This window comes from Equus quagga, chromosome 12, assembly GCF_021613505.1.
Source record: "Equus quagga isolate Etosha38 chromosome 12, UCLA_HA_Equagga_1.0, whole genome shotgun sequence".
Taxonomy (NCBI): Eukaryota; Metazoa; Chordata; class Mammalia; order Perissodactyla; family Equidae; genus Equus; species Equus quagga.
This window is the reverse complement of record NC_060278.1, coordinates 16143486-16265381: the sequence shown is the minus strand read 5'-3', so window position 1 is coordinate 16265381 and position 121896 is coordinate 16143486. Positions and strand designations below refer to the sequence as shown.

General features: G+C 38.6%; 1 protein-coding gene across 1 annotated transcript; it reads left to right on the top strand.

The window, feature by feature from the left end:
- The first annotated feature begins 535 nt into the window (after positions 1 to 535).
- On the top strand, positions 536 to 78022 carry SLC39A12 (solute carrier family 39 member 12). Its single transcript, XM_046678050.1, has 12 exons — positions 536 to 796; positions 8236 to 8517; positions 13042 to 13249; positions 19080 to 19252; positions 23787 to 23958; positions 27992 to 28164; positions 31377 to 31529; positions 33567 to 33674; positions 36276 to 36342; positions 40135 to 40293; positions 42153 to 42340; positions 77894 to 78022. The coding sequence occupies exons 1-12, from the start codon at positions 536 to 538 to the stop codon at positions 78020 to 78022; spliced, it is 2073 nt and encodes a 690-aa protein (XP_046534006.1).
- The last annotated feature ends 43874 nt before the right edge of the window (positions 78023 to 121896 follow it).

Genomic DNA, 121896 nt, shown 5'->3' with positions numbered 1-121896 from the left:
CTCGTCTAAAACCTTCTAACTCCACATGATGTTGGTAATTTATTAACATTGATTTTCTCCTCACTTTTATTTACTTACTTCAGTGAGGAGGACCACAAATCACCGGGAGCTCTACTTTATGATGGGATAAAATGACGGCGTTTCCTCATGGCCTGGGTCCTATGACTTGTTCCACCTGCAGGGAAAACAGAGCAACTTGTTCTTCCTGATTTTTGACTCAGTGTTTAATTCAGAAAGAGGCAGTGTACCACACTTCTTGGCCGTTCTACACTTTGAAAGTCTGCAACCATGATAGTTTCCTGCCGTTTGGGTTATAAAAGACCTACAGACCCCATGTTGTTCAGAAACAGCTTGTCATTGTAAATCAGCTTAGCCACCCAATTAATGAATCCTTTCAAACTTGTTGCAGGCACAATAATTAAAGCCTTTATTTTTCCCCTTTACCACAGGCATTCCTCCGGTTACGAGTTTACACCGTGAACACCTGCCCACCCATCTCCGTCAAAGACAGACTCGAGGTAAAGGAGGAGTGGAAATGTGCTTCTGGACCAAGCTTTCAGGATTCTGGCTGCCATTGTTCCTTCTCCTCAGCCTTGTTCCCTCTACTGAGACAGAAAAACCCTCAGCCCAGGACAGCAGCAGCACCTGGAGTCCTGGCCGACTGACAGAAGTACTACGAGTTCCCTCTGCGGGTGACCCCCCACCCCTGAACCACTCAAGAAGCCTCATCAGAACGTTCTTGGAGAAAACTGGGTGCCCCCGGAGAACCAACGGAATGCAAGGAGATTGCAATCTGGTTAGTGCATAGAATGGGGTCGGGTACTAGGGCGCGTTGGAAAGAGAGCAATGGATTCTGTAGCCATCTGCTTCCATAAAGCGAATTCAAATGCAGATCTTCCAATAGCCAAGTGGGCAGTGCACTGTGGCGTAATAACTCCCATATTTGGGATACAAGTTATTCAGCATTTTGCATATAGATTTTAGAGACAGGGAGAATTTTTTTACTAAAATGGTAATGTTGATGGAAGCCTTTCTACAACCCTTCTGCAGGTTTAGAGGTATTTATTTATGAGTGTGAACTGTTCTCTCTTCTTTCTGATCTACTAATCCTTTCAAGGAACTTGCAGTAAACTTGCACATCATTGGTTAAATAGATGCTATTTGTTTTCTGTAGCATAATAATAGTGATCTGATATTTGTCTAATGTTGAATGTTTAAGTACTTTCTCCTGGATGTTGATTGGTGTTTTCTAATATTTTGCATGGTGGGTAGTTAACGAACAAATTGGATAATCATCTTCTTGAAAATGAGGAATCTGAGCTGGGGAAGGGAAATGCGACAGATGGAGCTACAGTGAGACCCATGGCTCCTGAGGCCCAGTTCCCAGCCTCTTGCTAGTCTTTGAAGTGACTCTCAAACTCGGGCTGCATCTCAGCATCATTTGGGTGGGTTTCACAAAATGCCCACTTTGGGGCTTCCTCCTCCAGAGACTGAAATTTAACTTGCCTGAGATGGGATTTTTAAAAATCTCTGCAGACCACTTTAGCTTAAAATTAGCGTTTAATGGAAAATCAGAAGATCTCTGTCAGAGTGAGTGGGTGATTGACAGGAGCAGCGCAAAAGGCAAGACTTAAAATGACTGCAAACAAATCCTTCGCTGTCTGTTTCCTGACCAATGCGATTTTTCAGAATGAACTCACAAATAAATAAATAAATGAAGACAGAAATAAATAAATCAGAGAAACGAAATAACTTCCCCCAAAAATAAATTTTGGCAGACCTTCTCGATCCTGCTTAGTTCTAGGGGAAACATTTCCTGGCCAAGGGTTTTGGTTTTTTTTCATGACAGAAGGGTCTTGCTAACAGAAAGGATTTTTCTCTGCTCTGTGCAAACAATAAATAATTCAATAATAGTAAAATTCCCAAGGGTTCTCGGAGAAAACATGTGTTATAATAGGCAACTCATCTGTGATGACATTAATTTATATATATAGCAACAGAAGACTTCCCACTGGAAATAACTAGGAGTCCTATCTTATTAGCGTCCTCTGAGAATTTGCTTCAGGGAAATGTTCTCCTCTAATGACATGGAGTGCCTTATTAAGGCTGGTTGAATATTAGTTTAGCTAGGGGGAATGTAAACATGAAAAACTGTTCTCTGTTTTTTTGTGGGGGAGGGCTTGTTTTGCACTTTTTGTTTTCTGTAATGTTATCAAGAGTTTGCCCAATTTAGCTTCCGTTTGAATTCGTTCCTTTCCTAGGAAGGGAAACACTGTCTTTAACAGCTTTGCTCTCCTGCTGCAGCCATTTCTCTTTCTCTGTGAAAAAGACTGAGGTAGAAAAAAGGCAAATCTCAGCTTCACCTGCTCAGAGGGTTACAATTCACCTGACTCATCCGCAAGTGAGAAGCCAATGACATCTCTTCGTGTCATTCATAAAAAGCCAGGGAGAAACAGTGCCCTATTGATTTCACAAACCACAGGGCTTCAGCTGGTTGTTGAATCTTTTTTGTCTTTTTAGGGACTTTGTCCACTGAGAGGCACAGTTCATATTTAAATTCTGTGGTAAAAAGAGGGCAAAGTGGGGAGTTCATATTCCCAAATGTCTCAAAAAAGAAGGAAGTGTGTATCCTGAATTTGTGGGGAGGACAAAGTTCCCAATTTAGGTCTAGGTAAAAACTGATTTTTTAAAAAATCAATCTGAAGTATTTGAGAGCAGTATGCATTTAAAAGTAAATCCATTCAAGCTGCAGCCTTTGAAAATGGATAGATTGACTGATCGTGGCTTTTTAATGAATTCAGTGAGAGATTAAGTAACTCTAAAAGAATAAATTCCACTTCAGTAATGGTGGAAATCACGACTCCACGTGGGTTCCAGGTGTGCTGAAGGGAAGAGAACCTAGTGTCTGGAGTTAGCCAGCAACGGGCCGGAATCCTTGTTCTGGCACCTTCTATCTGTTAGGGCGTGCTGAGCCTCAGCTTCCTCAGACATAAGATGGAGGTGATGACTTCCTCCTTAGGGAGCCATCCCTGAGGCCCCATGACCATATGTGAGTAGACCTGGGCACTCAAGCTCTCTCGGTCCCCTTACATTCTCTGTACCTCGTGGAAATGTCCAATCCTTCGTTTTCCAGGGACACTGGAGCCAGTGCTGCTGAGAAATGAGATATTCCTCCCCCTCTACCCATCCCCCAAACCCCCTCAACTGTCCCGGGGCCTTGGGGTTTTTAACCAAAGTCTCCAGGCCATTCTCAGACACATTCAAGGAAGAGAACCACTGCTTTAGTTTCCTGCATTTAATTCACCCCCCAACTCCCCACCCTTGCCATTTGTCATAACTCTCATGGGATAAAGTATGAAAAGCATCAAGCTTTATCTTAACTTGTTTAGCTGACAAGTTTATCTTAACTCTTCTTAGTTGAAACTTTTCCTTTTTGTCCATCAGAAATGCCTGTACTAAATCTAGTACAGAGCCACAAAAAACTAGTGCCTGTCATCAGCCAACATCCTTCCAGATCTTTGTTTGGGAAGAAAAGGAAGAAATACAACTTCTCTCTTGTATTTTACGATCAATTGTTAACACTCCCTCCCACCAAAAAAAAAAAAAGACCTTATAAAAATCTAAGGACTTAAAAGAGAGCAATGGGTTCACCCATAAGCCCAAATCAAATTCTGAACATCTTTTGGTCTAAAACCCCTAAAGTTTATCTTGCAGATCTGACATCTGCCTTATTGATGTAGAAGAAAGGTTTCCTATGGCTGTTTGTCGCTGAGGCTCTCAGCTCAGTGACACCTGGCATGTGCATGTGACATGGCAGCAACACATGCCATGTCACCTGGGACACATAAGCAACAAGCAAAGCTGAATTAAGCAGCTGAGGGAGGCAACCTGATTTGGCTACAGGGTGCCAGGAAAATTACCCCCAAATATCTGGGTAGTCCATTTAGCTTAGTAAGGGGGCTTCTTGCATTTTAACCAGTCTTTTCTCAAAGTTCATTTCCTTATGAAGTCTTGAAAATTAATTTCTAGAATCCCTGATTTTTTTCCCTTAAACCTTATGCCTCCACCTGACAAGATTCAAAGAGAAATCAATGGATTATTCCTGAATGAGTCCATTCTTCTCAACAAAGAGTCACTTCACGGGAATAAGAGCCTTAGAAAGATCTGAAAACCTATGAGGTGCCAGTATTTGCAGAATTGTGTTAAACATCCTTTCCCAAACACAACTGAGCCACTCCTGAAACCTTAACAACCAAAACAAATCTAGTGATGATGAACTGAAAATTCCAGCCCCCCCACCAACTCCCATAGTGCTTTTGGTCATGTCCATGCCCGGAGGAGAATTCAAATTTTCTTCTGGTAGCTCTGCTGAGGCTTCCTACAGCTTTCTTCCTCAAGCCATCACCTTTTGTATTAAAGTAACTTGTCTAAGATTCAAATATCATAAAAGAACACATAGTTTTCAGCCCATTGTCTTTTTTTTTCTGTTTTGAGGAAGATTGGCCCTGAGCTAACATCTGTGCCCATCTTCTTCTACTGTGTATGTGGGATGCCACCACAGTGTGGATTGATAAGCAGTGTGTGTCCGCACCCAGGATCTGAACTGGTGAACCTTGGGCCAAGGAAGCAGAGCATGTGAACCTAACAGCTACACCACCAGGCCGGCCCCTTAGCCCATTCTCATTTGATCCGTGGGTAAGCTTCATTTCAGCAGGCTTCAAAAAGTTAAAGCAAGGAATAGACAACATCTCTTCACTCAAGATGACCAAAATCTCTACTCAGACAAAATGAGATGCTTCCACAACTATTTAAAACTTTTCAAAGTCAGGACCAATCTGCCTTCCAAGTTGCATGCTTTTTACAAATCTATTCTGGAATGAACATCTGCGTGATGGCAGATCTTACCCTGTTCTCTGCTGCCCCGTGCCACACCACTCTTATTCCAACCCTAGAAAGAGAAGCATCAAAAGCACTGAGGAGGAACCATGAAAGGACAGGGGTCTCAGGCACCTCAGACGGGTGAAGGGTGCCACAGTCTTGGCTGTGTGCTGTCAACCAAGCCCTGGCCATAAAATTGTGGTCTGGTGACCTTATGGAGGGCCTACTCCTTGTGTTCCTGACACGCTTCTTCCTATCTACTTGGCCTCATCAAACAACCTGAATGGCACTTGAAAATCTATCAACAGAAACTCATTCAACCCTCTGGGTGTACCGTGTTCTCACTGATTGATATAAAGCCTTACTAATCCCCTTGCCTCCTTATTGGTCAAATTTCTTCCTGGCAAACAGGAGGGAGAGAAAATTACTGAATGAGAGGCTGCATATCAAGTACATAGGTGAGTCCACAGGTTATCTTCTCCATGGCACAAAACAAAAGAATAAGAATAAAGTCTACCATTGGCCAAGCAGCAATTAAGACTGGGCAACCTCTGTTAGCTGTGTGGCTTTAGGTACATTGCTCACCCTCTCTTAATCTTGGTTTTCATATATACTATGAGTATACCTTCCTCATAGAAGGAAAACATAATTCCTACATAATTCTGCACAGTATCCTTGCACACTGTGTATAAATGTATCTATTAATTCATTATGCATTAAATAATTTGGTAATTGGTATTCTAAATGCTTTATATCATGCAGAAATATTTGGTGGATTATTATATAAGCTGGGGACATTTTGTTTTTCCATTTAAAATAATGCGGTAAGGTTCCTACCATTGAAAGATTTGTTATCTGACACTTTTCCAGAACCAATGAGATTTGTGCACTGAGGAATGCCTGAACACATCAAGTGCTTAACACTGTCTTGAACATATGGCTTCCAGTACATGGTAGCTAATACTACCAAGAGTTTGGCTTCAGGAGGTTATTTAGTACAAAGAATGGCTTTATTACACTTTTGTTTCAACTGATCACCTCTTTGGGTCTTGGTGTCAGCCCTGCCAGCAGGTACCAACCCATGGACTTTTCCGATGGGCTAATTAGGGAAGAGAACCTGCGAACCTTCAGAGCATGGCTGCTTCGGCTTTGGCAGTAGAGTTTAATATCTGTATTAAGAGTTGGTCTTGGGGCCAGCACTATGGCCGAGTGGTTAAGTTCACCTGCTACGCTTCGGTGGCCTGGGGTTCACTGGTTAGGATCCTGGGTGCTGACCCACACTCTGCTCATCAAGCCATGCTGTGGTGGCATCCCACATAGAAGATCTAGAATGAACTACAACGAGGATATACAACTATGTGCTGGGGCTTTGGGGAGAAAAGGGGGAAAGAAAAAGAGTTGGGCTTGTTGGGAAGCCTGTCCCTCTGTTTGCTGAGCTCTTGTCTCCTTGTAGTTGAGTCGGATCGGGATTGGAGGCTGTGTGGCTTGTGATTAATGCTTTGCTTTACAGATGGATGACGTGTTTCTTCCTGACTCAGATGGTATACACCAGCTGTTCCCCAGAGACACACACAGCAGACATGGGATTAGAAACCCTAAAACTTCCATCTCAGAGAATAGATTAAAAGTTATTGTTGTAAATTATCCCACAGTGGGACAAATTCCTCTGGGGCTCAGGACAGGCATCCCTCGATGCCTTCACTCTGAGGCTGCTGCCGTGTAATGCGCTGCTTCTGGGACCCTAGGAGAATTCTCGGGAGCTCCCTACTGTCTCTGAAGAAAGGCAGCCCCCACCTAGCTGGGAGAACTTCCTTTCGCCAACCCCTGTATCCCTCTCTTTTTCACTGTCCCACCACATTACCCCACACACCTTCATCTGCCATGTCAGCCTCCCGGATCAGATGAGTCAGGTGTCCATCTGTGGGTTGTGTAACAAATAAAGCCCCATGGAAACATTTTTAGCAATTCTCCTAGGTACGATAAAAGAGAGACCGATGGCATTCATTCATTCAATCTTCACGCCACGTGAGTGCCAGGCATGGTGCTAGATGCTGAGGATAGAACTGTGCACAGATGAAACCCAGCCTTAACGGACTGCTTGTTCTCAAGGGGAGAAAGAGAATAAACAAGTAGACAAAGTAATTTAAGAATACTAGTGCTGGGGGCTGGACCCATGGCAGAGTGGTTAAGTTCACGTGCTCCTCTTTGGCAGCCTGGCATTTGCCAGTTTGGATCCTGGGCACAGAGCTACACACCGCTCATCAAGCCGTGCTGTGGTGGTGTCCCACATAAAAGAACTAGAAAGACTTACAACTAGGACATACAACTCTGTACTGGGGATTTGGGGAGGAAAAAAACCCAGAAAGATTGGCAATAGGTGTTAGCTCAGGGCCAATCTTCCTTACCAAAAAGCATACTTAAAAAAAAGAATACTAGTGCTATGAAGAAAATAAAAAGTGGTGTGCACTAGAGCTGGCACTAGCCACATATAGCTATTGGGCACTCGATATATGACTTTTCTGAATTGAGATATGCTGGTAAGTATAAACTACACACCAGATTTTGAAGACTTAGCACAACAAAATGTAAAATAGCTCGTTAGTAATTCTTAAAAATTATGATCACGTGTTGCAACTATTGTACCTTGCATATATAAATTTCAATAAGATTTATTATTAAAATTAATTTCATCTGTTTGTTTTAAAAATGTGGCTACTAGGAAATTTAAAATGACGTGTGTAGCTCATGTTTGTGGTTTGCGTTATATTTCTATTGAACGGTGCTCTGCTGGAGGACATGGGGCGGGGGTGAGGGCTTCCTACCTTGGACAGAGTGGTCAAGCAGGCGTCCCTGAGCAGGTGGCACTTTAAGCTGAGATCTGAGAAATGAGAGGAAGAAGAAGGCCTGAAAGATGGTGGGATAGAGCTTGGTGAAGCTGCCAGAAAACCGCAGGGGCAGAAGTTTCGGGAGAGAGGTGGAGAGAGGCGAAGATAAGGTAGAACCAGACCATGGAGAAAATTGTAGGGCGCTTGGATTCCATTCAAAACACGATGGGGCATCTCTTTAAAAGCCAAAGTGTCAGCTGATTTTACTGAAGACAGCAGATGAGTAACTAGTCACACTATAGTTAGAAATAGAGGGCCCACTCTTAGGAACAATGGCCTCCTTGGGTAGGCACCATTGTTTAAATAAAAGTGCAGCCACAACCATCTTATTTGAATTTGGCTATTGGTCTTGCCCACTCTCCCCTCCTATTCATACAATAATAAGCAGTGGGGACCCTCGTTGAGAGTATTCTAGAACTATTTGCTAAGCTTTGTTTCTGATTTTTTAATTTTTCTTTTTGTTTTTGCACAGTGCTTTGAACCAGATGCCCTTTTACTAATAGCTGGAGGAGATTTCGAAGATCAGCTCAGGGAGGACGTGGTCCAGAGAGTTTCTCTTCTTCTCCTCTACTACATTATTCATCAGGAAGAGATCTGTTCTTCAAAGCTCAACATGAGTAATAAAGAGTACACATTTTACCTGCATAGCCTGCTCAGCCTCAGGCAGGATGAAGACTCCTACTTCCTTTCACAGAACGAGACAGAGGATATCCTGGCCTTCACCAGGCAGTACTTTGACACTTCTAGAAGCAAGGTAAAAAGGACAAAATTGCTAACCGGCTCTGTTACTAAGATCCAGTCTCAGAGCCTTATTTTTTGTCACTTATTTATTCCCAAGACATTCAGGACTTCAAACAGAGGTAAATACTTGTGGTTTTTAGTTATAGGATGTTGAGTGACGTAATTTAAAATTCTGAGTCTAAAAGAGGGAATGTAATGACTCATTATTGTAAGAGGAGTTTTAGCCAGAAGTTGGGTGGGTGAATGGGCGGGCAAGCCAGGTGACAGGGCAGCTCTCTTCTCCTGAGTCCCCTCCCCCTGAGCATGAAAGGAAGTGTGACTCAAAGCTTTCCATCGGTCTCTAAGGACCGACCCCCGGTGGTGAGGGCTGTGTGCCTTGCCTCCTGGCGGGGGGGGTGGGTTTCAGGGGGGGGGGGGGGGGAGGAGAATGCAGAACCAGTTTGAGAAAGATGAATTTATCATTATTTCACTGAAGAAGAGGCTTGCAGAATGCATTATTCATGACAGTCAGCACAAGACAATCTCTCTTTTGAAGTTTTTAATTTGTGTTGCATATGTCTGGGTGTCCTTTGAAATGGTTTTCTTCTCCCACAGCTCCCACTGCTAGGAAACAGGCACCTGGTCTCCTGTCGCCTTCCTTACTCTTCCAGCAAAAGCTGGCCTTTCAATTACCTTTTTGCTTTCTGCTTTGCAGTGGGAAGTTTGAGCGGACAAACTCTGAACATAAGAAAGATTTTTAAGCGATATTTTCTTAAAGATTTCGTTGAGAAGCCCCCAGCACATTTTGAAGAGTGTAGTGAAATGTGTTTTTTTCTCTTGAATTATTCATCGACAGGCGTCTTAGTCTTACTGGGCTGGTTCAACAAAGATGCCATAACCTTGATGGCTTATAAACAACAGAAGTTTCTTTTTCACAGTTCTGGAGGCTGGGAGGCTGGCAGATTTGGTGCCTGGTGAGGGCCTGCTTCCTGGTTCATAAATGGCTGTCTTCTTGCTGTGTCCTCACATGGTGGAAGGGACAAGGGAGCTCTTTGGTGTCCCTTTTATAAAGGCACCAGTGCCATTCATGAGGCTCCACCCTCATGACCTAGTCACCTCCTGAGGGCCCACCTCCACATGCCATCACTTTAGGGATTAGGATGTCAACATAGGAATTTTGGGGCCACACAAACATTCAGTCTATAGTGACATGTATAGATGAATTTGATTCTTGGCCCCACTTCTGGCTTCTAGGAGCCCAAAGGTATCTACATAGTCATGCTGTGGCATAATGACCAGCAAACATATCCTCCAATTTGTAGTAAATGTGTTTAATTTCTTTTATTATTGGCAGAACAAATGGAAAAACTGTCTACTAAGGACTTTGCGGGCATCACTTCAGTAACTAATCTCATGAATCTCAAAATTTGGCCATATTTTTGTTTCTATCTCCAATTGAGAAAATAGGGTTCCTTTATAGAATTTTGTTTTCTGCTTAAATAAGGAAGAGTGACTACATAGAATTTCTTCAGTGCAATATCTCTATAACACAAGATTGGTTCAAATTAGTCTCTAGGATTTTAGTCATATTATCTGTTACTGCCTTTTGATGCAGACTAAATGGAAATGGAAATGGAAATCCAGCACTTAAAAGCAGATGATGTGTGTGTACATTCAATGCAGATTTCCGGTTATCCAACACAACCTGCAAATACCTGTGCTTCCAAGTGTATGTGAGATTCAACATTCCTGGAGCAGAATAAAATCATTCAATATTATGTATAGACCTGCATTATCCATCTATTCAGTCAAGAAGGATTGAGCTCCTGTTCAGTCAGAACCCTTCGCTAGGTCTTAGACCGGTTATCTCCTGGAGGATACCACTGTCTCTAGCTCCTAGGAAGAGTCTTTTGGCCCATTCACCTGGGCTAGAATTCCAACCACTGTTTCTGTTCCTGAAGTCTTTGAGATGTGGTCGAGAATGCCTGTCCTCCATTTAGGAGGCAGGGCCACTGGAGAACTATGTACAGATCCCTGTTCATTTACCATGAAAACAGCAAACAGTGGAAAGAATGGAGAGAGGTGGGAGCACTGAGAGACTGAGTCAGGAAGATAGAGTAATTTGGACAAAAGAGAATGAGGGAATTTAGGGATGTTTATATTCTGGGCTATTAGGAAGGATGGCTAGATGCTCCGTATGTCAGTAAATGGCATCATCCGCCAGTCAACTGTGCAACTAGAAATTTAGTTTTCTGAATTTCTTATCCCTTCATGTCTAATCCATCTTCAAGTCCCACTGCTGGTATCTCCTGAAGATCTCCCTAATCTGCTGACTCTTCTCCATTATCATCATCACCATCTTCTACCTGAACTACTGCAATAGACTTCTAACTGTACTACGAGAACTTGAGTCTCCTTCCAGTCCATTTGTTCTCCACCACGTAGCCAGAGTGAATTTCTCAAAATGCAAATCCAGTTGTATAACCCTCATTCCCATCCTTTGCTCAAAATTTCCTTTTGGCCTTCTGCTGATTTTAGGATAAAGAACAAACTCCATTACATGCCAACAGACCTTCAACTTTCACCATGCTCTCTCTCACTCCACCCACTCAGATGATTACCCTCCTTCCGACCCTTCATATTTGCCATCTTCCCTCCTTCCACAGAAGCTTGGCAAATGCTATTCCTTCCACCTGGAATATTTCTTCCTGCCACTCCTTCAGATCTGTGTGTGTGTCACAATCTCAGAGAAGCCTTCCTTGATCTGCCTGTCTGGGTGGAAAAGTGTCTATTTTCACCTTCAGTGGATCATGTACCTCTCCTTCAAAGCCATTGCACAGTTGTTATCTTACATTTGATTACATTAGTGTTTTATTAACAATACTAAACCTTAATCTCTGGGGTAGGGAATGCTTTTTCTTTGGGTCACCAGTGCATCCTCAGCACCTAGGAAAGTACCAGACATATATTGGCTATTTGGGAAAAATTGGGGTCATAGTAGATGACATGACCATTACACAGTTGTCAAACCCAGAAACCTGAGTTGTTTTTGACTCTCTGTACTCCTTCGTATTTCCCTCCAAGTCATTTAGTCTACCTTCTTAAAATTTCTCAGGTGCATCCACTTTTTTCCACCTCTAGTGCTACCATCTTAGGTCAAGAAATATCTTGGGTTCATCAATAACTTCTTAGCTAGACTTCCTGCCCTTAAATCTTCCCCTGTCAATCCATTCACTACTTTGCCACCAGAGTGATATTTTTCTAATATATTTATTGTATTATTCTCTTGTTTATATCATTCAGTGGCTCCTCTGGAGCCTTCAGGGGAAAAGTTTTCATAGCACTAAATATAAGGCCTTCCTTGATCTGAATCTTGTCACCTTCTCCAGCCTGTTACCTATCAGATGCACTGTTCCTGGGGACAACAATAATAGTAGCAAAGATTAGCTGACTGTGTCCTGTGTGCCACGTCTATATTAATTGTTTTACACCCATTGTCTCATCTACTCTTAGTAATCTCTCTGGTAGGCAGCACAATAGGTGTTAAAAGGTGTCCGTTTTTACAGATGATGAATATGAAGGTTGATCATTTTGCCAGAGGTTACCTGATTAGAAATAGCAGAGACAGTATTAAAACCTTAACTGTCTGTCTGTCCCAAGCACTGTGCTATGGAACTGCTTTGATGATATGAATGTCCTATCACCATCCTGTGTTTCAATTTACTTCTATATACATGAGAAAGTACTTAAGACAATAGGCTATGGAGTCATACCTGAGCGCAAATTGGGACTCTGCCCTTTATTGGCCAGGTAATCTGTGAAAATAGGATCCAGTGCTCAGAGCTTTGGGAGGATGAAAAGGGAACATATGGGTATTGGACTGAGTAGCATAGTGTCTGGCACATAGTAGGCACTCTAAATGTTTAATAAATGAATGGGAATACTAGTGGGATATAAGGCAAGAGTCTTAGCCTTTCAAATGCTCATAATTTAATCAACAAAAATTGACACATATGTCCCATGTCCTATGTCCTATGGGAGTTCAAAGAACACAGACACTATCCCAGCTCTGATTTGCAATTAACACCCATTGAGCTTGAGACCAAAGGCAGGTGTGAAAGGGGAGGTGCTCTGTGATGACACAAGGCAGCAGAGCCAGTGTGAAGTCAAGGTCAAGAATATAGATTTGAAAGTCACCAGCCTACAGGCTGTATTTAACGCTGGAGAGAAAGAGTTCACCAATTAAAAGGATGTAAGCAGTAAGAGGAAGAGATCTCCTTGGAGAAAACACATCTCCGAAGGTGTAATGAGAAAGCTTAGATAAATGAGGACCAAAGAGATGGGAGTTCGAAAATTCAGTGTCACAGCAGATAAAGAAACAAATATTTTTCAAATGGAGTTGTATCTGAGACTCGAGAATGATGGTAGCCATCTTCCTACAAACAATTCAATCCTCTTTTAGATGAAGAACTATTCTTTGTCTTCTGGGGAAATCCTAGAGATGTTTTAATCAAAATAACTACAGAAGTTAACATTTTTACTTTGTATCTGATTTCAGTGTATGGAAACCAAAATGCTGCAGAAAAAATCTGGAATACTAAACAGTCATGGTGCTGATGAAAAGACACTTCCTCAGTTGGCAGCAACAATCATTGCTTTGTCCCTCCAAGGTGTTTGTCTGGGACAAAGAAACTTGCCTTCCCCAGACTATTTCATGGAATACATTTTCAGTTCCTTGAATAGTACAAATACTCTCCACCTATCGGGTAAGGATGATTTTCGTGAATTTAACTTCCAAGTCACTCCTAACGAATACACTGTGCCAAAAAAAGGCTGAAGCTTTTTGATGACTGAATTTGTTCAGGTATGTTTTAAAGATCTTTTTATCTTAGCATGTACTAGGACAGTTCAGGTGGTCTTTTCAAGACAAGCATGCTCTGATATCTATGTGGTGATGTGGCAAAAATATGCACTCAGCCCACTTTAGCAGGGATGATGAAATTGTGGATGAAGAGCCAACGGGAAAGATTGTTATGATCCTCAACGAGTACTAACTGAACACTTTCCTATTTGGTATATGGTGCTGAGTCAGGGATGGCAAAGTATTGTGTAGAATGATGAAATAGTATTCCAAATGGTGCAAGAGGCTTGGTAGCAGTTTGCTTGTAACCATAGAAGTAAGTCATTTAATTTTAAATAAAAGTAATGTGAAATATCCATCTGGACTCCATTTGTGACTGCCAAATTTTTGGGGCTCCAAGATGAAATTAGGATGCCAGGAATGGAATCAGAATATTTGTTTTGCACATTTCTTTGTACTTGACAAGACATTAAAAGTGAAATGACCTATTTTTTTAATCTGCGTCAAAATGCCTGTTTTGCACACTAAGGAGTCCCGGTGTGTCACATAATAGCTGGTGCTGCTGCCAACACACTTCCTCTTGAGAAGTCACAGCATAAAGGGAGACATGAATTTTCCAAGGGACCGGCAAGACCCTGGTGCCCTGCATAAATCTCTCAACTCTCACAGAAGGGGTCTAGAGCTAGGAGTCATTGACTTTAGTGCTCAACTTTCTCTTGTTTGCACAAAGAATTGAAAGAGGGCGGTGTTTTTCTACAATTGATTTGTGTCTTCTGTTAAGACGAAAGTTGAAACGCAATTATTTTGTGTTACCTAGCTGTTATAACGAAAAAATAAACCAGGGAAAGGCATGTAATGCTGAGAATAATTTTGATGTGAGAAACAGGAGTTGGGAAATTGAGATTTTGAGTGATGGAGTTTTAGCAGGATGGTTTCCATTTCAACTGAAAGAGCACAGTGATTCCACTTTCCACATAATGTAAAAGTATATGCCACTTGAAGGCTCCATCACTCTAAGACACAGGAAGAGACATCAGACCGGAATACAGAAAACAGTCAGAGGCAGGCTGTGCTGTAAGATCGAGGGAAGTTGTCTAGATATTGATCATTGTGGACCATGGTTAAAACCCAAATCATTGATCGTGAGAGATGCTCAGTATCACGCATTTGAGCAAAAATCAACCACTTTTGCATTTGAGAATTCAGAATCCCATTTCAGAGTGCCATTTTATGTCAGTGCGAATGGATGCTTATTCCAGAAGCCATGAGGCATTCTCTCTAAGAGCTGCCTCTGAGCTGGAACTCTACTGCTACTTGATTGTATGTTGGAATAGGAGGAAAAAAAGTATGCTAGTTTTAAGTGTTTTTAAAAAATGTTTTTATTATAGAGATTCTCAAACATAAACAAATGTAGAAACAATAATATAATGAAGCCCCATGCATACCGTATCTAGCCTCGACAATTATCAGTAATTGGATAATCTTGTATATATATGCCCCCACCCTCTTCCATCCCTTGATTATTTTGAAAATGAAGACTTGATCTCTAAATATTTCTGTACGAATCCCTAAAAGAGAAGGATTTTTTTTAAAAATAAGGAGTTAAATTGGTTGATGTTGTTTTTTGGGGGTTTTTTGCTGGGAAAGATTTGCCCTTAACTAACATCTGTTGCCAATCTTCCTCTTTTTTCCCCCCCTCCCCAAAGCCCCAGTACATAGTTGTATGTTCTAGTTGTAAGTCCTTCTAGTTCTTCTGTGTGAGCCGCCACCACAGCATGGCTACTGACAGATGAGTGATGTGGTTCCACGCCTGGGAACCAAACCCAAGCCGCTGAAGTGGAGTGCACCAAACTTTAACCACTAGCCCATCAGGGCTGGCTCAAGAAGGATTTTTTTAAAAGCAGCTTATTTCTAATATCATAACTAAAAAAATTAATAATGATTCCTTAATATAAAAATTCCATTATTGTTTGCGTTCTCTTGATTTTTAAAAAGTATTTTTATTTTTTTATTGAATCAAAACCTAAATAAAGGTCCATAAAATGCAAATTGTTGGGATGTCCTTTCGGTTTCTTTTAAGGTGTCATGCCTTCCCCCTACTCCACCTTCTCTATTTTGTTGCAAATTTTTTGTTGGAAAAAGAATGGGGATTGTTTACCTTATCTGGATTTTGCTGACTGCGTTCCTAGTCATTTAACATGTATTTTGGTGTACTGTATTTCACGTATATTGGTTGTTATAAGTAGAGGCTTGATTAGGTTTAAGTGGTTTATTTATTTGGGGGTAATGTCTTATGGTTGGTACCTTCCCTCAGGAGGCACTTAACATCTGGATGTCTCTCTCTTTTTGAGAAGTATAAGGTATTGATGATCATTGCCTAGACTGATTAATTATTTAGAGCTTACAAAATGCTGATCTTCTAATTTTCTCATTTCTTCGTGTAATAATTCTGTAATGGAAAAGCTTCTCCTTATCATTATTTCATTTCATTGAGGTTCTTAAAGTTAGGATCTTGATTATTTAATTTAACCATTTTTCAAAATGATAACGTAGTTTCCTTCTGTCATTCAAAGGAGAATAATAAGCTTTTCTTTTTATATCTTTATGATTTCATGCCTCTCAATCCATTGTTGTTACTATCCTGATTGGTGCTCAGATTGTCCCCTCTTTGACTAGTGGAATCTTATTCATCTTAGCTCTGAAGTCTTTTTGATAAAATCCATAAAACATTTTATATCTTCCTTGCTCTCCGGTGTAAGATCTTCCAGGTTTATGTTGTACATTTTCTGCCTGTCATTTCTCCAAATATTTTATATTTATATAAAATTCATCAAACTTTCCTCTTACTGCTTTTGGATTTTGAGTTATAGTTAAGAAAGTTTCCCACATTCCCAGGTTATAGAGGAATTCAGTTATGTTTTCTTCTAGTACTTGTATATTTTTATTTCTGATCCATTTAGGATTAATTCTGATGTATTGTGAGGATTGGATCCAGTTTATTTTTTCTACATGACTATTCAGTTTTCTTTATACTCTTATTTAAAGTGCAGTGAAAATTATTTTTTCTGCTGATTTGAGATGTCACTTTTATATAATATAATGATAAATGCAATCAGGTTCATTTCTGTATTCTATTCTATTTGCCCTACTTGTCTATTCATGTGCCAGTACCATATTGTTTTATTTATAGTGGCGTTATAGTATATTTTAAAGTCTGGTGGAGGTAGCCTTCTTCATTGCTCTTCTTTTCAGGATTTTCCTGGCTTATTTCTGCTTCCTAACAAACATCATCAAACTCTCAAGCTCTGGGAAAAAGCCTTGTGATAATTTTATTGTGAATGCAAAAAGAACTATAAAATAAATTGGGGAAAATGACATTTATAATATGTTGCATCTTTATATCCAAGAACATAGCATGTATTTCCATTTGTTCATGTTTACATATATGTTTCTGTGGAGTGTTTTATTATTTTCCCCACATAGGTTTTAGGCATTTCCTGCTACATTTATACCCAAGTATTTAACTTTTTTGGGGGCTATCTTAAATGGGGTCCCCTCTTTCATTACATCTCCTAACTAGTTTTTGTTTGTGTATATAAAAGTTATTGATTTTTGTAGATCAGTTTTATAACCTGCCCCATGATTAAATCTTTTATTTAATTTTTGTGTTAATTTTTCAAGGTTTTCAGACATATAATCACATCATCTCCTATAAATAAATATATTTTTGCGTCTTACTTTCTAGTTATTGTGTCTTTATTTGCTTTCTTATCTAGTTACATGGGTTAATAATTTCAATATAATGGTAAATAGTACTGGAGATGATCTGTATCCATTCATGTTTCCGACTTTGAAAGAAATGCCTGTGGTATTTTCTCATTGAGTTTAGAGAGTAAATGAGAAAAATAAATTTAGAGTTTTTATATTAACCCACATATTTACATTTCCAGTGCTCTTCATTTCTTCCTGTGGACACAATTTACCCTTTGGGTTATTTCTTTTCAGCTAAAAGAACTTCATTTAGTGTTTCTTGTAAGGCAGGTCTATTATCAATGAATTCTCTCTTTCATGGTGTATCTGGGAACGATTTTATTTCACCTTCATTTTTGAAGTATTGTGCTGGATGCAAAATTCTCGATTGGCAGTTTTTTCTTTCAGCACTTTGAATATATTGTTCCACTGCTTTCTGGACTCTATTGTTCAGATGGAAAGTCAGCTATTAATTGTATTGATGCTCCTTTGTACATGAAGAGTCATTTTCTCATTGCTGCTTTTGAGATTGATCTTTGTCTTTAACTTTCAACAGTTTGACTATAATATGCCTAGATGTGCATCTTTTTGTATTTATCCTACTTGATGTCTGATGAGCTTTTTGAACTTGTAGATCAAAGTTTTACATCAGATTTGGAAAGTTTTTATCCATTATTTCCTCCAATATATTTTTTCTACTTCTTTCTCTTGCTCCTCCCTGTGACTGCCATTACATACATGTTGGTATACTTGCTGTTGTCCCACAGGTCTCTGAGACTTGTCCTTTTCTTAGGAAATTTTTTTTCTCTGTTCTTCAGATTGGATTATTTTTATTAATCTATCTTCATGTTCAGTGATTCTTTCTTCCACCATCTCAAATATGCTGTTGAGCTCCTCCAGTGCATTTTTCATTTCAGTTATTGCATTCTTCAACTCCAGAATTTCCATTTGGACTTTTGTATAATTTTGATCTTCTGTTGAAAATTGCTTTTTGTTGGTTTATTGTTGTCATACTTTCCTTTAGTTCTTTAAATATGATTTCCTTCAGTTCCTTGAACATACTTATAAAATAGCTGCTTTGAAGTCTTTGCTAAATCCAACATCTGGGAATACTCAGAGATATATTTATTGATTGCTTTTTTCCTTGATTCTGAGTCACATGATCCCATTTCTTTGCAAGTCTCATAATTTTTTGTTGAAAAGTGGTCATTTAAAATAAAATATTGTAACAACTCTAGTTTGTCATTTTTCCTATCACTGATGGTAACACTTATGGAAATACAAGAGATATTTTATTCATAAGTAAGAAGATGAATAAATTCAAAGAAATTCACCATTATGTTGAATTTTTCTCCGTATCAATCAGTGTTTAAAAGCCTAGAACTGTACCAAGGAAAACTAAACTGCAATCTATAAACTGACAACGATACCACAGTAACATTAGAAAGCAAGGTCTTGTTTATCTCTACAATCTTAGCTCCCTTTCATTTCCTTTCTCTTTTATGCATAAACACTTGAGGAAAATAATTTGATTGACTTAACTACATTAAAGTTATAGTTAATCTACTAAGGGTGTATAGTGCCTCAGGGAAATAAATTTCCTAGGGAATAGGTCAGTTCCATCTTTTGCTTACATGTTTCTAGGCAAGTTGTAGAAAAAGAATTAGTTGTCCCAATGACACTCCATTGGTGGAATTGACCATTTCATTATCTTTAAGGGATAAAAATGATGGGAAAATCTTTGTGAGACTGTTTCAGCCCCAAAGCTTAACCAAGATCTTGTGAGGGAATCTATCTATCTATCTGTCTGTCTATCTATGAGATATAAACATTTTTTATTGCTGTTCAGAATAAAAATTTGTCTTTTTATTAGAACAAAATTTACTTAGTAAAATATCTATACTGTGGCCATATAAAATTGTGATTATTCTAAAATTGACCTGTCTTTATTCTATGTGACACCAGATTTTGTATGAAATTTCTAGAACTAGACCAACTCCTCAACACTCTCCGGACCAAAAATACCTGTATAGGAAAAGATAAAATTCATCGACTTAAAAGGAAACAAAACAACATAACAATCCATGATTGGGGCTACCCTAATCTATCTGTATCCATGAACCAAGAGTCAGATGATGGTCCAGTTTCCTGGGATCAGGTATTGTCCTTATTCCTCTTATATCATCATTTGCTACTGTCAAAGGAAACCCAGCTGTGACATTTCTGTAAGAGCTGTAGAAAACTTAAAGGATAATGTGTATTTCCTTAAATGTGAAAACATTCTATTTCCATAGAGTAGTCATGGGTTTTTTTCTTCTACAAGTGAATCTGTGCAAATATAAACACAAGGCCAAGATATTTAGGAGAATGATATATATTAATCTCTCTTTCCTCCCTTGGGTCTATATTGAATGTATGGGCAATTAATTCAACATAGGTATATTAAGCATTTACTATGTGCCATTCACTATTGTGGGTGTTAGAGATACAGTATTAAACAAAAATAGACACAGCTATGAGGCTGGCCTGTTGGTACAGTGGTTAAGTTCACATGTTCTGCTATGGCAGCCTGGGTTCACCAGTTCGAATCCCTGGTGTGGACTTATGCACTGCTTGTCAAGCCATGCTGTGGCATACCTCCCACATATAAAGTAGAGGAAGATGGGCATGGATGTTAGCTCAGGGCCAGTCTTCCTCAGCAAAAAGAGGAGGATTGGCAGCAGATGTTAGCTCATGGCTAATCTTCCTCAAAGAAAAAAAAATAGACACAGCTTCTATGGAGCTTACAGGTTAGTGGATGGATATAGACATTACATAATACTCAAAATAATGAGTGAACACTTTAAATTTAGGTTAGATTATAAAGAGATTACTTTGGGCTGTGAGCAACAGAGAAATATTTGTATAGTAGGTAGCACTGAGACGGTTTTTGAGAAAAGATGGTATATAAGCTTGTAAACATATCCATATCCACATTTCCTAAAGTTGTGTTCCAAAGCGCATTCACTAGTCTACCTCTGTGCTTCCTGAAAAAGGGTGTTATGTCAAATCAGTTTGGGAAATACTGGAGATGCACATTGTGCAGTAGCATACTAATGTATCTGGGAGATCCTTTAGTAAATGAACTTCTTTAATCTTATTGAATCTTGCATTTCTCAAACTTTGACCATAGACTCCTTCCCTTCCCTAACCATTTAAAATCCTGAGAAATTGATATTCAGTGATACAGCTTACATTTATTGGGTACTTACCATATGTTAAACATTGTGCTATTTCACCTGCATTGTCTCATTTAATTAATACAACGATACGAGGTTAAGTCATATTTTTCCATCTTATAGATGAGGAAATTGAAGCAGGGAGCTAATAAGTAATTGCTTAAGTTTACAGAAACTCAGGATGTATACATAGGTTGTCAGAGCATATTTGGTACTCTTAACAGCTATGGTATTGTTTAGGAAATGTTGATTTAAATAAATAAAATTATTTTTGTTATTTGTGTTTTAGATAAGCAATATTCTTATTGAGCACAATCTGTATCTTAAAAAAGCAAAATTTGTCACATATTCCTAACATTACTGAATGCTGTTCCCATAAGTTATGAACACGTGATTGGACAATATCACATATTTTTGCTATTATATATCTTAAAAAGAGAATTTCCATGACTTTTTTACTTTACTTTTCTGTTACAAGGCATCTATTAGAACTGATTCTTTCAAACTCACACTTATTGTATTCAACTGAAGGTGACAAGAGCTGACACCTACATTAATCCTTGTTTGTGAAGTCTCCCTAAATGCGTCTTCAGGACTAGATCTTAGGGAGGGAACACATTTGCCTGATAGAGACCCTATTTGCATAAAGAACGAAGGCTATTTCTTAAAATTTAGGGATTACCTGCCTAAGGCATACATCTTCCAAGAACAATAATTATTTTCTGTGCTGACTATGCAAAATAAACAAAACCACCTCTTCTACAATTCTTCTCTGCCCCAATGTGTCATTTTCCTCATGACTCTTGATAGGACCCTAAAATTGGAGACTAGATCTGAGGATCCTACCTATATTATTTAGACCAGTGGTTCTCAAAGTATTGTCCCTACACCGGCAGCATCTGCATTGCCTGAGAACTTGCTGGAAATGCAGATTCTCAGGTCCCACCCCCAGAATCTGCTGAATGATAAACTCTGAGAGTGGAGCCCCCCACTCTGTCTCTTAACAGGCCCTTCAAGTGATTCTCAAAACTGAAGTTCAGGAACTAGTGCTTCAGAACATGTTTGTAAAGTTACCATAGAAGTCTGATGATATGGACACAACTATACGTATATCTTGAAGTTTTATGTAAAGGAATAAAGATACTTTAAAGGCTATTGACTGGGTGAGCTAAATTTTCATTCTATTTTCTTCTTTATTAAAAATATTATGTGTCCAAAATTTTATAGAATATAATGTATCACCTTTAAGGACATTTGTATTAGTGATTTCGGAAAAAAATTAAATAACAATGACCTAAATAGCTCAGGAACAGCAAGTAATTAATAAGGGCACAGAAGCTTACAATAGAATAACCTTACTCTATGAGAAGGTATTCTAAAACTAGAAACTATTCAACGTCTTGACAATGAACTGGGGAAAAATGCTTGGCATTCTGCTGATGTTTATGTCACTACTCTCTTACTTCTCAGCCAGGCATTTTCCAATAAGAACATTTATTAGGAAAGATTCATCATCAAAGTTTGTTGGTAGTTTCCCTTTATTGTTGCCAGTATTTTTAATGATGAAGTAATTAAATTTCATCAGTAACACATGGTGCAAAAAACAATCTTGTCTTTGACGCAAATTATGTTGATAAAGGGAGAAAAATAACAAGTTTAGCTTTCTCTTGTTGCTTTTTGTAGCAGAAACCTTTTGGAGTTCTTGCCCAATTCCTTTCTGAGAAATGCCTTCCTCACCCGCAGCGGGGAGCATGCTGTTCAAACATGAGCATGATCCCCCCTCCTATCTCAGGTGCAAAACCCGTTGAACCAGATGGATGTCTGAACCAAGAAAGCCCATCTTGACTTTGCTGAACCAAGCAAATCTGTCAGGACTTGCAGACTCAATCCAATCTTGGGTTCTTGGACTGCAAGGTCAAATTAGAGTTGGGGATCATATGGCCATATGTTTGCTAAAAGAAGGAAGGCCAGACTGTGAAAGGACATAGACATGTGCAGAGGGAAACAGAAAGGAGAAAACACTTGGCCCAAAGAGAGAGAGAGAGAAAACATGTTTTGATTTCCAGTTTCAAGTTGAGTTCCTCTTGAGGTATGGCTATCCTTTCAATCTTCAAGATCCTCTGTGCCCTTCTAATATTGTCTCCTCTTGGTTTCTACGGGTTTCAGTGGTTTCTGTTCCATGCAACCAACCATGTCCTGATCAAGATAAAACTTTTTTTTTAATCCATGGCATCATCCCAAAGGATTTTTATGTGAGAGAAAAACAGGAAATGTATCATCATTATTTTTTGAATAGCAATGTGCATCTGTTAAAAATCATTTTACAGCATGGCAACTCAGACAAGCCTATAAATCACTGATTTAATAAAAATACCTTATTGATTGCAACTGAAGATCACAAAGACATTGTGTTGGGGTCTTATTTCAATAGAAGACATCTGTTTGTGCTGGTGGAACTATATACCATTCTCATCCACATCTTAAAACTTTTAAATGTAATTTTTGATACACAAAATCAGCCCTGAATACTTCTGAGATGGACAAATGTTTTGTGGCATGTTTTAGAGATCTGTTGCATTTGTCGTTTGTTTATAAATTCCTATCTCTTACAAATATGCCTATATAATATAAAAAAATTGCAAATATTTAGGTAAAAATCAGTAGGCAATAACAATGATTTCAATTGTTTTTGTGGAGAAGGGATGACAATTGACAGAGGTAGTCATATCATTCAGTGTTTACCCACCAACAAGTTGACACAACATTCACTTTTTAAAATATTAATTTTACTTTTATTGGTTTTGAAAATACATGTTGCCTACACAGGCTTATTAAATCAGAATATCGAAAGCAATGACGTCATTACCTCAGAGCTCTTGTTTACCATATGAAGTTAGCTTTCCTGATATGAAGCCATCTCCACTGAAAAACAGCAAAACCATCAAGTCTTCCTTAGTCTCTTGGTTAGAACACCGTTCAACACATTGTAAAATACAGTGTATCTTTTCAGGAAAGCAAAAAGTACACAAAACTCATACTAAACAATGCTCAAAATAAAAGTGAGATACAGCTGACTTTGATCAGTGATTAAAAATAATCCTTGGGAGCCAGCCCTGAAGACCTAGTGGTTAAACTTTGGAGTATTCCACTTTGGCAGCCCAGGGTTCAGTTCCCGGTCATGGAACCACATCACCCAGCTGTCAGTTGCCATGCTGTGGTGGCAGCTCACATAGAAGAAATAGAGGGACTTACAACTAGGATATACAACCATTCACTGAGGCTTTGGAGAGGAAAAAACATCCTTGCAAGTTATGTATAGACAAAAGTTTGCAGGGAAATGTGTAATAACAGCTTCATGTGTCCATTTCATCGTTCCATTTGGTTTTGATCCCTCAAGGATGGCAGTTGACGGCGAATTTGTTTCAGTGCTAAGGTTAGTAACAATGTACGTTCCCCCCCCTCCCCCCCATACAGACTTGCTTCTCTGCTGGGCAGCTGGTAGAGATATTCCTACAGAACAGCCTTTCACCCATTTCTAAGGAGGACTTTAAGCAAATGAGTCCAGGAATCATCCAGCAACTACTCAGCTGCTCTTGCCAACTGCCCAAGGACCAACAAGCAAAGCTGCCACCCACCACTTTGGAGAGTAAGTTCTGGTTCTTTACTAAGAAAGCAAATGAACACAATGTATGCTATAATAACAGTGAACGCAGGATACTTACTATATACCAGGCACTGTGCTAAGCATTTTACATGTATCAACTCATTTAACACTCACCACAATGCTATGAGCTAGATACTACTATTATCCCCATTTTACAGATGAGGAAACTGAGGCACATAGAGGTTAAATGACTTGTCCAAGGCCACACAGCTGGTCGGGGATGGAGTTAGGATTCAAACCCAGGCAAGCTGGTGCCAGAGTCCTCGTCTTTAACCACTAGGCTATACTACCTTTCAGTGAGTATTTTCCATTTTGTACACATTGATTTTGTCCCCTATGTTTGACTCAATCATGGACCAACTTAAAAGTCCATAGTTGAGAACTGACATGGTATTGGAGGGAGAACATTAGTGTTGGGATCAGAAATGCAGAGTTGAGTCGTGCCTCTATCCCCAGCCAACTCTGTGATCATAAGCAATCTCTTTACCTCGCTGAGCCTGTCTCTTTTCCTGCTCAGTGAGAAAGCTGTGATATCCTGCAGGGCTTACCATCCTTTCACACATCATGGCCCATATGAAAAATGAAGGCCCATTGGAATAAACCAAAGAGGCTTCTCTGGGATGGAGGTGACTGGTCCAGGGAGGTACCAGCCTCCCAGACCTGGCTGGCAGCCCCAGGAAGTGAAGGGATCAATATTTGTGCTCACCTGTATCCCATTGACTCATTGCAGCAGGTGAGCCCTACCGTAAGACTTCACAGGGTGTCTGTGAGGTTCCAGTGGGACAGTATGCACAAAAAAGTATTCTGTTAACTTAAAGCCCTGTATATTTCAAAGACCAAAAATACGGTAGCCTAAGAACATCCATGATGGATAGAAAAAATGTGACAGCTAACACATGCAACCTTTAAAATATTCCCATTCATCTGAAGGCCTTATATACATATATGTTTTCACACCTGCTTTTCTTTCTCTTTGAGATAGTCTGCAACACTCATTGTAGCTGAATTGTTCAGCTATTCAATTCTAACCCACAGTGGTTTCTGCAGCCTCGAGTGGCTCCTTTGGAGATTTTATGTGAACCAAAACATGGCTGGCCTAATATCTAAGAATTAACATTTAATGAGAAGAAAAAAGCTTCATTAAAAGTGAGCAGCTAAATAATTCAGCACCTGGTGGTCAGTGATGGATCAAAAATGGATGAGGAGGACAGAATGGTGGCACCTGTAAGCTTCCATGAGCATGTTTATATTCTCACCACTGGGCATGGCGCCTGGGACATACAGGCTGCTCAGAAACCAGAGTTTGAACAGAAGATCCATGAAAAAAGTTTTATCCCCTTTCTTATTAACTTCTAGACCTTTCTAGGGAATAGTCTTCTGAGAACAATACAAACAAGTCATACTCACTAAAGAACCTAGAAAAACATTACTGTCCTCAATTTAAAATGTTGCATTATGTAACTAAAGGGAAAGGCTTGTATTGGGCTTTTGAAATTACAGAAATGAAAGATGTTATGTTAAAGAGAGGAGGACACGTGGAGACATTCTTAAAAACTTAGTGTTCCTATGCTGAAACCCAACCCCTGAGTTTCCAGGAAAGCGTGTTAAGGTGATGTATAAAGTAAGTTTCAGGTAGCTGTTCAGGAGTGGCTAAGAATTTAATTAGCAGGTCAAGTTCTATTGTATGATGGGAAACATTTAGATAGAACTGTCTGCAACTCATCTGACTTCAATCAAAACACCTTGACACCTATGTAAGGACCGGGGGGAAGTCAGCAGAGTCCGACGGCCACAAAAGTCAGAGAGTTTATGGTTTTCGGGCAGTCCTCGCCACATGAGAGCAGGTGAAGTCTGACTCACCAAGGATCTAAAAAGATTTATAAGCTCTAAAGTTAGGAAACATCCATTCTTCTCCAAAACCACACTGTAGCTGCCCTCTGGATGGAGAGAGGAATAGAAGAAGAATTGAAAAATTTGAAACTCTGCCTTTTGCCTAGGAAATGTCAGACCCTAAGTTGTCCTTGTGAGTTCTTGACATTTTACGATCTTTTGTAGCTACCACAAAAATGTGGCAACTCTGAACTTTATTAGACAGCCAGGTACTCATGTTAAGCCTCACATGTCTTTAATTTATGTGTTAGATGAGAAGAATGACATTCCCAAATAGAGTCCCTTGGTGGAGGAGTGGGATATGAAATGTCCTAAAATAACTCTAGGGATCTTTTTATATCATAGGTCTTTTTACTAAATTAGAGCAAAATAAAACCTCTAGGCAGGTGTGTGACCATTCCAAACCATTTTTATTATTTTTTAATTGTGGTAAAAAACCCCCATGAAATTTACTATCTTAACCATTCTTAAGTGTACATTCAGTAGTATTAAGAATTCTCACATGGTTGTGCAACAGATCTCTAGAACATTTTCATCTTGCCAAACTGAAACTCTATCCATTGAACAACAAACGTTTTATAGAGATTTCCTAGCAGCAAAGAAATAATGGCGATAGTGGGAAAATCAAAGTTTGAAAGTTTTCTGCCTCCTCTGACTACACTATAAACGGCATTTTAATATAGACTCCTGTATAATTTAGAACTTATCATTTAATAAAGGGACTCTTAAAATCACAAGCCTAGGGGCTGGCCCCATGGCCGAGTGGTTAAGTTCGCGCGCTCCGCTGCAGGCGGCCCAGTGTTTCGTTGGTTCGAATCCTGGGCGCGGACATGGCACTGCTCGTCAGACCATGCTGAGGCAGCGTCCCACATGCCACAACTAGAAGGACCTACAACGAAGAATATACAACTATGTACTGGGGGGCTTTGGGGAGAAAAAGGAAAAAAATAAAATCTTAAAAAAAAAAGTACAAATTTATATTAAAAAAAAAATCACAAGCCTAATACCATGTTACCAGCTAGTCTCATTAACATGATCTAATGTAGAGAGAGTATGTTCCAGAAAAGCACAAGAATGATGAGAATGGAACATCGTCCATTATAATAAACTTCAAGATGATTGTTTCTTAAAATCTACAAAAGGCTTTAAGTAGTATGATAAGACAATTATTTGATTTGACTTATTATATATCTGTAGTTACTAAAGGAAACGAGAGTTTAATTTTATAATTACCTTTCTTCATTGTTAACAAACCAGTTTGCTATGACTTATAAGTTCTACCTAAGTCAAAAACATGGTATTTGCTCTGAATATCTGCAACCAAAGGATAATAGTGGCATGAATAATTCTTATCCCAAATTATTTATACTTGACTCTGAAAGCCATTTTTCCTCTCTTTTCATCTTTCTCTTTTCTTTCCTCTTTTATTTCTTCTCCCCTCATAAATATTTATTTCTGTTTGAATAATGATAAAAATTACACTTTCTGAGATTTTTCAAAATCTAGAAGTTTAGAAATATAGAATGAATTTAGAAGTTACAAAAAATTATTGCAATAATCCAAAATGTAGGTTGTCCAAATTTATGTTTTCAACTGCTAGACACTCAATGATCAGTTTTTACCAACACAATCACTCCTCTGAGTCATTGAGAATAATAACTTGTAACTTTTGGCTTTACAAGTAATTCTGAGAACTTTTGGAAGAAAGTGCTTGTTTTGTACATAAACATAGACCTAAGATGGGCCCATACTGTATGGTCCCCTTCACACTGCTTCCTCGCCTTTATAAGTTGAAATGTGAGTAGATGGAAATCATTACCAGTATCTGTCGGCAGATGTAGCTTAAAGTGGGAGAAATTAATTTCTTTGGGAGCGGGAGGTAAGCTGGGTTCTTGCTCGCCACAGTGACTTTTAATAAGGCATAGACTAACTTCAAAGCAACAGGGTTATTTGGTAAAAGTCACTTCATTCTTTTTCTTAAAAATTAAAACCTTTTACCCAATATAACATTAGCTAAACAATTTCATACCCCTATACGCTATATTTTAAGATGGATCCCTCTGGCATTTTCACTAGCATGGGCACTAACAGAGGGCTCTGTTTCTGCACCCTCCTTTTGACTTAGAATATGGCTACAGCACGGTGGCTGTGACACTGCTCACACTGGGCTCCATGCTTGGGACAACACTGATCCTTTTCCACAGCTGTGAGGAGAACTACAGGCTTATTTTACAGCTGTTTGTGGGCCTGGCTGTTGGGACACTCTCTGGGGATGCTCTTCTCCACCTGATCCCTCAGGTAAGCTGCTGTTTTTTGTTTCATATGGAGTGTTTCTAATTTCCCTTTACATTTAGCCACTGAGGTGTTTATGCCAGCTTCACAGCAACTTGGGTGAGTAGATATGGTGGCCGATGTTTTCCTTGGAAGTGAATATTATTTCCCCAAAGCACTTGTAGGAGAAAAGAGATGACCAATTGTTAGCTTCACCACACGTTATTCTTGTTCTTGAAATTTGAAAGAAAAAAAGGTGATCAGATGTAGATTCCTGTTAAGAAATATCCAGGAAGCTTATAGTAATTATCTATAAATAAAAACGAATGGGCTGTAAGATGTTGTGCTGGTTTCTCTCCAGTTGCCCTCAACCCTCGTCAGATCCATTCTCTGCCCTTCTCTGCTCTCTCCTCTGCCTCAGAAGATTGCATCTGCTCAGCTCCCTTGCAGGCTGGTTTGTTGTTTGGGTTCAGCCAATGAGAGGCACAACAGAAAAGTCAGGGTAGGAGGAGAGAGAGGCAGGGGTGTTTCTTCCTCCCTCCCTCCTGGCTATGGCACATGCTCTAGAAGCTGCTGATTACCTGCCACAGCTTTCTGGGAGGCCTCCTCCCCAGCGCCACCTCCCACTGAGCTTCCATAACATTATTTCTTCCCTTTGCCCTTTCAGCCCTAAGAGTGTTAATGGTTTCCTGGGGTTCCTCATTATCCCTCTTCCTATCCTGACCCTGCCCACACCTCTGTCATAGCACCATCATTAACCTCTCTTCCTTTGAACTATCAAAATGAATTTCCCTTTCTTGCCCAACTATTAGTGTCTAGATTTCCCTTAAGAAAAATGTAAGCACCAGGAAGCTGGCTGTTTGTTGAAGCCTTCTGAGGCTCTTTATTTGTCAGAAATGAAAGGACGAGGAGGACCTGAGATGCAAGGGTTCAGGCAGAAGGATTTTCAGATGTGGTTATCTATTCCCTCTGAAATCTCATATGATGGATAATGATGACGGACAAATGATCCCCCTCTCACAAAGCCTGAGAAGTTAAAATTTTCCACAAGCCTCCGGCTATTTCCTACAGGGTCACTCTTGGTGCTTAGAGGCTCAATAATTATTATATGTTCGGAAAATCACCAAGCGAGCATTGGAGAAATGAAACAAACCAGTATTAGTTTTAATTTCCCTTGTAATCTAATTTTCTGGAGATATTTCAGGGCTTATTGGCTTGAGGCAGTGGCCGAGGCCTTTTTCTAGGTCAGCACAGCGGTTGCAGAGCTGTTCACTGTTCAGCATCCTGGCAAACAGCAAAAGGATCTTAAGGCTGCCTGGGTCTGCCCCGATGTGGGAGTGCACAGCTGGAGGCAGCAGGGGTAAACTTGGGGGTGGGTGGGGCTGTCACCTGCCTCTGCAGAGACCTGCTACAGAGGGGAACGTAAAAGATTAGCTGGGTTTCATGAAATTTAGAAGATAGTTGTTTACGTGAGCAAAGAGATGAGGACAAAAGTTATTGGGAAGAGGAAGAAAGATGCAGTACAAGTGTGGTGGAAAGTTAGAAAAATCAGTGGTTCCTGAATGTGGTCCAAGTGTTCAAAGGTCTGCACAGAAATGAGAAAAATACCACTGTCATGATTTCCTTTTTTAACTAGCTAAATTTATTCAACCTAAAGATCCACATTTTATTCTGAGATGGTGGGGTTTTCTACAGTTTTGTGATATCACAATGTTCTCCGTTCTGTGAAATAACAGTAATTACAAATATTAGTTAGGTGTCCTTTAACACCTTTACCAAAAGAAAGAGTTGACGAACGTATATTGGTTTTTAGCTGTGTCCATAAACTCAATGTTTATATGTAGATACTTACAGATACGTACAGTTGGCCCTCCATATCCATGGGTTCTGCATTCACGGATTCAACCAACCTTGGATTGAAAGTCCTATGATGGCTACATCTGTACTGAAGATGTACAGACTTTTTCTTGGCATTATTCCCTAAACAATGCAGTATAACAACTATTTGCATAGCATTTACGTTGTATTAGGTATTATAACTAATCTAGAGATAATTTAAAGTATATGGAAAGATGTGCATAGGTTGTATGCAAATACTCCCTCCATTTTCTATAAGGGACTTGAGCATCCATGATTTTGGTATCTGCAGGGGTCCTGGCACCAATCCCCTGTGGATAGTAAGGGATGACTGCACTTACTCATGTCCTTGTGTATATACATGCATATGCACATAAATATTACATATGTATATGTATGAATATAATGCATACAATATGTACACATACAATTTCTTTTTCCCTTTTTTAATTTAATGGTCAGTAACATTCTAAATGTGGAAACCACTGAGCTATTTCCCAAACTGCCTTCTCTTGGGGAGGGAATATGATACATAATGATTTACTAGCTCACAATAAATCACGAGGTCAACCAATGGAATGAGTCAACCAAGGGATGAGTCAACTAGAGGAAAATTCCTAATGCTTTTCTTATATTCTTTTGTGTCCCAGGGAGCTGACAGTATTGCTAGGCATACCGTATACACTTGATGGGAAAAGTTTTTCAGAGGATTTCTTAGTTATTCTGAAGATTTATTAAGAGGTTTTTTTAATTGCAGTGGGCATGGGGAGAATAAATCCAAGATGAGATGTGTCTTTATATTTGTTCTAGATTTAAATTCATTGATTAGTTATAAAGCATTGCTGTGCTAACAGATATGGATTGTACTCCTGAAAAAAAAATTTAAGTAAAGGACTGAGAATGTATGAAAATTTAGTCCACTTGCTGAAATAAGCTTAGGCTTCATTCTATGCATTATCAGAACCTATTCAAAGCTCCCCTTTCTTTTTTCTTGTACACCTTTTATTTGACTCTGATTAAATGATATAGTGGAAGTATTCATATATCTAAAGCAGACTGGGCTTTGAATGATTTTAGGAGTTGTCATGGGGTTCCTCAGAATGAAAGTTGAATATATTCATTACCAGACCCATAGATTAATATGTAAGTCATCAATTTTTTTTTTGCTGAGGAAGCTTGTCCCTGAGCTAACATCTCTGCCAATCTTCCCCTATATTACATGTAGGATGCCTCCACAGCATGGCTGGATGAGCCCTGTCTAGGTCTACAACCAGGATCTGAACCCACAAATCCTGGGCTACCAAAGCATAGCATGCAAACCCAACCACTCCACCACCGGGCTGGCCCCAAGAAGTTATTTCTTTATGTCTCTTTTTTTCTAGGTTCTTGGCTTACATAATCAGGAAGCTTCAGAGTTTGGACATTTCCATGAAAGCAAAGGTCATATTTGGCAACTGTTGGGATTAATTGGAGGCATCCATGGGTTTTTCTTAATAGAAAAATGTTTTATTCTTCTTGTATCGCCAGGTGCTAAGGTATATTTTAAGCTTTATTTCTTTTACTTTAGGGCTTTATAATATTCCTCTTTTATTTCAAAAGTACCTATTCAAAAGTAATTGAGATGTTCATGAAGTTGTCTATATAAAGGATGGGGCTCTGATTTCCAGAATACACAGATCATTCTGACTGCCAGCTTTCCTATAAGTATGGTTACTAATTTTTTAAACATCTGTTGCTGGCTAGTTCCTATACTTGTTACAACCCATTATTTGACCCCCATGGCTAGTTTAGAAACAGGAGACTATTTCGTGTCTAGGAATGAAGGTGTCCAAAGGCCTGGCACTGATCAGTGTTTTGATATCTTTCCTAACCAAAAACAAATAAACAAGCAAACCAAAACTTTGAAAATTCACAAAATTACCCATAATTTTCTATCTTAAGAGCATTTAAAATTATAAAAACAAGAAGCTCAGGAATGGGATTTGTGTCAGATCTTTTTCTCAGCTGGAATAATTGCTTTCATTGTGCCTATGTTTGAGTACTTTCTACATATATGATGAAATGTAAGATGCAGTGTGGGTTTTCTTTTGGATTTTTTTCTCTTACACATTACCCCATAAGAAAATAGATTAACTGTTTGGTAGGATAGTTAAAAAGGGAAATGCTTGTGAAAGACTCCAGGAGATTAAAATAAAGCAAATTTTCCTTACAAAATCCTGGGGCTCTGCAGCCTCTTTGGTTTTCTACTTAATCCCTGGCCTTCTACCTGTTCACGTAATATATAATGCCCGTGCTCAGGGCAAACTTTAGTAGTCATTTAAAATATCAGCACTTTTTGTTCATTGTCATTCCTGAATTCATTCAGAATTTTATTTTTTGCATCAAAAAATACAATGGTTTCAAAAAATACCTGGAGACAAATGAAAATGGAAACACAACATACCAGAATTTATGGGATGCAGCAAAAGTGATACCAAGAGGGAAAGTTATAGCAATACAGGCTTACCTCAAGACAAAAAAAAAGATGGTTTTATGGATGGATAGAGAGATGACAGATGGAGAGATATGTGATGAAGTACATAAAATAAAATGGTGATGGTGAAACATCTAGGGTCTGGGTATCTGATTGCTCACATTAAAATTCTTTCAACTTTTCTATATATTTGAAACTTTTCATAATAAATAGATTTTTAAACAAAACCCTGTAAAAATTTTCTTTTTTAGTGAAGCAGGGTTGTTCATTGGCCTGAGGCCCAAACTAGGATGTTATAGTAATTCAAAGATTGGGAATGCCAGCTTTAAACACAGCACCTACTCTAGAAGTTTAGGATCTTAACCTCCACCAAAGGGGTTCTAATCTCAGTAAGCACAAAAAAACCGTGATAGAGCCCCTTTATACATGATAGATTAGCATGCCTAGACTGGGAAAACTAGATTACAAAGCAAACATATCAACCTACGTGTAATAGTTAGAAATTTAACCTGGATGGAAGTGAGTGAAATAAATTCTGAACATCCAAAAATGTAGGGTTTATTCAGGTTGTCTTGGGCTTGTCGGGGAACTTAAAATGAGTTTTAAGAACATAATTTCAAGATTCATGATACTGCATAAAATAAAAGGAATGTGAATGTTTTAGAAGCTACAAATGCTTTAACTGATGAATACATTTCTGGAGATGTTAATTGAGCACTTATAGGGTGCAATAAAGTTTCAGTTATCATCCTTTTGTTAGCTCCATCAGAAAGAACTCAAAATTTAATTTTGTAGTGAATAAGAAAGACAGTATAAAAACTACCACTGTTCAAGCATTTTAAAATCATAACTAGATATTTTTGAAGTTGCGTTCTTAAAGCATTCTGAATATGCATGATGTTTCAGATCAGTCCTGTGCTTCCCCAAGGTTAGCCATGTTAGCAAGTATTTATCATGATGAGGTTCTCCTGGTACTCTTTTTGTGCCACCTACCACTTTGGCAAAGAAGCAAAATGTTAAAGAGAACCATGGAATTGACAAAGGCTGCACCCAATTCTTTTGGCTTCGGCATTAATTTTAAACCATCCTCATCCAGCAGGGCGTGTCATTGGTTAATGGGCACGTGGGACATTCCCACCATCTTGCACTCAACTCTGAATTAAGTGACCAGTCAGGCAGAGGCAAGTCTGCGTCAACTATCCCGTTGGTAGGTTCCTGATCTGAAATATTCTGCTGATTTGATTACCATCTTTCCTTTATTCCTCAATGAATAGATAAAAATCAGTAGGCTAGATATAAATATAATCCACTCCTGATTTACCTATTCTTGATCTTGATAAATAGTTTGGAAAACTTTGTTAAGCACCTGAAAGCTGTTTTAAAGGGTAAAAAGTGCTTTCCACAGATTCAAATCATTGCTATCTGCATCACTTTGAAACACATATGGAATCAGATTGACATAATATCTATCTCCTTAGTCATTTTGTTTGCAAGTTTTCATAAATCAGTTGGCCCTTAGGTTTTCTATGCTGAGTAATGCTCAGCCATGACTAAGTAGGGCCAAATTAATGTTGAGCAAGGACTTATTACATCTAGGAGTGGGGTGTTCATTTCTTAATGCAGGAGAGAACTGATTTTGCCCAATTAGATGTCCCATAGTAAGTGCCTTTTGTTACACTGAATTTTCCATGACAAAATGTTTTATGTGAATTCTCAAGGCACAACTTCCAATCAGGTTCCAAACAAGATTCCCATTGTCATTCTCAAAGTAACAAGGAAAGGGACAGGAAAAATATGCAAGTAAGATATAATAGTTAGAAAACTTGCCTCCTCTCACCATGGCCTTCGGGGAGGAATTTACAGCTCAAGAATAGATTCTTAACCGAATTGAGAAGAGTAAGCTATTCCTGAGACGTTAACACAGCAAAAGAGAAGTCTGGCAAGTAGATTGCAAATCGAGAGCTAACTCAGACATAGGAACAAAAACTTGCCTTTAGAAAAATGATTTTAAAAACCTTATTGTGTTTATTGCTTAGATACTTCACATGCAGTTTGGAAGAAGATAACTTTAGGCTGAGATTGGTTTTTAAAATCCCTTTAGTGCTGACTTTATTCCTTCTGTTTGAATGAAGGGTCCAGAACCTCAAGATGCATATAAGCAATCTCTGATGCTGACTTGATGAGTTTGGAACTATTTGAATACTCTAGCTCACTAATAATACATTCACCATTTCTTTTGTTATTTCAGCACAAGATCAATCTAAAGTGAACAGGAATAATGTGAATTTTTAGAACTGTTTGACTGGTTCAGTTTCTCGTTTTTCCAGAAGGAGGGGAACTCACAGGTCTTTCCAATCAACAAGGAGTCTTGGAAGTTTGTCTCTAAATTTTTTTTTTTTTTCTTTTTGAGGAAGATTAGCCCTGAGCTAACATCCTCGGCCAATCCTCCTCTTTTTGCTGAGGAAGACTGGCCCTGAACTAACATCTGTGCCCATCTTCTTCTACTGTATATGTTGGATGCCTGCCACAGCACGGCTTGATAAGCAGTGCATACATCCACGCTGGAGATTAGAACCGGCCACTGAAGCAGAGCACGCAAACTTAACCATTGTGCCACCAGGCTGGCCTTGTCTTTAAATTATTGTACGTAGTTTGACAATATATAACTTTTTGGAAAAAAAATCCTGGAATAAATATTTGAACTCAGTCTTTTAATGGAGCTAGAGAGCCTTCTGATTATAATCAGGATTTTGAAGTAATGTTAAAATATCACCTTTTTTTGTTTCTAGATCCACCAATTTCAGGCAAAAGTTCTGTCTACCTCCTCTAACTCTGTGTCCTTTGGGTCCTATCTTACTTCTCAGCATCCTTTCTCCAAACGTATCCTATCGCATCTTTTGAACAGCTACTGTTATTGGAACATGCGAACTTTAAATTTAATTTCTCTGTTTTACATTAAAAAAAAGATGCTTGTGTGTCATGTAAAATTTATCTCAAAGTTCCCACAACTTTGGGTGATAGAATTCTGTGAATATGCTTCTAGAGGACATGTTCAACAAGCAGATAAAAAGTATTCTTTTCACATAACCAAACAAGGATCTGAGGCATGAGGGAGAAAGTGACTTTCCTGAAATTGAACCGTGAGTCAGTCTCTCAAATAAAATCACGTAATCTTAACTCATAGAAGTCAATTTCAAAATCTCACTTCCCCGTCATATGAAAGGATGAAAACATTTCTTACATTTCTTACATTTGTCTTTTGTAAGTCTGTTGATCTACTCTCTTAATCAGCAAGATTCTTTTACTGACTTGCAAGGCCACAAAAACAGAATGTTATGCTACGAAGAATGACGTGAGGTGTCAGGCTTGTGCGAGTTTCTTCTCCATCCAGAATACACGATCGGCTTAAAGATCAGAAGATGACTCCTAATCCACAGTCCACTATAGGGGAGAGGGCCAAATTAGGTCAAGAATCAAGAATCATTTTTTCCTACAGGTTTTGAGTTTCATACAGGCTTACATAATTTAAGAGTCTGAATTACAGACTGTCTCGGTGGCTTGTAGCTCTCTGTGGAAGATTCTGAGCTACGCAAAAGTGCTATTTTCATCTAAATATAGATAGTACCAAAAGTATGCTTGCAGACCCTCAACTCTACTTTCTGTTTATCTATGAAATTTAGAAGTTCTGATGTACTCTACAGTATTAAAATGTCTTTTAAAATCAACATAACTCTTCAGATGTTTCATTATTCAACAAAATACTGACTCTTCCTTATCTTTCATCATTTATTTTTTTAATTTAAAATAGAAAGGCCCAGAAGATTCACAGGCACCTGAAATTCATATAGGCAGTATGACAGCTTCCAACAGAAAATGTGAGTACCAAATTTAAAAAGCTAAACTTTAAATGTACAAAGTGCCATAGAAAAGTTTATGTCTGCTTTAAGATAAATATGTCAAAACCATATAGATTTCATATTGAGTGTGTATTTCACTATTAAAACCTTTGCAATGAAATTTTTGTATTTATTTTTTATTTTATCTTATCTTAATTATTTTATTGAGGTCATATTGACCTATAACTGTGTAAATTTCAGGTGTACATTATTATATATCAGTTTCTGTACAGGCTGCATTATGTTCACCAAATAAAATTTTTGATAAAGACTCATTCTTATCAGTCTTTCAAACATACTACACATTAGTATCAAATTTATTCCATTCTTTAAAAATTATGTTGTCCCCAATTGTTTAAAACTGATCCTCTGAAAACTTCAGTTAGTGTAAATACATATGTGGTTATGGGGCTCCTTTAGAATCATGGTCATGCTGTGACTGAGCCTTTCGCTTCTATGTGAAGTCTGGAGACATCCTTGGTTCTTTGGTCTTCTATCAGAGTCTACTGAAATTCATCCCAAACGTCTGTCTCATTTGTGATATTGCCATTGAGCTCAAATCAGTGATCACCTCATTCTTCACATCTTATTCTAGAACTCATTTATCCATATAATTTTCAACCAACCTTTTTTTTGCCTGATTTCACCTATTTCTGAATTTAATTTACCAGTTTTGGATAGGACTTTCTTCCGTTTTGCTTATGCTTCTGAATAATTCTTCGAAGTTTGTTTATTTTGTTGGTTTATTTTGGTTTTCCTCAGTTGCTCCCGAATCTTTGCCCCATTTCTCTCACTTATGTTGCCCTTTTGCGACACAGCCCTCCCAATATTTCAGTGTGAAGCAGTCATGGTTTGTTATTCTCATTCTGCCATAAGTTAGTTACCCAATAATAAAAATAGCTACCCTTTAGTGAACACTTCTTACACGCAGACGTGATACTAAACACTTGACACGGATTATCTCATCTAATCCTTCTACAACTTAATGAAGAATAATTATTATCCAAATTATGCAAATAAAGAAACCAATTATTAGACATGATAAGTCACTACCCTGGATTACATAGCTAGTAAGCTCCAGCACTGAGGAACTAAAGAAATGCTAATGCACCAACAATTTCTTTGTGGTAATCATTCATGCACGCATCCTTGTATTTTCTCACATTCTTTCATTCATTCAAGAAATGTTCCAAGATGTGCAATGTTTCAGGCACTGTGTATTCACTGGAGAATAAAATAAAAATAGTCTGTATTTCTAGTTTGCAATATGGTTAGGGATATATATACTAAGAAGAACAAACATGGTTGTAACAATCACTATTCTAAATGTGTTAGATATATTAACTCCTGTAATTTATTTATTTGATTTAAAAAATGTAATTACATACTCTGTCCAATTCCGCTTTCAAGACATTGTTAGTAATATTTTTCCTTCTAAATCCTTACTTCCAGGAGAAATTTTAGAATGTCTGGTACCTCGTAGGTCTGCAATAGACATTTGTTTGCTTTTGTTTTCGAAAGAAAGGAAGAGGAGAGAAGGATGCGCCTAGTCAAATTAGGAGCAGGGAACAGATGCTAGATAAGGGAGTAATGAAGGTCTGATTCAAATATTTTCAGGCCTCCTATCTTTCCAATTCAGATATCAAGCTTGGCATACAGAATGAATAGTTAACAAATCCAAATTCGATTACTCAACTGCCCTTTTGCCAGGGACATATTGAATTAGCTTCAAATATTTGATTACTTGCTTCTTATTACCTCATTGGTGGAACTCAGCTTGTGTTTCAAAACACAAGATGCAAAAATCCTATCCACAGTCTGATTTAAATAAACAAAAAGCAAAATGATACAAGATCCAGCCCATGTTTCAGCATGGAAAACCTCTGATAAGTCAGACAAATGGAACTCAATATGCCTGCGAGGTACATAAGGAAAGGTAAATATTCTTGATAATTCTATAATGAGTACATTAAATTACCAGTGACGGCTTGTCTTATCTTCTGCTGACTCATGTTTAAATTATCTTAAACAATATGCACAATGTGTTCCTTGTGGCTTAGAGGCAAATACGTATATTTGCCTTGTGGCTTGTTACTTGTCCATGATCTGACATTTAGAAACCCATAATCAGAGATAATAAAATAATAGACAACAAAAATAGGCCACACTGTTTTTTAACAGAGTATAAACTGGGTAAAAATTTTCCATTTGAATATATGCTACTAATATCAAAACTACATCTAGGTGTACGGAAATCACACTTTATTTGCATGATGTGATGTTGTCAAATGTATTATTTTAGTTTATTTTATTTTCACAAAGAAGAGCTTGGTTTCTGAAAATTGGCAGGAACAGCTAAGTGACCTGGTAGCATTATCAGATTCTGAGAGCTTCTAGGCACTGCCAATAAGAACTCCTAGAATTCAATAATTTGATATTTATCCTGTGTATTTATGACTCTTACCTAAAATCTGCCTATTATTAATAAAGAATAAAGTGAATTAGTAAACCACCAGAGGATATAAGTGAGTCTCACAGCGGTAGTTGTAACTGAAGCATGCTTTTTAGAAGTCAAATGTATGGGGTGTCTTTGCAAGGTAGTCAACACAGCCCTCTCCTGGCTGATAGTCTGAGCTATATACACTGTTTACTTTACTGAAGTTGCTTATTTCGTGGTGTTGGATACGATGAGTCAAATTGTAGTCTCCAAATAAAATAACAAACCATATTATAATATGGTCCTCCCGCAGACATAGTCCACACAACAGAAACCAGGAGGTAACCTCTTCCTATTTTTACTGAGTGTACAATTATTGGAATATTATGTTCAGTTCTAACAGTAACAACGGCTAGTGCTTCCAGTTATCCCACAGCATACATCTACTAAGAAATTAATGAAGTTTTAGACTGTGACAATTGATTTTATTGTATCTTCTTATCCAATGGTATACCTAGAGAGTTTACTATCAGACTAAGTGTTGTCCCCAAAATATTTGTTTTGTATTTCTTAGTCGTTCGACTCCATAACCGGGTTATGCTAATATAGTTTTAGGTTTTTGAAAACAGAAATTCTACCCATTAACAACTTGAACCCAATTATAATCTAAATTATTTCATTAATTAAACTCATTATGATCTAAATTATTTCATTGACTCTCTACTAATCAGATAGTGTATATTATGTAATAGAATCCCAAGAAAACATCTTCTCTTTATTTTGTTCCCAAGAAAACATCTTCTCTTTATTTTGTTCAATGTGCAGCCAATCTAGAACTGAAAGTTATTTTTCAGAAAGAAAGAACATTTGGTAATTGTTTCAAACCTAACTGTGGGATCAGCAGGGTTGGTAGTGGGTCTGTCAGGGTCACAGATGGGGAGTTCCTTAGGGAGGGTATCAAATTATTTTGAAATGCTTTACAAAAGACACACATGGAGAGGTTGTCAGTGGTATTTTGGGAGGTTATAACAATATTACTTTTATTTTCTTCTTTTGGCATAGCTGGACAAGGTGATAGAATAGTGAATGCCAGGGCATAATTTATCTCATTGTTAGGCACACCTGTTAGAAAAACAGTGACCATCCATCCAAGCATGTTGGTTACCATATTTGTACCTCCAACCCTGACATTTTGAAAGCTGAAGCAAAGCGGGGTAGCTTCGATGCAATTTAAGAACATCAAGGGTGCATGGGGAAGTTGGTCATGTTTGAGGGATTCCGTGAATTACTTAGTGCTCTGTTAATGCTTCTCACACCTTTGTTTGGTTCTTTAGGCAAAACCATTAGCTTGTTAGCAGTAATGATCCTGGTTGGGGACAGCCTGCATAATTTTGCAGATGGCCTAGTAATAGGAGCAGCGTTCTCATCTTCATCCGAGTCAGGAGTGACCACAACAATTGCTATTTTGTGTCATGAAATTCCACATGAAATGGGTAAGTCTGACAGTAGAACCACTGTTTCCTGCTTGTTCAGAAAATTGTAATATATTTCTAGCTATGGTTTACTAGGCTTCTTTTTCCAACATACAATTGAAAGAGGAATACTTTCTGTTCATAATTTATTTAAACCATAAGAAGCAGAGAACTTGAAAAAAAGAATTCCTGTACCTCAGGATGAAATTCAATTAGACTCCTTTATGATATTTCCCAGGGCCAGAAGTGATTCTCCTTGGGTTCTGGAGAATTCTATATGGGAGAAAGTCATTCAGAGAAACCTTTTGAAGAACTTTGGCAAGAATTTTAAAATCTGCATATTCAGTGTGGGAAAAACATTAAGAGGGGAACTTTACCCATTGTGTCAGCAGACAGGCCAGTGAGATAACATTTAGATTAAAGCTAAGCCATGGTTTCATCAACTCGATTTACACAAAATGTCTAAAGCCAAGCAGAAAATTGAAATGACAGGCGTATGGTAGCAGATGTGTGTTAAGATTCTTTTTCTGGATAATCTTAATAGCCCTGTAATTCAAATCCTGCCTCCTGGGAACCAAGATGAGACAACATAGGCATTTATGAAACAGTTCCAGAAAGAGTAGAGGCTGGTCTCAGGAACACACATGCCCTAAAGAGAGGGCTCTTAACAGTCAATCTTTCTGTCCCTAATTTCAGGCCTACGTTGCCCCCTGGGTCCATCCCTCCCTCTGGTGTTAAGTGTCTATTGCCCAAAGTCCTGTCACTTTCTCCTCACAGGCCCATCCCTCTCAGAACAGTTTATCCAAGGTCCTTCCTGAATCCGTTTAAATGTTCCTGGTCCGGGTGCCATCTTCTGTGGTTCTGCTTTTACCTACTATAATGAAACCACAGGGGAGGGTGACAGTCTGTGGCAGGCCAGCAAAGATGTTTTAAGATGTGTTCATAAGACCAATTATGCAATGGAACTAGGAAACTGAGTCCCTAAGTGTCTCTTTACTGAATTTCAGCCTGATCCCAATCCCTAAAACTAAGAAATAGGGGCTCTCAGATTAAAAGGTCATTCTTCTAAGACAGACACTGTATGATTTCACTCATATGTAGAAGATAAACAAACACATGGACAAAGAGAACAATTTAGTGGTTACCAGGGGAAGGTGGGTGAGGGGTGGGCACAAAGGGTGAAGGGGCGCACCTATATGGTGGCTGACAAATAATAATGGAGAACTGAATTTCATAATGTTGTAAACTATCATAACCTCAATAAAAACTAAATAAATTATTTTTTTTAAAAAAGGTCATTCTTCTTTTGGAGGAAAGTTGTGGAGAGAATAATGTCATTTTTCTATAATCATCAAGGCAATAAAACATTTTCTAAAGGAAAAATTTGTTTTCCTTAACAACTTTTGCAATGATTTTAAAATTTCATATTAAGTAGTTTTCTCTTTCCCCACAGCACTTCTTGCAGAAATAAATAATAAAAGCCAATATAATGTTTACTACCTCATGATTTTGCCTGGCTAATTTCCAGGCAAAAAGATTTAGAAACCCTGCAACAGCAAGGGCTTTATTTTGCATTTATCTAAGTTGAAAATGTCACAGGACGTGAGGAACTAAAGAATATGTCACAGTTCTCTCTGTAAATGCTATCTTTAGGAGCAGTAATGGGAATAGAATTCTTGAAATGTAGCTTTCTAATAGTGTGATGAGTTGGCTATGAATCCTAGAGAAATATAGGAAAGTGTGTTATTAACTGATCATTCAACTTTACTTATAAAATTGGTCCCAGTTGCTGAAATTTGAAGCAAGCTAATAGCACATGACTCTAACAAAGGTGTCATCAGTTAAGTGATAATTATATATTTTTTTTCCTTAAATTTCAGGAGACTTTGCTGTGCTCTTAAGCTCTGGACTTCCTGTTAAGATTGCCATCCTGATGAATTTTATAAGCGCTCTAACTGCCTTCATAGGACTATACATTGGCCTCTCAGTGTCAACTGATCCATGTGTTCAAAACTGGATCTTAACAATTACTGCTGGGATGTTCTTATATTTATCCTTGGTGGAAATGGTAAGCTTTGTGGCTTTCCTATTTTGTTTTTCAAAACACTGAAAATGTCAAACAGAGAAAAAGCAATAAAATGGAGGGATAGATGGAGAGAAGAATATAGATAATATAAAAAGCTAAAGAAATATTCTATGTAATCCAAGAAAGTAAGTTGTAGGCAAAATAAATGTAATTTGAGCTACAGAAAACATTGACATTCTACTACTCAGCTGTAAAAAAAAAAAGGATAAAATCGTCCCATTCACAACAACATGGATGGACCTTGAGGGTATTATGTTAAGTGACATAAGCCAGATAGAGAAAGACAATCTCTGTATGACTCCACTCATATGTGGAAGTTAAACATGTAGACAGAGAACAGATTAGTGGCCACCAGGGGAAAGGGGGAAGGGGGGTGGGCACAAAGGTTGAAGTGGTGCAACTACAACACGACTGACAAACAATAATGTACAACTGAAATTTCACAAGGTTGTAAAGTATCATAAACCTAATAAAAAGTTAAAAAAAAATTAAAGCATAAAGACCTAAAAAAAAATTGACATTCTTTTAGTGAATTTAAGTGGAATGAATGAAACTTTTATAATTGTCAAAAAGTGATCATCACTTCATTCTGCTATGGCTCTGCATCTGTAGATGATGATTGCATTGCCAGCTGAAAAATGAGAAGTTCTGTTAAAGAGCCAGCTATTTTGTTTATGCTTGGAAAATACTTCAACTGAATTTGTCGTTAAATTAAGTAGCTGTTTGACTTAATTAACCAACCGTATTTTTAAAAATAATGATTTCATCGACTATTTCATCTATCACTTAAGTTATAATTGTCAAAAGGCTATCATGCTGGTGAAATGAGAAAGATTATTATAGTATTGGGTCTGTAAAGTTGCAACATGTATTTATTAAAGAGCTCCTTGCCGACATTAATGGTAACTTAGTCATCACTTTTCATTCTCCATAATCGTATGAAGAAATTGAACCTGGGAATATTTACATCTTTTTGCCTCTTAAATTCTGGTCTCTGCAAGGTAAACCAGTTTTTTTTTTAAGGTCATCTTCCTTTAGACTTGCTTACAACTTAAATGTCTTAAGGCGAAAGTTGTAATGATTATCCTTTCTCATGGGTAGGATAAGGCAAATAAAAATGACATACATTAACAGAAGAAATATTTAAGACTAAAAATCAATAGAAAGCCAGTCAGAACAGAAGCAGAATATGTGATTACATGTATCCTGGAGCAGAAAAGTAAAATAAACAATCTCGAGGATAATATGTGGAATAGGACCATCGGTATTGCCTAAGGATGCGACAGAATCCCGCTATTGTCCTGGAAGTAAATAAAAAGAAATGTATCACAAGGAAAAAAATCTGGAAGACAGAAACCTGTGCTGATACAACCAGAATAACAGTGATTTCTTGAAGTAGATGTCAGCAAGGGGATTGTCTAAGTGTCACCATTTTAAACCCCAGCATAAATGCTTCTGACTTTCCAGTTGTTTTTCTTAATTCTCATGAAATTGAAATAGATGAGGTGAACACCAAAATGTACTTCCATGTTTAGAAATGTTCTTACATATTATTTATGATACTCAGGAAATTTCCTAATCTTGATAGTGAAGATAGCTAAAAAGTGGGGTAAATTCTACCCCCTTTTCTAAACCCCAATCCCCAAGCCGCGCTCAATGTTACAGAATTCTGCGATTTCTAGCGTGAGAAATCTGGATTTCTAGCGTGGTGTGACTTGAAAAGTACACTGTCGCTCATCATTGGATGTTGCAAGCTACCTTTTGTTTAAAATGTCTGTATATAAGTTCTCAAACTCACTCTCGAGCCTCCTGATTTTCAGCTTTCTATTCTGATTTCTTTTCTCTTTATGAGTCAGTTGGGGGCAGTTGCTGTATTCTTTTGAAGTTTACTTTGTCTTTGAACATAATCTAGACCTCTCTTCAAGTCCAACGGATGTATATGTATGTAGTCAATCCTTTTTGGTGTTGTTAGGGAATCTGCTCTCCCGAAATTGACCTGGAAGATTATCAAGAATGATTTGTCATGTAGAACCCTAACTAAATATGTCATTGTCCCCCAGATGTTTCTCCTCTTGGTCTTGTAAGGATAAGCAATTGCGTGTAAGAAAGCAATGTGGAGAATATTCTATGAGATTCCAACAAGAATAAATCTTGACCTTATTGCAAATTACTATCAGCCAAGGAAAAAAGCAGCATTCTGGCAGAAAGACAGGAAAGAAAATACTGAGTTTCCCGGGGCTACTTCCTAAAATCCAGGTCGCCTGCTCTCACGGCCTTTTGAGTAACTTCTAAACAAACACAACGCTTTCACAGAGGAGTAAGTTTAACTGTTGCTGTATTCTGGGGCTGTGCCAAAGAAAATAGTCTTTTGTCATTTAAAGGGAAGAAAACAAGGTTTCATGACTCTGTAAAACAGCAAAGAAAATAAATGACAGCAAATAAAGGGTAAGAGAGAATACTTGCCTACACTGGTGATTTACTAAACCCTGGAAATTTACCAGGCCCCTTTTGAGCAGGGTTAATGTGAAAAGATTAGCTGGATTTTTGCTTTGCTTGTTTGTTTCAAAGAAATTGGGCATGTAATTTCAAATTCCAAAAAGGAAAAGAACTAGGGGCAAAAATGGAGCCATTAGCAATGAAGTCAAGGAAAAAGAAAGTCTTCTCTAGGGAAATCTACCAGCTTAAATGCTCCAAAGTGGTATTGCCTTATCCAAGAACACAAACTCCCAGTTGCACTGAATGGTTTCTAAAGAAAGTTAAGAATGAATGCAGCTCTGGGTGGCCTGAGGAAATTCATCCTCTGTTACAAAGATCAGTGTCCTAGCCTGGATTTCCCCCAAGTGGAGGCTAAGACAAAGGCAGTTCATCTTGGAGGTGATTCCAGGGAGCAGGAGTGAAGGGCAGATGGAGCGAAACAGAGAAGGATGAAAAATCTATAAAATGATGTGTTTTTGTTAAGTTGACCACCAGTATGGGGGATCCATCACACAGGACCTTCTGAGGTGGCTCCTGTCCCCATTGTTCAAAGCTGGCCCCAAAAGCATTATCCCCCTACACTTCCAGGTTATGCATGCTTGAGTGCCAAGGGATTTCCCATGGTGGTCCTATGACATCACACTGGAGACGCCCAGGGCAGGAGAAAGAGGCATGCAGTGTGTGGCTGAAGAAAGGCTCTGTGCAAAACCAATCAACGCCTCCTTGGAACTGATCTCTGCAGCAGTAGCTGGGGTGAGATGGGGCTGAGAGACTATAAACCAGCACAAAAGTACTGCCCATTAGCAGTTGACCCCTTCACCACTCAAATATGCGCATGCTCTCCTTTACTTTTAAGTCCTGTCTATCCCAAAGTCCCTTCATGTTGGCAGCCAGACAAAAACTCCACAAAGACTTAATACAAAATGGTTAGTGGAAGCTCCAAACTCTGCTGATCTTCAGGCAATAGCTGATATTTGTCATCTTTGTCCTCCAGCACCCAATGTTGATTCTCCTCATCTTCAGGCTGTGCTTTGGCTGAACTGGATTTCTTTTTTATTTTTTAATTTATTTTTTTATTGCAGTAACATTGGACTATAACATTATACAGTTTTCAGGTGTACATCTTAATATATTTCGAATTCTGTGTAGATTACATCATGTTCGCCACCCAAAAACTAATTATAGTCCATCAACTCATATGTGAGTCTAATCACCCCTTTTACCCTCCCCTCTCCCTCCTTCCCCTATGGTAACCACAAATCCAATCTCTGTTGCTATGTGTTTGTTTGTCATTGTTTTTATCTTCTACTTATGAGTGAGATCATAGGGTATTTGACGTTCTCCCTCTGACTTATTTCACTTAGCATAGTACCCTCAAGGTCTATCCATGTTTTCACAAATGGCAGGATATCATCATTTCTTATTGCTGAGTAGTATTCCATTGTGTATAAATACCACATCTTCTTTATCCATTCGTCCCGTGATGGGCACCTAGGTTGCTTCCAAGTCTTGGCTATTGTGAATAATGCTGCAATGAACATAGGGGTACACATATCTTTATGCATTTGTGTTTTCAAGATCTTTGAGTAAATGCACAGCAGTGGGATAGCTGGATCATATGGTAGATCTTGTTAATTTTCTGAGGATACTCCATACTGCTTTCCATAGTGGCAGAACCAGTTTGCACTCCCACCAGCAGTGTACAAGGGCTCCCTTCTCTCCACATCCTCTCCAACACTTGTTGTTTCCTGTCTTGTTAATTATAGCCATTCTGACCAGAGTGAGGTGATATCTCATTGTAGTTTTGATTTGCATTTCCCTGATAGCTAATGATGTTGAACATCTTTTCATATGCCTGTTGGCCATCTGTATATCTTCTTTGGAGAAATCTCTCTTCAGATCTTTTGCCTATCTTTTTATTGGATTGTTGGTTTTTTGGTTGTTGAGATGTATGAGCTCTTTCTGAATTTTGAATATTAACCCCTTATCTGATATATGGTTTGCAAATATCTTCTCCCAATTGTTAGGTTGTCTTTTCGTTTTGTTGATGGTTTCCTTTGCTGTGCAGAAGCTTTTTAGTTTGATGTAGTCCCATTTGTTCATTTTTTCTTTTGTTTCCCTTGCCTGGCCAGACATGGGACTTGAAAATATGCTTCTCAGACTGATGTCAAAGAGCGTACTGCCTATGTTTTCTTCTAGGAGTTTCATGGTTTTGGGCCTTACATTCAAGTCTTTAATCCATTTTGAGTTGATTTTTGTGCATGGTGTAAGGGAATGGTCTACTTTTACAATAAATAAACACCATTTATTGAGGAGACTCTCCTTTCTCCATCGTATGCTCTTGGCTCCCTTGTCAAATATTAGCTGTCCATAAATGTGTGGGTTTATTTCTGGGCTCTCGATTCTGTTCCATTGATTTGTGTGTCTGTTTTTGTGCCACTACCATGCTGTTTTGGTTACTATAGCTTTGTAGTATATTTTGAAATCAGGGAGTGTGATACCTCCAGCTTTGTTCTTTTTCTCAGGAATCCTTTGGCTATTCAGGGTCTTTTGTTGTTCCATATAAATTTTAGGATTCTTTGTTCTATTTCTGTGAAAAATGTTGTTGGAACTTTGATAGGGATTGTGTTGAATCTATAGATTGCTTTAGGAAGTACGGACATTTAACTATGTTAATTCTTCCAATCCAAGAGCACAGAATATCTTTCATTTCTTTGTGTCCTCTGCAATTTCTTTCAACAGTTTTATAGTTTTCGGTGTACAGATCTTTCACCTGTTTCATTAATTTTATTCCTAGGTATTTTATTCTTTTTGTTGCAATTGTAAATGGGATTGTATTCTTAATTTCTCTTTCTGCTACTTTGTTGTCACTGTATAGAAACGCAACTGATTTTTGTATGTTGATTTTGTATCCTGTGACTTGACTGTATTCATTTATATTTCTAAAAGTTTTTCAGTGGATTCTTTAGGGTTTTCTCTATATAAAATCATGTCATCTGCAAAGCGTGACAGTTTCACTTCTTCTTTTCCAATATGGATCTCTTTTATTTCTTTTTCTTGCCTGATTTTTCTGGCTGGGACTTCCAATACTATGCTAAATAAGAGTGGTGACAGTGGGCATCCTGATCTGGTTCCTGTTCTTAGAGGGATAGCTTTCAGTTTTTCTCCATGGAGAGTGATATTTGCTGTGGGTTTGTAATATATGGGCTTTATCATGTTGAAGTATTTTCCTTGTATACCCATTTTATTTAGAGTTTTTGTCATAAATGGATGCTGTATCTTGTCAAAAGCTTTCTCTGCATCTATTGAGGTGATCATGTGATTTTTATTCTTCATTTTGTTAATGTGGTGTATCCCATCAATCGATTTGTGGATGTTGAACCATCCCTGCATCCCTGGAATGAAACCCACTTGATCATGATGTATGATGTTTTTAATGTATTGTTGTATTCGATTTGCTAGTATTTTGTTGAGGATTTTTGCATCGATGTTCATCAGTGATATTGGCCTGTAATTTTCTTTTTTTGTGTTGTCCTTGTCTGGTTTTGGTATCAGGATAATGTTGGCTTCATAGAATGAGTTAGGAAGCCTCCACTCCTCTTCAATTTCTTGGAAGAATTTGAGGAAAGGTATTAAATCTTCCTTGAATGTTTGGTAGAATTCACCAGGGAAGCCATCTGGTCCTGGGGTTGCTCTTAAAGCAGGTACCCAGGGAATCTAGTCTTTCCTTCCCAGGCCAGATGATTGTAAATCCAGTTTGGGGAGCCTCAGCACAATTGACTACAAGGTTTAACAGCACACTCCTGTTGCAGTTTTCCTGTTAATTAGGTAGGTACCCAGTGTAGCTGGTTGCTAGGCTCAGGGGCTTACAGTTGCGATAGGCCTCAGGCCTACAAGGCTGTTGTCAGTTCTCTTAGGAGTGCAGCTGAGTGGGGCTGGCCCTAGGCACGAACACTCAATTGTTTCAGGCTTTGGCAGGTGGGGCTGATCCTTTTTATGGCTATTTGTGAAGCACAGGTCTTCTGCCATTGATAAGCCCCACCCCCCACAGGACCACACACACTGCCAACACAGTCCTGGTCCATGCAAACTTCTCAACCCCCTGGAGCATACCCCAATGCCACACTTCAGAGGCCCCCACCTCTCCACCAATGCCTGCCACAGTTCACCTGCTCCTCACACAGGCCCTGCCCCACAGAGGTGGACATACTCACCTGCTTATAGAGGATCAAGGCACCCCGTCAATGCAGGCCGACAAGTAGCCTGAGGCTTGCTGTTGGGTGGGGCCAGTCCCTAGGGCGGGCTGCCTGCCCTGGCTGACCTAGATTAAATCTGTGCTCTAATGGGTGTGGCAGACCCCTGGGCTAACAGGCCAGGGGAAGAACTTCAATGGCATCTGCCTACTTGTGTCAGCAAGCCTGGACTAGGTGACAACAATGGCCACCACCAATGTATCCATCTCCAGAGAGGTCTCTCCTCTCACTGAGATGCACCCAGAGCCTACTAGGTGAGTCTCTTTTCAGCAAATGACTGTCAGCCTTCTTTCTGGTGATTTTAGCTTGCTGAGATGGGTGAGTTTGTGCATGGGCCCTTTAAGACCCAGGTCTTTTTGCCTTCATCCAATAGCTTTTCTGTGGTTATTCCCCACTGCAGTTAATAGCCAGCAAAGCCAGAGAGTAAGGCCCTCGTCTCAGTTGTGCTCAGTCTGAAGGATGCTTATAGCAGTATTGGCCCCCACTCAGGACCTCACTCCTCCAGGGTGGGCTGCATACCTTAGAGTGGCTCCCTCCTGGCCAGCCGAGAAACTCCACTGCTCCTGAAGGTGGCTTTTTTTCTCTCCAGAAGGAATTTCTGCCTCTTCCACCTTAGTCAGGACTGTCCCTTGTTGTGGGGGTTCTTTTAATCCAGTTTTCAGTTTTTTATCCAGGGTAATTTTTCCAAAAATAGTTGTAACCTGGTTGTGTTCGTGGGAGGAGATGAGTTCAGATTCTGCCTACACTGCCATCTTGATGAGATCGCTCTATAATCCTTTTATTGCCTTGCTGAATTCAGTTTGCTAGTTTAATAATTTTTGAGGATTTTTACATCTATGTTCATCAGGGATTCTGGCCTATAATTTTATTTTCTTGTGATGTCCTTGTCTGGTTTTGGTATCAGAGTAATGCTGGCCTTGTAAAATGAGTTGGAAAGAATTCCTTCCTCTTAGATTTTTGGAAGAGTTTGAGAAGGATTGGTATTGATTTTTCTTTGAATGTTTCATAGAATTCACCAATGAATCTGTGTGGTCCTGCACTTTTGTTTGTTGGGAGGTTTTTGAAACTTCTTTCTCTATTGATTAATCCATTGACATGAAAAGCTCAAATGACCAGGTGATAGTCATAGCTTCATGTTCAGTGGAAATATTCCCTGATGTTTTCCCCTCAAGAACAGGGATCTGTGATCTGACAGTGCTAAAGTTTGTAGGAAAAGGAAGTACATAGTCCACAAGAGGAACAACTGGCAATGGTTGTTTACCATTGTTTCAGGATTTTCTCAATTGTTTCTGCTCTTATCTCTATTATTTCCCTCCTTCTACTTATGTTGCATTTAATTTTCTATTTATTTTCTTGCTTTATCGGGTGGAATGATACATCATTGATTTTGAATCTTTCTATCTTTTCTAATATAAGCATTTTAAGCAATAAATTTCCTTCTAAGCACTGCTTTAGCTGATTCCCATATATTTTAATATATTGTGTTTTCATTACCAATCATTTTGAAATGTTTTTAAATTTCTCATGTAACTTTTTTCCTATTTGATCCATGTGTTATATGGAAGTATGTTGCCTAATTTCTCGATATTTGTAACATTTTGAAATATCTTTTTGTTATTTTAATTTAATTTCTTCATAGTCAGAGAATATATTATATATTATTTAAGTACTTTGAAATGTTTTGAGACTTGTTTTATGGTCCAGCATGTGGTCTCTCCCAGTGAATGGCCGTATGTGCATTTGAAAAATACAGGATGCCAGGTTCTGTGAATGTCAATTAAGTCAGGCTGGTTGATAGTGTTGTTCATGTTTTCAAATTCCATTCTGATTTATTTCTTCACTTGTTCAGTTAATTATTGAGGCAGTGATGTTAAAATATTGGCTTATATTTGTGAGTTTGCCTATTTCTTTGTTCTATCAATTTTGCTTCATGGATTTGAATTTCTGTTATTAGATGCATGCATATTTAGGGTTGTTATGTCTTCTTGATGAATTGATATTTTTACCATGCTGAAAGGTCCCTCTTTATCTCTGGTAAAACTTCTTGTCTCGAGATCTCCTTTGTCTGATGTTAACATAGTCACATCTGTTTTTCTCCTTACTGTTTGCACAGAATATCTTTTCCATTTTTTTATCTTCCACCTATCTGTAGAAAGTAAGTGGTGGCGCCTTGATAGAGTATTTGAAGTATCACGTAACAAAAGAGGTGTCTAAGGTAGTCAGCAATCTCTGTGATTAATATGTTAGTATCTATTTGTCTTGTTTATCTCCTTTCTCTAAATCTTATTTATAACAGGATCTATTGGTTTGCTGTCTTTTTCATACTCCCATGTTTGCTACAAAGATTTAATGAGATTTGTTCTCTATAGATATAATGCTTCCCCCCACCCCGAAGATATATGTGTCTTAATCTTGTTTACCTGTGAATTATGTTATTTTACATGTCAAAGGCACTTTGCAAATGTGATTAAAGTTTAGGACCTTGAAATGGGGATATTATCCTGGACTATTTTGATGGTCCCAATCTAATCACATGAATCTTTAAGTGGAAAAACTTCTCCAGCTGTGGTAAGTGAAAGAGACGGGCAGACAGAAGGAAGATTCAGAGAGATTCCGTGTTGTTGCTGACTTTGAAGATGGAGTAAGAGGGCCAAGAGCTATGTAGGCAGCCTCTGGAGGCTGGAAAAGGCAAGGCAACAGATTGCCCCCCCCCCCCCGAGCCTCCAGAAGGGAGACTAGCCCTGCAGACACGTTAATTTTAGCCTGGTGAGACCCAGGTCAGTCTTCCGACCTACAAATTGTGTTGTTTCAGGCCACCAGGTTAGTGGTAATTTGTTAATATCAGCCATAGAAAACTAATATATCCATGTGCTACTAAACTTGGTTCAGATCTGCTTGGGAATGGAAGCAGCTACGTAGGAGCATCTCATTCTGTTTCATTTCTTAGAAGGAACCAGAAGTTCCTTCTAAGAAAATTCTCAGAACTGCAAGTCTAGAGGATTTCTCATATCCATCTTCTCTAAAGATACAAAATTTCTCAAATAGAAGGAAAAAGACAAGCCCTGGAAGTATTGTTTTTTTAGCAGTTTGGATAAGAGAGACTTTATTTTTAACAAATATTACTTATTGTTTAAATACATTAATTCATATAAAAAAACATAAATAAGTTATGCCACAGAAAGGTTTATTTGGGACCTGAGACAAGTTTCAAGGCTTTAGGCAGTTTTCTTAAGGTTTTAGATCCCTGCATACTGTTTCCATAGCAACAAGCCCATAGAAACCTCTAAGGGCCATCACTATGGATGTAACTAGAGGTGTCCCTAGAGTTGAGAGAACTGGACAACTGCCCAGAATCTAATATGTTAACAGCACCCGAGCTGGGAGTGGAAGAGCTGCAACGCAGAGAGGTAGGTAGCAGAGAAGGAAGTGCCTCACCAGTTCATGCCAAAACAAAACAAAACTCAGGCCCCCTCTGTGCGCATCAAGGTGAATCAACTCAGATTATACCTTATTTCTATGCCCCTCCCCTCCACCAATCTCCCTTATTACAGAGTTTTCCGGATCTCTTACCCCTCTCCTCTGCACTTTTTTTGGGTGCTCTTTTAAAACTTCTCTTCCTCTTCCAGACTGTTATTGGTATTCCTTCTATCTTTATTCTGCTTATGTAATAATGGGGAGTGGGGACAGCCAGATTGAAGAGGGGTCAGAGCAATTTACTTATCTGTCCTCTTCTGGGAAGTGTATCCCCAAAGTAATTGCACAGCTAGACTTTTGCCTGGAGCATTTTCCAATTTCCAGATAATTTTCCTCGTACGAAAGCCAAGGTGAAGAGTATTTGTAATTTGAATTTAGACTAGTCTGCTTTTAAACTATACTCAAACACAAGAATAATATCTGAGTAGTAAACCCAGTCAATAAATAAGATTATCAGTAGCCCAAATGAAGAGCATCCATTGGCTTCTCCACAGTAATGTTAGTTCAGTCAATGTAACAGCTTCAAGATAGTGAATTGGGTGAAAAGATTAAAAGTTGATTGACAAAACAGCTACCTTTTTAGCTAGACTTTCCCTCTTTCCTTAATCACATGACTATAAAATTAAAGTAAAATAGTATCCTACACTTTTAGAATATTAATCCTATTCCCTCCTCCCCATCATTCTTTCTTTATCTTCAGATTCATTGAGTGTGATTGAGTCTCTCTGTCTCAGAGAAATATAGATAAATCCAATGCAATTCAGCCAGTAATCTACAATCACCAAGCTGATTAAAAAACTCTCATTTTTGGTAAATGAGTTCTGTCTCCAACCAAAAAACAAGGAGGCTATCCTTTCCTTTAAATTTGGCAATACTTAGGCATAATGCCCTTTAAACAACATCCTTCCATAGAAAGGGGATATTTTGTTTGGTGAAAAAACATATAAAATAACCTTGATATACCTGTTTGCTTCCAAAAAATACTCTACTTGAAATCAATGAGTGCAATTGACATCATTTTAAATACTGTATTTCTGTGAAAAAAGTGACAACCATTTAAAAATCATTTCAGGCAGCAAAACTAATATAATTCAACATTCACAATTATGTCTTCACAAAAGCAAAAAGCATGAATCATTCTTACCAACAGTTTGGTAAGATTTCTACTCTCTTTTTATTCTCTTTCTCTAAAAATCAGTCAAGTCCTACGCTTAGATATTTTCTACTGAGAAAATGATTAATAGACACAATTTTGGTGAATGCTGAGTTACATAATTTACAAAAATTGACCACCAGAAATGTTTGTATTTTTCTGCTCTTTATGTCTCTTTTCTTCTAGCAAGTCTGTCAAACCATGCTCATGCATGCACACACACATGCGTGAATATATCTTCCAAAGCAATCCATTTCATAGGAAAATTCTAAAGCTTGCTAATGGCTCTCTTTGCTGAGCTATACAATTAAGAGTCTGTCAGGCCATCCCCGGTTGCCTAGTGGTTAAGTTTGGCACACTCGCACACTCTGTTTCAGTGGCCTGGGTTCAGTTCCCAGGCACAGACCTCCACCACTCATCTTTCAGTGGCTGTGCTGTGGTGGTGGCTCACATGCAAAAAAAAAAGAGGAAGATTGGCAGTGGATGTTAGCTCAGGGCAAATCTTCCTCAGCAAAAAAAATAAAAATTAAAAATTGGGAATTTGTCTAACTGAATTGCTTTCCCTAAGGAGAAAATGAAGTGAATTGTTAAATACAAGTTACAAGTGGGTAACATTTTTGTCTCCCCTAATTGTATGTCAATGCTGTGGTCTTTGTCTTATAACTCAGTTTTCAAAAGAGAAATTTTCATTTATTTTCTGCTGCAACCTGCTTCATAAATTCCCTTGGGAAGGTACTATCAAGAAGGTAGAAGACTATAATAGCCTGTATTTGAATATTTAACAAATAAAATATCTAATGCTGGATTTTAAAAAATAACCTTCAGATAAGCTTCCAGTTTGCAAAGAGCAGTGGTCCTCACTGGTTTGATAAGGAAAATTAAAACTGCTGTATTCAGCTGTTTTGTGAACACAGCTACTAACTTAAAAAGACCTAAGTTCAAAACAGGACCTCTGTCAATGGGAACAAATCTCTCAATTTCAAGATATTGTTGAGTCAACTAGTAATCTGTGTTGTGGGTCTTCCTATTAAAACAAATATGATGCTAAAATAGAACCCACTATTAGGTTCCCCTTTACATTGCTGTCAAAAGGGATAATCAAGGAAATGAAGGAAGGGGAAAACTTACACAATAACCAAAAGGAGAGATTATGTTGAAGCCACATCCAAACTGCTATTGAATTAAAATGTTGGGAGATTGTTAAAAGCAAGAATTGATACAATATTTTTATAATTTTATACAATGCAAATATTCCAGAGCAGATTTTCATTCTCCAGAATACTGTAGAAAGAGAAATCCAGCAGGGCCTTCCTGACATTCTGTAGCAGATAAAACCTCATCTCTGTGGATAGGCCACTTTCCCAACAAGGTCCAGCCAGAGGGACAGCCAGGATCTTTAAAGGACAGGAACCTCTATACTCCTCTTCATCTTGATACAGTAGGCAGTCACAAAGAAATTCAAAGTGGTCCACACTGCAGACTATAGAAAGAAGTGATTCTGATACTCTAGAAATGGATTGTTTTATAGTTCTTAATGAAGTGTGAGAACATGAGGGCTGAGTTTATTGTCTTAGTCCGTTTGGCTGCTATAACAAAAAAAAAACCATAGATTGGCTGGCCTATACAACAAACATTTATTCTCGCAGTTCTGGAGGCCAGGAAGTCAAAAATGAAGGGACTGGCTGATTTAATGTCTGGTGAAGACTTCAAACCGTGTTGGTGGATGACTTCCTTCTTGTATCTTCACTTGGCATGGCGGAGAGTAGAGAGAAGCAAGCTCTCTCAGGACTTGTACACGGGCAATAATCCCGTTGATGAGCGCTCTGTCCTCATGACCTTCTCTAATCCTAATTACCTCCCAGAGGCACTGCCTCCTAATACCATCACCTTGAGGGGTAGGGTTTCAGCATAGGAATTTTGAGCGAACACAACATTCAGTCTGTAACATTTATGCTCTGGGACTTTGAGATCTAAACCTAACCCAGAAGTTCATGTTTCTCAAAGCAATCTAATGACAATCCTTACAAGGCAGTAAATGACACCTCTTCTTATCCCATAGTTTCTTAGATATAATCTGAATGCTGCTTATTGTAATATTATAATAAGCTAAAGTTAGTCAAAGGAAAGCTTGTGAAACCTTAGAGTGTATGTGTGTGTTTATTCCACTAAAATATTCATAACATAAAATGTACCATTTTAACCATTTTTAGGTGTAAAGTTCAATGGCATTAAGTACATTCACACTGTACCACCATCTATCTCTGGAACTTTTTTCATCATCCCAAACTCAAGCTCCATACTCACTAAACACTAACTCCCCAAACCCCGGCCCTTACCACCTGGCAACCACCATTCTACTTACTGTCTCTATGAATTTGACTACTCTAGGTACCTCATGTAAGTAGAATCATACAATATTTTTCCTTTTGTGACTGGCTTATTTCACTTAGCATAAAGTCTTCAAGACTCATCCATGTCATAGCACGTGTCAGAATTTTGCATGGTATGTATTTACAGCATTTTATTTATCCAGTTATCCATCAATGGACACTTGAGTTGCTTTCACTTTTTGCCGCCTGTGAATAGTGCTGCTGTGAGCGTGGGTGTACAAATATCTCTTCAAACTCTGGCTTTCAATTCATTTGTGTATGTATCCAGCAGTAGAGTTGATGGATCATATGGTAATTCTATTTTTAATTATCTGAAAAACTGCCTCACTGTTTTCCATGGTGGTTGTACTATTTTACATTCCTACCAACAGTGCCCGAGGGTTCCATTTTCTCCACATCCTCACCAACATTTTTGATTTTCTGTTATTTTGAAAACAGCAATCCTAATGGGGGTGAAGGGGTATCTCATTGTGATTTTCTTTTGCATTTCCCTAATGATTAGTGATGTTAAGCATCTTTTCTTGTGCTTATTGACAATTTATGTATCTTCTTTTTTGTATGTGGTGAGGGAGTCCAACTTCATTCTTTTGAATGACGATATACGGATTTCCCAATACCATTTGTTGAAAGGACTGTTCTTTACCCCATTAAATTGTCTTGGCACTCTTGTCAAAAATCATTGCCTGTGTATGCAAGAATTTATTTTCTGGGCCCTCTACTGTGTTCCATTGGTCCATACATCTATCTTTATGCCAGGACCACACTCTTGTTTATTGTAGCTTTGTAGTAAGTTTTGAAATCAGGAAGTGTAAGACTTCCAATTTTGTTCTTTTTCAATATTGTTTTGCCTATTTGGGGTCCCTTGAAATCTTAGATGAATTTTAGGGTGAATTTTTCTATTCCTGAAAAAAAATAATTAGGCTTTTGATAGGGACGGCATTAAATCTGTAGATCACTTTATCTAGTGTGGATCTCTTAATAATATTAAGTCTTCCAATCCATCAACACGGGATGTCCTTCTCTTTATTTGTGTCTTTAATTTCTTTCACCAACATTTAGTAGTTTTCAGTGTACAAATCTTTTTTTTTTTTAAGATTTTATTTTTTTCCTTTTTCTCCCCAAAGCCCCCTGGTACATAGTTGTATATTCTTTGTTGTGGGTCCGTCTAGTTGTGGCATGTGGGATGCTGCCTCAGCGTGGTTTGATGAGCAGTGCCATGTCCGCACCCAGGATTTGAACCAATGAAACACTGGGCAGCCTGCAGTGGAGCACGTGAACTTAACCACTCGGCCATGGGGCCAGCCCCAGTGTACAAATCTTTTTACTTTCTTGGTTATGTTTATTCCTAAATATTTTACTCTTTTTTATGCTATTGCCAATGGATATCCTTTTCACACTGTTCATTATTTGTGTATAAAAATGAAATGGATTTCTGTGTGTTAATTTTGCATTTTACAACTTTGCCAAATTTTTAAATTGTGTTTTATTTTAACATCTTGAGAGTAAAACAGGTATTGGTACTGGGTAACACATTTTTACTTAACAGAAGAACATGTTTTATAAGTGGAATTTTTAAATGTAATGCTATAGTGAATAAAATTGTGTAAGTTAAAAATATTTACTAGTCAAAAGGATTTCATCATTAATCACATAAGCCCATTTCACTTATTTTGTGTTTTGTTTGCTGAGGAAGGTTTGCCCTGAGCTAACATCTGTGCCAGTCTTCCTGTTTTGTATGTGGGTCACAGCCACAGCATGACCACCAACAAGTAGCGTAGGTCCTTGCCCAGGAACCGAACCCAGGCCACCAAAGCTGAGGGTGCCAAATTTAACTGCTAGGCCATGGGGCCAGCTCCTCAGTTGTTTTGTTTTTTTATTTTTTGATCTTTTAATTATTTTATTGAGGACACGTTGTTTATAACATTGTGTAATTTCAGGTGTTCATTACTATAGACCAGCTTCTGTATAGACTGTATCATGCTCATGACCAAAAGTCTAGTTTTTATCCATCACCACACATATGTGCCCCGTACCCCTTTCACCCACCCCCACCCCCTTCCCATCTGATAATAATTAATCTGTTCTCTTTGTCCTGTGTTTATCTTCCACGTATAAGTGAGATCATATGGTGTTTGTTCTGTCTTACCTATTTCGCTTAACATAATACCCTCAAGGTCCATCCGTGTTGTTGTAAATGGGACGATTTTATCTTTTTTTATGGCTGAGGAGTATTCTATTATATATAGACCACATCTTCTTTATCCATTCATCAGTTGATGGGCACTTAGGTTGCTTCCACATCTTGGCTATTGTGAATAATGCTGCAATGAACATAGAGGTGCATAAATCTCTTCGTATTGTTGATTTCATGTTCTTTGGATAAATACTCAGTACGGGCAAAGCTGGATCATATGGTATGTCTATTGTTAGTTTTTTGAGAAATCTCCATACTGTTTTCCATAGTGACTGCACCAGTTTGTATTCCCACCAGCAGTATATGAGGGTTCCCTTTTTTCCACATCCTCTCAACATTTGCTATTTTTTGTCTTGTTAATTATAGCCATTCTAATGGATGTAAGGTGATACCTCATTGTAGTTTTGATTTGCATTTCCCTAATAATTAATGATGCTGAACATCTTTTCATGTGCCTATTGGCCATCTGTATGTTTTCTTTGGAAAAATGTCTATTCATATCCTCTGCCCATTTTTTTTATTGGGTTGTTTATTTTTTTATCGTTGAGTTGTAGGAATTCTTTATATATTTTGGAAATTAACCACTTGTTAGATATATGATTTGAAAATATTTTCTCCCAGTTGGTGGGTTGTCTTTTCATTTTGTTCATGGTTTCCTTTGCCTTGCAGAGCATTTTGCTCTGAGGTAGTCCCATTTGTTTATTTTTTCTTTTGTTGCCCTTGTCTGAGTAGACATGGTATTCGAAAAGATGACACTAAGACTGATATGAAAGATTGGACTGCCTATATTTTCTTCTAGGAGTTTTATGGCTTCTGGTCTTACATTCAGATCTTTAATTCATTCTGAGTTACTTTTTGCGTATGGTGTAAGAGAATGGTCTACTTTCATTCTTTTGCATATGGCTGTCCAGTTTTCCCAACACCATTTATTGAGGAGACTTTCCTTTGTCCATTGCATGTTCTTGGCTCCTTTTTGAAGATTAGCTGCCCATAGATGTGCAGTTTTATTTCCAGGCTTCCAATTCTGTTCCACTGATCTGTTTTTGTGTCTGGTTTTGTGCCAGTACCATGCTGTTTTGGTTACTATAGCTTTATAGTATATTTTGAACTCAGGGAGTGTGATACCTCCTGCTTTGTTCCTTTTTCTCAGGATTGCTTTGGCTATTCAGGATCTTACATTGTTCCATATAAATTTTAGGATTCTTTCTAATATTTCTGTGAAGAATATCATTGGGATTCTGATTAGAATTGCATTGAATCTGTAGATTGCTTTAGGTAATATGGACATTTTAACCAAATTTATTCTTCCAATCCATGAGCATGGATTATCTATTTCTTTATGTCTTCTGCAATTTCTTTAAATAATGTCTTATAATTTTCAGTGTACAAGTTTCTCACCTCTTTATTTAAATTTATTCCTAGATATCTTATTCTTTTTGTTGTGATTGTAAATGGGATTGTATTCTTGACTTCTCTTTCTGCTGGTTCATCATTAGTGTATAGAAATGCAACTGATTTTTGAAAGTTGATTTTGTACCCTGCAGCTTTGCTGTAGCTGTTGATTATTTCTAATAGTTTTCTGGTGGATTTGTTATGGTTTTCTATATAGAGAATCATGTAATCTGCAAACAGTGAGAGTTTCACTTCTTCCTTTCCAATTTGGATACCTTTTATTTCTTTTTCTTGCCTAATTGCTCTGGCCAAAATCTCCAGTTCTATGTTGAATAGGAGTGGTGAGAGTGGGCACCTTTGTCTTGTTCCTGTTCTCAGAGGAATGGCTTGCAGTTTTTCACCATTGAGTATGATGTTAGCTGTCGGTTTTTCATATATGGCCTTTATTATGTTGAGGTACTTTCCTTCTGTACCCATTGTATTGAGAGTTTTTATCATAAATGGATGTTAGATCCTGTCAAATGCTTCCCTGCATCTATTAAAATGATCATGTGGTTTTTATTCCTTATTTTGTTAATGTGGTGTACCACATTGATTAATTTGCAGATGTTGAGCAATCCCTGTGTCCCTGGTATAAATCTCACTTGATAATGGTATATGATCCTTTTAATGTATTGCAGTATTCAGTTTGCCAATATTTTCTTGAGGATTTTTTCCTCTGTGTTCATCAGCAATATGGCCTGTAATTTTCCTTCTTTGTGCTGTCCTTGTCTGTTTTTGGTATCAGGGTAATTTTGGCCTCATAGCATGAGTTAGGAAGCATTCCATCTTCTTCAATATTTTGAAATAGTTTGGAAAGGATAGGTGTTAAATCTGCTTTGTATATTTGGTAGAATTCTCCAAAGAAACCATCTGGTCCTGGACTTTTATTTTTGGGGAGATTTTTGATTACTGTTTCAGTCTCTTTACTTGTGATTGGTCCATTCAGATTCTCTATTTCTTCTTCATTCAGTTTTGGGAGGTTGTATAAGTTTAAGAATTTATCCATTTCTTCTAGGTTATCCAATTTGTTGGCATATAGTTTTTCATAGTATTCTCCTACAGTCCTTTGTGTTTCTGTGGTATCTGTTGTAATTTCTCCTCTTTCACTTTTAATTTTATTTATATGAGCTTTTCTCTTTTTTTCTTAGTGAGTCTGGCAAGGAGTTTGTCAATTTTGCTTATTGTCTCAAAAAACAAGCTCTTAGTTTCATTGATCCTTTCTATTTTTTTATTATTCTCTATTTCATTTATTTCTGGTTTCATTTTTATTATTTCCCTCCTCTGCTGACTTTTGGGTTGTTTTTTCTTCTCTTTCTAGTTCTGTTAGATGTAGTTTAAGATTACTTATTTGAGATTTTTCTTATTTGTTGAGGTAGTCTCTATTGCTGTTAACATCCCTTTTAGTATTGCTTTTGCTGTAACCTGTAAGAGTTGATATGTTGTGTTTTCATTTTCAATTTGTCTCCAGGTATTTTTTGATTTCTCCTTTGATTTCTTCATTGACCCAGTAGTTGTTCAGCAGCATCTGGTTTAGTCCCCACATATTTGAACTTGCCCAGCCTTTTTCTTGTAGTTGATTTTTGGTTTCATAGCATTGTAGTTAAAGATGCTGGATATGATTTCAATCTTCTTAAATTTATTGTGGCTTGCCTTGTTTCCCAACATATGGTCTATCATTGAGAATGTTCCTTGTGCACTTGAGAAAAATGTGTATTCTGCTGCTTGGGGATGGAATGTTCTATAGATATGTATTAAGTCCATCTGGTCTAGTGTTTCATTTAAGGCCACTGTTTCCTTGTTGACTTTCTGTCTGGATGATCTATCCATTGATGTAAGTGGGGTGTTGCAATCCCCTACAATTATTGTGTTGCTGTCAATTTCTCCCTTTAGGTCTGTTAATAGTTGCTTTATATACTTTGGTGCTCCTGTGTTAGATGCCTATATATTCACAAGTGTTATGTACTCTTGGTGAAATGTCCCTTTCATCATTATATACTGCCCTTGTTTGTCTCTCACTGTCTTTTTTGTCTTGACTTCTGCTTTGTTTGATATAAGTACTGCAACACCTGCTTTCTTTTGCTTGCCATTTTCTTGGAGCATCATCATCCATCCCATCACTCTGATCCTAGATTTGTCCTTAGAGATAACTTCTGAGCTGTGTTTCCTGGAGGCAGCAGATTGTTGCATCTTATTTTTTAATCCATCCAGCTAATCTGTGTCTTTTGATTGGAGAATTCAACCTATTTATAGTTAGACTAATTATTGATATATGGGGGCTTACTACTGCCATTTTATCTCTTGTTTTCTGGTTCTTCTATGTTTCCCTTGTATTTCTGACTGCCATTTCAGTTTGGTGATTTTCTGTGATGATTTTCTCAGTTTTCTCTTTATTTATGATTTGTGGCTGTACTCTGATTTTTTTGCTTAGTGGTTACTATGAGGTTTGTATAAAAGATCTCATAGATGAGATAGTCCATTTTCTGATACACTCTTATCTCCATTAGCCTTAGCAGGTTCCATCCCTTTTTCTTCTCCTTCTTAGTTATTGTTGTCTCAAATTGTTCTGTTTTGTGTTGTGAGTTTGTGACTAAATTGTTTAGAGTTGTTTTTGATACCTTCCGGCCCCTTATCTGTTATGTTATAATTAAGTGGTTACTAACCTATTCTGATATAGAGCTGGATTTCTCTATCTGTCGATTTATCTCCCTGCTCAAGGTTTTGTAAACCTTCACTCTTTAGTTTCAAATGGGAGGGCTCCTTTCAATGTTTCTTGTAAGGCAGACCTAGTGGCATTGAACTCCCTCATCTTTTGTTTATCTGGGAAAGCCTTTATTTCTCCTCATATCTGAAGGATAGTTTCACTGGATAGAGTATTCTTGGCTGAAAGTTTGTGTCTTTCAGTATTTTGAATATATAGTTGCATTTTCTCCTGGCCTGTAGGGTTTTTGCTGAGAAATCTCCTGAAAGCCTGATAGGGGTTCCTTTGTTGATTATTTTCTTCTGCCTTGCTACCCTTAATGTTTTTCTTTGTCATTGAATCTACCAATTTTAATATGATATGCCTGGAGAAAGTCTTTTTTGCATTGATGTGATTAGAAGTTCTATTGGCTTCATATACTTGTAAATCCAGTTTCTTCCCCAAGTTTGGGAAGTTCTTAGCTATTGTTTCTTTCAACAAGCTCTCTGCTCCTTTCTCCCTTGCTTCTCCTTCTGGAGTGCATATTATCCTTGTGTTGCTTTTTCTAATAGAGTCAGATATTTCTCAAAGAATTTCTTCATTTTTTCAAAATCTTAGTTCTCTCTCCTCCTCCACCTGAAGCATTTTTATGTTTCTATCCTCTAAATCACTGATTCTTTCCTGCATAACGTCAGCTCTATTTTTTGTGGTTTCTAGATTATTTTTTTATCTCATTAATTTTTTCTTCATACCCAGAATTTCTGTTTTTTTTTTTTTTTAGAGCTTCAATCTCTTTGGTGAAGTATTCCTTCTGCTCATTAATTTTATTCCTGAGCTAACTGAGCTGTCTTTCTGAGTTTTCTTGTAACTCATTGAGTTTCTTTATGACAATTATTTTGAATTCTCTTTCATTTATATTGTACATTTCTGTGACTTCAGGATTGGTTTCTGGAGACGTCATTTTCATTCTGCTCTGAAGTAGTTCTTCATGGATTTTGATGAATTAATCCTTTTCTGGTGCATCTGTGGTAGTATCAAGTCACAGATTCCACCTGCCACCACTCGGGGCAGGGGGGTTAGGAACTGTGTTTTCTAATCCTGCCCCAAATGCTGGAAGTTGTGCCAGTAGGGTTGCTCTGTATTTGCATGTGCTGGATGCAGCCACTTCATGGGTTCAGGCAGGCCCTCTGTGCTCTGCCAGTGAGTGGCTCTCATGCAGGTGGGACTGCTGTGCTCAGTAGGAGATTAGCTGAGCTGTTGCACTAGGTAGGAAGTGGGCACTTTCTTTCATGTGGGCCAGCTCTGTACTCTGGGCAATTTGGCTGAGCTGCTACACTTGGTGGGCAGGGCTTCTTCACAGCTGCTGAGCCCCCATCACTCAGTGGGAAGCATTCCTGTGAACCAGCTGTTACAGCATAGTGAGCATTCCCATGGGCCAGGCTACCACTCTGAAAGCATTTGCACATGGGCTGGGCTGCCCCACCTCCTCTTACAGTCGTGCCAGCCACTGTGTGAGGATTTGTGAACTGGATTGCTGCTGCTGGGGAGGGGATGGGGTCTGCTCACCTAGTTCTACTGCTTTATGGGGATACAGTCCACTCACCTTCAGATATATGGCTGCATGGATCTCTCAGACATCCTGTTGTACTGTGTGGGGAATCCTGTTTTGGTTAATGAATGTCTGTTTAGTTGTTACTTAGAGGGGAGACATGGAAAGAACAACCCTCTTTGCCATGATGCTGATGTCACTGTTTTGTTTTTAAACTCCCCAGAAAGAGAATCTGTCGCAATTCTATCCACTATCCATTTTTCTCTTCTGCCTCAATTTTAAGTTGTATGAAAAGACAAACATGGATTGATTAGAATAAGTAAATAAAAGAAATCTCTATTGTTTCTCAAAGTGAGAAGGGATGTTATTTTCTTAAATTCTTAATAAGGACTGTATGGCAAAATCGATCATTGTGTAATTTTTTCATTCACTAGAGCAACTTCCCTGGTGTTTTTGTAAAGTCTATGGCAGTGAATGCCAAATACAATCTCGCATGCTCATTAGAACCAATATAAGTTGTTTACAAATTCAATTCATCTAATGTTTATTGAATGAATACAGTGAGCACTGCTATGAAGAGACAGTTGTTTGTATGGCTTCATGCTGTCAGCAATCTGGAAGAAAAGCAAAAAGGTCATGTGATTGTCTCTGTGGTGTAACACTTAATAAAACAAGTAAGTTGGTCAGCCAACACATGAGAGAAGAAAGATAAACAAAAGTCAGTCCATCTATCTTTTGGATTCATAAAGGCCAAACAGTTTCTAATTTACCAATTTTTCAGCAAGTTGTGATCTCATAGATGACTTCTTTAGAAAATGTTCTTGGAGACAGTGCATGGATAAAGGATTCCACAGACAGAGTGTTAGGTTTTGCAAACACTGGATAAACTTTTGAGTGTCATTAAGAATCATAATAAGTCTATCTACCTATCTATGTATTTATTGGAAGGACTCCTACATGTCTCTTTGTATTCATTTTTTAGATAACGTCATCAATGAATAATCATCAAATGACCCTTCAAAAAATCAAGAGAAAAATTAGCTGAATGCCTTTTTAACTTTGTTTTAAAAATGTGGATGAATGAATATTCAAAATATCAACTTTTTTCACGTTGATCATAGAGAGATATTCCAATCATTCTTCACAGCAGAGATGAACATTTGAAAATAAACCTATGTATATTATTACTATTAGACTATGGAAAATACTTGGGAAAAATTTTCCTGTCTTAAGTATTAATAGAAGACTGTCTAGTTTGGCCTTAGACAGCAACCAGTCCAATAACTCAAAATATGCTTTAGTTTTTCCTTCTTCGTCTCCATTTTTCCTCTTTTTTATTTTTAGAGTAATAAGAATGTATGTGTGCAACAGAATAAATACAAAATGATCCATAACCATTATGATTCTTCTCCCAGCAGGCCTGTAGTTCCCAGTAATATAGGAGTGTTTCTTTAATTTACACCAGGCTTGGGCCATAAATTTCTTTTTTCTGCACTGTCTACAAGGGTGGCCACTATCTACATATGGGTATCCTATCCACCACTTGAAATGTGGTTAGTGTGACTGTGAAATGGATTTTTTAAATTAATAAACCTTATTTTTTAGAGCAGTTTTAGGTTTATGTCAAAATTGAGCAGGAAGTACAGAGAGTTCTCCTATAACATCTGAATTACACATGCACACCTTCCCCTATCATCAACATCCCACACCACAGTGGTACAGTTGTTACAATCAATGAATCTACACTGATGCATCATTATCGTCCATAGTTTACATTAGGGTTCTTTCTTGGTGTTATACATTATATGGGTTTTGACAAATGCCATGCATCCACCATTGTGGTATCATACAGAATAGTTTACCTGCTCTGAAAATCCTCTGTGTTTGGCCTATTCATCCCTCCCTCTCCATTAACCCCTGGCAACAACTAATCTTTTGTTGTCTCCACAGTTTTCCCTTTTCCAGAATGTCACATGTTTGGAATCACACAGTGTGTACCTTTTGAGATTGTCTTCTTTCACTTAGTAATGTGCATTTGTTTCCTTCCTGTCATTTTATGGCTTGATAACTGATTTTCTTTTAGCGCTGAATAATATTCCATTGTCTAGATGTACCAAAGTTTACTTATCTATTCACCTATTGAAGGACATCTTGGTTGCTTCCAAGTTTGGGCAATTCTGAATAAAGCTGCTATAATTATACATGTGTAGGTTTTTTGTGAACATAAGTTTTCAATATATTTGGGTAAATACCAAGGAACGTGTTTGCTGGATCATATGGTAAAAGTATGCTAGTTTTGTAAAAAACTGCCAAATGTCTTCCAAAGTGGCTGTACCATTTTGCTTTCCCACCAGCAGTGAATGAGAGTTTCTGTTGCTCCAGATCCTCACCAACATTTGGTGTTGTCAGTGTTTGGATTTTGGCCATTCTAATAGTAGTGTAGTGGTATCTTATTGCTGTTTTAATTTGAAATTCCCCAATAACATGTAATGTTGAACATCTTTTCATATGCTTACTTGCCATCTGTATAACTACTTTGGGGAAGTGTCTGTTCAGGTCTTTTCAGAATGTTTGTTTTAAATGGATTATTTGTTTTCTTACTACTGAGTTTCAAGAGTTGTTGATATATTATGGATAACAGTCTTTTATCAGATGTATCTTTTGCAAATATTTTCTCCCAGTCTCTGACTTGTCTTTTCATTCTCTTGACATTGTCTTTTGTAGAGCAGAAGCTTTTAATTTTAATAAAATTCGGTTTATCAATTATTTCTTTCATGGATCATGTCTTTGCTGTTATATCTAAAAAAGCATCACCATACTCAAGGTCATCGAGGTTTTCTCCAATGTTATCTTCTAGGAGTTTCATATTTTTCATTTAGATCTATGATCCATCTTGACTTAATTTTGGTTAAGGGTTTAAGTTCTGTGCGTACATTCACTTTTTTTTTTTTTTGCATGTGAATGTCCAGTAGTTCCAGCACCACGTGTTGAAAACACTATCTTTATTCCATCTTATTACTTTTGCACCTTTGTCAAATATCAGTTGACTATATTTATATGAACCTATTTCTGGCCTCTCTGTTCTGTTCCATTGGTCTGTTTGTCTATTCTTTCACCAATACTGTTGATTACAGTAGCTTTATAGTAAATCTTGAAGTCAGGTAGTGTCAATTCTCCAACTTTGCTCTCCTCCTTCAATATTCTGTTGGCTATTCTGGATCTTTTGCCTTTCTGTATAAACTTTAGAATCAGTTTGTCAATATCCACAAAATAACTTGCTGGGATTTTGGTTGGCATTGTGTTGAATCTATGGAAGAAGTGACATCTTGACAAAATTGAGTCATCCTATCCATGGACATGGAATATCTCTCCATTTATTTAGTTTTTCCTTGATATCTTGCATTAGAGTTTCGTAGTTTTTCTCATATACATATTGTACATATTTAGCTAGATTCATATGTAAGTATTTCATTTTTTTGGTGCTAATATAAATAGTAATGTGTTTTTAATTCAAATTCCACTTTTTCATTCCTGGTATATAGAAAAGTGAGTGACTTTTGTATATTAACCTTGTATCTTTCATCCTTGCTATAAGCACTTATTAGTTCCAGGAGCTTTTTGTTGATTCTTTTGGTTATTCTAAATAGATGATCATGCCAACTGCAGATAAAGATTGTTTTATTTCTTCTTTCCCATTCTGTATACCTTTTATTTCATTTTCTTCTCTTACTTCTTATTCTTATCTTCTTCTGTAATCCTTTTATTTCCTTTTCTTTTCTTCTCTTACTGCATCAGCTAGGATTTCCACTATGATGTTGAACGACAGTGGTGAGAGGGGATACCCTTGACTTGTGTCTGATCTTAGCAGGAAAGCTTTGAGTTTCCCACACAAAGTGAGATGATGAGTATGATTTCTTTCTCTTTAGGTATGATGTTAGTTGTATGTTTTTTATAGGTTAATTTGAGGAAGTTTCTCTCCATTCCTAGTTTACTGGGAGTTTTGTTTTTTATCATGAATGTGTGTTGGATTTTGTCAATGCTTTTAATGCATTTATGGATATGACCATGTGATTTTTCTTTAGGTTATTGATGTTTTATGTAGATTATATGATTTTTGAATGTTAAACAGCCTGTATACCTGGGAGAAATCCCAATAGGTTGTGGTGTATAATTCTTTTTATATATTGTTGTATTTGATTTGCTGCTATTTTATTGAAGAATTTTGCATCTCTGTTCATGAGAGATGTTGGTCTGTGGTTTTCTTTTCCTCGAATGTCTTTGTCTGGTTTTGGTGTTAAGACAATGCTGGCCTCATAGAATGAGTTAGGAAGTATTCTTTCTGCTTCTATCTTCTGGAATAGATTGGAGAAAATGGGCATAATTTTTTTCTTAAATGTTTGGTAGAATTCACCAGTGAACCCATCTGGGTCTGGTGCTTTCTGTTTTAGAAGGCTATTAATTATTGATTCAGTTTCTTTTATAGATATAAGCCTATTCGGATTGTCTATTTTTCCTTGTGTGAGTTTTGGCAGGTTGTGTCTTTCTAGGAATTGGTGCATTTTATCTAGGTTATCAACTTTGTGTGCATAGAGGTGTTCATAATATTCCTTTATTATGCTTTTATTATCCATGGAATTTGTAGTTATGTCCCTGCTTTCATTTCTGATTAATAATTTGTGTTTTCTGTCACTTTTTATCAGGTAGCCTGGGTAGAGGCTTATAAATTTTATTGATCTTTTCAATGAATAAACTTTTCATTTTGTTGATTTTTCTTTAGTGATTTCCTGCTTTCAATTTCATTAATTTCTGCTCTAATTTTATTATTTCTTTTCTTATCCTTACTTTGAACTTAATTTTCTATTCTTCTCATTTTCTAAGGTAGAAGCTTAGATTATTTATTCTAGATCTTTTTTCTTTACTACTACATGCATTCAATCCTGTAAATTTCCCTCTAAGCACTGCTTTTGCTGCATCCTACAAATTTTGATTATTGCATTTTCATTTTCATTTAGTTCAAAATATTTTGAAATTTAACTTGAAATTTCTTCTTTGACATTTGTATTATTTAGAAGAGTGTTGTTTAATCTCCATGTATTTTGATATTTATCAACTATCTTTCTGTCATTGATTTCTAGTTTAATTCCATTGTTACCCGAGAGCAAACACTGTGTGATTTCTGTTCTTTTAAATTTATTAAGATGTGCTTGATGGTCCAGAATGTGGTCCATCTAGGTGAATGCTTCATGTGAATATGAGAAGAAAGAATTCTGTTGCTTTGGATGAAATAGTCCATGGGTGTATTCAGTTGATTGATAGTTTTCTTCAGTTCAACTGTGATCTTACTGATTTTTTTTTGTCTGCTGGATTTGTCCATTTCTGATATAGAGGTGTTATAGGCTTCAACTGTAATAGAGGGTCCATCTATTTCTCCTTGCAGTTCTATCAGTTTTTGCCTCATGTATTTTGACACTCTGTTGTTAGGAGCATAGACATTAAAGATTTTATGTCTTCTTGGAATGAGTCTTTTAACCATATCTAATTCCCATCTTAATCCATGATAACTTTCCTTGCTCTGAAATCTGCTTTGTTTGAAATTAATATAGTTACTCTCACTTACTTTTGATTAGCGTTAGCATGATATATTTTCCTCCATCCCTTTAATCTATATGTATCTTTATATTTAAAGTGAGTTTCTTATAGACAGCATATAGTTGGGTCTTGTTTTTTTATCCACTCTGAAAATCTCTGTCTTTTAATTGGTGTATTTAGACCATTGACATTTGGAGTGATTATAGATATAGTTGGATTAATATCTGCCATATTTGTTACTGTTTTCTAATTGTTGCCCTTGTTTTCTGTTGCTTTTTTTGTCTTTCACACTTTTTCTGCCTTGTGGTTTTAATTGAGCATTTTACATGATTCTATTTTTACTCCCTTCTACAATATTAATTATATTTTTAAAAAGTTTTTTAAGTGATTCCCTAGAGTTTTCAGTACACAACTAATCTAAGTCCACTTTCACATAACACTATACCACTTCATGGGTATTGTAAGTATCTTATAATAAGAAAATATTCCTAATCTACCCTTCCCATTCCCGTATCATTTATTTTACTATTACATAAACATATATGAACACACACACAAGCACACATAATTGAATACATTGTTGCTATTATTATTTTGAACAAATCTTTTAGATCAATTAAGAATAAGAAAAATAAAAGTTTTTATTTTGCCTTTACTTATTCATTTTCTGATGCTCTTCTTTTCTTTATGTACATCCCAGTTTCTGACCTATGTTACTTTTCTCTCTCTGAAGAACTTTTAACATTTCTTGCAAGGATAGTCTACTGGCAAAAAGTTCTCTCAATTTTTCTTTGTCTGAGAAAGTCTTTATTTCTCTTTCACTTTTGAAGGATAATTTCGGGAGTATAGAATTCTAGGTTGGTGGTTTTTCTTTCTCAACACTTAAAACATTTCACCTCAGTCTCTTTTTGCTTGCATAATTTCTGAGGAGAATTCAAATGTAATTCTTTTCCTTTTTCCTCTATAGGCAAGATTTTTTTCCCTCTGACTTCTTTCAAGATTGTTTTTATCTTTAATTTTCTGAACTGTGAAAATGATATGCCCATGTGTAGTTTTTTGGGCATTTATCCTGCAGGCTGTTCTCTGAGCTTCCTGGACCTGTGATTTGGTGTCTGACATTAATTTGTGGGAAATTCTGAGTCATAATTTCTTCTAATATTGCTTCTGTTCCTTTCTCTCTTTCTCCAGTTTCCCTATTACACACATATTACTCCTTTTCTAATTGTCCCATGCTTCTTGAATACTGTGTTCTGTTTTTTTAGTCTTTTTTCTATTTCCTTTTCAGTTTGGGGAGTTTCTATTGTCATATCCTCCAGCTCCAGGAGAGTTTTTCCTCAGCCATGTCCCATCTACTAATGAGCCCATCAAATGCATTCTGCATTTCTGTTACAGTGTTTTTGATCTGTAACATTTCATTTCCATGCTTTCTTAGAATTTCCATCTCTCTGCTTATATTATCCTTCTGTTACTGCATATGTTGTCTACTTTCCTCATTAAAGTCCTTAGCATATTAATCGTAGTTTTTAAAAGTTTCTGGTCCGATAATGCCAACCTTCTTGCCATATCTGAGTCTGGGTCTGATGCTTATTCAGTCTCTTCAAGCTGTGTTTTTGCCTTTTAGCATGCCTTCTTATTTTCATTGAAAACATGACATGATGACCTTGGCAAAAAGGAACTGTGATAATCAGGGTTTTAGTAATGTAGTGGTAAGGCATGGAGGGAGGGGAAATCTTCTATAGTCCTTTGATTAGGTCTCAGTCTTTTGGTGAGCCTGTGCCCTTCTTCTCTCTTCCCCCCTTAGGTAGGACAGAATGGCTAGAAGGGGCTAAATTAGGTATTTCCTTTCCCCAGGTCACTTAGGCTCTGATAAAACTGCTTCTCCTGAGGGCAGACTTTGTTCATAACAATAGAATGTTTTGGCATGTTTCAAAATGGTTCTTCTTACCCTCCCCTACCAGAGTCATAAGGGGATTTTTTTCTCCTATATTCATCGTGAGAATCTGGTAGAGCTCCTGGCAGTAAAACTCACAAGAGTGTGGGGGGCCTCCTATGACTTGGTCCCCCTGGAGTGCCTCAGCCTCTACACGTTGATCTATTACAATACAGTTTTCCCTACCCTGGCACTGGTTGCCATACAGGTTTCTGTTTGTGGGTTTCTGTGCTGATAAGTTATGATTCACTGTACCCACCTGTCTTTCTCTGCCATGTTTAGGCCAACAGTTTGCCCTGTGACCTCACTTCCCTGACCCATCTAACAAGAGTGGTTGAGTTCAGTTCACTCAGCTTTTCGCTTGTTGTTGGGATGCGTCGGTAAATTCTAATCTCCTTACACGCTGCTCCTGAAACCGGAAGTCTTCGATATTCAACCTTTAAGTGTACGGTTTGCACATGCAAACAGATAATTGCCGATTTGCATGCCAAATGGTGACTTTCACTAACAAATTTCCATTTTGTTCTCAGATGTGTGTCTTCTGCTAGGAAAAAATGAAGCCCTTTACAAATGCGACAGAGTTAAAGCAGCTCACAGAATGTGTGCACCTAATTAAGCATAATTAAGACATCCTACAAAATAAGTTTCTGAGGTTTTTTTCTCATCATATTTCTTAGGAACAAGCATGGTTCTTCTCATCAAATGCAAGTGTATATCTGACTCAGTGTGTACAATGGACTTTAGGGTCCCTCTAAAAAGAAGATGACAGAAATCAGTTGTCAAGTGAGCTTCATGAATGGAGAAACAAATCATTTCTCTTAAAAGCTGATGATGCCAAAAGCTGTGCTAATTCCTGAGAGAAGACAAATATTTGAATTACAATTTTGCCTTCATAAGAGACATCACCAAATTTCAATACATGAATGTTGAATTTCTATATTTGAATTATGAATTTTTAATAATGAAAGGCCTTTGAAACTTTTAGTGTATTTTAGAAGCATTCGGTTCTGAGCTTTCTTTTTTAGTATGTCTGTTTATGAACCGTATTGGAGATAAATGTTGAAATATCCAGTAACAGATCTTTAATGACACCAACAAGTAACCAGCTTCAGATTACGAATGGAAGTAGACAGAGAAGGCTTTGCATGGCACAAGAGTCTGAAGCTTAGACATATAAGAAGGAGAGACAAAATCTTGGTTCCAGAGGATGTTTTATAGACCATCCTTCTTTATGACAAGTCCTCCCTAGTATATAATTATTACATTGTACATGATGTTAGTATTCATCCTCTTTCTTTCCTGATGTGTTCTAACATTCTCTGTGAGCATTCATTTTAAAGTTTCAGCTTGGCGAGGAATACAATTATGGAGACTGACAAGTTTAAACCATTTACTTAATATCACTTTCTAAAATGTTCAGAAATCCCAATTAGCAGTTGGCCATCATAACTACATCTCAATTAGTTAATAGAACTTGCAGGGGCCATTATCTGTAGACAAGTCACAGTCAATATGTGGACTTCGTGCATCTCAGGGAATTTCTTTCCTGTGCCTGATTCAAAATTGAAAAAAGAACTGCACAATGGTATGTTAAAGGATTGCATTTTAGGAAAAGATTTTTTTTCCAGAAAATTACAGCTCCTTGAATATCATGTCTTGGCATCCACTGATTTGAGTTGGGGAATTTGCTAAGCATGGAGGTACAAAAGGAAGCTAATTTCTACTTCAAGGTTCCCAAGTTTCTGGCAGAAATCTGAAGAGCTTTCCTCTGAACACCATCTCTGGGGAAGGCTGCTTTGCTGATATTTCTTCTCTTTTTTTCTGACCTTTTACTTCATGTTAACATACTCTATCCATCATTTCACCTCCTCTAGTCTTAGGGTATAAATCAAGGTCTATAAAGTTGTTCAATAACAAATTTTAATTGCCCTGGAGGAAAAGGGGATTTTTCTCTCTTGAAAGCCAGGAGGAAATGGTGGCACTTACTTGTTGGTAATTTTAAAACAAGAAAAAGCAAAATTTATATTCTTGAAAATTAATTCATCTGGACCTTTATTTTCCTTCAAAGTTTACTGACTGAAATGATAAAAAAAAATGGGTAGATTCAGAGCAAGTGAAATGCTGCAATCATATGTGGTTTGAGCTTTGACATTTTACATTTGTATCTTTTGGAAAGACTTTCTGTAGGAATCTCTGGTATTTTGGTATGTATCCAAGAGACATTATGGTTCATATGTTCATCCATAACCATCCAAAAGAAAGCCAAATATTGTTTCAAAGGCAAGCTTAGCTGGATTTTCTTACCAAACTGTGGATGTTGAAAGTTCAGCTAGGCCACCCAAATTAAGGTTAAAGCTTCCATATCAGGATGAAAATCTCCTTAAACTTTTTTTTAAAAATTATTTTGTTGAGGTTATATTGGGTTATAAAATTGTATAGATTTCAGGTGTACATTGTTATATTTCAGTTTCTGTTTAGACTGCAATGTGTTCACCACCAATAGTTTTCATCCATCACCATACATATGTGCCCCTTGACCCCTTTCACCGTTCCACCACCCCCTTGCCCTCTGGTAACCACTAATCTGTTCTCTTTATCCATATGTTTGTTTAGCTTCCAAATATGAGTAAAATCATACAGTGTTTGTTTTTCTCTATCTGGATTATTTCACTTAAGATAATAGCCTCAAGGTTCATCCATGTTGTTGCAAGTGGGACAATTTTGTCTTCTTTATGTCTGAGTAGTATTCCATTGTATATGTATACCACATCTTCTTTATCCATTTATCTGTAGATGGGCACATGGGTTGCTTCCACATCTTGGCTATTGTGAATAATGCTGCAGTGAACATAGGGGTGCATAAACCTCTTTGTATTGCTAATTTCATGTTCTTTGGATAAATGCCCAGTAGTGGGATAGCTGGATTGTATTGTATTTCTGTTTTTAACTTTCTGAGAAATCTCCATACTGCTTTCCATAGTGGCTGCTCCAGTTTGCATTCCCACCAGCAGTGTATGAGGGTTCCCTTTTCTCCAGATCCTCTCCAACATTTGTTATTTCTTGTCTTGTTAATTCTAGTACCCTGTTGGGTGAAGTGATATCTCATTGTAGTTTTGATTTGCATTTCCCTAATAATTAGTGATGTTGAACATCTTTTCATGCGCTTGTTGGCCAACTATATATCTTCTTTGGAAAAATGTCTACCCATATCCTCTGCCCATGTTTTGATTGGGTTGTTTATTTTTTGTTGTTGAGTTGTGAGTTCTTTATATATTTTGGAAATTAACCCCTTGTTGGATGTCTGATTTGCAAATGTTTTCTCCCACTTGGTGGGTTATCTTTTCATTTTATTGATGATTTCCTTTGCCCTTCAGAAGATTTTTAGTCCTTAAACTTTTTTGAAATGTTGATTTTCATTGTTTGTCCGTTTCTATAGCCTTATAAAGTTAGTCGGCATATAGCTTTTGTCAAGTGTATATTGTCTGCCTTGAAAACATAGAACCAGTAATATGATTTCTTCTATGACAAGGGCAGCTTGATATCTATGTCTTGTATTATATATTTCCACCACATGCAGTGACTATTTTGTGCCCAGCTGGACATTTTTAGAGTTGTTATTATCCTTTTTTTTTCTTATTAGGTAGAGATGTATTGATCGTAATAGATAGAGATGAATTTTAGATAGAGAGCTGGCCTCTTTAGGTCTTTGTAGGTCCTCTATAGTAACAAGATGACCTGGCTTCTTGTCGTAGTTCTGACATCACATCTATGTGACTTTAGGTAACTCATTATCCTCTCTGAGCCAATGTTTCTTCATAACTAAAAGGAATTAATAATTTCATCTCTTGCAGGATTATGAGGAGTATATGGGGGAGGGGAATATATAAGAAAGGGCATGATAAAATAGATGTAAATGAAAGTAACCACTGCCTAAAATCTTCAGCCAGAGCATCCTGAAAGATCTTGAGGGAAAGATGAGCTGCTAGGAGACGCATCTGAATGGATGATGTTATTATAGAGCCAATTATTTTGATTAAAAAAAAAACAAATCAGGAAACCTATTTCAAAGTTCTACAGAACACATTGGATTTTACATGAATGGTGTTTCCTGGAGCTGTGAAATACATAAGATGTTTTCTTGTGGGTGATGCCGTCTACATACTCAGAATACAGGTTTCTTGATTTTCTCAATGGGAGTAGGGCCATTGACAGAGGCTGGAAGGTCTTATCAACACATGTAGTCAATTCTATTATGTGTTAGACACTATAAGCAAAGAGTAGGTCTATAAGCTTAGGCTAATGAGAAAAATAATAGATCAAACAATTGTTTTGAAAAATTATGACATTTCTGGATTTAGGGCAGAAATGGAGTGAGATTTGCAGGAATCATCAAGACACTAATTCTATTTCTGCGTTTTCCATATCTAAAACTTTTTGGCTATTAAATCTATTCTAATAAAGACCTACTTCTTCTCATCCAAAGATCCTGAGTGGAAGTTTTAGGCAAAGATGGAAATTAGAAAATACACTTTACTAATGTGTAGGTTCATTAAGACATTGATGGCTTGAAAATTTGTCTCAAGTTTTATCTGTTGAACCAGAATCATTTTCATTACCAGGCTTATATCTTGTCTGAAGTATTTTTGTCAACAATAATTCACTCAAAACAACTATGATGGTTCAGTAAATGATCCATGTTTTATGAGTATTTGCCAAGAAAATCTTCCCAGAAACTACTTCTACTACTTTGTCAAAGATGAGCAACAGCCAGGTGGGACCAGAGACAGTAGAGATAAGACGAACTGATAATTCAGCCACATCTTGTATATGAATGTTAATTATCTTGTCTGAAAAACAAGGAAGAGAGGGAACTGTACAATGTCTCATTCCAGTCTTTGGAGCTAAGATCAATCAAAGTTTGAGCCTTTATGTGACCAGAGATGATGTAATTGTGTCTCACAGATACAGTCTGAGATTCAAATTGCTGAGACAGAGGGAAACTGATTGCCTGTGTTGTCTGGCCTTGGAGTAAACTGTTGAAAATTGCTTACAAACCATTGAAAATCAGAGGTATTGGGAAACTTCAATGCGTGTTATCTTGTTAATGCCTCAAGAATACCATCAATTGCAAGCTCTCTGAGAACATTCCATGGATTTTCAAAATGTCATTTTAGATTTATACTAGTTAATGAACCATACAGGAATTCTCTAAAGTAACATGGTTAACCTCATCTTTAAACATGGCAGAAAAACACCAAAAGGGCACATAATTTGTTTAAGGCAATCCATCTAGCACAGCATTTCTGGATCCTACTTTTTCTTTTAGTCTGCTGCTCCATGCTGAGGTGTGAGATGGCAGGTCACAATAATCTCAGCATCATTCTGTCAATTTAGCTAATTAAACTGGAGAAATATCCATCTCAAGCACACCCAAAGAGAACATTCAGAATGCTCCTGTACAGACATTAAAAAATACGTCAACCTGTTTTCCATTGCCATAAATCTAAAGCCCTTGCATATTTTATATATTTGACCTTTTTCTTGCCAGTAGTTCTCAACTGGAGGTGAGTTTTATCTCCCAGGGGACATTTGACAATGTCTGGAGACGCTTTTGGTTCCCAAGACTGGGGGCAGAGGTACAGCTGACATATGGTATGTAGAAGCCAGGGATACCACTAAACATCCTACAACACACCAGAGAACCCCCACTACAAAGAATGATCCAGTCTAAAATGTCAATAATGCCAAGGTTGAGTTAAGTCTCTTGACCTGAGCCTGTACTCCAATAGAGATGACAATTGTGAAAGAGATACACTTTCTCTGACCTTCTCAGGGTGAGGGAATCGAAAGAATGTGAGACAAAAACATTTTGAGGCTCCTCACACGGAGGCATGAGTGAATATTCCCCTCTAAATGGTGTTACGGCATTTCAAAAACATAAAACAGTTGCCAGTTGTCTCTGAGAATAAAATATAGCCGTAGGAGATGATGCCTTTATTGTTCTAAAGGTCAGGAAGACCTTGGTCATCTCCTTGAAAAGAAACAAATATATGCTTTGTAATAACCAGTGCATTTAGCGGCTTCATAAACCTAACAGAACAGTCAAAAATAAAACCTTTCATCTAAAATTTAAGCATTTCCTGAAAACAAAGAAGAGTTGGGCTTGCTTTCACTTGAGAACTATATCATTTTAAGACTTCTGGCAACAGCCGGATCCTTCTCACCACAGTGAAATGGCTTAATTTATCTTACATCTTAAAATTTTGGTAAGAATTAGGTATTAAGCATTTTGTAACTGTTTGGGGAATTTTAAAGGTTATGAAGTTCTGAATAACAGAGTCTCATGTTTTCCCACCAAACTTTTCCCAGCAGTGAATATATCTGGATCTTATTCTGGTTTTTTTATTCTTTTTTTAGCTTCCTGAAATGACTCATGTTCAAACACAGCGACCCTGGTTGATGTTTCTCCTGCAGAATTTTGGATTGACCCTCGGTTGGCTTTCTCTCTTACTGTTGGCTATATATGAACAAAATATTAAAATATAAATTGAGTCTCAAAATCCCTTAAAAATGAATTTATGCGGCCTCATTTTGTTTCTTTTGTCATACTCTATAGTGATGTATAAATTATTTTTTATCTTAGATGAAGTATATCTTTTAGTTCATTAACTTATTAATTTTATAATGCAATTTTGTTTTTGTAGAATATAAATGTCAGGTTGTCCTTCATTGAAATTTTTAGTCTTCAACACCATGATGAAACTTATACCTTTTTTAGTAATTAGTAAATTCTAAATTAATTAAACTTGCAAAAAATATTGTTTCTCTAACAAAGAATGTTTGTAGTATTTGAAGTGGACAGATGCCTGTTGGGATAAAATCTTCTGAAATTTCTTTGATGTCAATTATATATTTTTTTTCCTGTGGGATTATAAACCATAAGCAAACTAAATTACAAACAAATGTAATAAAGTCTAGTTTTAATGTGATGGTTTGTATTACCTCCTATTCCTGGATATCAGATTCTGAATCATCTCTAACAAAACCAATATAGTATATATAACCTGGAAGCATTACTCAGGGGCTCATAAATAAGCAAACTTGGGAAGCCTAAAGAATAATATGTCAGCATTCTTCTATATAATCACCAAATGAAATCTGTTCTAGGCAGAGAGCTAGAAACAAAAGATGGAGTTCAAAAACTTTTTAAAGAAGGTTTGAGTCAGGCAGTAGATTAATGCATAAACTCACACAGACCCAACAGAGTGTGTTTATGGGAATAATATTATTGACAAGTGAAATGTATTTTATATCCTTTCTGAGGAAACAGAGGACCCTAAACGTTATCTCAGTAGATAAGTTCAAGAAATGTACAAGCAACATTACTGATAACCTAGAAAAATTATTAAAATAGAAAATAACTCTGGCTTTAGTCATTTTTCTTGGAAAATAGATGCCTAATATTTTTCTTATTTTTTAATGATATATCTTGACAAGGGAAAAAGCCCAGTTTGCTGCCAAAATGACTCATAGCACTCAATCAAATACATCTCTCCTACCTCTTACTCACCACTACATAGGTATTCGTTCCCATGTCCCACCCAAACACAATCTTTTTCAACCTCATTCCTTTGATGTCAAAATGAGGTGGGTGTCTTCTTCCGTTGTCGTTAGAGCTTGATTTAAGGGGACAGCATGATAGAGCACAATAATTCTCAGACTTTGGCATATGTTAGGACCAACCGGAGGATTTGTTAAGATGTAGACTGCTGGGCTCCATCCATAGATTTCTCATTCTGTAAGTCTGTAGTGTGGCCTGACACCTTCATTTTGAACAACTTCCAGGTGATACTGATGCTGATGTTACTACTCAGGGCACCCATCTGAGCTCCAGGTGTGGTGGAAATCAGGTGCACCTCGCTTCCAGAATGAGCAGGTGCACAACTCTGTTCCCCAAGAGTTGTATGATTTTGATTAAATTAACACTCTGCAAACCTCAACGTGAGTTCCTAGGTTGAAACTCCCTTCTTCCTGGCCCCTTGCCTTTGAGTTGTGGGTCAGTCGCAGGAGTTCCTAGTGAGAAGTCCCCAGAAAGCACTTTATTCATATTTGCCTTGAAACATAAGCAGACGTGACATGTAGAACTTTGCCTTTCTTTTGTTAGAGAATAATTCATAGCTGAACAAAAACTCTTTTGTACAGGTCAACATGGTGTGGAGGTTGCATACAAGAAGCACCTGGCACCATCTGCATTTGGGTTTCGGTGACCAAGTTCTGATTTTGACATTAAGCCTTAATTTAAGCCAATTTAATGAGAAAAGCTCTGATGGATGACTTTGTTCTGAGTTCAAGTTTAGAGTAGTTTGAAGCTGGCTAAATGAAAAATTTTAGTGTGAGCTACTCATTCCATAACCTCCAAGTTGGAGTGAATTTAATTTGACCCTAGGGTGAGGTTGTGAGTAGGGTGCAGAAGGGCTTGAAGGGAGCCTGCCGTTGGAAAGATTTGGAAGGACATCCTCAGTGAGTATTTTGCAAGCCTGTCACCAGTGTGCTGTGGTTGTAAGCAGAGACCTGGCCATCAGAGGTCATCCTGAGAACTGTGTAATATAGTGACTCCTGAGGGCACCTTGCTAGGCTCACCATTCCTCCCCAACGCTACCTTATAAATGGCTCTTTGCTAACCCACGTCAGCAACCCAATAACCTGAGATGGACCTCCAGCCACAAGCAATCTTAGAATTGCTAGAAATTCTCTTTTCCTCAAAATTGAATGGTAATAATAAAAATGTTATGACAACTATTAGCCTTCTAAATATGGACAGAGTCTAAATTTGGGATAGCTGAACATCGTCATCCCTTTAAGTCATCAAAGTTATGTTACTCACTGAGCCTTGGTAAGTCATAAATGATGTTTTTCTTGAAACAAGATTTCTCAATAATGTTAGAGTATTTCTGTTTACTAGCCCTATATTTAGGATTCCACTATATTTCTACTAGGTGATTGATTTGGTTTTTAGTCACTGAACTAGAAATGCTCCTGGATAAAAAAGTCAAAGAGTCAAACATACAGAATTTGTACTTGAACATCCATCACCCACTGACAGGGCCGTCTTTAGGGAAAGAGGAATTGGCACCATGTCACCATGGGGCTGAAAGCAGGGCCTGGGAAGATGGGTCCACTGCTGAGTGCTGACCAGGACCAGAGTGTTATACAAATGTGCCCATAAATTACAGCCTATACCACTGCTCAGCCACCCCTCCCAGAACCCAGACTTTAGAGGCAAGACTGTGCCTCTCTCTGTAAGACACACCTCTCAGGATACTGCACATTAACAGCTTCCTTTCCTAGTCAAATCTGGAGGGGAAGGCTTAGGTCATGAGGCAAATGAGCCAATCACTAGGGCAGACTGAACCAAGCAGGTTGAGGCTCTTGTGTTATCACTAAGCATTCAGGCTCTAAACTGGAATCTTGGTTCAAATCTCAGGAATGTCATTTAATAAGCTTGCAACTTCTTTGAAGAACTTTTATTTATGTAAAATAGGACTAAAAATAGACCTTACCTCATAGGACTGTGGTGAGATCAATGTGGGATATTTACTGCTCATGAAGCACTTAGCACAGTGCCTGGAGAATACTAACAGCTCAGTAAGTATTAAATCATCATCACCATCCATATCCCCTTCTTTCATCACAGTTTCACAGTTTACCTCGCAGGGCTGCACCTCAAGTCATAAAATTGTCTTTTCTTGATGGAGAATGGAGATCAAAACTTTTTACGTCTCTAGAATTTTCTACTGAAGCCTGCAAACCAGTACCCATCAGTCCTTCAAAGCTGTCCTTATGTTGTTTCACCTTGACTCATTTCCAGAGCCGCAGCGACGGGGGCCCCTCTGGTTGACCTTACTCTGCCCATCTCCTTGGAAAGCTTTTGTTCATGTGTCATACTTCTTATACTCAGTGTGTGCCCCTCTCTCTTATTCTTTCTCTCTCATAATAAGCAAAACCCTATTATATTCCATTCCAATCACACTTCTGAGAATGTGGAGGTTGAATAATGGAACCCGATGAAGAGGAACCTGTCTGAGGTCACGGTTGTTGTCGCAATTTGATTTCAACTCAGGGAGAGCAAAAAATATTTCAACTGATTGCCCCTGTTGCCTTTGCATCTGCTGAGGGAATGAAACCAGCTCTGAAAAGAGTCCAGCCCTGTCATGGTAAACAGGGTGTCTGCCCGCTGGAGGCCTGGCTTGTTTAAATAGAGCAGACGTCCTCCAGCTGGGAGCACACACGGCCTGCCCTGTACAGCGAGGGCACCATGGACAGCGGTGCTCTTCTCACCCAAGGGCTGCACACACCCGTGCTAGTGCCCCTCAGTAAGGGGAGATGAGCCCCACCTTGCCATGCTTTTGCCTTCAAAGGTACCTCTCAACTCAGTGGAAATTGTAGGAAGGTTGAGAAGCCAAAGAGACTTTCCCAAATCCAAAGCGATCTTACTCCACACACCATGGCTTCTTTGAACGGCTATGAAATGTGTTTGCACATCCCCTCTGTGTACCCGTCCCACCCCTCCGTCACCCTACCCACGCCACAATGTTCAGTCTCAGAGACAGATTCTCTGTTTTGCGGACCTTCCACCATGCACTCTGCAGCCCGCTTTGCAAAGCCTCTTGTTTCTTGGACACTTTCTTCCATTGTGTAATAAACCCTACACCTCCCTATTCATACTGAACAATATCAAAAGGGATCTTCTTCTTCCCCTGCCCACAGAGACAGGTGCTTTGTCCAGTTGCGACCCACCTGGGCTCCCACCCCTTCCTATCTCTACCCTTGGCCTCACTCGAAATTTTGGAAAGTAGCAAGGATTTCTGGCTTACAGATTAGGTGTATCTTGTGATCAGGATTCCCCTTGAATATCGAGCTGTGCAAGGTGCCCATAGACTCAGCCCTCAGCATCATATAATATTGGTGCTGAAACCAACTTCAGAGGTTTAATTCAACTGTTTGGTTTTATAATTGTGATGGAATAACAAACACTTTTATAGCACTTACTATGTGCCAGATACTGTTAAAAGTGTTTTATGAGAGTCATTTAATTCTCATGAGAACCCTGAGAGTGTACGTCCAATGCTATTTTCATCCCCCTTTTACAGATGAAGAAACTGAGGCCCAGAGAGTTCAGTTAAATTGTCCAAGGTTGCAGAGCTAAAGCTGGCTGGCTCCAGAATTTGTGATCTTAATCCCTACATCACATGGCCTCTGCAGAGAGGAAACTAAGGTTTGGAGAGTCTAAATGATTGTCCAATTTCTTATCTCTGTAAAGGAGTTGATCTATGACTTAACTCCAGACGTCTGACTTCTAGTCCAGCAATCTTAACAATCCTCCCGTGACCTGCCCAATTAAACCTTCTCATCTATAAGGTCTAGGTCATTTGAGGTTTCTGTTACTATTCCAGTTCATAGCAATTCCTCCCTCTGAGGATCTACGTCTATGCAACAAGTTTTTCTTATTGAGAGATAATTGACATATAATGTTATGTTAGTTTCAGTTATACAGCATGATTTCATGTATGTCTATATTGTGAAACAGTCACTACAATGTCTAGTTAACATCCATCATCATATATAGTTACAATTTTTTTTTCTTGTGACAAGAACTTTTAAGATCTACTCTCAGCAACTTTCAAATATACAGTAGACTACTCTTAATATAGTCACCATGCTGTACGTTACAGCCCTAGGGCTCATTTATTTCCAACTGGAAGTTTGTACATTTTGATCCCCTTCATCCATTTTGCCCACCCCCAACCCCCTGCATCTGGCAACCATCAATCTGTTCTCTGTATCTTTGAGTTTGGTCTTCTTTTTTTAGATTCCACATGTAAGTGAGCTCTAAGGTATTTCTCTTTCTCTTTCTCTTTCATTTCACATGATGCCCTCACGGTCCATCCATGTTGTTGCAAATGGCAAATTTTCATTCTTTTTTATGGCTGAATAATATTTCATTATGTATACACACACACACACACACATCCACACACACCACATTTTTGTTATCCATTCATCCATCAACAGACATAGGTTGCTTCCATGTCTTGGCTATTATAAATAGTGCTGCAAAGAACATGGGGGTGCAGAGTTTTCTTTTCAAGTTAGTGTTTTCATTTTCTTCGGTTAAATACTCAGAAGTTGAATTGCTGAATCATATGATAGTTATATGTTTAATTTTTTGAAGAATCTCCCTACTGTTTCCCACATTTCCCAATTTACATTGCCGTCAACAATGCACAAAGGTTCCCTTTTCTCCACATCCTCACCAACACTTATTTGTTGTCTTTCTGTGCCTAGCCACTCTAACAGGTGTGAAGTGATATCTCATCATGGTTTTGATTTGCATTTCCCTGATGATTAGTGATGTTGAATACCTTTTCATATACCTGTTGGCTATCTGTATGTCTTCTTTGGAAAAATGTCTATTCAAATCCTCTGCCCGTTTTTTAATCAGATTGTTTGGTCTTTTGCTATTGAGTTGTGTGAGTTCTTTCTATATTTTGGAGATTAACCCCTTATCAGATATATGGTTGGCAAATATTTTCTCCCATTTCATAGGTTGCCTTTTCATTTTTGTTGATGGTTTTCTTTGCTCTGCAGAAGCATTTTAGTTTCATGTAGTCCCACACACTTCTTTTTGCTTTTGTTACCTTTGCTTTTGCTATCAAATCAAAAAAATTATTGCTAAGACATGTCAAGGAGCTTACTGCCTATGTTTTCTTCCAGGAGTTTTATGATTTCAGGTCTTACATTCAAGTCTTTAATCCATTTTGAGTTAATTTTCGTGTATGGTATAAGATAATGACCCAGTTTCATTCTTTTGCATGTGGCTGTCCAGTTTTCCCAACATCATTTATTGAAAAGACTATCCTTTCCCCATTGTAGGTTCTTAGCTCATTTGTTATAAGTCAATTGACCATATATGCATGGGTTTATTTCTGGGCTCTCTATTCGCTTCCTATGATGTATGTGTCTGTTTATATGCCAACGCCTTACTGATTTGATTACTATAGCTTTGTAAAATAGTTTGAAATCAGGAAACATAATGTCTCCAGCTTTTTTTCCTCTTTCTGAAGATTGCTTTGGCTATATTTGGAGTCTTTTGTGGTTCCATACAAATTTTAAGATTGTTTTTTCTATTTCTGTGAAAAATGCCATTGGAATTTTGACAGAGATTGCTTTGAATCTGCAGATTGCTTTGGATAATTTTAATGATATTAATTCTTCCAATCCATGAGCATGGAATATCTTTCCATATATTTGTGTCATCTTCAATTTATTTCATCAATGTCTTATAGTTTTCAACGTACAAGTTTTTCACCTACTAGCTGAAATTTATTCCTAGGTGTTCTATTCTTTTTGATGCAATTGTAAATGGAATTGTTTCTTAATTTATATTTCTGATAGTTCATTAATGTTTTGTAGAAATGCAACAAACTTTTGTATGCTGATTTTGTATCCTGGAACTTTACTGAATTCACTTATTAATTCTGAGGTTTTTGGTGGAGTCTTTAGGGTTTTCTATATGTACTATCATGTCATCTGCAAATAGGGACAGTTTTACTTCTTCCTTTCTGATTTGGATGCCTTTCATTTCTTTTTCTTACCTAATGGTTCTGGCTAGGATATTCAATACTATGTTGAATAAAAATGGTGAGAGTCAGCATTCTTTCTTGTTCCTGGTCTTAGAGGAACAACTTCCAGCTTTTCACTGTTGCGTATGATGTTAGCTGTGGGCCTGTCATATATGGCCTTCATTATATTGATGTACATTTCTTCTATACCTAGTTTGTTGAGAGTTTTTGTCATGAATGGATGTTGAGTTTTGTTAAATGATTTTTCTGATACTATTGAGGTGATCATATGATTTTTATCATATGTTGAAGTGGTTTATCACATTGTTTGATTTATGGACGTTAAGCCATCTTTGAATCCCTGGAATGAATCCCACTTGATTGTGGTAAATGATCCTTTGAATGTATTGTTGAATTTGGTTTGCAAATATTTTTTGAGGATTTTTGCATCTATGTTCATCAGGGATATTGGCCTATAATTTTCTTTTCTTGTGGCATTCTTGTCTGGTTTTGGTATCGGGGTAATGTTAACCTCATAAAATGAGTTTGGAAGTGTTCCCTTCTCTTCTGTTTTTTATAAGAGTTTGAGAAGAATTGGTATTAATTCTTCTTGGGTTGTATGGTAAAACTCACCAGTGAAGCTGTCTCGTCCTGGACTTCTGTTTGTTGGCAGATTTTTGATTTTTGATTCAATCTCCTTACTAGAGATTAGTCTGTTCAGATTTTCTAGTTGATCATGATTCAATCTTGATAGATTGTATATTTCTGGGAATTTATCCGTTTCTTCTAGGTTGTCCAATTTGTTGGCATAATTGTCCATTGTAGTCTCTTATGATCCTTTGTTTTTCTGTGGTATCCATTGTAATGTCTCCTCTTTCATTTCTGATTTTGTTTGAGTCCTCTCTCTTTTTTTCTTAGTGAATATAGTTAAAGGGTTGTCAGTTTTGTTTGTTTTCAAAGAATGAGCTCTTAGTTTCATTGATCTTTTCTATTGTCTTTGTAGTTTCAATTTTATTTATTTCCTCTCTGATGTTTGTTATTTCCTTCCTTCTACTAATTTTGGGCTTCGTTTGTTCTTTTTCTAGCTCCTTGAGATGTAAAGCTAGATTGCTTATTTGAAATCTTTTCTGTTTCTTGATGTAGGCATTTATTGCTATGAACTTACCTCTTAGAACTGCTTTTGCTGCATCCCATAAATTTTAGTTTATTATATTCCCATTTTCATTTGTCTCAAGGTATTTTTTAATTTTCTTTGGATTTCTTCTTTGACTCAGTGGCTGTTCGGTACCATCTTGTTTAATCTCCACATATTTGTGAATTTTCCAGGTTTCGTCTTCTAATTGATTTCTAGTTTCATACCTTTGTGGTAGAAAGGGATGCTTGCTATGATTTCAATCTTTTAAAATTTATTAAGACTTGTTTTGTGGCCTAACGTATAATCTATTCTGGAGAATGTTCCATGTGCTCTTCAGGAGAATGTGTATTCTGTTTCTTTTGAATGAAATGTTCTGTGTATGTCTGTTAAGTCCATCTAGTCTAATGTATTGTTTAAGGCCAATGTTTCCTTATTGATTTTCTGTCTGGACGATCTATCCATTGATGAAAGTGGGGTATTAAAGTCCCCTACTATTACTGTATTGCTGTCTATTTTTCCCTTTTAGGTCTATTAATACTGGACTTATATATTTAGGTGCTCCTATGTTGGCTGCCTAAATGTTTACAAATGCTATATCCTCTTGTTGGATTGAGCCTGTTATTATTATATAATGACCTTCTTTGTCTCTTATTGCAGTCTCTGCCTTAAAGTCTATTTTATCTGATACAAGTATAGCTACTCTAGCTTTATTTTGGTTTCCACATTCACAGAATATCTTTTTCCATGCCTTCACCTTCAGTCTCTGTGTCCTTACATCCAAAGCGAGTCTCTTGTACCCAACATATAGATGGGTCTTGCTTTTTTTTTTAATCCATTCAGCCACTCTATGTCTTTTGTTTGGAAAATGTAGTCCATTTGCTTTTAAAGCAGTTATTGATAAGAATTATTGCTTAGGGGCTGGCCTGGTGGTGCAGTGGTTAAGTGCACACGTTCTACTTTGGCGGCCTGCGGTTCGCTGGTTCGGATCCCAGATGCGGACATGGCACCACTTGGCAAGCCACGCTGTGGCAGGATTCCCACATATAAAGTAGAGGAAGATGGGCATGGATGTTAGCCCAGGGCCAGTCTTCCTCAGCAAAAAGAGGAGGATTGGCAGTAGATGTTAGCTCAGGACTAATCTTCCTCAAAAAAAATAGAATTATTGCTTATTAAACTTATTGCCATTTTCTTAATTGCTTTCTCACTGTTTTGTTGTTTCTTTGTTCTTTCTTCTTCTCTTGCTCTCTTCCTTTGTGACTTGATGATTTTCTTCAATGGTCTGCTTAGATTCCTTTCTCTTTCTATTTTGCATGTGTACTACAAGTTTTTGCTTTGTGGTTACCATGAGGGGCACATAAAATAACTTATATTTATAACAATCTATTTTACATTGATAACAACTTAAGTTTGAACACGTTCTATAGCTTTACATTTTAACCCCCCACAAATTGTGTTGTTTTTTTTTTAAAGATCCTTTTTTTTTTTTTCCTTTTTCTCCCCAAAGTCCCCCAGTACATAGTTGTATATTCTTTGTTGTGGGTCCTTCTAGTTGTGGCATGTGGGACGCTGCCTCAGCATGGTTTGATGAGCAGTGCCATGTCCGCGCCCAGGATTCGAACCAACAAAATACTGGGCCGCCCGCAGTGGAGCACGCGAACTTAACCACTCAGCCACAGGGCTAGCCCCCACAATTTGTGTTTTTGATGTCATAATCTACACCTTTTTATTTTGTGTATCCATTAACAAATTATTATATTTATTTTACTACTTTTGTCTTCTAACCTTCATATAGCTTTATAAGTGATTAACTCACCACTTTTACAACATTAGAATATTCTGGATTGTATTATGCATTTATCTTTACCAGTGAAATTTACACTTGCATGTTTTCCTGTTACTCATTAGTGTCATTTCATTTCAGCTTAAAGAAGTCCCTTTAGCAATTCTTGTAAGTCCAGTCTAGTGACGATGAATTCCTTCGGCTTTTGCTTAACTGGAAAGCTCTTTCTCTCTCCTTAAATTCTGAATGACTTCTTTGCCATTCTTGGTTGGCCATTGTAGAGTATTCCAGGTTGGAAGTTTTTTTCTTTCACCACTTTGAATATATTGTGCCACTCTCTTCTGGCCTGCAGAATTTCTGCTGAAAAACCTGCTGGCAGCCTTATGGGGGTTCTCTTGTATATAACAAGTTGCTTTTCTCTTGCTGCTTTTCAGAGTCTCTCCTTGTCTTTAACTTTTGACATTTTAATTATAATGTGTCTTGGTGTGGGTCTCTTTGGGTTCATTTTATTTGATACTCTCTGTTAAATCTGGATTTGGATGTCTGAATCCTTCCCCAGGTTAGGGAAGTTTTCAGCTATTATTTCTTCAAAGATGTATTCTGTCCCTTTGTCTCTTTCTCCTTTTGGGACTCCTATAATGTGAATGTTAGTATGCTTGATATTGTCCCATAATTTCCTTATGGTGTCTCACTATATTTTTTTTTCTATTTGATACATTGATTTGGTAGGTCTCAGTGCACTGTCTGTCTTTGAGTTAACTGATCCTTTTTCTGCTTCATCTAGTCTGTTATTGAACCCTTATAGTGTATTTTTTAGTTCAGTTATTGTATTCTTCAGTTCTCTGACCTCCATTTGGTACTCTCCTATATTTTTTATCTCTTTGTTGAAATTCTCACTCTCTTCGTCCATTTGTTTCCCAAGTTCAGTGGGCATCTTTATGACAAATTTTTAAACTCCTTCTCAGGTAAATCACTTACCTCCATTTCATTAAGGTCTTTTTCTGAGGTTTTATCTTGTTTTTTCATTTGGAACATATTCCTCTATTTCTTCATTTTCCTTTATCCTCTGTGTTGATTTTTATGCATTAGATAAGATGGCCACTCCTTTGTGTAGGAGATGAACTTTATCATTCAACTCTCCCCAAGCTCTTGGCTGTCTCTCCAACTTTTGTGATTGTCCAAGCAGTGTACCTTACTTTTAGTGGCTCCCAGTAGTTGAGAGTGTGCCAAGCGGGTGTCAGTGTCCCAAAGGGGAGGGTCTTAATCAGCACCTAGATTCAGGCTGATTGGAAGCCATACCATTAGGTAGAAGCTTTTAAATATGCAAATATAGCCCTGGTGTGATACCCAGTTAAGAACTGTTTCTTTCTTTGATACTGTCCTGTTGAGCTTGTAAACATAAGCCCCACTGGCCACCTGAGCCAGGCTATCAAGGGATCAGTCCTCTGGGTAACAGACAAAAAGCCAGGGCATCAGGCATGTGCACAAATTTCTCTTTTGGAGACACCGGAAACCTAGGGTGAGGCTGAGGCAGAGTGCAAAGATGGTGTCTGCCAGCCTCCCAGGCCTCTGGTAAAGATTGTAGTCAGCCTCTAGATGTGTGTTTAATTAGATGCCTGCCCCTCAGGCCACAGCTATGAAGGTAAACTAACAGGCCTCTTTCACAGATACCAATGACCTGAAGTGAGGCAGAAGAAGGGCACAAAGATCGTGTCCACCACCCTCCATCCCCAGAGAGTACCTCAGTAGGCCCCTAGTTTTGTGCCAAGCCAGAGGTCTGTCCCTCAGGTCAAAGTTCCAAGACAAGCCAATAGGACTTTTTCACAGAAAGACCGGGAGTATGTTTCAGGCTGTGGTCTCTGCACTGTGCCTTGGTGGGGGTTGGCAGCCAAGAACTGTCTCTTCATTTGTTACAGTCCCATGGGACCCACAAACACAAGCCCCACTGGCCACCAGAGCCAAGCAATCAAGGGACATTCCCTGGATGGCAGCCACAAAAGCCAGGACACCAGACCGAAAAATTGGGGCACCAGATGCATACATAAGCTCCACTCTGGGAGATACTGGCACTCTGGAGCATAGCAGAGGGAGAGTGCAAAGATAGTACCTGCCTTCTGAAGTCTCTGGAGAGGATTACTGTTGGCTCTTATATGTGTGCTTAATTAGAAGCCCAGCCCTCAGGCTGCAGCTGTGAAAATAAGCTAACAGGTGTCTTTCACAGAGACACTGGTGGCCTCAGTCTGTTGCCTCTCTGCTGTGCCCCGGGCGCTGGAGCTGGCTAAGAACTCTTTTATTTGTTACAGTCCCATGGGACCCACAAGCACAAGCCCCACTGGCCACTAGAGCCAGGGAATCTAGAGGTGTCCCCTGGGCATCAGTCACAAAAATCAGGGCACCAGATGAGTGCAGAAGCTCCTTTCTGGGAGACACTGGCAAACTGGAGCAAGGTAGAGAGAGAGCACAAAGATGGTGCCCACCAGCCTCTGTCTTTGGAGAATATTTCTGTAGCTGTGTATTAGATTGGATGTCTGCCTCTCAGGCAGATGCTTTAAGAGGAGCGAATAAACCTCCTTCACAGAAAGTCTGGGCACTTTTCAGTTGGCTGCCTCTGCTCTGGGTCCTGGGGTGGGTGAGTCTGAGTGTCAAACTTAAGAACTGTTTTATAAATTTGCTAGAGCTATAGCTTTGTGAGTCTTGTGGATGCAAGCCCCATCTGCTTTCAATATAGATATTGTGGGGTCTCAACTCTCAGGTGCAGGTCTTAAAAGTTGGGGTGGCAGATGTGGGGTGCAAACCCGTCACTCCTCAGCGATGCTCTGGGTTTTGAGTTCCCTCCCAATTGTGAGTCACTGTGGTGGGGGTGGGATTTATGGCAAAATTGTGCCTCAGCCTCAACTACCTGCTTTGATGTGTTTTTTTCCTCATTCACCTGATGTGTGTGAGTCCACTCAGCTAGGTTTTGTGATTTTTTCCAGAGGAAATTGTTCCTTATCTAGCTGTAGATCTGATGTGTCTGTGGGAGGTGAGTCCAGGATCCTTGTGCATCACCATCTTGAGCCAGACCTGTTTATTCATCTTGAGCTTTTTTTTTTTTTGGTGAGGAAGATTGTCACTGAGCTAACATCTGTGTCAATCTTCCTCTATTTTATGTGGGATGCCGCCACAGCGTGGTTTGACAAGCCATGCTAGGTCCGCGCCCGGAATTCGAACCTGAAAACTCTGGGCCAGTGAAGCAGAGTGCGCAAACTTAACCACTACACCATGGGGCCGGCCCCCATCTTGAGTTTTTGACCAATATAGTAAGCGATTGCAAATATTAGATGTTCAAGGTCACCTAATGTGACTATTAGGAATAAAGAAACTGGTCTCGCTTGGAGTTTTAAGTGCATTGCCCTTTAAAAAATATGCACAGGGAAATACCTGGCTATCAGGCCAACCTGGAAAGGACAGATGATCTTGTGGCTACTAAGTCACCCAACTCAGCTGTCACAATAAAGAATAGATGGGAATAGATGTCAGAAATTGCTTAAATATTCTATCTGCTCAAGAGACATCGTATTCTATGATAGTATTACCTGTGATGAACCCAAGTAATGAGTTCAATATTGGAACCAACATTTGGAGAGAGTTGGAGAAAGAAGTTTTGCTTTTTTTTTTTTTAAAGAAGTAAAGGCAGAGGTGTGCCCAGAAATTATGCTTTAATAATAATAGCCATAATTTATTGAACTTTATTATGCAAGGCACTTGCTTACTGCTTTTCCTGTAGTATTTCTCTTGTCATTTAGGTCCCATAGTAGACCATTTTAGAGATGAGCAACTTGAGTCAGAAAGTTTCAGTAATTTACTGAGGACCACACAGCTAGTAAATGGCAGAGCCACTGTGATTCCATGGTCCTGGGTCTTTCTCATTACACACTGCCTCAGACAAAAGTTAAAGATACTGGAAAGATACCATCACAAGAGAACATTCTGAAGTACCATGCAGGAATCACTTTTCTAACATACCTACTTCCAACAGTGGTACAAGCTGCCTGGGAGTGAGGCAGTCCCTCAGTCAGGGAAGGCTGTTATTAAAGAGATGTGGAGCTAGATGACCTCTAAGGTCCCCACCAAGTCTGGGATCTGATGCCTGTGCAAAGGCATTTTGTTGGAAGGAATGCAGAGTGACAACAGATTTTTGTTGCAAAGACTCAAACTTTGTGCTACACACAACTCGGGAAAGACAAGCACTTGCCCATCTATTTTTGGAGCTGTTTTGGGTTTGCCAACTATATCTGAGTGTTCTTTTCTCAAATATCCAGGTTACTATTGTAGCACTCAGTAAAAGTTTTAAAGTTAACTCTTTCCTTGTCTATCTTTTCCACTAGACCTTTAGTTCTTTCAAGGCAAAATGCTATCTCTTCTTCATTTTTGCACTCTTAGAGCTTAGCACACCACCAGAAGGTGCTAAGTAAAAATTTGTTAAAATGAAACATCTAAAAACAAATCAGATCATGTCATTCCCCTATTGAAAATATTTTGTTTCTCCCTATTGCCTCCAGGAAAATGTCTAAGTTACTTAATCTGGAATAAAGAGTCTCCATAATTTATCCTCTTTCTACTTCTCCTGTTGCATTTTCATCCCCTCCTTCCTTGTGTCTTATGCTCCAGCCAAATCAGACCGCTTGTATATTTTCCCTGTACTGCTGCTGTGTCTCACCTCCACGTATTTGCTGGGTGGTTCCCTCTGTCTCGCATACCTCAGGCTCAACTTCCTCCAGTTCTTCGCTCCTTCTCTTAGATCTCACCAAACCCAGTGGGATTATGTCACCATCTTTTATCCTCCCATTGAATCTCTACAGTGGCTCCTATGGGTCTGTGGTCTATCACTGTTTAGACAGCTCTCTTTCCCACCAGACGGTAATCTCCTTGAGGACAGATACTACAGTTTGTTCATCTGGTTATTTCTAGAACCATGATCTTTATCGTGGCCCACAGAAGGAAGCCAGTAACTATTTAGTGAATAACTGACCAATCGATCACAGTGCTTTGACAATTGCCATTGAGAGTTATTCAAACAATATAATTTTAAATTCTTTCAAAATCTACTTGAAAATAAACAGAAAACCTCAAAGATGTGCCCAACTGCTTTATCTTCCCACATATGAAGCAGCTCTAATTTGCTGAAATGAAATTGAAAGGTAGAGACCATCTATTTGCTCCACATAAGCTGATTATCTGGTTACTTCATAGATTCATAAGTTATTTTTGAGTGGCTGAGATGTATCTAGAAATATTACATTGAATTGTTTTAAAGAGCTATTCATGGTGACAAATCTTAATCTCTGGTAGAGTTCTTCAAATCTTTAGGCTACAAAGAATTACTTTGTACAAGTTTTTAAAGAAAGGGTATATAGTTCTCTTCCGGATTGTCTGTTTGTTTCCAACCACAGAGATTTATTTCTTGCTTACACATCACATCCATTTTGGATCAGCTGTGCTTGAGCTCTAGGCTGCCTTTACTCTAGGACCCAAACTGATGAAGCACCCTTTCTCAGGATTGTTTTAATGTGAGCCTTTTAGGAGGTCTGGACAATCAAGAGATTGGGATTATTCCTTAAATTCTATTCTTGGCATAACATTTATAAATCCCCCTCCACATCTGGAACCTGTTGAGTAAAAAAGAAGAGACCAATCTAAGGAATTGCCAGCCTAACCTTTTGGATGGGATCACAAGTAAGATATCTAAAGTATTTACTCATAGTTGTACAAGCATTAGTCTGGAGTTTTTGTGAATTATTAAAAAAATCTTTTAGTTATTATTCTCATAGTGTCACAAGGTGGATAAAAATTATTAGGCTGAATGTTGTTTGTGTCTCCCTAGAATTCTTATGTTGAAATCCTAACCCCCAGTGGGATGGTATTTGGAAGTGGGGCCTTTGGGAGATGATTAGGTCATGAGGGTGGAGCCCTCCTGAATGGGATTAGTGCCCTAATGAAAGGGACCTCAGGGAGCCCCCGTGCTCCTTCCACCACATGAGGACACACCAAGAAGACAGCAGTCTACAAACCAGGAGCGGGCATTCTCAAGACACCAAATCTGCTAGTGACTTGATCTAGGATTTCCCTGCCTCCAGAACTGTGAGAAATAAATTTCTGTTATGGATAAGCCACCCAGGTTCTGGTGTTTTTGTATAGCAGCCCCAACAGACTGAGAGACCTTATTTTCCAGGAAAGGTTGTGATAATGAGTCAATGACAGATTCTTTAGTCAAACTCAGAGGCTCCTGCTAGCTCCAGAACGCAGTGTTGACTTCCTCCTGTTCAGTATCCTTTAGGACTTACATGAAAAAAAAAAAATAGGTAAAAATATGACAGGATCTCTGTTTAGTTACCTGGTTTTAGAAGAGTCATTTTATTTTAGAGATGAGGGTTGGGGGAGCATTCGACATCTACATCATATGACATAATGAGAATAATCACCCCTACACAACCGCCAGTACTAGGACCGCCATCTTCCTTTGTTAAGCACCAATGGCACCCCAGACACTATTACAGTGTTGGAAGGGGCACCACAGCCTCAAGCCTAACTCCCATATGGCATCAAAGAATCCAGACAGCAGACCAATGGGCTGGAGTGCGAGGCTCTGACCAGGATGATGGCTGGGTCACTGCATCTCAGGCTTAGACGAGTGTGTCTGAATTCCAACAACACTCCCAAGTCTGACTCTACTATTGGCTCATCCAAGGATTGAGAATCCAGGAAATTGAACCTGGGGAAGTGGGACAGTCCTGCCAAGGTGCTGCCATTGGCCATTGGCAGAGCTGAGCCCAGAACACAGCTCTCCTGCCTCATCCTCCAACCTCCATGCTGCCTGTCTGTTTTGAGTCTATCTTTCGCTATGGTCTTTTTTTTTTCTCAGACCTTACTGATAATGCAATTAGTTTATTAATCCTGCCTTCCATAGCCTGGCATATTGAAAGAGCATGGGTTTTGAGGTCTGCCTCTGACATTTACTCGCTGTGTTCACTTAAGCAAACTCCTTAACCTCTCTGAACTTCATTCCCATCACAGATGGAACACTTTCTGTCTTGTAAGGTGGATATGATTTGTGTAAGCAACCTAACATAATTCCTGGTGTGTAATAAGCAGTCCATAAATGATAGCTATCATATTATTATTTCTGTTAATAATATTTTTTATCAGCTTGGTTACAAGAAAATGAATAAAGCTTAAATTGAGTCCATTCAAAAACAATAATAATGACATCAGTGACATTGGCCAAGCACTTTCTATATTTTGGGCACTGTTTTATAAATGTTTTATAAAGTACCTCATTTAACCCTCACAACAACCTTTTCTACCTATTTAAAGCTCATTATAAGAATCCATGAGTAAATAGTTATAAGTATTTAGAATAGTTTCCAGTATATAGTAAGTACCATACGTTTATTAAAATAAAAAAAGATAAATACTCTTATTTCCTCCATTTATCAGATAAGAAAACTGACTCAGAGATTAGAGGAACTGGCCAAAGTCACACAGCTAGAGAGTGATGAAGTGGGGACCCAAACCCTGGCAGAGTTCCTGCATCCCGCACACTGAAGCAAACTATACTGGTATTTGTACAGAATTGAAAGTGGTACCCCATGATGGAAATGAGGAGTGGGATTCACCCATTGAATTGTCCTGCATGTTACCTCTTTCCTTTGTTTCTTTAGATAATGATTGCTTCCAACCCCTTAACATCAGTCCTTGCTCTTTTCATACACTTGGGTGGTCCTTTGTGTCCACAAAGAGCAACTCAGCCACACATGTCTCTTTCTGATCACACAGGGCCCTCGAAAGTCATCATTCTCTCTCAAGAGACTCACAGTTTAAAACAGCCCCGTTTCCATCCACACTGTAAGTTGCAGGTCAACCCAGATCAGAAATCTACCTGCCTATTTCCCCGCCATCTGTGAGTTTTCCTGGAATGTTTCTGATTCCCCCTTTGCACAAATCTGTATATCCTTTGCCCAGAGTCCCAGGAAACACATTCCCGAAAATGTGCATTTGTGTTACATAATTATACAGAAGAAGCTGGAGACACATGTTACCTCTTAGCCGCTTGCGTCCAGACCTCCAGGGGAGTGACGGTGTGCCTGTTTATCATCAGGGCAATCATTTACCTTTCTTTCTGAATACCCTATATTGCGTGCGTTTGCACAGAAAGCCTCGTTTGTATTCTGAGTCTGTTATTTTGATCTATACGATAAGAGAATCCCTATCATTTGAATCCACAGCTTGCGGGCCTGCTCTGCTTTTCAAGTACGATAAGTTCTTAAACACAAGCGAGATGAAAAACATATTGCGCATCCCTCGGGGACTATTTAAAATGTAAAATATAAATATTTCTCCTTTGAATGTACTTAACTGAGCAAGCCTGTGTCTGGTTTGTATCCTTTCAGCCATCACACTGACATTGTGTTTGCTATTCCTTCCCTTAGCTGAGCCGAAATGAGCTGGAGAAGCGAAAATCAGCACTTCAGCCTTTTCTGTTGAGCAGAGCACACGAAGGCTGCCAACTCTCCCTTGATCACATAATGCCTTTCAGATAAGGTTAACTCTGCAGTAGGCCCTGCCTCGTGTTAGTGTTTTATGGTGACAGATAGGCTGGCTCAGAGTCTCCTCTTGCAAAGAATCTGTTGTGAGGAAAAGCTAACAGGAGAGTCAACCAGGCCAGGGGGCCACACTTCACCTCGCTGGGCGTTGCATCTGGGACTCGTGACTTTTGCCTTATCAGAGCCAACTCCAAACCACCCCACTCCTTTCCACCCTTACCCCTAACCAGACTGTCCTGAGCAATTTCTGAACGTAGAGGAAAAACTAAGACAGTGGCAACATCTTCCTTCTGGCATCTTCCTACATCACCAAGCTTAACGGCTGCACTTCAAGTAAGACTCAGATACCCTCTTGTCTCACACAGTTTGCAGGAATCTAGCATGTTCCTTCCTCCTGCTCCATAAGGTAGGACCCAGGGCATGTAGGGGCAAGGGGAAGCGGGAGACAGGGCTCTCTGAGTTCTGTCTGCGGGTGGAGTGTTCTGCAGGTAGATCCTGACGCTTGCGGGTCTGAGCAGATGCGAGTTTCTATATGCTCTTTTTGCAGGTCTTCTTTCATTAGGAGAAAAATTAAACAATAAAGAAACTTCACTAGGGGAAAGAATCATATGTCTTTGTTAAGATGGGGGTACTTAGTACTGTGGGGACAGCACCAAGTGGGAAAGTGGCTTCTGAGTCTCCCAGCCATGGAACCCTTTCCACAAGCAAAATCTCATGAGGAAGTTCCACTTTAAAAAACGATCTTCAGGGGTCAGCCCCATGGCCTTGGGGTTAAGTTCCTGCGCTCTGCTATGCAGCCTGAGTTCGGTTCTGGGCACAGACCTGCACCACTCGTCTGTGAGTGGCCATGCTGTCACTGCAGCTCATATACGAAAAGAAGGAGATTGCCAATAGATGGTAGCTCAGGGTGAATCTTCCTCAGCAAAATATAAACAAACGAACAAATAAATAAATAAAAGAAAATCTTCTGGTTAAAGAAGGATGCTGAGAGACCTGGAGCACCTGTGAATGGCACCTCAGGAAAATACCTGAGACTTCGAGGATCAGAGCTGGGCAGACGTCTGCATTCAAGGGGAGCATGCAGCCTGGAGTCTGGCTCCAGTTCTGCTGGGACCTCCTTGAACAGTATTGAGCAAGTCATTTCCTCCCTTGTTTTCTCCTCCGTAAATGAGTGTTCAGATGAGAACAATGGGTGGTGATCAACTCACTTATCACAGAGCCCCCTGGTTGACTAGGTCTGCAGGGGAACGTGGGGGTTGGTACAGACAGCTCATTGCTGGGGCTTCTGTTTATTTCCCTTCATCTCCTCCCAGCTTCCATGTCATTTTGGATCAACTAGCAAGGCGTTCTACCTAGAGTCTCACCCCATTCCCACTGTCTTGGTCTCGTCGGGCTACTATCATAACGTCCCATAGACCGGGTGGCTTACAAACAACAGACATGTATTCCTCACAGTTTGGGAGGCTGGAATTCCAGGAACAGGGTGCCAGCACAGTTGGGTTCTGGTGAGAGTCCTTCTCTGGGTTGCAGACTGCCAACTTCTCGCTGTGTCCTCCCATGGCAGAAGTGGCGAGCGAGCTCTCTGGGGTCCCTTTTATAAGGGCACTAGTCCCATTCATGAGGGCTCCATCCTCATGAACCAACTATCACCCCACAGGCCCTATCTCCTAACACCATCACATTGAGGGTTAAGATTTCAACACATGAATTTAAGGGTGACACAAACATTTACTCCATAACACCCAGCCACCCGATACATTGCAGGTCAGGCAACCTCAGGCATTCCCTGTTTTCTTCCCACTCTGAAGTCTCTATGGAACCTTTTAGATCTAAGGTTCTGTGGCTTATCTTCTCCTCCTCTACACTTCCTTCATTTTCCTTTTTATCTTTTCTTTAAAAATCCAAGCAATTACATGTACTGGAGGCTGTGATGCCTCGGTGATTTGCAAGAGCTGGGAGAGGTAGCTGGAATCTAAGACAGTGGACAGAGATAGGGGTGGGACGTCACAGCCGCCTTTGCACAAGGCTGAAGGATGTTGGTGCTTTAGGAATACCAGGAGCCATTATCTCTGGCCTTGGGGCCATCGTTTACTCCAGGCTCCTGCCTCCCTGGGGGTCTATGGCCCTCAGAGTCCTCATCTGTACAATAAGGAGACTGAGTTTGCCGATCGCCAAAATGCCTTCTAACTTTAGCCTCTTTTTATATTGCTGCTTCATTTACCTCTTCAAATGGGCTGGGGCTGGCGCTGATGGCAGCATCAGCAACAGGTCTCCAAAGCAGGAGAAGCAGAGCTCAGGTCTGTCCTGGACATCTCTGGTGCTGTCTGGCTCATAAATTAAAACAAAACAGCGTGAATGAGATATTGTACTTTCCATGAGGAAGATTTCCCTTGGCCTCTTTTTGGCATTTAATTGTTCCAGAAACTCAACAAAGTTGCTGAAAATTTGGAAATTTTATTTTACAAAAATCACCTACAATCAGATGACTCTGACATTACAGACACTGACATTTTCGGTTTTTCTGTTTCAGAGTTAGCTCAGCTACATGAGTATTATGAGGTTGGAAGACACTTGTTCTGTGACTTTTTTAGGTGACATTTTATCATCAACCTCTTTCCAAATTTCCAGTCTCCATAATCATCATTATAATATTTGCCAAATATTCCATCCACTCCTGTAATGGCATTAGATTTTCTCCAAGTTTTTGCTGCTATAAATAATGCTACAATGAATATCTTCAAACTATTAGATCTGGCCATTGAAATTCCGAACTCCCTAGGTATTACTGATCTTTGCTCCTAAGAGTAGCACACTGCTGGCTGACAAACCCCCCAGCGTATGTATCCCAGATAACTTTGGCACTGTTACAAGGTCAGAGCCTCTGGCATCAGATAGCCACTGTCTAGCCTTGTGACTTTACATAGCCTCCAGGGCCTAAGATTCCCCATCCTTAAACAGAACAGCCACTAGGATTAAATGAACTAACACATGTGAACACACGTAGCACTGATATATGGGTAATATTTACAATCTCAGTTCCGCCCTGCCTCCTTCTGAATTCCCTAAGAAGCTATATTTATGGTGTTTCCTATCTGACTAATTACAACTTAGAAAGGGATTATGAATATAATTCTACATTTTGTTTTGCCAAAATTATGTTGGTGTGTAGTGTTTTTTCAATCCGACATATATCCATTGAACTTCCATTTTGAAAGACACTGTGCCTTTTACTGTGCAGAGTGTAAAAAGTGGGATCCTAGTTCACAAGGAACTTACCATCTATTAGGGGTGGTAAAGCAAGTGTGCAAATAGCTGTCATCCTGGTGCAAGGTTTGTTGAGTGACGTATGAGGAGTGTGGATTGCCATGAGGGTCCAGAGCAGGAAGAGGGAACCTCTGGCCAGACTCGGTTTCAGCTCGTTCCCTTTAAATGCACCCACCCACCAGCATGAGCTGTTCCTTTAACATATCCTCTGATTTCTCCAGCTATGCTGTGCTTTCATTCCTGCTCTCTATTTAACCTCCTTAAAGAGAAATCCAGTTTTAAACCATTTTTCTCACGTTTGCATTTGTGCTCCTTCAGAACAGGACATCTTAGTTCCCTAGCTCCACACGCCCTGTGTATACAGTAGGGTTTATCCTGTCCTCTGTATGAGCTCCAGGAAACCTTCCTGGCTAGCCACGCCCTGGTTCATTAGCCACGCCCTGATATGTTAGCCACGCCCTGATATGTTAGCCACGCCCTGATTCGTTAGCCACAACCCGATTGGTTGGCCCGGCCCTGATTGATCCCTGCCAGGAGGCGTTCTGGAAGGACTTGGTAGGGGAGAGATTTGATCTGTTCGTTTTAAGACTGAGTGTTTTTTCAAAAAGTAGAAGCGATTTCCAGATGGTGGGAATGAGCCAAACAAAGGTGCAAAGGCAGGAAATTGTCTTGTGTTTGGGGAACACAAACCAGCCGAGTGGTTGGGCTAGAACTTACAAATACCTGGAGGTGAGTCACGGAAGACAATTCTGGACAGATGAGGTAAAATTGTGGAGGCTTCCGAAATCTCAGTTAATAGTTTCAAACTTCATTTGATAGAGTGTGAAGCTACTAGAAATTTCTAAACTAAATATGCTCAAGCTTTCCTGACGAGGGCTTTGCTGCGTGGGAGGGATTGTAATCCCATAACTGTGTGCACCATGGCTCGCCGTTTCCCCACACATCACCTGATGGCACTTGCTTCAGCTGCCCTGGCGTCTTGTTCACCTTGTGGCCCGGGGCTTCTCTGACGCTGCAGCTGGGAAGAGAGAGGAGGCCCGTAGCAGACGCTCCATCCTGCCAGCTCTGAGGTGCGAGCACATGAATTCATGGCCAACCTGTCTCCAGGGGGGAGGGCGGTGAGTGATAAGAGCCACCTTTCCAGAGCACCTTCTCCACAGCTCCTAGGAGTGCCGAGCATGATGGAGCCCAGAATGTACGATGGAATTTCTGCCCTTATTTTCCATTTCATTCCCCGCACTCTTGCACTCCTGTTTCTTGGGTCCCTTCTCAAATAAATACCTTTGAGAAACACCTTGTCTGAAGGTCCGTTTTCCCTCGAAGGGCCGGGCTAAGAACCATGGGACTTGTGTCTCTGCCCTAGAGCAAGGGTGATCAAAAGGTTGCAAACTACAATTTGAATTCATTAGCCTATGGAACTGCGGGTGGGGGGTGTTTTTTGCTTTTCTTCCAAGTTCTTTTTTGTGTGTGGTAAATATATTTAACATAAAATTTGCCGCTTTAACCATTTTTAAATGTACAATTCAGTGACATTAACTGCATTCACAGTGTGCTACCATCATCACTTACACTTCAAACGTCTTTTGTCACCCTAACGGAAAATCTATGGCTGTCAAGCGGTAACTCCCCATGCTGCCGCAGCCCAGGGAAACTCTGCTGTCCTTTCTGTCTCTATAGATTTGTCTATTCTAGATATTTCATGTAAGTGTAATCATACATTATTTGTTCTTTTGTGTCTGGCTTATTTCACTCTCCATAATGTGTTCAAGGTTCATCCAAGTTGTAGCATGTGTCAGAACTTCCTTCCTTTTTATGACTGAATAATATTCCACTGTATGGATATACCATACTTTGTTCATCCATTCATCTGCTGATGGACACCTGAGTTGCTTCCACATTTGAGCTATTGTGAATAATGCTACAATGAATGTTGTCACAAATATCTGTTCAAGTCCCTACTCTCAATTCTTTTGGGTATATACCTAGGAGCAGAATTGCTAGGTCATATGGTAATACTATGTTTAACTTTTGAAGAACCGCTAAACTGTTTTCCACAGCAGTTGTACCATTTTACATTCCAACCTGAAACACAGGATTCCAATTTCTACACATCCTTGCCAGCGCTTATTATTTTCCATTTTATTGTTATTATTGTAGTCATTCTAGTGAGTGTACAATGATCTCTCATTGTGATTTTTATTTGCATTTCTCTAATGATTAAGGATGCTAAGCATCTTTTCCTGTGCTTATTGGTCATTTGCATCTCTTTGTGGAAATATCTACTCAAGTCTTTTACCTTTTTTAAAATTGGGTTGTTTGTGTTTTTTGGTTGAGATTTAGGATCTCTTTATACATTCTGGAAATATGATCAGGTATACACCAGATATATAATTTGCAAATATTTTCTCCCATCCTGTTCATTATCTTCTCACTTTCTTGATAATGTCCTTTGATGCACAAAAGTTTTTCATTTTGCTGAAGTTCAATTTATCTATTTTATCCTTAGCTGCTTGTGTTTTTGGTCTCATATCTAAGAATTCATTGCCGAATCCAAGGTTATAAAAATTTACCCCTATGTTTTTTTGAAAACTTATTATGTCTCAGGCACTTCCAATGTATAATCTTATTTAATTCTTGCAGCAAACCTATGGTGTATTATTGTCCCCTTTTGATTCACGAGGACATTTAAGATCCAAATAGTAATTTGCCCAAGATTGTGCAACCAGCAAAATGATAGAGTAGGGGTTTGAACTAGAGCTTCCAAATTGCTCATAGGTACTAATTTGTGGGGTTCAAGAATGAGATATCATAATTTCTAGGATTTCTCAGGAATTCCCCCAAATCCTAAATTATTCTTAAAATGCTTCCAACATTCCTAGGACATATTACTCATTATTATGTATATCTAAAATTTTTTTGCTGACTAAATATTAAATGTAGCAGTATTTACAAAGTTTAGTGAATGTTTAAACATTGGCAAATGCCAGCAAACAGTACTGGCTAGTTTTCAAATAATGTAATATTTGAATCTCCTAGCAAGATTAACAGAACTACAAAGAATCTTGTGTAGAAATTGCCAATTTAAGGATTTATTTGCTTCTAAAACTTATTTCTTAAAACATCATTCATAGGGTTTAAATAAAGTATATGATGTGTATAAACTTATTAGTATTTGTTTTCTGTGCCAGAATGACTCACTGATAGCGGCAGAGAGGGCCAGAAGCACACACTTACAACACAGCAACAGCTACAAGCAAGAGAGACTAATTAGATCATGAAACTCCTCTTCTATGTTGATTGTTAAGATTTAATTCTCACTAAAGAATTAGAATACTTTTCCCCTTTCCCCAATTTCTCAACTGATTTTTCTCAGGATTTAGAAAAACACAAATTTTCTGAGAAATACCAAGAAAGAATTCTTGCATGGAAACACTAATTAGAACCAGATCTGGATTTTTTTCCCCCTGAAAACCCATGTTCTTCCCATTGTGTCTGGCAACCTCCTAAGAAAGGCTAAGAAGGAAGAGGAAAAGGAAAAACCATTGGGTTTAATGACTAGTGCTTGTCTGTATAATATCTTAAGAGCGATTTATTGGGCGTATTAGTTTTCTGTTGCTGCTGAAACAAGTTACCACAAATTTAGTGTCTTAAATCAAGGCAAATTTATTCTCTTAAAGTTCTGGACATCAGAAGTCCAAAATCAGTTTCCCTGGGCTAAAGTCACGGTGTCGCCAAGCGGGCTCCTTCTTGAGGCTCTGATGTTCCCTTGCCTTTTTAAGCTTCTAGTAGCTGCCTGTATTCCTTGACTTGTGGCCCCTTCCTGATCTTCAAAGTGCATCGCTCCAATCTCTGCTTCCATCATCACACCACCTTCTCCTCTCAGTGTAACTCCTCCTTCATCCCAATAATGTTGTGATTATATTGGGCCCTGTGGACAATCCAGGAGAATTTCCCTCATCTAAAGATCCTTGAATCAATCACGTCTGAAAAGTCCCATTTGCCATACAAAGTGACATTCACAGGTTCCAGCGAAAGTCGTGAAGACTTAACTCAGGGACCATTGTTCAGCCTCCTGCATTACGCATCGTAGTCTATTGTTCAAGTAAGAATAAAAGGCAGGTCGGCGTGGCCAGGGCCTACCAATAGGAGCCATCTAGGGCAACACACTGAAAAGTGTGCCCAGGTGCCAGTAAGGCTTCAGCTGATTCAAGTGAATTTCAAACAGGCAAAATTCAGGGTCTCCTGGAACTCAGCAGGATCCTATCCTGATCAAAGTCAAGAGTTGGTGAGAGGTGTAAGATGAACTACAAAGGGCTCAGTGTGGAAGGAAAGGAGGCAGGACTACTGATGGCTGAGGCTCTGAAGTTTAAGTGGGCGGCCACCATGGGGAGTCTGTCAATAGAACCCGAGCTGCTGCTAAGGGTCTCATTTAGAGAGAGGTCTAGTGTCTTGGAAGGAAGACAGAGCAGAATCAAGTGCGGCTTCAGGACTTTCAGGATAACCAGAGGAACTGGCTTGTTCCTGCACTGGGAGCTCAGAATGTGGAAAAATGCAAAAGCGTAGTTCTTATGACCTGCGTGTCTTAGGAGATTGTAGGTTTTGGAAATCATGTCCTCTGAACTTTGTATGGTAAGTTATGTGTGAGGTAGGTGAGCTGTGACTCAAGAAAAATATGAGATCTTCCATGGTTAGAATTAGGAATAAGCTCATGCAAATCAGATTTGCGGAAAGAAAGATTTCGTTATTCTTAAGGCTGTTGAGTTTTACATCTTGTATGTATGTGCTTGTGTGTGCATGGGTGCATGCGAATTTTGGAAAGAGTACATTTTACTTATCCACTCTCCCAGGAAGAAATAGCAAGAGTGCCTGCAATTACCTGATATCAAAAACAATGTGCAATAATTATACTCAAATACTTCTCCTTATGGACATGTGTGAGGATTTCTTTGAATCTATGCCTGGAGTGGGATTCCTGGGGCATAGGCTATGCATAAGTGCCTGCTCACTTTCCAGAATGATCGCATCAATCTACATTTCCTCCAGCAGTGCATGAGGATTCAGGTATCCCCACATCCCTTAAACATTTGTCATTTTCTAACTTCCTAATTTTTACCAATCAATTTATTAGGCAATATCTACTGGTCATTTTAACCATATTTCTCTGATTACTATTAAGCTTCATCATTGTTTCATATGCTTTGTAGTCACGTGACTTTCCTCTGCTATAAATTGCCTCTTCGTATCCTTTGTTGACTTATCCAGTGGAGTTATCTTTGTCTTGGTTGATATGAAATTGTCTCTTGTATTCTCAGATATTAATCCTTCATCGATCTTAGGCATTACAGATGACTTTTCCATTCTGTCAATCTATTAACTTTCTCCATGATGTCCTTTGCTGAAAAGACATCCTTAATTTTGATGTGATCAAACTCATCAAGTTTCAGCTTTATTGTTTGTACTTCTGAGGTTGTGTTTAAGAATATTCCCCATTGCAAATCACAAAAATGTTTCTCTATATTTTTTAATAACTTTAGGTCTTTAATCCATTTGGAGTCCATCTATCTGGTGCTAGACAGTAACTCAGGTTTATTTTTCTGTTGGTAGTGGTCCAGTTTTCCTAATAGTAGCTAATAGATAATCTATTTTTTCCCATTGATTTGTGGTGCCATTTTGCTACATATTAAGTTTCCCTGTAAACGTAGACCTGCCTCTGACCTCTGTTTTCCATTCTATTGGTCTACTTTGCTGCCATACTGTTTTTATTCCTGTGACTATGGTAAGTCTTATAATTAATACATGTTCTCTTTATAGATTTTCTTTTAAGAATAACTTGGCTTTTAAGGACCCTCATTCTTTCTTTTTCTTTTCCTTTTTATTTATTTGTTTTTTTAATTTTTTGAGGAAGATTAGCCCTGAGCTAACTACTGCCAGTCCTCCTCTTTTTTGCTGAGGAAGCCTGGCCCTGAGCTAACATCCATGCCCATCTTCCTCTACTTTATATGTGGGACTCCTACCACAGCATGGCATGCCAAGCGGTGCCATGTCTGCACCTGGGATTTGAACCGGCGAATCCCGGGCCACTGAGAAGTGGAACGTGCAAACTTAACCACTGTGCCACCGGGCCAACCCTCTTTTCCTTTTTAAAATGAACAAATGGGGCTACATCAAACTAAAAAGCTTCTGCACAGCAAAGGAAACAATCAACAAAACAAAAAGACAACCTAACAATTGGGAGAAGATATTTGCAAACCATATATCAGTTAAGGGCTCAATATCAAAAATACACAAAGAACTCATACATCTCAACAACAAAAAAACCCCAACAACCCAATAAAAACATGGGCAAAAGATCTGAACAGAGATTTCTCCAAAGAAGATATATGGATGGTCAACAGGCATATGAAAAGATGCTCAACACCATTAGCTATCAGGGAAATGCAAATCAAAACTACAATGAGGTATCACCTCACTCCAGTCAGAATGGTTATAATTAACAAGACAGGATACAACAAGTGTTGGAGAGGATGTGGAGACTAGGGAACTCTCATACACTGCTGGTGGGAGTGCAAACTGGTGCAGCCACTTTGGAAAGCAGTATAGAGGTTTCCCAAAAAATTAAAAATAGATCTACCATATGATCCAGCTATTCCATTCCTGGGTATTTATCCAAAGAACTTGAAAACACAAAGGCACAAAGATGCATGCACCCCTATGTTCATTGCAGCATTATACACAATAGCCAAGACTTGGAAGCAACCTAGGTGCCCATCAAGGGATGAATGGACAAAGATGTGGTATATATACACAATGGAATACAAGTCAGCCATAAGAAATGATGAAATCCGGCCATTTGTGACAACATGGATGGACCTTGAGGGTATTATGCTAAGTGAAATAAGTCAGAGGGAGAAAGTCAAATACCATATGATCTCACTCATAAGTAGAAGATAAAAACGATGACAAAAAAACACATACCATTGGAGATTGGATTGGTGGTTACCAAAAGGGAAGGGAATGGGGGGATGGCAAATGGGGTGATTAGGCTCACATGTGAGGAGATGGACTATAATCAGTCTTTGGGTGGTGAACATGATATAATATACACAGAATTTGAAATATATTACGATGTACACCTGAAAGCTATATAATGTTATAATCCAATGTTACTGCAATAAAAAATAAATTAAAAAAAAGATATAAATCACATAGCATAAAATGTACCCTTTCAAAGTGTACAATTCAGTGGTTTTTGGTATATTTGCAACTATCACTACTCTCTAATCAGAACCTTTTTATCACCTCAAAAAGAAAGTTTGTACCTATTAGTAATGGCTCCCCATTTCCCGCTTCCTCAAACCCCTGGCAACTACTAATCTACTTTCTGTCCCTACGGATTTACCTATTCTGAACATTTCACTGAAATGGAACCACATAATATGTGATCTTTTGTGACTGGCTTCTCTCAGCCTATTTTCAAGGTACTTCCATGTTGTAGTATGTATCAATAGTATTTAGTATTTTTGTTGCCAATACAATATTCCATTGTATGTTGATGCCACATTTTGTTTATCCATGCATCAGTTGATGGATATTTGAGTTGTTTTCACTTTTTTACTATCATGAGTAATGCTGCTATGAATATTCATGTACACATTTTTATGTAATATAGTTTTCAATTGTCTTGGGTATATACCAAAGAGGCAGATTTCCAAGTCACATGATAACTCTATGTTTAACTTTTTGAAGAACTCCCAAATTGTTTTCCAAAAGTGGCCGCACAATGTTACATTCCCCCCAGCAATGTATGAGGGTTCCACTTTCTCCACATCCTTGCTTGTCATTCTTTTTGGTTATAGCCATTCTAGTGAGTGTGAAATACTACTTCATTGTGGTTTTCATTTCCATTTCCCTGTTGACTAATGATGTACATCTTTCCGTGTACTTCTTGGCCATTTGTATAACTTCTTTAGAAAAATGTCTCTTCAAATCCTTTGTCCATTTTGTAAATTGTGTTACTTGCCTTTTTTTGTTGAGTTTTGAGTTCTTTATATCTGCCGAATACTAGACCCTTATCAGATATATGATTTGTGAATATTCTCTCCCATTCTGTATTCTGCATTTTCACTTTCTTGATGGGTTCTTTGAAGTGTTTCTCGTGCCAGTTACTACCTACTCTATTTTTTTGTTGTTCAGTCCAAAAAGCATGGCATCATCCTTGCCTCTTCTCTTTCTCCCTTACCCTACATCCAGTCTGTCAGGAAGTCCCATGGCTCTGCCTTCAAAGTGTAAGCAAACTCTGACCCCTTCTCATGTCATCCACTGTTACCTCCAACTGCACTATCATCTTTTACCTAGATTATTGCTTAGGCTTCTAACCCTTCCCTGCTTCTACACCAAACTTCAAATTGTCTCTTCTCAGTACAGTACCAAAATAATCCAGTTATAGTCTCACTCAGATTATATCACTCTTCTGATCAAATCCTCCCCAAATCACTCAGAGTAAAAGCCAGACTCCTTGCAGTGGCTTGGGATACCTACAAGGTCTGCCCCACTCTCTGAACGCTTCCTCCATTCACCCCTCACTCAACTCTGCTGTAGCCACACCAGCTCCTTGTAGACTCCCACCTCTGGGCCTTTGCACTTGCTGTTCCTCTTACCTTAATGCATCCCCACAGATGAGCACAGGACTCTAATGTTTCAGGTGTTTGCTTAAACATTATCTTTCAGTGAAGACTTCCCTGTTTACCTTATTTAAAAATCACGCCTTACTCCTCTTCCTACCGCCAGACACTCCCTCTCCCAGTTCCCTGGTTTAGTTTTCTCCATAGCACTTGTCACCTTCTAAGTGCTATTTGTTGTGCTTATCTTTCTTTTGTCAATCTCTGCACCCCCGACTTTAGAATGTAAGTCCCATGAGGGGAGGGATTTCAAAAGATGTTAAGATGCACAAGGACCCCCAGGACCCTTTGAAACTTTTCCATTTGGGAATCAATCTAGCAGCAGTTCAAAGCATCCATTTTTTCTGCCTCGTATGAATTGGGGTGTGGTCCTTCCTCCTCTACATCAGGCTGCTTCCAGTCACAGCACTACCATCTCCACAAGGGCAGATGGTGCATTCATTTGTTTTTGTTTGTTTGCTTTTTAAAATTGAAAAATGCATATGTATTTGGAAGAAGAAAAGAAATCACTGCATCCTTAGAAACCACTTCCTTCTCTCCTCTTCTCTTTAGGCACTTTCTGATTACAATCTGGTTCCTTTCCCCACCTAGAACTCCCAGCTCCTCTTAGGAGCTCCTGGCGCTCACTGGAACCCATAGGGATGAGGGGCCCAGGAGGTTAAGCTTCATTAGTTTCATGATAAATTGGCCTCTGCTGCCTAGCAATCCTGCTTCCTTTTTGGGACGGTTCCCTTGCACTCACTCTTTGCAGTCAGTGTCTTTTTTAATTTATTACTATTGTGTACATACAGAAAAACTCACAAATCATAAATGAACAGCTCACTGAGTTTTCACCAGGTGAGCACACCTACACAATCGGCACTCAAATCAAGACACCAAACACTACCCAGAAGACCCCAGCTGGATTTGTTGTACTTTTAGCTGATGAAGGAGGTCAACACGAGATAACAAATAAATGGACCAGAGAATAATACATTTTTTTACCTTAAAAACAAAACTGTATTTCTTCAAACGTGAGTCTCTACTGAAATATGTGCCTAATACTCCTGCATTTCCGTAGTGAGCACATCTAATCTCTGTGCACATATTTGGTACGTGAATTATAGTAGGTTTTTAGCTTTTCTCTCTTTTAGAGAAATAAACAATGTTTTGTTAAGTGGTTGCTAATTTTGGATGTATGTGGCCAGTTTGTCTTTTGATACTATAAGTGGATGGCTCCCGGGACAAGGAGTGCAGCAAGGCGCCATCCGTCCTTACTCTGAGATAACAACACTTTCAAAATCTTCTCGCCTCTTGTTCTCAAAAGCTTTTGCCTGGGATCCAGGCTCTCCTTTCAGTGAGCAAAGCAGACAAACATCCATGCTCCAGAAGTGCTGAGAAAGCCTCTAGCTCAAAATATCCCTCCTGAATTTGCTGGTTTCTCTGTCAGTTTCTCCAGCCTGAGCTTTATTCCTTTACCTTAATGCTTGTTGCCCTTGGCAGAGAGAAGTACCCTTGGAAGGCATCATTTGAGCATGATATTTTTCTAAGGGAGGAAAAACTATTCCTCTACCCTCTAGGTCCTTCTGGCTGATCTAAGAGTTAAATTGACATGAGACAGAATAACAGGAGAAAATCAAAGTTTAACAACATGTATACATGGGAGAAACCGAGGAAAACAGAGTAACTCACCAAAATGGCTGAAACCACCACCTTAAATACCATCTTCAGCTAAGGACAAAGGAAGATGTTGGGGGCAGCGGTTTGAGACTTCAAAGGGGAGGAAGACAATTTACATGGAGATGGAAAAGCAAATGTTGACCATGCCTTGCAAAGACAATGAGAGATGGAGGAACTTTGATTAAAAAGCCCTTGTTAGGTTCCTCCCTATCACACCACGTAAAAATGTAGAGGTTACGTTACACTATAGTTATCTCATGGTGTTAATTCCTTCCTGGAACAGCCCTTCTATCTTAAATTTGTTTAGACAGTTAGGGGGAAGTTCAAAGTTTCTTTCAGAGTCTTTTGTCCTTAAAAATAATCAAGCCAAAGAGACTCCCTTTGGGGTGGCCAACTCTGATCCCCCACAATTTAAATCTTCAACAAATTTCACATCCCTTCCTGGCATATTGCTTTTAGGGGGTGGAGTAGAAGGAGTAGAGGGAGAAAAGGAGTAGGCAGGAGAAAGTGACATTTGTGAGAATTAGCACAGTTGAGTGATTAAGAGATTAACCATGGGAGACAGACATAGGTTCAACTCCTAGCTCTACCAGCGTCTGACCCGTGTGAGCAGTAAGTCACTGCATTCAACTTCCCTAAGCATTAGGTTCATTACCTACAAGAGCAAAGAAATAATAGAAATAGTGTAGTGAGACTCTGTAAAATGGGAATAATCATAGTAATAGTTTGGCAAGGATTCAGTGAAATAATATATTTGTAGCAGGCAAAATAACGTCCCCCCAAAGATGCCTACATCCTAATCCCAGGATTTTGTGAATATGTTACCTTATAAGTCAAAATGGACTTTGCAGTTGATTACGGTTAAGGACCTTGAGATGTTTAGATGGCAAAGGGGAATGAAGGTTGCAGATGGAATTAAGGTTGCAAATCTGCTGACCTAAAATAGGGAGATTATCCTGGGTTATCAGAGCAGGTCCAACATAATCAGAAGGATCCTGAAAAAGTGGAAGAGGGAGGCAGAAGAGAAAGTCAGAGTAATGTGAAGTGTTTTGAAAAGCAATTGACCCACCATTGCTCTCCTTAAAATAAAGGAAGGGGCAATGAGCCAAGGAATACTAGCAGCCCCTAGAAGCTGGAAAAGGTAAGGAAGTGGATTCTTCTCTAGAGTTTCCAGAAAGGGACACAGCCCAGCTGATACCTTGAGTTTAGCCCTGGAAGAACAGGGTCAGATTTCCAACCTTGATAACTGTAAGATAATACATTTTTGTTGGTTTAAGCCACTAAATTGGTGGTAATTTATTACAGAAGCCCATATAAAAGTAATACAAACTAATAAAAAAGTGAATACAGTATTTAAAGATCCTAATGAAGTTCCAGGTACACAATGAACTATCAGTAAATAAATATGTGTTAGTTATGTGGGGTAGATCGGGAAAAGGAACACTGAATGCTTCTAAAAATTTTAATATTTCACAGTTTTCTCTGGGGTTGACTCTCTATGTGTCATCAAAGGCCTGTTCTTAAAATCACATAGTAGTTCACAGAGCTGGGTTTAGAACCTAAAATAGTACTTCCTCTTTCCTATTTATGGTCAGAGCCAGGCTGCCACATGTAAGTTCACCCCTAATTGTCATTCTGCCTGAAAAGCAGTTGAAAAATGTGTTATTAAAAAAATATATATATACATATATATACACGTATACTTTATAATTCGTATTTATAAAAAATAAACCCATTCTTGGGCTATTGAAATGTCAAATGGATATACTCTTGGGGGGCGGCCCAGTGACTGAGTGGTTAAGTTCACACGGTCTGCTTCGTCTGCCCAGAGTGCGGATCCTAGGCGCGGACATTGCACTGCTCGTTAGGCCATGTTGAGGCAGCATCCCACATGCCACAACTAGAAGGACCCACAACTAAAATGTGCTGGGGGGATTTGGGAAGAAAGAAGCAGAAGAAAAAAAAAAAAGAAGATTGGCAACAGTTGTTAGTTCAGGTGCCAATCTTTAAAAAAAAAAAAGGATACACCCTATCCTATTGGTTACCACCGTTCTAATACAGACCCCTTTACCTCTCACATAGATGATTTTAACAGCCTTCCAACAGGTGCCCTACATTGGTGGTTACTGCCTTCTAATCCTTCTTCCACACGTCTTTATAGAGATTTTTAAAAATAAAGATCTGGTCATGTCACCCCCAGTGTAAAGCATTCAGTGATTTCTCATAACTTTTGTAGCAGAAAGTCCTAAACTCTTTAGTGATTTTCAAAAGACTTTACTGTCTGTTTCCAACCCCCTTTCCTTTCCAGAGAGCTTGAGATTTCACAGCTTGCCTACCTGAGCCTTGTGCTGTGGCCTGCCACGACAACTCCTTAGTCCCTACACACAAGTTGCAGCTACCTACCTCCTTATTTTTGCCATGCTGTTCCCTCCTCTTGGATTGTCTTTCTCTGACATCTTGGCAAGTCTAAGTTTTATCCAACAATGTCTAAAGCCCTTACAGATCGGCCAGCTAGAAGTCGTTTCCCATCTGAGTTCACAAAGCCTTCATAGTGCTCGTGTGCTGCCTTCCAGAACGGTGATTTTCATACAAGCCTCAACTTCTCTATGAACATACAAATCTCATGGAGAAAAAAGGATAGGAGTTGGGGACACAGTAACTTACATACTGAGGAATCTCACGCAGTTAGAGCCGTGTCTTCCATTACAGTGGCTATTTAGTTTTAAATTAATCAAAATTAAGTCAAATTAAAACTTCCTTAGTCATTCTAGCCACATTTCAACCGCTCAATAGCCACATGTGGTTATTGGTCACCATAGTGGAGAGCACAGACATAGAACATTCCCACTGTCATGGCACCATGACCATGGCTCTACTGGTCAGTGTTGATCCAGAACAGTAAAATGATCAATAAATATCTGAGGAGGAAAGAAGGAAAGAAAGAATGAAGGGAAAGAAGGTGGGAGGAGGGGAGGGAGGAGAAATATATTTCCAAAGGAAGATCAGGAAAAATTGTCCAAGACTTGGAAATGGACAAAAGAGATTCCTGAGTGTCCTTTCAGCAAAGGGCTGGCAACTCCTTTGGAAATGATCTGATTCTATGGGGCTGTGCCCTTTTGGTTGACTTTATTATCTGGGCAATTTTACATCTCTGTGAGGGAAGAAGTTCACTTGCAGAAAACTGATAGCAATGCAAATGATTCTTGCCCACAGCAATGCAAATAAATTTTGTTCTACTAGAGAAACAACTACTTCCCTCCTGGTATAAAAGATCATCTCAAACATTACATTTTATTGGCTTATAAGGTATTAACCCCTTTTGCATCTATTAACAAATTTATTTCAGCACTCTTAACCAACTATAGATATCTCTGTTCTTCAAAGTCTCTTTTGAACTAGTCTTAGTATCTTACTGGTTCCTTCATTAACGAGTTGGTGAAAATATTGGACACGTTGATTTTTTGATATATACTTAACACGTATGTTTTTGAAAGAATTTTTTAAAATTAATTATTTATTTGTTTGTTTGTTTGAGGAAGATTCGCCCTAAGCTAACGTCCGTGCCCATCCTCCTCTACTTTGCATGTGGGACGCCACCTCAGCATGGCGTTATAAGCAGTGCATAAGTCTGCGCCCTGGATCTGAACTGGCGAACCCCGGGCCACCGAAGTGAAGCATGCAAACTTAACCATTATGCCACCAGGCCGGCCAGAGATCTATGTTTTTAACATTTGAAAAATTATGCCTTAGGAATTTTAGAGGCTGCAGTGCAGTGCTCAAGAGGACTCACCCGGGAGCCTAGTACAATGCATTGCTTGGAACTGAAACTCAAGGATTGCCTAAGCCCGCATTTGTCTTTTCTTGGCTCCCAGAGTGAATAACAAAAAGCAGTAGAATTTTAACTTTGCTGACTCTGTTTCTTGAGGGTCTTTTATCCTGTCTACTGTTTTTGTTTTTTTCAGGATGTGTATGTTTGTTTTTGCTTCTAGTTCATGCAAGGCCACTAAGTCATCTCCCATTGGCTGCAGCAATGATGAGCGATTTAGTTTTATGGTCTGTTTGATGATTTTTACCAGATGGATGATGGAGAGGAATGAGGATCATGTTTTTAACTTTTTGAAAATTATACTCTAGCAGGGCAAAGCGAGTGACAAATGAAAGAGAGCTCCATTGCTCGAGACAACGGTCCCCATACACCTTGTTAAAGAAAATCAGAGCCTGGCAGTAAAGTGGCAAAAACAGGTTTTATTCGGGAACTATTGCAATAGGGGATGAGAGTCTTCAGTACAGAACTGGGCTCAAGTCTGAAGACAGCACGGACAAGTGGGACTTGTAGCCAAAGAGCAGGGTGGGCGCCAGTGGGTGGAAAATTACTAAGAGGAAACATCAGGAATGAGGAGGATTCTGGCTAAACAGACTGGACAGGATTCTCGCTGAAGGCAGGCCAGGCTAATCAGACATCCCCAGGGGGCTTGGAGGGTCTGAGGAATTTGATCAGTGATTTTATCAAAGGGACCAGATATCAAGGGTGGGGGAGAAACTCTCTAAACTGACTTCGCAGGATTTTTGATAAAATTGGGCAACGCAAAGATGGACACGGAAGTTCAAAGTTTGCGGCCTAGCTGAGAAGAGGGTTCAGAGCAGCCTGACTAAAGTTTGGTCAAGAAGAAAGTCTTTGTTAACCTGGACAAAGATGAGAGTTTGGGGCAGCTTTTGGAAAGAAGAAAATTGCTTTGCCAAATCTGGAATCAAAGATTCTCCAAGGCACCAAAAATTGACAGAATTACAGAAAAAACATAATATTATGGTGAAAATATGCTTTCCAGTCCCTGAGAGTAGAGAATAGAGAAAGTAATAAGGGCTGAAAAGTGGGACCTTTTGAGTTTGTTTTGGGGATTGAGATATTAACAGGAAAGAAAGTCTTTAAAAAAAGTTCCACATGGTCAAGGTAGAAGTTTGCTCCTTTTACACTATACTTTGAAATGTTGAAAGAGGAAAGAAGGGATAAGAAATAAAGAGAATGTAGCCAAGACAAAGATTTCTTAGATGGATATAAAAAGAAATAGGAATAAGTAGAATGGTGTCAGGAAGAAAAATCTTTTCCTCTACCCTCTTAGCTTGAGTGCCTCGGGGCCTGCAAATTAAACTAACAAAAAACTGATTAGTAGGAGAAAAGGCACAGAATTTTTATGAATATTTGCATGCACAAGAGTTCAAAAAAGAAGTGAAACTCAAAGTTGCTAGACTCAGGGGCTTATATAACCTTTTATTAAAAAAAAATTGGGGTTGAGCTTCAAGGAACGATAAATCGTGGAAATTAACTTAGAAATATATAGGGAAACTAACGGAAAATAAGGGCTATTTTAGTAAGGTCTATTTATGTAAATTCATCTCCGTGTCAACTCCCCTATCTCCAATGATACGAATTACTCTTCTTTTTCTGGTATGGGGCAGGGCAGAGGAGGGAAAAGGGAACAATCTCACAAAGGGAAGTTTATGCCCTGCTTTTAGGCAGAGAACTCTTCCTGCATCTCTTGATTCTGAATTGTCTTTAGCTCAAAATAATCCTACACCAAAGTGGCATATTTTGGGGGTGGCATATTCTGATCCCCTTCAATGGCGTTCTAAAAGTGTATCAGGTTTGGAAGTGTGACAATTAGCAAAAATGGAAGAAAGTACTTATTCATTCATCTATTCATTCATTCAATGCATATTTATTGAGGGCTACCAGCAAGCCAGGCACTTGGCCAGGAGCTAAAAATAGGGGGATGAGGCATATTCTTTGCTCTTAAAGGCTTTCGAGCAAGCACGAGACAGATATGGAAGAAAATTAAGTGAAATACAATGCCATAGGTGCTGCCATATAAGTATGTACCTGATACAAAAGAAACACAATAGGATAAATTGTCTATTTTGTCGGAGAAAAAAAATGTAATGCAGTACTGAAAATATGCACATTGTAGTTATTTTCCATGGCTTCTGAGTGCAATCTGAAGTCAAATTCGCCCTGTGACTCAATAATGACTACTGTCAAACAGAACACTTAGGAGGAATTAGAATTCACTGGAAGTTCTGTTCAATAAACAATCCATTTTAAGATGTTCCTTTGGTTGCAAATGCGTGTCTTTGAAAGCCTTACCAATTGCCTATTGTCTTCAAAAAGAAAGTAAACCAACAAAATGAGAGTCATTGTACCCATATCCAGTAATACATCACTGTAAAAAAATACATAAAATTTTGGATTTGGGGTCATTTAGTGGAATCTCCAAAGTTACTTCAGACAGGCTGTTTTGCCAACGTATACACTGAATACCTGTGTCTGACTGACTTCTAACCTACTTGGGAAGCCTTTTGATAAAATGTTTTGGATTGGATTTATGTAGTGACATCTGTTCCCTGTGTGGAAATGCATTAGCCAGATTTATCGAGTTATTTCTATGCCCCTGGTCAATCTTTTTCTTAGAAGTTATCCAATAGCCTGAGTGCCAATTCTCACAAGAACTAAATTTATGTAATAAGCTTTTCTCAACTAACTAAACATATCTAAAATCTGCTGTTGTTTTCCTAACTGCTTGATATCTTTCTGCATACTTATTATAATCCAACGTCAAATCTATTACAAATAAACTTTACCTTTCTTAAGCTATCCATCGCAGGCGGGATCTCTTTGAATTGTCAGTTGCCCTGAGCAACACTGAAGTGCCACATATTTCGAAGAAATCAGCATGCTTCTTTGAAGTAAACAGGGTAATTTTCCATTCTTTTTAGAATACTTTGTGCCAGTAGAAAAATCAAACCTCAGTGTGACAATAATATAAATGTGTTGATCTTCAATCACAGTCTGACTCAACTGGTGCTAAAGCGGGAAGAAAGGTTCTTTTGTATGAAAATTCTTTCTATGTCTTTGAACAGAGTAGAGTGCATGTGGGCAAGTGGGGGTCTGAGCAGGTGGCCCTGTTAGGCGATGACAGCTGTAAATGGCCATCTATTCTGAAAGCCAAGCTGCTCACTCCTGTTTGCAGAGAACATAGCAATTATTTGAAATTACTTTTCAAAATCTTCCGTCTGACTTCATCTTTTTTCTCTTTTAAAGGTTAGGTTCATTTTAGCTTGTACAATTTACAAAAGGATTTCCAGAATTAACTGTTGTCTGCTGCCATTATTTTTTTCTGAGTGTTTCTATCAGGCTGCTCTGTGACTCTTTTTGAGCATCTAGTCCACTCTCCCACCCACCGCCATTTTACAGACCAGGAAACAGATGCCTGCAGAATGATGGCCTCAGAGTCCTGAAGTTAGCAGAGTTGAGCTAAGGGCCCAAGCCTTCTCATGATAAATTTCACTTGAAATGAGACTAAGTAGTCCTTCTAGAGAGTTTTGTTTAATCAGTTCTACATAGAAACTTGTTGCCACATTACATAGCTCTGATTAGGACCCTTGAAACCTAAATATATATGTATTATGTGGCTTACTCATAGGAACCAGGTTTATTTCTCTCTTGTTTCTCTACCTCTAGTGAGCTGTGAGGATCCATTGAGTCTTCCTTCCTTCTCCCAAAGTCTTCTCATTCTTCCCTTCCCTTTAGTCCTTTCACCTTCTGCCTTAACTATTGAGATGGCTACTGAAGTGCACCTGCCCCCAGCCTCCCCCTCACCCAGCCAGTTCAGACTACATAGTGCCAGCAAGAAAGAATCTGAGCATTTTGACTCCTAGGCTCAAAAATGATCAATTGCTTCCCCAAGCTAAAACTGGGGTCCACAGACCTGGAGGGGATTGGGGACACCTTCTAAGAGATCTATAATTTCTCTATTAACATTTAAAGATTTGTGTCTTCATTTTGATGGTAAGGTATAAAATTAATATAAATATTGATTCATCTGTGTGCTTATAACCTAGTGTTGACAGGCAATTTCAGCATCCACGTTTGTTTCTCTGCTTATTTGTCTCCCATAGAGGCAATTAAAAAATTAATGCCGTTTTTCTTAAACTTGTGGTTAGAGCTATAGGGGACCTTAGACTGAGTGAAATAATGGAGCAAATTTTTAAAAAGGCCAGTTAGACACAAAATGGCCATTTTTAAAATTGAGCCACATTTTACAGAGTTTTCAAGGATTAACTGTAATCATGCACAGTGGTAGGAGATTCTTTGAATCATCTCCACTATTAAAAGTCTCAGTTGGATGGGTGTTAGTTATATTTGCACTGTGAAAATACACCACGGATCTATTTGCTTTGTCCCATGAGTTGGTTTTTTAGTTTTCAGAAGGGTCCATATGGCCGCGAGTTTGTCAAAGGCTTTGTGATCAATGCTGCAGGCCTGCGGAGCGTTATTAAATGTTTCCCCACTGCTGCTTCTCACTCCTTCCTCCCACTCTTGTTATCTGTTCTCAGAGTCTGGTGACTAAGTTTTCTGAATTATAAGGTAGACTTTTCAGCAGAACAGTCACCCTCCTCCGTTTTCCTGGCTCCTCCTGGTGATGTTTCAGCTCCGGATCACTGTGTTTCTTCTCTCATTTCCTTCTGGTTTTAAGAAATCTGATGTTTTTGTTGTTTCTTCCCAGGAGTTCTTTAAACTTCAGCTTGAAATACAGGATAGAGACAGGAAGCGTGTTGTGGTTCTTCAAGGGGCCATGATGGCCTTGTTACTCCTTGAGCTGCAATACCCTTCTCATCTGTTATTCTCATATACTCCCCTCTCCACTTTGCCTGCCTTCTAATTCTTCCTCTTCTGTCTGTCTCTGTCTCTCTCACACCCACCCATGCACAGACTTACACAAGCATGCACACACTCCAGAGTAGTGTCTCATAACCTATGGATCGCTTTTGATTCCTAATTTCTATCCACCTTAAAAAAACTAAAGCAAATCCAGAAATATAACCACACATCTATGGACAGCTAATCTTCAACAAAGGAGCTGAGGGCCTACAATGGAGAAAAGAAAGTCTCTTCAAATGGTGCTGGGAAAACTGGACAGCCACATGTAAAAGAATGAAAATTGGTCAATCTTTTTCACCAAACACAAAAATAAACTCAAAATGGATCAAAGACATACAGGTAAGACCTGAAACCATAAGGCTTCTAGAAGAAAATATAGGCAGTACACTCTTTGACATCAGTATTAAAAGGATCTTTTTGGACACCATGTCTTCTCAGACAAGGGAAACAATAGAAAGAATAAACAAATGGGACTTCATCAGACTAAAGAGCTTCTTCAAGGCAAAGGAAAACAGGATTGAAACAAAAAAACAAAGAACCAATTGGGAAAAAAAATTTGCAAATCATATATCTGACAAAGGGTTAATCTCCATACTATATAAAAAACTCACACAAGTCAACAACAAAAAATCAAACAACCCGATCAAAAAATGGACAGGGTACATGAACAGACATTTCTCCAAAGATGATATATATGGATGGCCAATAGGCACATGAAAAGATGCTCATCATCGCTGATCATCAGGGAAATGCAAATCAAAACTAGAGTAAGGTATCACCTTATACCCATTAGAATGGCAAAAATAACCAAACAAAAAGTAACAAATGTTAGAGAGGTTGTGGAGAAAAAGGAACCCTCATACACTGCTGGTGGGAATGCAAACTGGTGCAGCCACTATGGAAAACAGTATGGAGATTTCTCAAAAAACTAAAAATAGAAATACCATATGACCCAGCCATCCCATTACTGGATATCTATCTGAAGAACTTGAAATCAGCAATTCCAATAGTCCCATGCACCCCTATGTTCATCGCAGCATTATTTACAATAGCCAAGACGTGGAAGCAACGTAAGTGCCCATCAACTGATGACTGGATAAAGAAGATATGGTATATATATATACAATGGAATACTACTCAGCCATAAAAAAGGATAAAATTGTCCTGTTCACAACAACATGGATGGACCTTGAGGGTATTATGTTAAGTGAAATAAGCCAGATAGAGAAAGACAATCTCTGCATGACTCCACTCATATGTGGAAGTTAAACATGTAGACAAAGAGAACAGATTAGTGGTTACCAGGGGGAAGAGGAGTGAGGTAGGAGGTGGGCACAAAGGGTAAAGTGGTGTACCTACAACGTGACTGACAAACAATAATGTACAGCTGAAATTTCACAAGGTTGTAAACTATCATAATCTCAATACAAGGTTAGAATATATATATTCTTGTGGAACCACTCAAAAAAAAAAAAGCAAGCAATTATGAAACCTGTGAACAGTGTCAGGTACTCTGCTATTGACTTCCATACACTGTGTCTGCTGGCACTTTTCAGAACTCCATCTCTGCCATTCAGGCGAAAGAGGGGATTTCTTGACTCCTGTCTGCAGATCAGTTCATTTCTCTCAAAAAACTAACACCTCTTTTATTTTACACCCCAGGATTTCAGCCATGGGAAGAAGACTAACCACGCTCATTCTGGATCAAGCACAAAATGCTGGAGGATGACATGTTGGCTTCACCTGGGCCAGGGGCCCACCCTGGAACTAATCAACTGGAACCAGGGACAAGGGGCATGTTTTAGTAATGTGGTAGCTCCCTATGGATCCAGGGAAGGACAGGCAGTGGGTAGGAAGGAAGGAGGGGCTACCAGGTAAATCATCTTAAGTATTCATTTTATGTATGTCATAGTATACGAAAATCTCACAATCACAGGGGGTCAATATTACTATTCCTACTTTACAAACAGAAAAGATTCTTGGAGAAGTTAAGCCATACAGATGATAAATGATGGTCAGATCAACTTCTGAATCGAAATTTACCATGTTCCCACCATGACATGACACACAACAATATTTGGCTGGAGATTAACATTGAATTGCTTTAGTAAAATAAAGGAATAATTAGCCAATTGTTATTCAGTATTATATACTGAACTTCGCTAAAAGTCATCATTTATTTAATTGTTGGTTACTTAGGTAAACCCAGACAATATGATGTCAGACCTACAAGGGACCTCGAGACATGGTCCTCTGCACCCCCAAACCCTGTGGGAATCCCAGCTGCCTTCGATGTCCACATAAGCAACTTTACGTCGTATACCCTAAGTTCTCGGTTCTTGGGCCACCTGAATTCCAATAACCTCCTCATTCTCTCACTTTCCACTCTCATCACCATACCCCAGACATCATATCACTCCCTCTGCCTCCTTTATAAAATCTTAAGTCCAAACCTTGTACTCTCTGACTACATCTGCCCCTCATTCCAGCTGCCTGTCAGGTATTCCCACTACACCTGCCATTGTCTCAATGAGGCATCTGGTCACTTAATCACTCCACTTCCACTCCTGCCTTAATCTCCTCACATTCTCTCTTCTGTTTCCACTTGGCTAAGGACAAATGCTTCTTCATGTCAACTACTCCTTACCAATTTCCCCCAGCTCTTGCTTCCATGGTCATCACACCGTGCTTGAGCAGAGATTCCCCATCCTTGAATCAACTGAATTGTTTCTACTCTCCAATTATTTCTACCCTCTGGAAAAAAAATCACAAAACAGTACAGATTGACACCACTAGACATTAATCCCTGGGATCTCATTGTCCTATTCTCTGTAGTGGCTCTTTCAAGACTGCATAGCTTTTCTCAATCTTTCTACCCCATAGCACCCTCTTGACTCTCAGCAGTGACCTCATCTTCTACTTCAGAGGGAAAACTGAAACCTTTTTATGCCAGTTCTCTCACCTTCCAATCTGAAAACCTACGATCT

What these genes read in the sequence shown, in the direction of transcription:
- SLC39A12 (XM_046678050.1), top strand. Translation starts at nt 536, where the DNA reads ATGTGCTTCTGGACCAAGCTTTCAGGATTCTGGCTGCCATTGTTCCTT. An exon ending in GCCACCCACCACTTTGGAGA is followed by an intron (nt 23,959 to 27,991) that starts GTAAGTTCTGGT and finishes CTTTTGACTTAG; the next exon opens with AATATGGCTACAGCACGGTG. An exon ending in GACAGCTTCCAACAGAAAAT is followed by an intron (nt 36,343 to 40,134) that starts GTGAGTACCAAA and finishes TTGGTTCTTTAG; the next exon opens with GCAAAACCATTAGCTTGTTA.